Genomic DNA, 135760 nt, shown 5'->3' with positions numbered 1-135760 from the left:
ACTTAATTCCACTTGGTGGCTATGCTGTGGGAGCACAGCTCTGCTCCAGCAATGTTAACGAGCCTGGGGGAGAAGCTGATGCCCCCCAGTAATGTGGGGTTTGCTGGCAGGGTCACCCCCAGCTTCAGGTCCCTCTTCTCACAGCTCAGGTCTGGCTCTGAGCCCCTCTCACAAACCACAGCCTGACCACAGCAGCTGTAGGAGCTGAAATGTGCCTCGAGCTTTTTCCTCTGAAATATTTTTAACAGCAATGATTTTGGTTTTCCCTAAATCAACTCTTCTTGGGACACATCTCCAGCACTGGGGAAGAAGGGAGGTTATTGCAGCTAACCTCTCTCCTGCTGCCAAGAAATCCTCCTGGTGCCCAGCAGCTCCTTCATCCCACAGGATCAATTCTGCAGATTTAATTGATGGCTCCTTCATCAAGCCTTTCTTCCCTCAGTAAATTCACTTCCCTGCATCCGGCATTAGCATGGTCAAGTGAACTCTTTTGCAATCAATGACCAAGGGTGAGGAAGTTTTCCTAAGAAAATGATTGTGTTAGCAAACTTGGAGAGTTTGCTGCTGGGAGGGCTGAAAGGAACAGCACTCAGCTTCTCCTGGGCTGTTTTATTCCTATACTTTTTGTGTACTTTGCATAATAATGCAATAGAGTTGACAAAAGATTTATTCCTGGCACCTATAAAATGACACAACACAATGAGTTTTAAATGGAGAGAAAAAAAAATCCAAGAGAAAAGGTAAATAAGTGGGTTCTTCTAAAGTCTGTAAATGTTATGGACAGAAATTCAATTAGTGCCAGGGAAGCTGCAGAAGCATTCATTTTTCCTTACTTTTTTTCAAGCCTTTTAATGTCCAGGCAACAGGGTTTATATAAAAGATAAGTTTGTGCCTGTGCTCAGGCATGAAGGCACATCCAGGCAATATACATCTGTATATGTAAAATCATCTCTGTTCTTCTCCTTTCCACCCAGGCACAGCTGTGCTGTTTGATGATGGAGCACCACTTGTTGAAGTAGAAATATTTTTATAGATTATGTGTAATCTTAAACTGGTGGTGCTCAGCCATGGCCTATAGTAGGTGAATGGAGTTTATATAAATCAATAAGTCTCAGAGAGCACATTTTGCTCTGGAGCACATGTTTGGACTGAGAAGGAGCTGTTTATACCAGCGCTGGGCAGCCAAGCCTTTTACAGCTCACCTTGCATTTTAAGGCCTTATCACATTCTCACCCTGAGCTCTAAGTCCCCAGAGAAGACTTCACACATGTGTTTATCCTTTTGGAAAGTATTTTTAAGGCTTTCCCTTGCCTGCCTGACGATGGATCCTCTCAGTGCAGAGCACCACCAGCCCCCAGGCAGCCTCCCTGTGCTGGGGATGCTGCTGGGGGTGTGTTCACCACTCCAAGCTTTGCCCACACCCATCTTTACTGCCTTTCCACTTCCTACAGACATTAAAAACCATAAAGCAGCAATCTTGCCTTATTCCTGTCAATAGGGGCTGGCTGGAAGGTTTTGCAGAGCTGTAACCACTCATCAGCTGAGCAGGGAGAGCTCCTTCACCCATGGGCCTCTCCAGGACGAGGTGCTTGGGAAAGAAGCCATGGAAAAGCTGTCTTGTTGCCTATATCATGGAGTTAGATAGTAAAAGATTTTAAAATCATAGAAAATTCGGGGAGTTAGAAAGAAAGTTAGGCTTAGTAGGCCCAGGGAAAATGTTAAAGGTGGGCCCTGGGAAATGTGAGGCCTTATATTAACTAGATCATGTGAAACTGCACCTGTGTAGTCAGTATATGATAAATGATATACCTGTTAGATGTGATTATATAGAATTATTGTTAAAGAATCATGAGAAACTATGTTAGGGGTTTGAGGGGGATCACGAGAAATCCATGCTTGGATGAAATCAATGTATACAATAGAACAATGTAAGTTTAATAATTAATATGTAAGTGATATAACAATAGAATATAAAACATGCTCGGCCCGAAACCATGTCAGAGTCAGATTTGGGTTTGGGTACCCCTGACACCCAGAGCTCTGAATAAAAGCACCTGCATATAATCATTCCATGATTATGTGTTCCTGAACACTAACAGAGTCACAGAATGGTTTGGGCTGGGAGAGACCTAAAGCTCATCTCATTCCACTGTCCCAGGGTGTTCCAAGCCCCATCCAACCTGGCCTTGGACACTCCCAGGGATCCAGAGGCAGCCCCAGCTCCTCTGGGAAATACACACACTTACCCTCTGCACTTCTTGAAACACATCTTGCGCTGCACACAGGGGGATCTGGGAGCTGTGGCCACTGGGACGCTCACCAAGATGCTGGTGCACCCCAGCTGCTGTGTCCTGCAGGACATTTCCGTGGGAACAGGCCTGAGAGCAGAGAATCTCCTGGTGCTGTGTCTGCAGGCAGCTAAAGCAAACCAAGAGCACCATCTACTGTTCTGCCTGGCAGGGTTTGCTGCTCCTGGCAGGGCTGGGGCTCAGAGAAGGGGCTCCTGCTGCAGGCAGGCTCCTCCAAGGGGCTCCTGCTGCAGGCAGGTTCCTTAACTGGTGCACTGAATGCTGCTCAGCAGCTTTTTAGAGTTTACTAAGAAGGAAAAGGTGGTGTTGATGGGTCCCCAGGAAGAGGTGAGAGATGAGAATTTGACTCCAAGTTCTCAGAAGGCTGATTTATATTATATTATATTATATTATATTATATTATATTATATTATATTACATCATTATATTATTATATTATTATATTTATTATATTTATTTTATTATGTTTATTATATTTTTATTATTATATTATATTATATTACATTATATTATATTATATTCTAAAACTATACTAAAGAATAGAGAAGGGATACATCAGAAAGCTAGAAAGGAATGAATAATAAAAACCTGTGACAGACCAGAGTCCTGACACAGCTGGACTGGGATTGGTCATTAAGTTAAAACAATTCACATGGAACCAATGAAATACCTACCACATTCCAAAGCAGCAAAACACAAGGAGAAGCAATCAGATAATTATCATTTACATTTTTCAGAAAATATCACAGTGACAGGAAAGCTCACAGAGGAACAGATTTTTCTATTCAGCGCCTACATCATGAGTTAAACTCTGCATTTACAGGGGCACAGAGAGCCCTTCAGAATGGCACCTGGTGCAATACACAATAAACCTAATTTCCAGAGTGCAATAATGCACATTATGGACCATGCAGCCAATTAAAAGGGTCATGAAACAAAACACTGGCTTGCACTTTTTGGTAGACATAACCTTATTGAACACCAGCAGAAGGAACAGGTTACCCTGTATTCTGTCAGCTCCAGACAGAAGAGTGTTTATAAAAATGGAGCAGGAATCACATATCTGGAGGGATGGATCCATCATTTCCAGGCTGTGCTGAGTGGCCTGCCCTCAGCCTGCTAGCAGAAGCACTTGCTTGAATGGTGATTTTTAAATTTGTTTATTATGTTATTTCATGTTCTGTTATTAGTTTGATGTTTTGCTCTGATTTGCTTGAGGGGGCAGTATGCTATTTATTTATTTATGGGGTGGGCGTTTGTGTATTTGTTTACAGTCTGGGGGTTTTTTGTTGTTAAACCCACAGTGATACTTTTAATTCTTTCTGGTGACTCCCAGGGGTTTTGCAGCCAGTGGGCAGGGGAGTGTCAGGGCAGCCCCATCACACAGGGGAGAATGGATGGGGCAAAATCCTTCACTATTTAATATATTTATTATTGACCTGAGAAAACCCTGTAACAGCCCTGGCTGGCTGTCCCTGCTGTGGCCACAGAAACAACCCAAAGGAAGAACTTTTCCCTATCTTGGTCATCACTAGACCACATCTGCAACCCATTTTGGGTGACCCAGCAGAAGATAAGCTTGAGGGCAGACACGAGCACTGGGGCACTGATCAGAGGCTCTCTCCAGCTGGTAGCAAGTGTTGCTGTTTTGATTCTGGAGCATTTTATGCACACTTTGATTTTGTGCAATAAACAGCCAAGGCACAGATCAACTGGCCTCATTTTTACAGCAAGACTTTTAAAACCCTTCCCTGACAGATCACAAAATGCATCATTTGCAGCCAGAGTTCTCTAAAATAAATTTGGGTTGATGCATGCTCTCACAATGAAGGCAGAGGCTGAATCACAAATCTGAAGAAAGTAACCTGGTTTTCCTTTCCTTTCCTTTCCTTTCCTTTCCTTTCCTTTCCTTTCCTTTCCTTTCCTTTCCTTTCCTTTCCTTTCCTTTCCTTTCCTTTCCTTTCCTTTCCTTTCCTTTCTCCTTCCCTTCCTTTTCCCTTCCCTTTCCCTTCCCTCCTTTTCCTTCCCTCCTGTGCCAGGGCCTCCCCACCCTCACAAGGAAGAATTTCTTCCCCATATCCAAGGTGAATCTACTTGTTGGAACCCTGGATGCTGAGAATTTCAGACTTTCTATGGTTTTAGGCACAGCTCCTCAAGAGAACACTGCATTTGACCTGAGGCCATGGAGAAGGCTTCCAAAATGGAATAACAGAACTGGGATTGTGAGTGTGGAGTTTGAATAGAAGTGTGTGATATCACAGGATGGGAAACTTAGAGTTTAAGGGTTTCAAATATAGAAATAGATATAAAGCAAGATGGAAATTTTAGGGCAGAGGCTGTTCCTTTTTCTTTATCTTCTTCTTTACCTTCTTCACCTTCTTCTCCATGGGTTTGGGTGGTATTTTGTAATTGGACAGAAAAGTCTGCATTGTGGGACATGGGTGGTTGGTTATTGGGTTAAAAGTAAAAATAATTTAGGTGTAATTTCTTAATTGGATAGTTTATCCTTAAAAGGCCTTGCAGAGATAGATTTGGGGCCATTTTGTACCCTGTTAGTGAAATGCTGTAGAACTCACTGCTTGTAAGACTGTGCTATGGATAAGAATTAATAAACACCTGAGTCTAAACAAGAAATACCATCTCTGGCACTTTCAATCCCGACCCTGACCCAGGCAGAGAAGAAGATAAGGAATCAATATCTACCCTCTTTCACCTTAAACCAGTCTCCCTTGTCCTATCAGTGCTTGCCCTGACCAAAAGCCCCTGTCCACCCTTCTTTGGGCCCTCTGTAGGAGCTGGAATGCTGCCACCAAACCCTCCCGGGGTGTTTCTCGTTCCTGCCACGGCTCCCAGGTTTCCTGTGGACACAGAGCAGTGGGGTCCATCTGGAGGTGAGCCCCAGCAGGGAGAGGGCTGGGCTCATGGCTCCACGTGCTTGTTGAGTGGTACCTGCAGCGGGATGAGGCACTTGAGAGAGCAATCCATGCTCCTCTCGTGCATTCTTAGAAAACAATTAGCAGCAGGAGTGATGAATGCACATCTAATTACATCCTCCAGTTCTCACCCCCTCCGAGTCATGAACAACTTCAATAAGTAAAGGGCATTCAGGACAAAAAAAAATCATTCAGTGACGATTGACTCAAGGGAGAGTTTCACACCTCGTTTATCATGAGCCCCCAAAACACTGGGGTATCACCTCTCTGCCCAGTGCTGCCATTTCCCCGTGGTATTTAGGGTAGTGCAACATTTGGATGCACTTTTTATTGTTTCCATTATAATCCAAAGATACACTTTTTATAAGGGCATTGGGTGATAGGGCAAGGGATGATGGCTTTAAACTGACAGAGAGCAGGGTTAGAATTGATGTTAGGAAGAAATCCTTCCCTGTGAGGGTGGGCAGGCCCTGGCACAGGTGCCCAGAGCAGCTGTGGCTGCCCCTGGATCCCTGGCACTGCCCAAGGCCAGGCTGGACAGGGCTGGGAGCAGCCTGGGACAGTGGGAGGTGTCTCTGCCATGGCAGGGGTGGCACTGGATGGGTTTTAAGGTCCCTCCCAACCCAACCCATTCTATGATCCTATGAAAAGCAGCTCCCAGCTCAGGGAGAGGCTGTACTGTGATACAGACAGGACAAACTAGTGTGACCTTTAAAATACAATTTTTTGGCTGTTACCTCCTTGGATAAAAACAGTTAACTGAGGTTCAGCAGTGTTTATACAGAAAGCCTGACCCGGTATCTGATTTGAAGGACAAGTCTCTGCTTCATCCAGCCCTGTAAGCCTGTTAAGACATCCCAGAAACACACCAAAACTTGCATTTTTTTGAAGAGATCACCACTCCAGCTGCCAATCTGACAGCAAACAGTTCTGCAAGCATCCACACTGACAAAACAGCTCAGCCCTGATTCCCTTCCAAACCCCTGCAAAGATTTGCATCCATCTCATTTTAATTGGCCTTTTCTGGTCTCTCCTTTGTTTCTGCAAGTTGTTCTCCTTTCATCCACATCATTTGCATTTCATGCAGGCTGTGGATGCTCGGCTGGCCTTGGGAGGGCTGCACCTCCAGCCTGCCTCACTGCAGCTCCTCACTGTTGTCTCAGAGTGCTCCTTCCCTCCTCCCTGTGAGCCTTTGAGAGGCACACAATAACAATACCTGCTTTAAAGGGCCTCATCGAGGCTGGATTGCCTGAGCATCTGTTCCTGCCCATGGAACTGGAGTGAATGAGCATTTACAGAACCCACAGAAGTCTCAGAACTCACAGAATTCACAGGGTTCACAGAATTCACAGAACTCACAGAATTCCCAGAATGACCAGGTTGGAAGAGACCTCCAAGATCCTCGAGTCCAACCCAGCCCCAAGCCCTCAACTCAACCCTGGCACCCAGTGCCACATCCAGGCTTTGTTAAACACACCCAGGGATGGGAACTCCACCACCTCCCTGGGCAGCCATTCCAGAACTTTATCACCCTTTCTGTAAAAACTTTTTCCCAATCTCCAGCCTGTATTTCCCTTGGTGCAGCTCGAGGCTGTGTGCTCTGGTTGTGTCAGTGCTGCTGGAGAAAGAGCCCAGGGCCAGCTGAGCACAGGCACCTTTCAGGATTATCCTCCACAGAATTTTCCAGGCAAAAGGTTGGAGCAAGCACTGATCAATGCACATTAAAATAACACTAACTACATAAATACAGAGCTCTGTTTAGCAATTATTTGCAGTACTTGACTATAAGCTTGAAAATAGGATTTATCTCACTGAGGGTGACCTTCTCCATGTGCTTTTCTACGGAGGTTTTAGATTTCCCTGCAAACAGGTAGCCCAGGCAGTCTGGGAGAGGGATGGAGAAAAGTCACAGTTCCTAACATGGGAGGGCAGAAGAAAAGGCAGCTGCAGCAATTTGGAATGATACCCCAACCTTCAAGGAATGTGGATGCTCAAAATAAATTTGAAATGGTTTAGTAGCTACATTGCCAAACACCAACAAATAAATTTGGCTTATTCTCAGCTTTGGAAAAGGGCACAGTGCAAGGCAAGGTGGGATGTGATCATAGACTACTGTAAAACAGTATAATTTTAAATCTATTATCTAAAACACACAGCTCACTGTCTTTGAGACTGTAATTGAGACTTCTCTTTTCCTCTGTGGATTTATCTTGTTCTTTACTTGGCTCATGGCAGATGTCTTCATCTTCCCAGAAAAACTTCCAGTTCTTTAGAACCCTCCTTTAATTTTTTTTTCTTTCCTTTTTCCCCCCCTCCTTTTGTTCTTTTTCTGTTTGTAATTAATGCAAGTCACAGAATATTTTATATTTGGAATCCTGTTATTTGCAGACAGTAGTCAAACATGTTTGGGTAGCTGCCAGATGCTCAGCATATGCAGCAGAGGAGGGAGATGCAAGGCTGGAGGTAAACAGGGAAGGCACCCACACCCATGAAGAGACTGACCCTCAGCCCTCTCTGTGCTGCTGCACATGCCAGTCAAAAAAGGTAAATAAAAACCAAAATCAGATGGAAACCAGAAGTAATTTGGAGGATAAATTTTTTAATTTAAAAGCCAGTATGGGATAGCGAGTTTAGAAAGATTGCTTCTGAAAGCTTAAGGCTCTGTTTCTCTGCCCTCTATCTTTAGCTTTTTTATTGACATGGAATGAGGAGAGAGCTTTTCCTAGATGCCTGATAGGAAAGCACAATCCATGCTATAAGCATCTTTCTCATTTCCATCCAATATTACTGTCATGCCCTTTGAAAGTTTGCAAAAAAATACAAACACAGAAGAAAGGGGCTGTCTGCTTCCAAATTATCTATCTCAAGCATGGGGCACACGGATCCAGAGCTGGAACAGCTTCTAATTGTCTTGCAAGGATAATTCAAATTAGTTCAACTCTTTATTTATGAGTGTGACATTTATTCCTCTGTATTACAGCCATTCCTAAATGCCTTAATGTGGGATCAATAGCACTTTGCACCAGGCAGACCTGGACAACGTGCTGCTCCTCAGGGAGGATTTGTTTTGCTGGCCAGGGCTGTTTGCCTGACCCACCTTCAGCCAAGACATGGAGGACAGGGCACTGCAGGATGGATTTTGCCTCCCTGGGTGTCATTCCTGGTGCCCAGCCAGGCTTTTGGGGCAGGGATGCCACCAACTCACCAAGCACGTGGATGGAGATAAATAGGAGAGGAGAGGAGAGAGGATGAGTGTGGTCACAAATATCAGCACGGAAAGCGTGGAGCTGGGAATCTTACTGCATATAAACTAAAATAATCCCACTCTACACACTCATTGCAAATTCACAATGTATATGACAGGAAATATTCCTCTCCCTTTGTCTTGCTGTTCCAATAATCCATCCCAGTAGATAAAATCAGCCAGGAAATGTCTGCATGGTGCTCTCCAGGTTTTATCCCTGGAGAGCTGATGGCAGGAGAATGTGCTGCTCCCCAAATCACAAATCACTCCCTTTTGATTTGCTTTCTGTTAACTCTGGATGAGTTTAATAAAATGAATTATTCCTAAGCAGTGTCTGTATCATGTGATGGAATCACAGCAGAGGCCAGAGGAAAGTGTAAGGAATGGTTATGGTAGGAAAATAATCTGCAATCCAGTCTGCCCTAAGGTATGTGGTGTTGGAGGCTGGGAACTGCTGTGTCTGAGAGAGATCAATGCCAAAAAAACTTTTTAGAGGAATTTCTGAGATGACAGATCCCTGTGCAAGATGTCACATTCTCTGCAATTACACACCCATGCCTGTCTGCAAGAACAGAGCTGGTTCTTCTGAAACTTTGGGGTAGATCAATCAAATTAAGGAGGCAAAAGTAGTGCTGGAGTTTGATCTGGCTTTAACAGATACAGATCAGAGCAGCTCCAGCCAAGTGAGGAGCAATTCACTGAAATCAGAGAAGCAAGAGAGGCTGCAAGGCCAGAAAGGGACATTCCACAAGGCCACTGATGCTGGCACAGGCAGAAATATTTGAGATCTAAGTAGATGTGGCTGGCCAGCACCAACTGTCTGGTCTCAATATTCCCCCTCCCCAGAGGCCAGCTGATACAGCACACGATTAGATATGACAAGCTGAGCCTCAGAGATGAACAAGCCTGTTGATAAAGGACAAGCCAGCATTATATTTTAATGAGGGGAGAGATTTGCATATCAAAATCTCGTCCTTTGTTTCCGTGGAGCGCGAGGAAGCGGACGTGAGGCTCAGGGCTCCTTTGCATCGCAGCATATGTTTGTGTCTGTCTTTGGGGGGTTTGAAGTGGCATTCCAACCAAAATGCAGCAGCAGAATGGTTAACAGGGGTGGTGTTTTGAGTCTGAGGATGCCAGCTTCATACAAGGTGTCTCTGTGCCTATTAATTGCGAGGCACGCGCAACAGAAGCCGCTCGCTCTCGAGATGAAAAAGCACATTAGCAATTCCTCCTCAGTATTGCTGCTGAAACACCTCAGGCACGTCTGGCTGGGGCTGTTTCAGGAGAGGAGCAATCTCTGCTGCTCAGTCCTGGGGCATAAAGCAAAGGCTGCTGAAATGAACCACAGCCTGCAAATATTTTTGCAACTATCACCTTTGTTTTCGAATCCCACATGGCGTTAATTATTTGCCCATAAAAGTGACATGTACAGAAGCAAAGGAGTTCCAGTGAGGATTTGCTCTTTGTTTTATGGCTCCAGATGGTTCCACAGCTCATGGTAAGTTGTAAAGGACAGGCAGGAAGAGAAAAAAATTCTGCTTTGTGACTTCTACCTGTGAGAACCTGTAGGAAGGGGATGAGTGGGTGGGGGAAGTTACCAGTCCCATTAACAAATCTGCCCAAACTACCTCTATTTATGTTGTTTTACCCTCTCTTCTACTCAACACACAAAACTACAAACATGGCTGATACAAGCTCATGTCTCACCAGCCTGTCTTGACAATAAACAACCTTGGCATTCCACAAGTAATTTTCAAAATTGTTGAGAGGTAAGATTAGGGGTTTTTTTACATGTACCTTTATGCTATCCATTTAAAAGAAAACAACTGTGAGTTATTGTGTTCTCCAGGAAAAAAAGCTATCCTTTTCCAAGGTTAGGTTTCTGAGAGCTTCACTCTAGTTGAGTCCTAATGCCATTTTTTAATAAGAAAGGAAACTTCAAACTTGAGACAGAGTCATTGATGGAGTTAAAGCCCAGCAGCTATTGCTACCCAAAAGTAATTAATCCCATCCACTTTCAGAGGGAATAGGGGTGCTCATCCCAGTAGTATTTTACAAAATTTGCATTATATGCCCAGTTGCTCCCTACATAAAAACAGCCTGAGATATTTTAGACCTGTTTATTTAGAGGGATGTCTAAAGACAGATGCTGGAAAAGTGAAACCACACACAAAGTCTGGAATTCCTACTTGGGCTGCAGTGATACCATGGCACTGCCTAAAGAGTGAGGGAATTTTTGGCAAGGTACAACACACCTTCTGTTGGACAAACCAACATTGACATGAGCAAAGCAGAAAGCTGGAGACACACAAATTACAAACCAAAAGTGTTATGTGGAAATCATGTCCTTTTCTAGCAAATTTACAAAGTCAAATGGCTTCACAAACATTTTGTTGTTTTTTCCCAACATGCCCCTTCTCTTTCCGTCAGGAATCCGCTGAACTTATTTGCCACTGGATGCTTTAGCCTGCTGCTTGCTCCAGGCAGAGCTGGGGTGTCAGGGACTTGCACTTTAAAGCATTAATATTGTTCTCTGATATGCTGGTGGAGTTGCAAAAAAACCCTGTTCTGGTGAAGACTAAGTGCTTTCTGCTCAGAATTTCAACGTGGGAATCAAATGCCCAGTGGGATGCACCAGCAATAAGAACTGTAGACAAATCTTCGAGGTCTTCCCTTAGACATGCTGGGAACATTTTTCCACTCAGCCTTGAAAGAGCCAGGATTGTTCCAAGTCACCCAAGTAAAGCTAAATTGTTGATCAGCATCCAGAGCAGGCCTGCCTAGTGGAGTCTGGGAAAGAAAAATGGCTTTATTAGGGGCTGTCAAGGCACAAACCTGGTGCCATGCTGAAGATAGAGTGTGTGTGACAGAGTCCGTGCAGGGACAGGCTCAGCCCCAGCAGCAGGAGGAAAGGGCAGCACAGCCTGACTGCTGCCTTCTGTCTTCTGAGGGGCTTGGCTGGTGTCCAGCCAGGGGACATCAGAGCTGTGCTCCTCTTCTCAGAGGAGAAATAGGGCTCAGCCCATGCTCAGTCCCAGTCTGCAAGGCTGAGTGTCCCAGTCTGCAAGGCTGAGTGTCCCAGCCTCCTGCTGTGGGCAGGTTTGCCCCCGAGCAGGCTGCACAGGCCAGATAGCTCAGTCCTTTATGGGACAGACTGCCTGAAACCCAAACAGCTCTCAGCTGCTGGCTGCCTTCAGCAAGCATAAGGGATATCAGCTCTTTAGTGATTGTCAGCTCTTTTGAGTTCAGCTCTTTTGCTTGCTAAGGTGCTGCAGGGCGAGAGAGGAGGAGGCTGCTCTGGAGTTCCACAGCAATGGCTTTACTGGGGGTCTGTGAAGAGTTCCAGCCCTTCTAACCCTTCTAACCAGAATGGGCTAAAACAGCCCATTATATAGTGTTGGGGAAGATGAAACAGGAAAGCCTTATCAATATGATCATCTGGCAAAAGATTTTGAGAATATGGAAACTATAAGTGAGATTGAAATGAAAGCAGCTTTGAGATCCCTCAGTTACTGAACAACTGGAAAACAATGGTGTGGCCAGCTGAAGGTGATCCCCTTTTGATGGAACAACACCCTCTGCTTGCAGACAGGCCCAAGGCTCAGAGCAGACCCCACTGGCTGGGCAGAAGGGGCCCAAAGAGGAGTTTTTAGGGTTTAAAATATAACACAGGATGGTAATGTAGTGATTCTTATAGGCTGTATGTAAATGCTGTAGGATTTGTATCTTGTACTAGATTGGTTAGTGAGAATTAGAATATTCAACACAGAAGAAGATTTACTGTATTGTAATGGGAACTTTGCTCTCTTACCCCTTTATGCTCTTACCCCTTTTTACTCTCTTATGCTTTTGCTCTCTTATCCTTTTACACTCTTTCATCCTCATCCTCTCTCCCCCTCTCTTCTCTCAGTCCTGCTCTGGGCTGTGCCTGGCAGCTCCCAGCAGGGCCCTGCCCCCAGGCCCTTTGCAATAAACCCCAAGTTCCAGCCCTGGCTGCAGAGATCTCTCGTGTCCGTCTGTCCCGACCGTCCTACCCCCATTGCTCCTACAATAGAGGGTGTAGGGGGATCAGAAATTGTCCAATAGCAGGGGTTAAGGAAAAGTGACCTATGGGGTTACAGAGAGATAAGCTGGGGTCTGAAAGGCAGAAGAGAGGGGCTCCTTGCTATTTGTACCCAGCACAAGATGAAGTGCTGTAATGATGCAGCAGAAAGCACAAAACTTAAATTTTCTTTCTGCTATTATTGAACTCTTGGACAGTTCTGTTGCAGGAACAGCATGTAGGAAGGCTCAGGAGGGGGTGGGAGGAATGGGGCACCTTGAGCCTGGAGCATGGTGTTTCCATCATTTCATCCCTATGAACCATGAAAATCCTTTTTCTTTAAGTTTTGCCCCTTGAAGGAGACACAAAACTCTGTTTGAGAGGACATCATGGTTGAGGGAGCGTGCATGGCACTGCATTGCAATTACCACGAGCCAGGGGTTAGGGGAAAGTGACCTATGGGGTTACAGAGAGATAAGCTGGGGTCGAGAGGTGGAAGAGGGGGGCTTTTGCTATTTCACCAGGACATGGCATCTCCTATGTTAAAGCCTCTTCCCTCCATGGGGCCCTAGCAGGCCTGGAGCCTGCTGCAGCTGAGAGGCAGCAATGCTGTGCTCAGTGTCAGGGGTGTCCAACAGACATGCTGCTGTGACCCTGTTCACAGGGGTCCCAGGATGAGGGAAGAGATGAGGATCTGACTCCATGTTTCAGAAGGCTGATTTATTACTTTATGATATATATTATATTGAAACTATACTAAAAGAATAGAAGAAAGGATTTCATCAGAAGGCTGGCTAAGAATAGAAAAAGAAGGAATGATAACAAAGGTTTGTGGCTCGGACTCTCTGTCTGAGACAGCTGACTGTGATTGGCCATTAATTAGAAACAACCCCATGAGCCCAATCCCAGATGCACCTGTTGCATTCCACAGCAGCAGATAACCATTGTTCACATTTTGTCCCTGAGGCCTCTCAGCTTCTCAGGAGGAAAAATCCTAAGGAAAGGATTTCTCATAAAACATGTCAGTGACTTGCTGCAGGGTGTGTGTCCATCCAACCAAAACCAGAGTCACACTCTGGCCACTGGAAGGCAGCTTGGGCTATTTCCTGGTGCTTCAGCAGGGAGTGCTGCTTCATTTTGGAAGGGAGGAGTGATTCAGCATGGACAGACACAAACAGCTGCCTGCTCTTACCATCCCCAAAGCAGACAGATATGAGACAGCTCGAGACCAGATAAACCCAATAGTCACATTAGCAGGGCACAGAGCCCAAAGCAACATGCCAAGCCTCTCAGTTTATTCCTGCACTGTTTATACATGTTTATAATCTTTAAATCATAGCTCTCTCCCATATTGAAAGATCCCAAACAGATGCAACAATAAACTGAAATTCAAGACAAACAGATTGTGAGACAGAGCACATTCATTTGTGGTGAATCACAAATGCTGAAACAAAATAAATGAATCAGTCCTAAAGAGTCTAATTAATAAAGGTTAATTTATTTATCATCCTGGCTAACCTGATATCTCTGAACTCATCTAAATTAATGCAAAATGAACAAAGCACAAAAAGGGCAGCAGTAATTGGAAAGCCACAGTTGATACACTTTCCAGAAGCTTCTTTTTCTGCTGCATAAAAAGCATCCCAGGTTCACTTGGTCAGGTGCATGACCAGGCTGGTTGGCAGCAGCACAATTAAAGGATGTTAATGGATTAACTCTTTCTGCCTTAGATATCTGTCTTCTCTTTATCATAAAAGGCATCAGGAGCCAGCCTGTCCCACACATAAAATGATGTTTCCATCTTGTGGCCAATGCACACAAGGAGATGGAAATGGAAAAAAGCTCCCAGCAAATCCAGCCTGGGACACTGACTAGCTGAGAAATTGTTCTTTAATAAGCTTAACCACAAAATCATTCCACTGTAACATGCTACTACTTTTATACATCTGTATTATCCCCTAATTTACAGATAAAATTCAGCCTCTGGATTAGCAGAAACCTCCTTGCACTTGCTGGCTCGTGGTAATTGCAATGCAGTGCCATGCACACTCCCTCAACCATGATGTCCTCTCAAATGGAGTTTTTTGGCTCCTTCAAGAGGCAAAACTTAAAGAAAAAGGATTTTCATGGTTCATAGGGATGAAATGATGGAAACACCACACTCCAGGCTCAAGGTGCCCCATTCCACCCATCCCCTCCTGAGCCTTCCTACATGCAGTTCATACAACAAAACTGTCCAAGAGTTCAATAGTACAAAGAAAATCTAAGTTTTGTGCTTCCTGCTGCATCATTACAGCACTTCATCTCGTGCTGGGTGAATCCAAGTTTCCCACAAGGCCATTAGCAGATTTTATTTGGGGGTTTCACTAGGTTCTTCCCTTCCAGCTTGGCTCCTCTGTGTACAAGACTGATTTTTAACATAATTAAACACGAAAAAAAAAAGCCTGATGTCTACAAAGACTGTTTCATGTTGCTGATAAACAGGTTAGTTGGAAATATCCTGATATCAACCTTTTCAAGCCCTTCCACATCCAGTTGCATCCCCAGGAGGCATTTCTGTCTTCTATCATGAAAGAAAGATGTGGCACCACTGAAAATCTTCCATAACAACCTACAAAACATGGTTTGAAACACAGAGTAAATAAACATAACAGGGGCAAAAAATAGAATCTGAAATTATACAGAAGGGCTGTGGTCATAAGGTCACTAATTTTTTTTATTTCCTTTTTTTTTAAGCGCTTCTGTGCTGCTGTGCCCTGTGCCCTGTCAGTGACTGAGTTTCCTTTCTAAAGGTATAAGTGGCTGTCACTTCTAGAAATACCCATGGGAAATGGCAGGGGAGCATGTCAGAGTATTCCATTTCAGATGGGCACATGGTTTTTTCATCACTTCTTCCCTTGACAATTCTTCAGCTGTTAAGGAACTCTTCCCTCTTTCAGAAGACAGAAGAAAAAGAGGCTCAGGACTGTCTTTTTCTGATTTTTGGAATTAAAGAAGGGTTCCTGTTGTCTGAGCAGCCCTGGGAGCTGTGGTACATCACTGCAGGAACAGCAGAGCAGTTCTGGGATGTTTTAAAGGGCACAGCTTAACTGAACTGTAATTGACTTTCACTCATTGATCCACTATTATTAGTGTTTGTTTAAAAATCAAAGGTTATTCAATTTGAAGTTATTTTCCTGCTTTCAGGGGCTATAAATGCCATTTAACTGCACTAAATTTGATCAATCCACCAAAACAAAAACTTTTGAGTTTTTCTTGTAGTAATCCTCTCTTCTTCCCCTCACTCCAGACAATTTCTCCATTCCCAAATTCTTGCAGAGATTTCACTTAGGCTCCAGAGCAGCATCCACTGGGCTTTGGCTTCTCTATTGTCATGAATTCTATCCATTACCACCCTCCAGCTGCCAAATGGGGAAGACCACCCTGGCTACAAGTTCTAGAAATGGTCAGCAAGATCCTTCAGAAGGCTCTGGATGTGAAAACACCCATTTTTTTCACATGGCTCCTGCAGGTAAAACAGCTCCAGACGTGCTTTCTGTGTTCATGGGCTGGGGCTGCTGCCACCAGGAGGACCCAGGCTTCCATCAAAGCGTAGAACTCTTTGCCATTTAATTTCCACTGGTCCAGATCACTTTATTATTGACATCTTGAAAGAACAGACATAGCACAGCCTGAACACTCAAGTGGTTTAGTGAGAATCCATTTCCAATTGCTTTATTCATTTGCTATTACAGGGCAAAGAGTTCCAGATATTTAATTTGATGAACATCATTTAAACCTTTTTTTTTGTCCCAAATTATTAGGTAAATAAGAGAACACACAGTTTAAATACATGTGTACAATTCCATGATAAACAGGCTTTACTGGGACAGAATTGCCATTATTAATCTCAATTCTCACCTCAGGCTGAGACTGACGAAGTCAATGTCTTCTTAAACTTAATCTTATAAGAAATTCATTCAATTTGCTGGAATCCCTGAGGTTTGAGTCTTTAGGATATGAAGTTTTCATAACAAAAATTATAGTGAAATAAACTTCAATTTCCTGTTTTAAAAGCAGTGATTTTCATACAAGTGCATGACTCCACCTGGGACTTGAAGAAAATGGTCAAATGCTGCTGAAGAAAAGCTGTGAGCCACAGGCACTGTCTAGAGGAAGAGTATGAAGCTCCTGGAAAGTTACTGTTAAAAATACAGCCAGATATTGAGCATAATTGGTACTAACAGGTATTAGATCCCAGAGCAGGGACTGGTTTTGCTTAATTCTTCACAGTAGCCAGCACAAAAATGCCCTGGACCTGAGGCACAACAGCAGTATAAATAATATCAATAATTTAGGCACTGACCATATGGGAGCAGAGCCCAAGCTAGAGCAAGATGAGTGGATCTGCTGCAGAGGAGGGAACTGTGCCAGCTTGTGCTGAGGAAATGGCCTGAGAGCTGATCCTGTTCGTGGGGACCAGATGGTGGTTCATCATTTTTTTTTTTTCTTTTTTTTTTTTTTTCTCCATTTAAAGTTTCTCAGACTGGCAAGGGGAAAAGGGAGAGAGGAGTGGTGTGGTGCAGCAGCTTGGTGGGTGGTGATGTGGCAGGGGGAGGAACCAGGAGCATTCTCCTCCATTTGTGGAGTATGACATGGAATGAGGCAGCACTGCAGGCTAACCAAAGTTAGCCCTGCATGGGAATATACTCCTGCTATTGGGTGGAAGCTTTTTCATGTTCTGTTCCACTGAATCCAACAAAAGATCTGGCTGATTTACTCCAGTTATGGGTCAAGTCCAAGTCTCCTACACATCCCTGCTGTGCTCCTCCTCAATGGAGCTCTGAGGGGAGTGCTAACGAGCTGTGAGCCCATCAGCTCTCCTGCACGTTGCTCCACTCTACCCACACTTCCCACATGGAAGCAGTGAGTAAACTACCACACTACTTTACTCCTTTCCTTTGCTTTAAAAGGAGTTTCACTCAAGTTGAAATGTTGAGGAGCAGCGACTCCACAAAATGCAATGGGTAGATCAAGAAGCTATTTAAGAGCTCCCTGGTATCTTCAATTTTCGGAGAAAATTAATAAGCTTCTGAGCAGGCAGTAGCACAGAGGAGGGAGTTTTCAGAAAGAAAAGCTCAGTGGCAGCTCTGGCAGGCAGCAGCTCCCCTGGAGAGCTCTCCCAGCCATGGTGCAGGAGCTGTGGCTGGCAGGTCACTGACAGTGCCACGCGGGGCTTGTGCCTTTCTCTGTGATCATGTGTGTGCAGCTCAAACAGGCCCACACTGCCAAAATCTCAGCCAGTGTCATGGGCTGTGGGTCTTCAAATATTGTATTCTATTTATTTTTGCAATGAAACAAAGATGTCAAGCCAGCCAAGGTTTGCCAAGGAATTGTCACTTAAGTGGGTTCTGTGAAGGCACAGATGTGAGAAGAGAAGGTGCTGGGGAGACCTGAGAGCATCTTCCAGTGCCTAAAGGGTTCTGAGGGAGCTGGGGAAGGACTTTGGACAAGGCCATGGAGTGACAGCACAAAGGGGAATTTCTTTAAACTGACAAGGAGGAGGTTTAGATCAGAGAGTGGGAAAAAATTCTTCCCTGTGCTTGAAGGATTGACCAGAGCAGCTGGGGCTGCCCCTGGATCCCTGGCAGTGTCCCAGGCCAGGCTGGACAGGGCTTGGAGCAGCCTGGGATAGTGGAAGGTGTCCCTGCCCATGGCAGGGAGTTGGAATGAGATGATGTCTCAGGTCCCTTCCAACCCAAACCATTCCCAAAAAAAGATCTGGAAGTCATGGCAGGGGAACCTGCAGGTTCTTGCCTTCCAGCACCCACACACAGGGCTGGTCCTGATGCTGGGGCTGATCCCAGGCAGCAGCCCAGGAGCCCTCTCCCACCTTACAGGCCAGGAATGAGGTGGGAAGAGACCTCAAAGGGCAGCTCTCTGCACTGGGGGAGGATCATCTTCACAACAAGTCATAGATTAATTCCCCTTCTGTCACTCTTGCAGAATGCTCTGGGCACATATTCCCATTCCTGGCCAACCCTAAACTTGGAAGAGCATCCAAGGCAGGCAGAGCAGGCAGAAGTTACACCAAGACACCTCACACAGTCAGACAACCACAACAAGCTGCTCATGATCATCCCCTTCCCTGCAAGATCCAGATGATTCCCCAAATCATTTGATTTCCAGTGCTGGACTGGGGGGAGCTCCCAGCACCTCCTCCAGCTGGGGGCTGCAGGGAACAAACCTGATTTCCACATTAGCACCCCCAGAGCCCATTTCCAGCTGTGGAGAGATTTGCTGGGTGGTGAAAGCACAGTGGGAGCTGCTCATTCAAAGGCAGGGAATGGCATCAATAAATTCCAGCAGAACCTCTCTGCTTGCAGGGGAGCACTGCAGAGGAAGGGATGAAACCTCTGATGCTGCTGCTAATTGCAGCCTTTGCCCCATGGGAGCTGCTGTCTTTATTAATGCAATTATGATGTAGCCAAAGGCAGCAAATGCTTCTGCTGACCTTGCTGGGGGAACAGAGGCCTTCAGTCTCCACAGGAAATTGCTTCCTCCCCTGGCAAATGGCACATAACCCAGTGTGTTCCCATTCCTGCAGATTCACCATCTTGTCATTGGACCAGACAGGATGGAAATTGCTGTTTGATGCCACCTCCCTCGCTCCTGCAAATCAGAGATAAAATCCAACAGTGCTTCCTGTCTTTCAGGATAGGAAAATTAACAGTAAAACTTAACATGGTAGTAGAAGTCACTCTTGTATAGTGAATTACAAAAATAGTAATAATAACCCTTGAAAAGTCCTAATTACAGACATTTCTGAGCTGTGGTTTAATTGTAATTTGATGACTGAATTCAGTTAGCCTAAAGGCATTCAACGTGGGGACCTGCTCTCAAAAAATCATATACATAAATTGAAATTCTATATTGTGGCAAGAAGCTGCCACTAGGAATAACAGGATTGGGGGAAAAAATGTCTTAATCATTAAAGATTGAGATTTCTGACCACACACTACAGACTTATAATCAAAGCAGGTTCCAATCTCAGAGCACTTCCACTCTTAGGCAAAGGAGAATTTCCTAAGGTTATGATATATCCTTTGTAAATACAAGTTTGAAAGAGGATGGACAGCTGTGCTTGGATTTTAGAGGACCAAAAAACTGTTCTCCAGACATTAGTGCCAACACTTTAACCCCAGGAGCCCTAAAATTGCCCTGACTGCCACCAAGATTTGAGCTTTCCCATAGATCAGTCACTGAAAGAAGAACATCCCACTATGGGATGTCTCAATTTGACGGCTCAAGGCAGACAGAGAGTGGAAAATGACAACTGTTGCTCTCCACAAAAATCTGCTGAGATCTTGGGGGGCTGGATGGCTGGTGCAGTGTCAGTCAAGAAATCATCAGCACAATGATGGGATCTTCTGGTAACACTGTGTGGTAATCACATATCCTCTGAGCAGAGAGAGACACAGCGCTCCCAGGATTTTCCTGGGAAGCTGTGAGAAAGCTCAGAGAAAGAATTAAAAGAATTATTATCTCAATCTCTACACCTGGCAAGCAACTTCTGTTTGTCACAGATGTTTACAAGGAGGAGTTGTCCCTTCTTGACCAATGGGTGACAGAAGATTCCTGAAGGCCAATCAAGTCTTAGGTCCACTGTTGTTTCTATAGGAACTGTGAATTTCTAATAATAAAGTGCCTTTTCCTGCCTTCTGATAATGGAGTCTCTGAATCAGCTTTGTCTGTCCCCAATACCCTTTTGCTGATAATTGGTGATCCCTTTGGTGATAATTGGTGACCCCTTTGGTGATAACTGGAGGCCCCTTTGGTGATAACACTGGACCTGCCTCTGCTGGTGGTGGCCCCAGGGCAGGCAGTGTGACAACCACAAGGTCTTTGGCTGGTCGTCACTCTAGAATAAAGCACAGCCTCCACCCCCAGTACTTGTCATCCTTGAACACTTCCTGTGGTTTTTTTGGAGTCGTCTAAAGCAGGATCTTTTCTCAAAGTACCTGGGAAAAGGACAAAGCATCTACAAGGTCATTGTGCAAAGCAGAGGGTTGAGAATGAAGACAAACAAATGGCTGCAGTGAAGAGGCAGGGAAGGCAGGGAGAGGCAGGGAAGGCAGATTGGGCAGGTTGCTTGTGCCTACCCTGAGGGCTGGTACAGACTGGGACAAGGCCCTGGGGAGCCCTGTGTCACCAGCTGAGGGCCCAGAGAGCTGCAGACCCTCCCTCAACGAGAGAACAGCACATGGCCAGATGCTTTTAGTCAGATGACTCACCACCAAGAAGGCCGGGGGCCAGAGTTTTCAAAGACATTATAATGCATTAGTCAACCTTAAAGTAAAGCCTTCTGTGGACCTCAATATCTCAAAATAATTATGCCTTGGAGACATGCCTGGGGTGGCACAGCCACTGTGACAGCACAGGGGAACAGCTCTGCCCCTCACAGCCCCCAGCACCCTCCTCCAGCCCAGTCACAGGCACCATTAATGAGCACAGGGGGATTTGCATGCATTTCCCTGTGCTGCTCCCAGCTCCTGATAGCTCTCCATTCTGCATGATGCTAGAGTTTAGTCTCCTACTGTTCAGCATGAAAAACTGGCATAAAAGCAGCAGCTGGTGCTCACAGTATCTGCTCAGTCCCTAACACCACCCAGCATGTGCTAGTACTGAATATTGATGAAACTCAGATCTTATTACAACAGAGCACAATATGTTCCTTGCCTATACATTGCCTTTAAGCACAAAAAATAGTGCTAAATTAGCATCCAGGTCAGGTCTAGTTTCAAAAAACCCACTGAAGCCAAGGTTTGGGGGAAGGCTCGTAGGTTTTGCCTGGCCCTAGTGAGGATTGCTTTCTAGTGCAGGAGTATAACCCAGCTGTAAATGTACCCAAAGTTAGGGGGTGTCAGGGCTTCATCCATCTCTGCTTAAGAACACACTTGGATCCAATCTGATGTCATGTGTCTGGAAGATAAAGGCAAATTAACCACTTCAAAGCAGCAAGCGCTTCCACGCACAGCCAATTTTGTTCTCTCTATAGAATCCAAAATAAAAATCCCTGTTTACCAAAAATCAGTTTTTCATCTTGCTGCATTTCAAGTTCAAAACGGGAAATGAAATTTTATATGAGCTGTATCAGTACAGAAATAGAAACACAAGTGTAAAGGATAAGACAACACTATTCCAGATACAGATACATTTTGAACAAGTTTTACTTTTGGGGATTTAGTGAACTTAGAACTGTGCATCATTGATTCATCCTTTGGTAGTGTTCCAAATTACACAAGATCCACATTATTAACTTGTGTAGTTGATAAAACACATTATGAATTCCCACATTCACCCCCACAACCAAAGAAATTTGGAGGAACAGCAAAAGCAGTTTTAAATGCCCTGGTGGTCCTCAAGGCAGCAGAAGATTCTCTGTAAAGAGAAGAAAAGATCTGGAAGTCATGGCAGGGGAACCTGCAGGTTCTTGCCTTCCAGCACCCACACACAGGCTGGTCCTGATGCTGGGGCTGATCCCAGGCAGCAGCCCAGGAGTCCTCTCCCACCTTACAGGCCAGGAATGAGGTGGGAAGAGACCTCAAAGGGCAGCTCTCTGCACTGGGGGAGGATCATCTTTACAACAAGTCATAGCTTACATAGCTTAATTCCCTTTTCTGACACCAAGCTTGTGCTGAAGTGCCCTGAGGCCCCTGGTGCCATTCCTGGATTATCCTTCCTGTTGGGAAGTCTCACTCAATGCTCTAAATAGATTAACCTACACCCATGACTTCTCCTCCCATGAACAGTGGGCAAAGAGAGCATGTTAGTTTTATATCCTAATTCTTCTCTGACATATTTGCAGCTTAGACTTTCTGCTTGACCTCATTTGCAAATTTAATAAGAGAAATATTTATCTCATCCTTGAGATGATTAATGAAGACACTGATTGACAGCAAACCCTTTGCAGAACCCACTTTGTGAAGTTTTCTCTTTTGATAAGAAACAACTCTCCAGCATGGCTTTCCAACCAGTTTTGCAACCACCAAATGAAAATTTTCTTCTAATGAGGTTTCTCTATCTTGATTATCAAAAACATAACTGGAGAAATCAAAAGCTCTATTAATGTCAATTTGTTCAAAAAACACTGCTTTTCTTTTACTCTTAAAACTGAATTATACTGTCACAGGAGAAAAATCAAAATGTTTTGGAAGCCACTTGTTCAAGACAAGTGCACAGGATGCTGCTGACCTCCTCACTATGTGCTAACATTTTCATTGTTTGCTCCAATATTTTCCTGGCAGATAAAGTTAAACTGCTGGTCTGTACATGGAGCTTCCTTAACCCCTATTTGAATGGGAAATTTTTCTTTTTATCTTTGCCAGGACATATTACCCACACTTTGCAATGTCTCAGAACCAGTGGTGAGCAGCTCCATGGTGGAGCAAATCACCCTGTGGTGATTTTCCCCAGTACCTATGTGATTCCAGAACAACAATCCATGCTTTTTAATTTCTTTTTTCCTATGTTGGCAGCCTGGTGGCAGCTGCACATTTGAGTTGAATCTGAAGCAATTCAACATCAACAGAGTAGAGCTGGGCTTTGCTCCTCTACGACCTTCCCTGTGCTCTGAGGACCAGCCCAACACTTCCCCAACTGCCTCTTGTGTCTAACACACTGGTGCAGAGCCTCTTCCTCTCTGTCCTTCCCAGTTCCCTCTCCATTTTGTGCCCTGGCCTGTTTGTTCTGCCCTCCCAGGCTCACACACTAGGCTTTTGTGCTCCTCCTTAGGAGTTTGACCCAGTTTCCCTAAGTCTGGACTGTTCCACTTGCATCATGACTTAGCTCTGACAAACAAAGCCTGGGAGCTGCAGAGACAAAGAACATCAGAGAGATCTGGGCCAGCACCAGCCCTGTCCAGCACACCAATTTCCCTCTGCATGCTTGTGAAAAACGCCAATCACTTGTTCTTAGAATTTTAAAAGTTTAATCGTAATAAAATGGTTATAAAAATAGTAATAAAATTAGAGTAAATAAAAATTGGGACAATTAGGATTTAGGACAATACAAGACAATAAAAGCTAAGAGTTATGGGTTGTCTGGGTACCTTTTTCTGGGCAACATAAGCCCGAAAAAGGATCCATGTTAACAGAGGATTAACCCTTAAAAGCAATAGCAATAGCCATATTCATACACCTCATACATGATGCATAAATTCCATTCAAACACAGGATTCTGCCTGATCCGTGTCAACTTCTTCCTCTTAATCCTGACAGCGTCTCAGGGCTGAGCGAGGCAGGAAAAACTTGATAAGAGAGCAATAAATTTTTCTCTGAAAGATTTAGGTGTCCTGTGGCTGCTATCTCAGTGTGAGTCCTCTCTTTAAAAAAGTATCTTACATAGCATAGTTTCTATTTTAACATTTTGTTATAACCTAAAACTATATTTAACCCACTACTTAAGAAAATTAATGCAGCATAACTTTCTAACATAACACATATAATATTCATTTTAATATTTGTGAAAAGCCAATCATAAAATAGGCGTTTTTCACAATGCTGATGCCAGGGCCGTGTGCCTGCAGGAAAGCAGGCCAGAGCCTCGGGGTGCAATTAGCGATGGTTTGCGCAAATGCCGGGAAGGACGGCGGTGGCTCGGATGCTCCCAGCACAAAGGAGGCTCTGCCTCACATGATGAAGGCATCACATGCCAAACTGGTAGGATTGGCAGAGAGAACTGGGAGCAGGTCCCCAGGTCAGTCGTCTGGGCCATGGAACTGGGAGCAGCTCTACAGGCCATGGAACTGGGCCACGGAACTGGGAGCAGGTCTCCAGGCCATGGAACTGGGAGCAGGTCCCCAGGCCGTGGTCTGGGCCATGGAACTGGGAGCAGGTCACCACGCCATGGAACTGGGCTGTGGAACTGGGAGCAGGTCTCCAGGCCATGGAACTGGGAGCAGATCTCCAGGCCATGGAACTGGGAGCAGGTCCCCAGGCCGTGGTCTGGGCCATGGAACTGGGAGCAGGTCCCCAGGCCATGGTCTGGAGCATCAAGAAGCACAGGGCAGGGAGCTGGTGTGAGCTCCTTCCATCACAGGGCATGAGGAGGATGTGGAGCTGCTGGAGAGCCCAGAGGAGGCAACAGGATCACCAGAGGAATGGAGGAGTTCTGCTGGGAGGAAGGGCTGGGAGGGTTGGCATTGGTGAAATTTCACCTGATTGGCAGGAGGAATGATGAGGAGTTTGAACCCATTCCCCCATGATATCAAGAGGCTAATTAATTACTTTCTTATACTGTATTATTCTACACTATATTACACATCTCAACTGAAACTGCCCAAGCACTCAACTGCCCAGAATCTTGTGAGTGCCTGCTGACCCTGCACACACTGGGCCCTGACAGGCCAAGGAAACAAAACACCATCACTGTGGGCAAACAATCTCCACATTGCATTCTGCTTTGGCACAACACAGGAGCAGCCAATGAGATAAGATTGTTTTGATCATTTTCTTCTCTGCTTCTCTCAGGTTCAGAGAATGTGAATCCCACAAGTTGGTGCTTTTCAGCCTGGAAAAGAGAAGGCTCTGGGGTGATCTAATTACTGCCTTCCAGCACCTGAAGGGAGTCTACAAAACAATGGAGAGAGAGTTTTTAAAGGGCCTGGAGTTTTTAAAGGACAAGGGGGAATGGGCTCAAACCCACAGAAAGGAGATTTAGATGGGATATTAGGAAGAAATTGCCAACTGGGATGCACTGGTACAGGTTTCCAGAGAAATTGCGGCTGCCCCATCCCTAGAGGAGTTCAAGGCCAGGCTGGGCAGGGCTTGATCTAGGAAAGTGTCCCTGCCCATGGCAGGGGGTTGGAACAAGACAATCTTAAAGGCCCCTTCCAAGCCAAACCATGCCATGATTCTGTGATGAGCCATTCCCCATGACCTCCTGCTGCCCTCAGTGAGAGCAAAGGAGCAGCAAGGAGCCAGGGGGACTACACTGAGCAGCCCCACAGACAAAAATCCCATTGGGGTGCTCTACTTGGTGTCAAGATTTGAAAAGGCCCATGGTGAGGAATCTAGGAATTCTTTACAGGCAGAGTTTATCCAGCTGTGGGAGACTGCTGAGGAGGGGCTGTAGAGATGCTTGTCCAGAGGGCAGATCAGCATCAGGGGAGGGATGCACTTGGAGACACTTGAAGAGTGAAAACAACAGCTTTGGTGCTGAAGACAACAGCTTTTGCTGTGGCAGGGAAGGGAGCTGCAGGGGTGCAGGCAGAGAGGGGATTATCCTAGAAAATTTGCTGAAACAAGATTCTCAGGGAAGCTTTAACCAAGCTGAGTGAGGCAGGACTGCATTTGCTGAGGGAAGAAGAGGGCAACACCAGAGGTGAAGTCACATTCCCAATTTTCTGATATATCTGGGTTTACTGAACACCTAGTCGTGGTGTTCCTTTCCATCTCAATGAAAAAGGTCTTGGTGAGGAGAAGAAAACAGGATTCACAACATTGTCCAGGTTTGCATTTCTCTGGAAGTCCATTAAGAGAAATAATTAGAGTTGGCTTGAGGAACCTCCAAACCTGCAGTAAGTTGGAGAAGCCCCACACTCACTGTGGCTGTGGAAGTTTTTAATTCTTCCCCCTGCACTGGGGCAGAAACACTGGATTCCTAGCTAAGCTGACAGGCACACACAGCACCCCTGCACAGCTGGACCAGAAGGGTTGGATTATAGAAAGGTTAGGCAGAAATTCTGCAAAATTCAGAAGTAGCTTCAACATCAGGACCCAGAGGGAAATCTGAGTCGAAGGAAGCAACAGGGAGCTGACCTGAATGATAATCACAATATTGGCAGCAGATCAAGGAGGGAAGGGCACAGGGAAGAGGCACAGAGGACTCTGCCATGTGGGGATTGGGCTGATGGCTGTAACTCCAGAGGACACTGAAGAGACAGGCTGAGATTTTTATATGGACAGAGGAAACACAAGCAGAGTGGTCAGAAATAGAACTCATCTGCACAAAATCAGGAGCTGAGCATTTCTTAGAGCCACAGAAGGGTTTGGGTTGGAAGGGATGTAAAGGTCACCTCGTTCCACCCCCTGCCATGGACAGGGACACCATCACTGCCCCAGGGTGCTCCAAGCCCCATCCACTATGAGCCTTGGAGCAGAGGTGCATTATATCACAAAACAGTTCATTAAGGAAAGACTGGGGGAAGGTCACCCCTGAGTGACTGGGTGAGATAAATTAATCACATTTGTTGGTGAAAAATACAACTGATCATCATTTTCACTGCTGTAGAAGCACAGCTTAAAATAACTGTGTGAACAGTAATGAAGGGCCCTGCCAATCAACAGGAGCAAGAGAAAAACCCCAAACCAAGATTATTTTGCTTTTGGCACGTTACAGGAGCAGGTTGCAACTTGTGTTTTACTTGTTAGATGGCCAGCCTCTTCCTCAGAATAAAAACAAACAGAAAAAGGCAAATTCAGCTGACTGAATTAATTGCACAGTGCAACCCCATTGCCTCTGGCAGTCACCCACAGCTCCCCTGGGCTACAGAGACACCAACATCACTTGGTGAGAGCACAGAGCTCTGCCCATCATCAATCTACACCCAGGAGGGACAAATCCCACCCCATCCCCATGGTGGGAACACAGGCAAAACCCTGGAGCTGCCACAAAGGGAGGTTTAAGGAGCCAGGCAGACTGGCAGGGACTCAGCTGCTCCTGGAAGCAGCCAGGGCACTGGAAGTGGAGGGGAGCTCTGTATTCATGGGCATCTCAGGGCACCTTTGGCTCACAGTGTGTTTGGACAGCAAGCACACAGCACTGGGAATTGCTGCCTAAATTATTCAGCCTCTCTCAGTCCAGCATTTACTGTTACTGAAGCACTCAGAGGGGAAATCTTCCTTTGACTTCAGAGGACTCCAGATCAAACCTCAGTAATACTTTTATTTCCAGATGGAGAGGCTCTGAAATTAAAGAATAAAAACACAGGCTGACATGAAATTCCTGGACCTTTTCATATTTGCCACAGTACCTTTTTTTAAAATTGGAATAACCCAGATGTTTGCTTGAAAAGAAAGCAGAATCCCTGTGGCAAATATTTGTCCATTCTTTCACTTTCTTGCAGTTTCTCTGCAAAATACCAAACCTAGGCACTGTCCACATTTTCCATGGCACTGATCAAAGGTGTCATTATTAACAAGGAGCATCACTGGACAGGGCATGTTCAAAAAAAAATCATTTTTCCCCTAACAAGACTCTCAGATCAGCAGCTCAGAGTTGAAAAAGCCCCAGAAATGTGCTGGATGCATAAAGTGAGTGGAGGAAAAAGGAACTGAAAGGGCTGTGGGACAGAAATCCCACAGGGTAAGCACACATCCTGGAACCCAGGAGTGCCATCACCAACAAAAGCTTTGTACCAAGTTAAGAAAAGCCCAGGACTGTGGTATTTTCTGAGACCCCCATTGAAGGGAGGAATGAGGAATCTGACTCCATGTTCTTAGAAGGCTAATTTATTATTATATTATATTATACTAAAACTATACTAAAGAATACAGAAAGGATACAGACAGAAGGCTGAAAGATAAAGGATAATAATGAAAGAAGATAAATAAAACAAAAGATAATAATGAAAACTCGTGATTCTCACCAGTGTCCCAACACAGCTGGACTGTGATTGGTCATTAAGTCAAAACAATTCACCTGTTGGATTAACAATCTCCAACCACATTCCAAAGCAGCAAAACACAGGAGAAGCAAATGAGATCAGAATTGTTTTCCTTTTCTCTGAGGCTTCTCAGCTTCCCAGGAGAGAAATCCTGGGCAAGGGGATTTTTCCAGAAAATGTGACAGATTACACAGGACTGCAACAGAGCCATGGGCTGCAGCACAGAGGATGCCAGGAGCTGGGACACAGGCTGGCACTGGGGACTGCAAACACCTCAGTAATGGTCAGATAAGGAAATGCAGCCCCAGAGCTGAGCAGGGTTGGGTTTAGGAGCAGCAGCATCAGCAACTAATGCATGAAAAGTGCATGGGATAAATTTAGATATAACTCAGCTGCAGACCATGAAGGAAGCAGCAGTGCTCTAAAGTCAATAAAGAAATAGCAGAGGTGTAAAGGTGTGTCAGCAAACAAAGAATTGGCCCTGGGCAAGGAATCCAAAATCACCACTGAGAACATCACGTCATTAGCAAAGGATTCAGGCACTGGCAAATTGCTGTAACATCCCTGCTTCTCCCAGAATGAAACCACCAGGGGGTTCATTCCCCAGCCAGGGGAACAAGGCAGAGATGAGCATAAACCCCTCCCCACAAAGGAGGGGTAAAATCCAAGTGCATGTCTAAAAACTTCAATTGTTTTCCTGTAAAAACTTATCTAATAAACTGCTAAGATATTGCACATACCAGTAATATGTGAGGCTTTCCTCACATGTTAAATGTGCTTTCTTTTCACCTGCAGTGACAGGAGGAATGGCTTTAAACTGACAGAGGTATTGGGATGAAATTCTTCCTGTGAGGGTGCAGAGGCCCTGGCACAGGTGCCCAGAGCAGCTGGGGCTGCCCCTGGATCCCTGGCAGTGCCCAAGGCCAGGCTGGACAGGGCTGGGAGCAGCCTGGGACTGGTGGAAGATGTCCCTGCCATGGCAGGGGTGGGACTGGGTGATCTGAAAGGTCCTTTCCCAACCCAAAACCCTCTGTGAAGCTGTTAGAAAAGCACGCCATTAGCAGCATTAATTTCTGAGTGAAAAGTGGCCCAGTACAAGGAGCCATTTGTGAATTGTTTAGTGGGATTTGGGGACTCCTTTCCCTCTGAGTGGGCTCTCCTGGGGAAGGAAAGCAGCTGATGTTACTCACTCCCCATTTTTCTCCCTGAAGAGACTTTGCAAAGAAAACCTTCACTTTCTGACAAAGCCACAAATTAATTTTCTGTTACAGCCAGAAGCTGCAGCGAAGGCCCTGCAGTCGTGTCTGGGTGACAGTGTCCCCTATCCCACAGCACCATCTCGTGGGAGACTGCAGCTTGGAAAAACCCACCAGCAAAACCACCAGCCTGGAGTAAATCCACTTCCAAGGAAGCCACTGCTCTTCCCTCAGCTCCAAATCTCTGCACAGCAGGACAAACGCTGCATCTTTGCAGGGCTTGCAGTGTTTCCCCTAAAACATCAAGAAGTGACAGGGAAACACCTCCATGGCACAGCCTCACCTTGAGTTTATCTTTCCAGGACCAGAAGTGCAGAAATGCACCTGGATCTTTTCAAAGAAATCCAGGTCTCTTCAAAGAAATCCAGGTCTTTTCTCCCAGGTAACAAATGGCAGGACAAGAGGGAACAACCTCAATTTCAACCAGTGGGGTTTACATTGGATATTACAAAATTGGATATTGGATATTTCAATATGAAATTGGAAATTGGATATTACAAAAAGTTTCTTCACTGAAAGGGCTGCCAGGAATTGGAGGAGCTGCCCAGGGCAGTGATGGAATCATCAGCCCTGGAAATGGTTTCTAAAAGGTGCAGATGTGGTGCTTAGGGATGTGGTTTAGTGGTGGCTTTGGCAGTGCTGTGTTAATGGTTGAAACTTAACCTTAAAAGGCTTTTCCAAACTGAATTACTGAACTATTAAAAAACATGAATTATTACTGAGTTATTGAATTATTTGAACTATTTAGCCCATCTCTGAAGAGCCCTACTGCAATTCCACCCTTCACAGAAGACCCTGCAGTGCTGCCTGCTCAGCTCTCAAAACAGGATCAGTGAGAGAAGAATCCAAAAGAATCTCCAAAGCCATAAAATAATTTCATAAAATCTCTCCTTGGCTGGTCTGGGAGATCTTTCAGTGCACCCAAAACCATGTGCCCAAAGAGAAGCTTAGAACAGAGAAAGTTTTCATCATCTCAAGAATATGTTTGTAATTGTGGTTCCATCTTTTGGAGGCCATGACTGAAGTGGAGCAGCTATTGCTGGGATGATTTTTCAAATATTGACAAGATTTTCCATGGCAGCACTGCTGGGTGTCAGGGAAGAGGGGTCCAGACCCTGGATATTGGGGAGGTTCCTGCCTAGAGAATGTGCCAGGCTTAGACTCAGAGCCTGTTCTTCCTCCTGAGGTTTCCATATTGGAAGGTGGAATTACCATGTTAAAAACCATTGTTTAATGAATTTTTTCTTATTTTCTATGTGGAAAAAGCATTCTTTCCATCTCAGCTGTGGATTTACAGGATACTGGAAAAAACAGAGGAGAAAGAGTGCTCCCAACCCTGGGTGCTGCAGGACATCAGCTGAGTCCCACCTTGGCCATGGAGACACCCAACACCTTCCACCTGCCAGAAAAGCATCACCCAAGCCTGTTTCAACAGCACTGCTTCCCCTGATGGGCCTCCACACAGATATCCCATAAAAACATCTTCTGCTGCATCTCTAATCAAATTATCACCCTTTTCAGAAACTCTCACCCTTCTTAGCTGCAGTGAGAACAGTGGGAGTAGCAAACAGCTGTTCTCTGCTGCAAACATTTGACATAAAGCACATCAAATTAGCAGCTAATGCCTCTTCCCCCCACACCCCCCAGCTCTGGGATCCCCTTGGGAGCAGCAGCCTGCACACAAGGGCAGGAGCCCCAGATGTTTGGCTGCACCTCCCACCTCCATACCCAAAAGGAGAATTCAGCCTCCAGCTTGGAGCTGTAGGAGCTCCCAGCTCCTCCAGAGCCCAGCCTTGGAGGGTTATTGATGTCTTCATTTATTTGGGGGTTTTGTTCTTCATTTATTTTTCTCTCTTTTTTCTTTTGTTTGTTTTTTTTGGTTTTTTGGGGTTTTTTGGGGTTTTGTTGTTGTTGTTGTTGTTGTGGGGTTTTTTTGTTTTTTTTTTGTTTTTGTTCTCCATTTATTTTTCTCTTTTTTTTTTTTTTTTGGTTTTTTGGGGTTTTTGTTTTTTGTTCTTTGTTCTTCATTTATTATGTTTTTTTCCACCAGCACGTGGAAATGTGGTGTGTCAGGCAGCCAGGAAGCTCCCAGGGGTCCTGCTGAGGGTTATTGATGTTCTCCATTTATTTGGGGGTTTTGTTCTCCATTTATTTTTCTCTTTTTTTGGTTTTTTTTTTTTTGTTTTTTTTTGGGGGGGGTGTCTTTTTTTTTTTGTATGTTTGTTTGTTTTTTGGGTGTTTTTTTTGTTTTGTTTTGTTTTGGATTTGTTTGTTTGTTTGTTTCTTTTTGTTCTCCATTTATTATGTTTTTTTCCACCAGCACGTGGAAATGTGGTGTGTCAGGCAGCCAGGAAGCTCCCAGGTGTCGTGCTGAGGGTTATTGATGTTCTCCATTTATTTGGAGGTTTTCTTCTCGATTTATTTTTCTCTCTTTTTTGGGAGTTTTTTTTGGGGGGGGGGGTTCTTTTTTTGTTTGGTTGGTTGGTTGGTTTTTGGGTGGTTTTGTTTGTTTTTGTTTTTGTTTCTGTTCTCCATTTCTTATGTTGTTTCCCACCAGCACATAGAAACGTGGTGTGTCAGGCAGCCAGGAAGCTCCCAGGTGTCGTGCTGAGCCAGCCTCCAGGATGGTTCATTTTTGCAAACAGAGTGAGCTGCTGCTGGGGAAAGCACCGTGCACCCTGAGCCCAGGGAGCAGAGCCAAGCCCTGTCTGCCCCTTCAGCCCTGAGAGGGGGCAGCAGACAGAGGATCCTGCAGGGCTTTCTCCATCCTCCCCTTCTGCACCAGGTGCTCTTTGCTCTGCAAGGCTGAGGATGTTGAGATGTTTGAGGAGGCAACGAGGCTGGAGAGGGGCTGGGAACACAAACCCTGTGAGTGAGGAAGCCCTGAGGGAGCTGGGGGTGCTCAGCCTGGAGAAAAGGAGACTCAGGGCTGCCCTCATCACTCTCACAGCTCCTGAAAGGTGCCTGTGCTCAGCTGGCCCTGGGCTCTTTCTCCAGCAGCACTGACACAACCAGAGCACACAGCCTCGAGCTGCACCAAGGGAAATACAGGCTGGAGATTGGGAGAAAGTTTTTCATGGAAAGGGTGATAAAGTTCTGGCATGGCTGCCCAGGGAGGTGGTGGAGTCCCCATCCCTGGGGGTGTTTAACAAAGCCTGGATGTGGCACTGGGTGCCAGGGTTGAGCTGAGGGCTTGGGGCTGGGTTGGGCTCGAGGATCTTGGAGGTCTCTTCCAACCTGGTCATTCTGGGAATTCTGTGAGTCCACTCAGCAGGGCAGAGCCCAGGGTTCACCCCACAGCTTCCTCCATCCCCTGAAGGAGCCAGCCCAGGCAGGCAAGTTTGTTTAGTTCATGTTTTGCACAGATTTTTGTCTCAGCCACGAGCATTTTGTGCCCTCTCCACCCAGGAAAGGCTGACCTGCCTGCACAGGGAGTCAGCTACCAGCTGAAACCTCCCAAAATATTCCAAGGGTTCACTCCCATGGGCTCTCTCCAACACTTATTAACCCATTTATTTATCACACCATCAGCCCATCAGCTCCCCAGTGCTTCCACCCTTCAAACTCACTGAAATCAAGCCTGACTGATGCTTTGTTTTTCAGAGAAGTGGCTAAGAGACAAAGATGGAAAGGATTTTGTTGCAGACATATTTTATGAAAAATTCTTTTGCCAGGATCTTTTCTCCTGAGAAGCTTCAGCTTCTCCATGTTTTGCTGCTTTGGAATGTGATTTGGAGAATTGTTTACCCAGCATGGGAAATTGTTTTCACTTGATGACCAATGACATCTGTGGTCAAGGTTGTGAGCAGTCACAAGATTTTATTATCATTCTTTTCCTTTCCTTGCTCCCTTCTGATGAATCCTTTCTTCTATTCTTTTAGTATAGTTTTAATATATCATTTTCTTTTAATATAATATATATAAAAAAATAAGAAATCAGCCCTCTGAAACATGAAGTCAAGATTCTCATCTCTTCCCTCATCTGGGACCCCTGTGAACACCACCACAGGATTTCTGTTGGCATCCAGATCTTTGGGAATTACAGCCCAGCATAGAAAAGCTTTAGTCACATTTCAAAGTCTGCTGTGACCAGATGGAGGCTGCAGTTCCTCTCTAGACTGCAGGACCTGCTTGGAGCAGGGGATCAGAAACCAAACCCTCTAAATCAGAGCACAAACTCTCAGCAATTCGACTGAAAAGGGTTTTCCATTAATGAGAAGTAATTAGGGCTGCTGCCCAAAGCCAAACAATTCCAATCCCATCTAGGGGTGGTGACTGTGCCCTTGTGCCCTGGCCAGCTCATTACAGGGGCTTCATTTGCCACCTTCAGGGCAGACAGCACTGCAGGCACCTTCCCTTGGACTGTCCCTGTCACCAGCACCAAGGTGGCCTTCCCCACACTGCAGAGAACAGGGCACAGGGTGGAGTAACAGAGCTGAGACAGGCAACCCAGGGGTTAAGGTGTAAAAAACCTGAGAATTGACCTTATTCTTATACCCTATTGTTATACTTTATCTGAGAATTCTCTACTTTATTCTTATACCTTAGCTGAGAATTCTTATCCCTTATACTGAGACTCTACCTTACATTAACTACTTGTTTCTTATTCAACATGGATCTGCTCCAGTGCTTTAAAGTTGCCTTGGCTTTGCTGGTATTGCATGGTCTGAAGGCTCTACAGTGAATAAAACTTGTAAAAATCCCATTGTGCTCGAGCTCTCAAGAAAAAGCGAAGCCTGTGTAGGTTTTATTTCTGGAGAGGCACTCATCCCAAGAAATCCCAGCTCTCCTGGTTACCAGGGACTGGCACAAAGCTGCTGAGCTTGGCTGAGAGGAGCTGAGAGCACAGCCCAAAGAGCTGCAGCCACATTGCCAGTACTGCTCCTACAGGGATGCAGGACCCAGCTGCTGCAGAGGTCACAACTCAAAAATTGCCAGAGACAGAGCCTTCCTCATACTCCTCATGCAAGCACTTTGGGACACAGACTGATCAAAATTGAATTCAGGAGAATTTTCTAAGTGTGCCATTCAGTTTTGGCTGGACTAAATCCCCTTGAACTCTGAGGGTTTGGTCTCTGCACTGGGTCTCCTCTGGATTTTGCTGTCTGAGCTCTGCTAATTAGAAACACTCTTCAAACAACACATGGAACAGATGTGAAAGATGAGGAGGACATGGTTCATCCAGGGCACAGGGAATGGGGCAGTGCAAGGCCCCCTCACTTGATTGAAGAGACCTCCTTGCCATATTTAAATTTATAACTCATTTAAACTTTTTTTTGCTTGTTTTTCACATCCAGCCAGTCTCTTCCCTCACATATGCACACCCTCACTCCTCTTCCTTGCAGGAAGTTTGTCCCTGTCATATTTTCTGGAAAAATCCCCTTGCCCAGGATTTCTCCCCTGGGAAGCTGAGAAGCCTCAGAGAAAAGGAAAACAATTCTGGTCTCATTTGCTTCTCCTGTGTTTTGCTGCTTTGGAATGTGGTTGGAGATTGTTTATCCAACATGTGAATTGTTTTAACTTAATGACCAATCACAGGATGTGTCAGGACTCTGGAAGGAGTCACAAGTCTTCTTTATTATGTTTTTAGCCTTCTGTCTGTATCCTGTCTCTATTCTTTAGTATAGTTTAGTATAGCATTCTTTAATATAATATAGTACCATAAAATAATAAATTAGCCTTCTAAGAACATGGAGTCAGATTCATCATTCCTCCCAATGATGGGGGACCCCAAAAATACCACAGAAGTTGCTGGCCCAGCCCTCAGTCCCAGCCCTTTTCCCTTCCCACAAGGTGACAGAAAGTTTCTTTTCTGAGCCTGATCAGCACTAAGAGCTTCACCCACAGTGGTGTGGGAACCATTCACTGCTTCTTCTGAGCCCTTCCAGTTTGTACCCAGATTTTCCTTAGAGGAAGGCCAGGCTGAGCAAGACCTTTGATCATCCAAATGAGCTCCAGGATGAGCTGCCCAAGGATGTGCATCCCTGGACTCACCAAACAGGAGAGAAGCAGCACAGCAACCACAGGAATTTCCCCCTATCTCTTAGTGGGGGAAATGCTCCTTGTAGCACAGCTCTTCCCTAGGGCTTCCCACTGGAATAGCATTGGCCCACAGCTGGGTTAGGGCTGGAAACTGCCCTTGGCAGCTGCAAACGATTCCTTTGTGTGTAAATGTGGCTGTTCACAAACCAGTTAGCAAACAGCAAAGCCATTGCAACACTCCCTGCCCGTTGTACAACAGCCCAGGTGGATAAAGGCTGCAAAGGAATTCCCTCACAGCATCACCCTTGAGCAGTCAGAGAGAGAAACCAGCCCAGAAAGCGCCACGGGCAAGACCTGAGAGGAGGAGCCGGGATTTGCACTTAAATAAAACTCCAGGACTACGTGTGGAGGGGGGGAGTGGGGTCCCAGGTGGGGCTCTGGGGGAGTTCAGGCTCACCAGGGGTGGCTGGGTAGGCAATGACCCTGCTTGGATGAGCTGAGCCCCCAGAATGGTCAGTGCAGCTGGCAGAGAAAACCAAATTACCTCGGGAATCCCAACAAAGATGAAACATGAGTGGGTTGTTTCCTTCTCCTCTGTGATCACTTGCTATCTCTGTCCAATTAGTAAATGTTGACAGTTTGTTTTTGAAGCTACAAAGTGCAGCTCTTGCTTTTCTTAGGAGACCTCTCCTTGGAACAGCACTGATGGTTTCAGGAGCTCTCTTCCTTATCACTGTTCCAGTCCTGCCCTGGGTTTCTGATTACAAAGTCTTCTCTGAAGGGTGAGTGCAAGTGTAGCCGGGGTCAGAGCTCCTGGGCACTGCTGTAGCTACAGAATACTGCAATGGCTTCAGAATATTGCTAAAACTTCAGGCTTTGATTGTTTAGTTCTTTCATTTCTGACAGATACATTTTAAAAAGCTTCTTATGCATGCTGGAGACTTCTCAAAAGCCAATTTGGGGTCAGTGCATCAATGAAAGTGTCCAGCCTTGAAAATTTTCACAAAGCAGGAGGCTGTAATTTCTCAGTGACCAGGTTAACAACAGGAAAGAGTTTATTTAGGTTTTTTCCTTCATATATTCTCCAGCTTTTGGTTGAGTTGCTGTCCTTCCTCCCTAGCTTGGACCCCTGGCTGAACATCCTCAGGTGTCTCTGGTGGCTGCAGGGGAGATGGACGCCTGTGCTCTCAGCTCTGACTGGGTTTTACAATTTTAGTCTTGTTAAAATGTTCTATTGGGTATCCAGACAAAAAGATAAATTTATATTTTGTATCCTTTCACTATGAGCCCAATCTTTGCTGTGTTAATGTTCCTTGCACAAAGCCACCAGTGTGGTGGGAGCCAAGGGAAGGCTTCTTGCCCTGCTAAAATGTTGCTGGTAGTGCCTAAAACAGGTTGGGGTGTTTTGGGCAGGGCTGGAGCACAGCTGCATTCTCCAAGGGAAAGGCACAAAAGCACTGGAGGTCTCCAGCACAGGGATACAAAATTCAGATTAAACACTGGATATAAACTGAAGGAACTTTGTATCACTTTTATGTATAAAGGCAAACATAATAACATTTATATGGATAACTATTTATAACCGTACATCTACAACGCTGCTGTGTCTGCAGGGTGTTCAAAACTCTTTTCACCGTTTTTTTCCTTTTTTTCCATCTTTTTCCCCATTCCCGACAGCAGCGCCAAGGCGGCTGCGCTACTCCCTGTGACCACCAGGTGGCGACGCAGCCCCGCAGCTCCCGCCCAGCAGAAATGGGGCAGAAAACGCAAATTTGGGGTTTTTTTGCACAACTCCGTTGTTAAAGGCCTCGGTTTGCTCTGGGCTTTTGGGTAGGAGAAGACTCAAGGGTGACAGGATCCAGCTGGCGCACGGCCATTGTCCCTGTCCCAAACAGGAGTCACTGACAGCTGGGCTGGGGGAGCTCTCAGCTTTTCTAGGGCCACTTTGCTGCCCTAAATTCCCACAGGCATTCCTGGACCATGGCAGCCACATCCAGCTTGGGAGAGCCACCATGTCCAGCTTGGGAGAGCCACCATGTCCAGCTTGGGAGAGCCATCTCCTCCAGCCTGGGAAGAGCCATCTCCTCCAGCTTGGGAGAGCCATGTCCAGCCAGGAAGAGCCATCACCTCCAGCCTGGGAGAGCCAGGCTGCCTGCCAAGGTCCTGCCAGTGTGGCACATCGCTGGTCCCACACCAGTGGGATGTGCTGAGGGCTGTGCTGCGTTGCTGGAGCAGAATTCTGCTCAGGAACATCCCCGCCCTGCCACACTGGTGTTGGGGACAGCCAGCCCAGGGTCCTGCACTGCTGTCCCTGCAGAGCCACATTGCCCAGGGTGGGGGAGAGCAGAGCAGGATGGAGCTCAGTGTGGTGATCTTGTACCCCAAAAGTAAGAGACCCACCACTTGTTCCCCAAAGCAGGTCCCAGGAGCACTGAGCAGCAGCCACACAGCTCAGAGGGGAGGGCAGAGCAGGCTGGGGGGGCTCAGTGGAGCCCTGGGACTCGCTCTGAGGGCTGGGTGGGGAAGCTGTGATGACAGGAGAGCTGCAAAGTGCTGGGAGGTGAGATTGGCTCAGGGAGAGGCTGTGGCAGAGCAGTGGGTGCTGATCCTTGCTGGCCCAGCAGTGGGTGAGCTCAGGGCCAGGGAAGGAGAGCCCAGAGTGTCTCATGTTTGTTTTTTCCCCTACACCTGCAGGTTTTTAATCCTTCACTGCCAGTCAAGGAGAAGCTTGTGCTGTGCCATGGAAACTGGGTGCTGCCCTTATCCCAGGGAGCCCTCACCATTTGGGAGGGCTGTTCTGACTCCCTAAATCCCTGTGACCATTCCTGGGCCCAGAGCTTCCATCTCCAAAGGCCAGCAGCCATTTCAGAGGGCAATGCCCCCGTGCTCTGCTGTTGGGTTGGCACAGCTCTCCATCCACAGGCTGCTGCTGAGCCCAGAGGTGCTGGGTATCTGGTGCTTCCTCCTGTGCAATCCAAGCTGTAGGGGCACAGAAGCAGTGCTCCCCACCCTGCTGATGCTGGAGGAGGCAGCCAGGGTTTGGGATGCAGCTCAGGTCCTGGGGAGGGTCCAGCTGGTGCAGGTGGGACTGGCTGGAGCCTCTGGAGCTGCTCACTGCACCAGAGTCCTCACCTGAGAGGGGACAGCAGAGCCTCAACCTGGGCACCTTCCCAGAACTCCTCTCCCTGCCTGACCAGAGGTTTTTGCTGGTGTCTCTCAGGCAGCAGCGAATTTGGGAGAAATCAGCATCATTTCTGCTGGGAAGGTGGAAATCCAAGGCAGCCCCGTTGCTATGGTTGCTGCAGAGCATCCTGATCCAACATGTTCAGCAGCTCTGCAAGCAGATGTGCCACAGCTGGAAAGCAAAGTGATCCCCCAGGTGTGAGCAAGGCATGGCAGGCCACATAGAGTCCCCTGGGGTGCCACAGCCTCCCCTGGGCTGCTTGGCTTCGTGTCCCTACTCAGGGCCCTCCCTGGCAGCAAAATCCCCTCAGGGAAGCAGCACTGGGGAGGGGGAGCACAGTAAACAGTAAACAATGCATGTGGGTGGTTAAAAATAATGCACCTGGGGTATTTGTCATTCAAACAGTGTGTGAGTGTCTGTAGGAAGTGCTGGAGAGCAGGTGCAAATGCTGTTTGAACAAGGAGGGTGCTGAATGGTGCCTGAGCATGACAACCATTTCTACAGCTCTTTTCCCCCTAAGAAACTGTAGAATCATCAGCTTAAGGCAGAGGGGGTTTGGCTTTGCTCACCATAGCTTGGGCCAGGTTCACTGGGTCCATCTGCACCTTGGGGACTGAGGGCTCAGGCCCTGCTGCACTTTGCTACAGGGTTGAGCACCCTCACCTGTGGTGCCCCTGACAGCCTCATCCATCAGAGAGCTGGAGACAGGCCAGCACTGCCTCTGGGAGCCAGAGAAGGAGCAGGGAGTGTGCAGAGCCCAGAGCCTGGTCCAGAAGGGTGCTCAGGTGTCAACACCTGCTGCTGGTTCCTGCTCCTCCCCTGGGCCCCGCCCTTTGCACTGGGGACAGAGCTTTGGGATGTCCCCCCGAGCCCCTGGGGTGCTCCTGCCCTTGTGCACACCAATGGTGCCATTGACTGGTGGCTCTGGAGGTGACAGCTGAGATCTCTCTACAGGCTGATATTTCCTCTGGTGCCCTCTCCTGTGTCCCTTTCCAGGCCCTGGTGAGCCTCAGGAGGGGCTGGGTGGGCAGGAGAGCCCTGCTCAGCCCCAGCCCCAGCTCCAGGCGTGGTGCTGCTCAGGGCTGAGCTGGATCCTGGCTCAGCTGGCTGCCAGCCAGACCTCCCGAGGGCCCAGGGGGCTGCTTAAGCTCATTGCTTTCCTTTCAGAGGCTTCAGAAAGCCGCCTGCCCATATTTAATTCAAATTTATTGAATAATTCCCCTGGGAACAGCTAGTTCAGGACCAGCCACTGCAGCAGACCATCAATGAGATCAGTTGGCACAGCCCTGGCCATTGAGGGCTCTGTCCCCTCCAGCACAGCTCTGTGGCAGTGCCAGGGTGATGGTGAGCACAGGGCCAGGCACCTGGCTTGGCTCAGCTCTAAACCTGGCTGCCTGCACTGCCTCCAGCCCCAGGGGATGTTCTGAGGTCTGTTCACATCCCTCCCACTTCCACCCCAAACCTGCTCCTGCCTTTGAGCCCTGTTCCCTTGGGCAGCAGCCCCAGAACCGGGCTCAGCCCTCAGCTGCCTCCAAAGAGGGGGTGAGACACAACCTGCCTGTGGGGATGCACAGGTACCACAGAAGGCACATCCTGCTGGGATGGGATTCACATCCTCTTTGGGAGGCTGCACTGGCCAGGTTTACAGCCAGGGTTCACATCCACCTTGGGGCCACCAGGGACTGGCTCTGCTGGATGTGGGGGAAGCAGAAGCCACCCCTGTAGCCCTCTCCCCACTGCCAAAACCTGGCCACACAAGCCCAGTAGGGGTACAACAACCTGACAGGAGTGGGGACAAGCCAGGGCCAGGCTGGGAGGGCAGGGATGAGTCCCCAGCTCCAGCAAGGGGGCTGTGAGTGATGAGATCTGACAGAGTTGGGCTTCCCTGAGGGGGGCTGCTCTGTGGGAAAGCCTTTCTACCCTGTGCTCAGCCCCAAGGAGAGTTTGGGGCATGTCCTGTCCCTCCTTATAGCATCCTAGGGGCTGTTCCCAACATCCTGGGGGCTGCTCCCAACATCCTGGGGGCTGTTCCCAAGGACCAGGGGCTGTTCCAAACATCCTGGGAGCTGTTCCTAAGGACCAGGGGCTGTTCCCAAGGTCCAGGGGCTGTTCCAAACATCCTGGGGGCTGTTCCCAAGGACCAGGGGCTGTTCCCAACATCCTGGGGGCTGTTCCCAAGGACCAGGGGCTGTTCCAAACATCCTGGGAGCTGTTCCCAACACCCTGGGGGCTGTTCCCAAGGACCAGGCTGCCCTCATCCCTCGCTGCCCTGCAGCTGTGTGGCTCCTCGAGGGCAGCCCACCGTGTGCCCGGCGTTACGCAATTAGCACTGCCGGGAGCAGAACTAATGATGATCGTTAATGAGCGCAGGCAGCACTGCTCGGTCAGCGCCTGTCCCGCTCGGGGCATGTGCAGTCATGCAGCAGCACTGAGTCACGGCAGGGCTGCTAATGATGCTGGGGAGGGCAGCCCTGCCGCTAGCCCTGGCCTTGGGCACGTACAGAAAGGCAGGGCTGTGCCACCCGCCCTCCATCCCTCGTGGGGCAGGACCTGGCACTGCTCAGCCTGCTTTGCTGCAAGGTGTGGTGCCAGGCAACGTGCCAGAGCCTGGAAAGTGGCACCTGTGGCTGCAAATCTTCCTGGAAAGGGCAGGATGCCCAGGAACCTTCCTTTCCCAGTGCAGTGGCTGTGCTGCAGGGTGGGATTGGGACACAGAGCCCTTCTCATCTTCCTGGGGTCCCTTATTCCACCCACACCCCCCTTGTCATGCTCACAAGCTGCTGACAGGCTGGAGACAACACCTTGGCATTCCTGGAGCCACGGGGGGCTCAGCAAACTTGGCCAGAGGCACACACGGATTTACAGCTCCACAGCCGCAGGGAGTGATACCTGCAACAAAAGGTATCACTGCAGCCCTGGTGTGCTGTACAGCCCTGGTTTGCTGTACAACCCTGGTTTGCTGTACAACCCTGGTGTGTTGTACAGCCCTGGTGTGTTGTACAATCCTGGTGTGTTGTACAGCCCTGGTGTGTTGTACAATCCTGGTGTGTTGTACAGCCCTGGTGTGTTGTACAGCCCTGGTTTGTTGTACAATCCTGGTTTGCTGTACAGCCCTGGTTTCTTGTACAATCCTCGTTTGTTGTACAGCCCTGGTTTGCTGTACAATCCTGGTTTTCCTGTGCTGGAGGCACAGCTGGCTCAGGGCAGAGCAGCAGTGCAATCCCAGCCTATATCCAGAGGATGTTTGGGGAGGGGGGCAGGGGGCTGTGGGTTGAACAGAGAGGGGTATTGAGCAACGTCCTAATAAACCCCACGTGTGTTTATTTTGGGCCGATTAAGACCGAGATGTGCAGCGGGTTCTGCCCCTCTGCCAGGCTCGGGTTTGCCCCGGGCAGAATCAGGCGCTGCCTTGGGGCTGTGCTGCCCAGCATTAGGAATGGAATCTGAGCAGCGAGGGGGTCCCAGGCTCTGTGTGATGCAGCAGAGCATCGCTTCCCATGCTGAGGCCACGCGGTAAAGCGCAGAGGAGCATTTTACAAATACAGCCGAGGAGCATTTTTCAAACTGAGCCTTGGGATGCTCCGCAGTGGGTTTGGGGCCGGCTGGTAACGTACGGCAGACGCGGCGGGTGGGTGGGAGCAGACTTGAACAGGCACTCGCTGCTCCAGGCTTCCCCCTGGAGAGGCACTGCGCTCCCGCTGCTCCGGAGGAGGCTGCAGCGGCCCTGGGCAGCGTGGAGGGGAGCGGAGCTGGCTCCGGGGCGCCAGGGAGCTCCCACCCACGGGGCACATCCAGCTCCGAGGATGCCCTGCAGTGACAGTGGTGCCCCGGGGGACAGTCACACAGTGTCCCTCGGGGACCCTCACCTCTGAGACTGCCCCGGAGGAGCTGCGCTCACAGGGACACCCTGGGGACCTCATTCCCCAGAGCTGTCCCCAGGGACACTCACCCTCAGGGGTGTCCCCGGAGCTGAAATGCCCCGGTGTAAGCCTCCTCCGCAGGGGTACCGCAGCGACCCGCTCTGCAGGGGACACACGAGGGGCTCTCCGCTGGGCAGAGCCTGCCATGTCACGGCTCCCCAAAGAACGCGCGTTGCTGAAGACACCCGCGGGGGATCCCTCACCCCGGGGATGCCCCATCCGCCGGGGATGCCTCCATCCACCGGGGCAGGGTGGGACGGCGCGGCTCCGGGCGGGCGGAGGGGTCGCTGTTGCCGCCAGCGCGGCCGCCCCCCGCCTCCCCCCACACTCCCTCCGCCGCCTTTTGTTCGCCGCCCGCGCTCGTCCCCGCCCGGCGGCGGCGGGCGGAGCCGGGGCCGGGGCCGGGCCGGGGCCGCAGCCGCAGCCGGGGCCGAGCCCAGCGCAGCGCAGCGGGACATGGAGGCCGCGCCGGCACAGCCGGGTCCCCCCGCGCCGCCGCCGCCGCCGCCGCCGCCGCTGCTCCCCGAGAGGAAGAAGAAGCCGCAGCGGGCGCCGTCGCCCGCCCGCCCCAAGGAGGTGCCGGGCTGGTCGCTGGCCAAGAGCCGGCGCGGCGGCGGCGGGGGACACCCGGGCGCGGCCCCGCGGCTGGCGGCGAGCGGCGCGCACCCGCACCCGCGGAGACCGGGCGGGAGCAAGGACGGGCGAACCGACAAGCGGGGCCCGCCGGGGGCCCGGGCCGGCGGCAAGGGGCCGGCGGGGCGCGGCGCGGCGCGGCCCAAGGGCCGGCGGCACGGAGCCGAGACGGCGGCCCCCGCGGCGAGGAGGAGCGGGTCGGGACCGCGCTCGGTGCCCGCCGCGCCCGGGCCGGGCTCGGGGCTGACCGACAGCAGCTCGGAGGTGTCGGACTGCAGCGCCTCGGAGGAGGCGAAGCTGCTGTCGCTGGAGCTGGGGTTGAGCGGCAGCGATGGCGAGTCCCCGGGCAGCGCCCCGCCGCCGCCGCCCTCGGCCGGAGAGGCGTCGCCGCTGCCCGAGGAGCCCTCGGCCGCCTCCGTGGCCAGCAGCCGCCTGCAGCTCAGCACCTCGCTCGCCTTCTCCGACCTCACCGAGGAGATGCTGGACGCCGGCACCGACGGGCTGCTCCGCGAGCTGGAGGACTTGCGCTCCGAGAACGACTATCTCAAGGTGGGCACGGCTCGGTGTGGCATCCCTGGCACGCCTCGGTGTGCAGTGGCATCCCTGGCACGCCTCGGTGTGGCATCCCTGGCACGGCTCGGTGTGCAGTGATATCCCTGTCATAGCTCGGTGTGGCATCCCTGGCACGCCTCGGTGTGCAGTGGCATCCGTGGCACGGCTCGGTGTGTCATGGCATCCCTGGTACAGCATGGCATCCCAGGGCACGGGTCAGTCAGGGTCAGCATCCCCTGGCTATAGCGTGGTTTAACGTCCCCAGAGCTTTGCAGGGCATCTGAGGGCATGGCTCAGCATGGTGCAGCATCCCTGGACTTAGCATGGCATGGGCTGGAATCCCAGGGCAGGGGTCAGCATGGTGCAGCATCTCTGAGCACAATAGAGCATCCGTGGTTATCACAGCATGGCATCCCTGTGCACGGTGCAGCATGGCACAGCTTCCCTGGCAATGGCATGGCACGGCATGGCATAGCATGGCTCAGCATGACACAGCATCCCTGGCAATGGCATGACGTGGCATGGCACTGCATCCCAAGGTGTAGCTCCATGTGGCACAACATCCTTGGGTCCAGCCTGGTGCAGTTCAGCATCCCAGGGCATGGCTGGGCATGGGGCACAGCTCAGCTCAGCCTGGCATGGCTCAGATGGGCAGCACAGCATGGCTGGGTGCAGGGCTTGGCATGGCTCAGCCCAGCATGGCATCCCTGAACATGGCACAGCCAGGGAATGCTGGCCTGCCATGCTGTGGCTGGGCTTCACTTGGCACAGTGTAGCATGACTGGATGTAGGGTCTGGCTTGTCTAAGCCTGGCATGGCTATGCTGAACTTAGGGCAGAGCTCAGCTTGGCACAGCATGGCCCAGCTGGGCATGGTCCAGCGTGGTGTGGCACTGCTCAGCTCAGTGTTCCATGGCATGGCTTGGCACAGGGCAGCCTTTAGCACAACGTGGGGCAGGTTAGCCAGGCGTGACCCAGCTGGGCATGGCTTGTCCTGGCACAACACATTGGGTGCAGCACAACCAAGCTTGGCATGGCAAGGCTTGGCACAGCCTGGGCTGGCACAGCTCAGCATGGTGTGGATGTGCTCAGCCTGGGACACAGTATGGCATAATCTGACCTTGGGCATGGCAGCTGGGCATGGCCTGGCAGTTGGGCATGGCTCCCTGCTGCTCTCCCTGCCTGCTGCTGCAGCTGCCAGACCCTGGGGACATTTTCCAGCTCTCTTCTTCCCCTGGTTCCTGTGCTCCCTGGGGCCATTTTCCAGGTCTGCCTGGTTCATAGGGGCAGACGTGCTGTGAGGGGACAGGGACACAGAGCTGTCCCACCTCTGGTCACACACCAGCCTGGTGGGCACCAGCACCCATCAGGAGCCACATCCTGGGCTGGCTGCAGGCATTTTGTGCCCTCTGCTCTCCTTCATGGTGGAGCTGTGGCTGAGCTGTTTGGGCAGTCAGCTGCTGGCAAGCTCAGGGCTGGGTACCAAGGCTCCCCAGCTGCTCTTTGGGTGTTGTAGGCTGGAAGTCAGGCCAGCTCTTCTCTGCTGCTGCCCAAGTTTGTGAAAGTGTCAGGATTCCAGCCTCAAGGTGGGCATTGGGTGATGCACTGGAAGATGCTCAATCAGGCCCTTTGTCCATTAGCAAAGCCCCAGTGCACAGCTGGTGTCCCAACTCCTGCCAAAATTAGCAGCAACAGCTCAAAGGCTTTGATTTACTGGGGGCTGGAAAAATACAGATGAGGCCCCTGGGTTTCCAAGAACGAGTGCTGCCATTCCTGCTTCCTCCATTCCCACGTGATGTCCTTCCTGGCAAGCTGCAGGCCAGCAGGGAGTGAGTGATTTACCTGCCCTGAGGGCTGGCAGCTGAAATCCCCTGGCCAGGGGCAGTGGGAGAGGGCAGAGCTGCTGGAGGTGTGCACCAGGGGGATGCTGGTGGCATCATCCCTTCTTTGCCAGCACTTGTGTCCCCTCCCTGACGTGTGCATCCTGCTTCTATCTGTGTTTCCATGTTGTAGCTCACTTCTCCTGACTCTGGAGCAGGAGGTGGCTGGGGTGCTACCCTGGCTCCAGCTGGGCAGAAGCCCAGAGCACACACCTCTTGTGCTCCAAAAAATGTTGGAAGATTTGCCTAGTTTCTCCAGCAAGGAGCAGAAAACTGGGCTGGGCTGCAGCAGAGTGCTGGCTTGTGCCATCTGTGCTAAAAATTCAGGCATTTCAGGATTAAAAACAAAAATAAAGCCCTGACCCAAGGGATTGGCACTGCCCATCTTGCCATGCAGCTCAGGTGTGGATGAATCAGACTTATCCCAGGTGACTTATTTGCTAGGACTCACCCAAAAAGCTGCAGATGAATATTTTTTTTCGCGTATTCATCAGCACCAGTGCGTATTTGGAGCGAGATGAGGATTTTTGGGGGCGGGAGGGAAGGTTTGGTGACGTTGTGGCACGAGCCAGACGTGTGTGCTGCTACTACACCCGTGTGGTGCACGCTGGGCTTGGGAGCTTCCCAGCAGAGCTCCAGCAGTGCCAGCTCACGTCCCATCCTCCCTCAGCTGCCCTGATAAAACCCACTTGTTTAAGCACATCTCACCCATTTCTCTTTGCACCCCACATTCGTGCAAGGCTCTGCTTTCCTCCTCCCTCTCTGGGTGCGCTGGGATCTCCTCTTGTCCCTGCTCTCAGGTCTCTGCCCCTGCTGTGACCCCCCTGAAGGGGTTATTCTGAGTGTTTCCCCAAAAAGGGCTGTTTTCACAGGCAGGCTGGCAGCCTGGCGAGGGAGGAGGTGGCTTGGTGTCCTTGCCCCAGCTCACTGTTGCTGAGCTGTGTGATGGAGAGCAGCTCCCAGCCCTGCTCAGCAGGCTGGAAAATGTGAGATGTGATACGGCAGCAGCTGCAGAGGGACAGGCAGACAAAGAGTGGGCACGGGAGGGTTTGGAGCAAGGGGAGGGGCTGCCTGCAAAGCCTCTCCTCTCCCTCTCCTCTCCTCTCCTCTCCCTCTCCCTCTCCTCTCCTCGGGAAGGGGTTGAAGCAAGAGCTGTGTAACGCTGGGATCTGAGTGCCCTTTCCCGCTGCCTTCCCTCTCCTGCTCCCTGCCCTGAGTCATCCCACATCCCCTGGGGCTCACATGCATTTCCCAGCTCTGTGGAGAAAGATTTAATGTGGCTGGGTGCCTTGTTTCCCCCAAGGTAGTCATGCCACCAGCGAGGGCTCTCTGAGAGCCCCCACAGGGTATGGGGGGCTGTGTCTGAGCAGCCTGGCTGGCACTGAGTCCCTGCTCTGCCTGGCCACGGGGGCAGGGACCATGCCTGGGAGCCCCAGGAGCCACCAGCCACCCTGGAAGGGGTTTTGCAGCCTCTTGCCTTTTTGGATGCTACACAACACGGGATGGGCTGCAGAGAGCCCCCAGCTGTTTGCCTGGTAATTTATGGGGGCAGGTGTAAAGCTGAGAAATGTTGATTTTTCCCTCACTCCCATTACCAAGGGGGAGCTGCCATGCCAGCCAGGGGCAGGGCTCAGCACACACTGAGCTCCTGCATGACATGGATGGCCGGTGTTTGCTGTCAGAGCTGGGCCAGAGCTGCTGTTAATGCACCCAGAGAAGCCCCTGTGTGTGACATGGGTGTGCCTTGCCCATCCTTCCACCCACTGCACTCTGCCATGGGCTTGTGGTGTGCTGCATTTCCTGCATTCCCCTTGCTGGCAGGGGACATGCCTGAGCACCCTGGGCAGTTTCCTTTAAAAATCCCCTCTGGTTTTTCTTTTTTTCCCCCCCCTGGCAAATTCAGGCATAATTCCCTGTGCTGCCTGCCGGGCTGCCTGCTCAGAGTTAATTGAAAGCTGCTGCTTTTGTGCTGTAATCTGGGAGGAAGCCGTGCTTGTTGCTGTCCTGCACTGTAATCCCCATCTTTGCACGGGGCCAGCCGCAGGCACAGCCCTGCCAGCACAGCCCAGCTCTGCACAAAGGCTCCTCTGCCACACACCCAGCCTGCTCCCACCCTTCCTCCTCCTCTGCTGAGGTTTGGGGATGAAACTGCAGGGTGTGCCCCCCAAAATGCTGCCCATCCTCCATGGGCAGGCTGCTGCTGCTTGGCTGTGCCTGCCAAGGTTGCCACAGCCAGCAGTGGGTGAGCTGCATGAGCTGCATGAGTCTGTTTTGTGTCCCTTGCTGTTTTCTGCTCCTTGGAGACAGCAGGTCCTGCTGGCTTGCACAGTGTGTGCCCCCTGCTCTGCTCAGAGCTTGCTGCATTCTTGCAGGAGCCAAAGTCAGCGTGTAACTCCCCTTGGGTAGGAGATCTGAGGGTTTAATTCTGCTTCTGGTCTGGTCTGCACTCTGAGGTGTGCTCTGCCATCTCAACTGGTCCCTCTCCTGCCCTGTCACTGCTCAGGGTCATCACCCCAAAGCTCAGCCCTTCCTGAAAGAGCTGATGTCCTTCAAGTGCACGTGTGGACAGAGCTGTTGCTTCCTCTTTTCTCAAAAATGCATGTTCTTTTTCCTGAGCTGGAAACAGGCCCTTTGCATCCCACCTTTCCACTCCTTAGTTTCCTTAATAATCTCCCCAGGGAGAGACAGTGTCTCTGAGGTTTGTGCAGGGGAGGTTGAAGGTAGGTTGTCTCTTGAGCTCCTCCACTGAGCATAACCTGGCTCCTGCAGCCACAAAATGGGCTGTTTGCTTCTGCACACAATCCCTGGGCCATTCAAATGAGTCTCTCTGGACTGCAGCTTCCCAGCGTTTTTTCTGAGACAGGAGATTTCTAGTGTAAAAAAATCTTGGAATTTGAAAAACCTGTGAAACCTTTGCTGCTGCAGAGATGGGACGAGCAGGGTGCAGTACTGGGTGACCCTGGAGGACAAGCAGGGGAGCAGCCCATGGGTGCTGGGAGGCTGTGACTCCCATAGGGTTGGGCATTCTGTTGTTTACAGGGTGAGTGGCCCAGCAGGGCAGTCCCCAGGGCATTTGTGGGGGAGAGAAGTCATTTATCTCCTCCTCAGTGTTGCCCACCTGTCACCGTGTCACACTTCATTTAACATCACTTACAGTGCTCATTGCCACCCCTGAATATGGGATGTTTCTGTGGGGCTCCTCCCCTCTCCTGGTTCTGCTTTCACCTTAATCCAAACGGATTTTTTGCTGGGTTGGGCATTAATTCCAGAAAATGTGCAAAGGGTGAGGCTCTGTGACCATCAGGGACCCCTGAAGCTGTGAGGAGACCCCAGTGCACCCCATGTGCTGCCTTAGCAGATCAGCTCTGTCCTCCAAGCTCTCTCCCTGGCATTTTTCCACTCTCCAATCCTAATCCCTTTACTGTGGTTTAGCAGCATGCTTTACCTCCATGGGGCAAACTGGGGCAGGCTGTGGATGCCTGCTGCATCCACCCAGAGAATTTATCAGGTTATGGGATGTGAGTGAATTCCTGCAGCTGGAGCAAAGACAGGCACTGCTTTCCTGCAATCCCCCCCAGCCCCAATCCCTGCCTGCATTTCCAGGCTTTGCCCAGGCTGGACACAGCCTCCCCCTAAAATAACGGTTGCTACAACCCAAAGCATAAACAAGCAGGAGCTCTTAGCAGGGCAAGCCCAGGCTTTCTTCCAGCAAATGCAAGATGTGGTTGGGTTTTTTCCAAGGTCCCTGCTCGCTGCCCTGCTCAGCTGCTGCCTGGGAAAGCCACATGGCAAGTGAGAGCTGGAATGGTCAGCACTGAAGGAGGATTGCAGCTGTATTCAAGCCTCGATTCCTTGGTGATGAAAGGAAGGATTTTCCTCATCCACTGCAGTCTGCCTGCTCACCTGCAATCCATAATGCCTTTTTTTCTGTGAAAACTCCCAAAGAGTGGATGCCACAAAGAAGCTCTCCAGGCTGGTTTGGTTTGTGGGGGTTTTGCTGTGGCCCTGCCAGGGTGGGAGGTGGCAGTGCTGGTGGGGGGTTCCCACCGAGTTTGTCACCCCACGGTGCATCCCAGCCCTTGCAGGAACGTGTGGTTTGTCCCTGGGGGGTTTCACACCTGACGTGTCCAGGAGGTTTTCTCAAACACGTCTGCAGTGATGCCCCTTCACAGGACACTCCCTGGCTGTCCCTGAACAGCCTGTCTGTCCCCAGGACCCCCTGTGCTCATCTCAAAGCCTCGAGGCTGTTTCTGTTCTGGGACAGAACAGAAGCAGATCTGTTCTCAGGACCCCCTGTGTGGAAGCAGAGCAGCAGAGGGTGACAGGACCCTGGTGGCCGTGGTGCCACCGGGCTCCCAGGCCAGGAGATAATCCGGGATTGTCTAATTGAGGTTCTTTCTTTGTTACAAAGTGTTTAAAGCCAACAGTGAGCGACTGTGACTTGTCCCTGCAGCTGCAGGCCCTTTCCCCAGGCTTGGCTTCTCCTTTCGGGGAGTTCTTGCAGCTGGGGCTTTGTCAGGCAGGGTGAGTGTGGCAGCCACTGTGCCAGCGCCTGGCAGAGCCAGCACAGAGCTGCCATCTCGGGCTCTAGGGCACTGTCACAGCAATGTGGGGGCAGTCCCCTGTCCCCTCTGCCCAGGGGGAATCAGGGCTGAGCATCCCCAATCCTCTGCCAGATCCTTTTGTTCCCTGCCTGGCCATGCCATGGTGCAGAGTGGCAGTGTGAGCCACTCTCAAGTGCCAGTTGCATTTGGCAATGTCAAGAGGTCTTCAGTGGCAGGGGTTTTGGCAGGACAGCAGATGCTTGATCCCTCCCAGGAGGGATCCCTGGTCCCACTGGGTCTGGTTGAGGAGGGACAGCTGGTGTGGTGGGTGGAGTGTTTGCCTAGGGGATTTGGGCTGGCACCATGTTCATGGTGAGATGGACAGAGCTTGGTCAGTCCCCAGGGACCACAGGGGACAGTCCTCGAGCATCCCCATGACCACAGTCCCGTTCTGGATGAGGAGGTGGCACTGGGGACCCCACAGTAGTGGTGCGCCACATCCCCAGAGGAGGCTCAGGGCCAGTGTTGGTGCCAGTGGGATGTCACCCTTGGCCCTGCTGTGGCAGTGATGCAATTGCTCTGTGCCAGAGGCTCTGCTGTGCTGGGAGAGCTGATGAGACTGGGAAGAAGGTGGAACACGGGACCCAGCCCAAGGACTGCTGCTTGGTGGCAAAACAATCCCCAGCACTGGTGGCATCTGGTTCATGTCCCCACATTGCCTCCCCTCAGAGCTGTCCTCGCCTGCCATCTCCTCCTTCCCTCGCCTGCCTCCCTGACACATCTTTTCCAAACATAACCTAATTTTTTCTCCCTGTGCCTGCTGCCTGAGCTGCTCCTGCAGCTCCTCTCCCTCCCCCACCTTCCTCTTTCTTTTACCACAAAGACTCTCAGGCACTTTTGTTGGCTGTTCCCCCCACGTGACTGGCTCACCCCTGGGTGACGGCATCCCGCTGGCTCTGAGCCTGCTCCTGCAAGGATTGGGCTTGGCCCAAGGGCTTGGAGACCTGTGAAAATTGGTCATGGGATGGATGGATGGATGGATGGATGGATGGATGGATGGATGGATGGATGGATGGATGGATGGATGGAGTACAAATGGATAGATAGAGGGATGGAGGAGAGGATGGATGGATGATGGATGCATGGATGATGGATGGGATGGATGGATGGATGGATAGATGGATGCATGGATGATGGATGGGGGATGGATGGATGGATGGATGGATGGATGGATGGATGGATGGATGATGGATGGATGGATGGATGGATGGATGGATGGATGGATGGATGAATGGATGGATGGATGGATGATGGATGAATGATGGATGAACAGATGATGGATGATGGATGGATGGATGGATGGATGGATGGATGATGATGGATGGATGGATGGATGGATGGATGATGGATGATGGATGCACAGATGATGGATGATGGATGGATGGATGGATGGATGGATGGATGGATGGATGGATGGATGGATGGATGATGATGGATGATGGATGGATGGATGATGGATGGAGAATGGAGAGCCATGGTAGGGATGTATCACAGGTGGAAAGCGAGCAGAGCAAGCTGCGGGGTCTAACCCAACATCTCGCTGCAGGATGAGATCGAGGAGCTGCGCGCCGAGATGCTGGAGATGCGGGATGTCTACATGGAGGAGGACGTGTACCAGCTGCAGGAGCTGAGGCAGCAGCTGGACCAGGCCAGCAAGACGTGCCGCATCCTGCAGTACCGGCTGCGCAAGGCCGAGCGCCGCAGCCTGCGCGTGGCGCAGACCGGCCAGGTGGACGGCGAGCTCATCCACAGCCTCGAGCAGGATGTCAAGGTCAGCCTGGGAGGGCACCTCCCCACCCAGACAGCCCCCACAGGGGGCTTTGATGAGTTGTGGGCATGGGGGTGGCAGGGGATGTCGGGGTACAGGGAGCTCTGTGAGGATGTGCAGTTTGTGATGTGCAGTTTTGTTGGAGGTGTTATAATTCCCTGCTAGCAGTGTTGATGTGGGAAGTGGGGAGCAGGGCTTTCAGCTCACAGGTGGTCTGAGGGGGTCCTGATGGTGGAGAGGGCCAGCACTGCCCTGAGAATGTGCCATACGTGAGCAGGCTGGAGCCCAGCCCAGCCCTGTGCCCTGGGGCTGAGCTCCCTTAGCCTGCTCCTGTGGGGATGTAATGGGGCCACCACTGCAGGACGGAACATCGTGAGTGTGCAGGGAGCACAGGGACCCTGCAGGCTTGGGAGCTGCTTCTCTCGGCCTTCAGGAAAACCTTGCAGAGCCCCAGGCATGGTGGCACGTGGGGCTGGGGCAGGGACAGGAGGATTTCTGCAGGGTGACGTTGCTTTGCCCTCCAGGAGCCTGGTGAGTGTTTGCTGAGGGCTCTCACCAACGAGCCTGCTGCCAAGAGGGGGTGCGGTGGCACTCGGAGACAGCTCGGGATGGATGTGCAACAGCTCGAGGACTAACTTTGTTTTTTGAGCAGAAAACAGCCAGTCCTGGAGCCAAGACGTGCCACAAGTGCTGGGCTGTGAACCCTCCTTGCTGCCCATCCCTGCTGGGGCCCCAATCCCCTCCCCAAACCACCCATCAGCTCCCCCCTCAGCTTGGGTGGCTGCTGCCAAAAACACCCCCTCCAGCTTCTCCCTTTCTGGGAAAGAAAGCACAGCCCATCCTCAGGAGAGCAGGAGCCCAGCCCCATGGCCTGAGATCCTGCAGCAGGGCTTGCTGCTGCCTCCACAGTGCTGATATCCCAGGCTGTGCAGGAGACCAGTGGCATTTGGGACAATTTTTGCTGTCCTGCAAATGCAGGAGCGTGTGTTTTGTGTTACTAAGCTCCCTTTATGCTGGGGAGTGCTCCTGTGCAGGGATCTGGAGAGGGGGAGCTCTGGGGGGGATGTAGGCACCCTTCACCCTGGGGCAGCTGCTGGTTTTTCTGTAATGTGATGAAGCAGCTCCTCTTTCTCCTGGCCAGCTGCCTGCAGTGACAGGATGCCTGCTCTGCTACTGCCTACCAGCTCTTCCAGCCTGCTGGGGGCTTCTCCAGCTTTGTGGTATGGGAAAAAGGTGAATAATGTCTCCCAGCATCATGCTAGGGCTGGGGAAGGCAGGATTTGGCCAGGGAATGTGGATGCAGGGCAGCCTTGGAGCTGGTGAAGGAACAAGAACAGTCACAGCACACGATTGAGGGGACAGAGACTCCTCCAGAGGGTCTCAGTAACTGCCTGGTGATCTCCTCATGAGGACTGTGGGTGCCCAGGAGCTGGAGTCCCAGTCTGAGGAGAGCCCTGCCGTGTCCCCAGGTGGCCAAGGACGTCTCTGTGCGGCTCCACAATGAGCTGGAGGTGGTGGAGAAGAAGAGGATCCGGCTGGAGGAGGAGAACGAGGAGCTGCGCCAGCGGCTCATCGAGACCGAGCTGGCCAAGCAGGTGGTGCAGAACGAGATGGACAAGCTCAGAGAGGTGAGTGGGACATGGGAGGGGACCAGGAGGTGTTCCCTAGGCTCTGCTCATAGCAGGTGTCCTGGCCCTGGATCATGGGAACCCCCAGCCCTGCCTGAGTCACTGAAACCCAAACCGTGCTACAGATGCTTGTGAAACCCGAGCAGCACCTGCCCTCAGCGTGCTCCATCCCTCCCTGCTGGCTCTGCCCCAGCCAGGGGGGGCTGTGGGACTTCCCCACTGCTCTGGGGACGCTTTATATGTCCCTGGCCACTTGCTCAGCCCAGCCCCCTGGGCCCTGCCCAATTCCATCTGGGCAAAGCTCCAAGTGATGTGTGGGGTCCCTGCCCTGGCACAGTGCCTGGTGCTGGCTGTATCCTGACCACATCCTGCAGGTCCCAGCAGTGTCCCAGTGGTGCTGTGGAGCTGGGTGGGTGCACAATCCCCTCTGTGTCCTGGGCAGTCACAAATGTACCCATATGCACAGGTCCAGGGCACTCCATGTCGTGCTCTGTTTGGAACCAGCTTCTGGCTGGGATCTGTGTCAACCTCGGTGACAGGAAAGGCATCCTGGTGACAGCATGGACTTGAGATCCCTTGCAGCCCTTGTAACCCACTTCCCTACTGCCCAGGATGCCTTTGGTCCCCGGGGAGCCTGGGATGCATCTCTGGCTGAGCCATCTGGGCAGTGTGGGGGAGGAGGCCCAGCCAAGGGAAGGCTCTCACTTCCCCCACTGTGCTTCCTGCACAGGCAGCTCGGCATCTCTGGGGCCATCCCTGCTAAAAGCCGAGCCCAGCTCCTGGGAAGCTGCAGGATCCAGCTGCAGCCATCCCCTGTCAGCCATGGCCGTGCTGGTGACACTCAGCAGCATCCCCCACACTGGTGCCTTGCACAGCCCTGCTAACAGCCGTGAAATGGGTTTCCCTGCAGCTGGGAGCACGGGCTGAATAACAAATGGCAGCAGTGGGAGCTGGGCTGGAGCTCTCCCTCACTTGGAAAGCAGGCAGGGAAAATGGTTCTGTGGGGAGCTCTGAGAGGCAGGCACTGCCTTGCCCTGGCTGAAGGGGCTGGGGTGGGACACAGCCCCTCCTGCAGCTGCCTGAGCCCTGGGGACACTGCTGGCTGGCACAGGCTCAGAGATGGTCCCCAAGCTCAGGATGGCACATCCCCAGGCTAGCAAGGGCGTTGGGGTGACTCGCTGATTGCAGAGTGCTAATTAGGCAAACATTAGACAAAGTGAGCTAAAAGCCCTCCTCCTCCCTGCTGCTGCAGGGCACAGAGCCTGGCAGAGCTTGTTAGCAGCCAGAGCCAGGGACTGTGCAGGGCTGCACTCACCCCTAGGGGCTGATTATTCCTCCCTTCCAAGAGGTTTCTCCCATAACTGGATAATTGTCTGGGGATCATTCCCAAAGGCACAGGCATTTCCCCCCTCTCCTGTCTCCTAAAGGGGTCAGAAAAAGTGGCATCAATCTGGGTACCCCATGCCAAGCCTGCCACACCAAGCTTGGCCTTGAGGGGACCCCAAGGCTGCTCCCAGGGTGGAGCAGTGACAGCCACATTGCCCCAGGGTGCTGTGCCTGGGGCTCTCTGGGGCTGGGGCTGCCCTTGGCCAGCTGCAGTCCCCAGCAGGGTGGGGGTGAGGGGGATGTGATGTGGCACAAGCAGCCCCTGGGAGAGGCTCTGCAGCTCCAGCAGCTCCAGGGATGGTCGTGGCCTTAATAGGAAAGCCTGGAGCCCTGCACCTTGGCACAGGCAGCAGCTTACATTTCACAGCTGCTTTCTCTGGCTGTGGGCCTCAGCACCAGCTTGGAAAGAGGTCCAGGGCAGCTGCATGGATCAGCCAGCACTCATGGGAGGCTCTGTGGATGTTCTTGAGGGTCTTTCCCCAGATAACTGGCTCTGCTCTGGGCACCTCCATTTTTACCATGCTTTTGGTCTGCCCTATTGCTCTGTCTGCCTTCCCCACCTCCCAGCTGTCCTCACTAGCCTGGACATTGTCCCTTGTGTCCCCTTGTGACCTTGACTGCAGAGTCAGCATCAAGCTGCTGAGGGAGCAGGACATATCCCTTGCTTGGGGAGAAGGTGATGGGGAATGTCATCATCTGCTGCTCCCACACTGGAATGTCCTGGAATCTCACACACTGAGAGCTGTCCCTTGCCCTGGGGGTTGGATTCCCTGCTCCATCCAGCCCTGACAGGGACAGTGACTCAGCCTCTCCACTCTCCATGGCTCATTTCCTGCTCACTCCTGCTTTTGCACTGCTCCTTTGCCTGCAGGGGGAATTTCTGGCCAAACCTCATGATGTGATGCTTGCCAGTCCAGCTCCCTCAAAGCAAAGGGCCTCCCTCAGCCCACCAGGGCTAGGGTGTTCTCCTGGGGTCCAGGAGCATCTGGGAATGTCAGCACCAATGTCTATCCACACTGATCTGTCTGTCTGTCACTGCTGGGGTGCAGGGCCATCGCTGTGGGTCATAACTCTCTGTTCTTCCTGCAGAACTCCCTGAAGAAGCGGGGCTCTCGCTCCTTGGGCAAGACTGAGAAGAAGCCATCAGTGCAGGTACCAGCAGCAGGGCACCCAGGGCACAGTGACCCCCCAAGCCCCCAGCTCATGATATCAGCTGGAGACTGAGCCCAGGCCAGGAGCAAATCCGGGCATGGCAGCGCCATCCCCTCCTTGCAGGGCTTTGCAGAGCTTTCCTGCCTCTCAGAGCCCCTGCATAAGGGAGGGATTGATGTGCTGGGCCATCCTCTTTGTCCTCACTCGCTCCCTTGTCTCATTTATCAACGGAGCAGCAGTGGCTTTAACCCTTTCCCTATGTAAGGAGCTGAAGGAGTTTGGCTTTTACATTGCAAAGCTGCTTCTGCTCCTGTGGCTCTTGCAGCCTGTGTCCCTCCAGCTGTGCTTGAGGGTGCTCTGGGAGCTTCACAGGGTCTGGGGGGAGCAGAGGGTCCCTGTGGGGATGGCTGGAGGCCACACCACTCCTGCCCTCACAGGGGATTTGCCAGGGGCAGCAGGATTTCAGCTGTCACTTGCTGTTGAGCTGAGCTGCTGTGACTCACTAATGCTGTTACCAGGGCTTGGAGAGGCAGAGCTGCTGTTGCAGGGATAGAAAGGCAAGAGGAAAAATCCTCTTTCAAAGGCAAAAGACCTGAAGGGTTTATTTTAGGGAACAGATCTGCTCCCCAAAAGCTGGAACACGGAGGCAGACCGTGGAAGGACACTCCTGACACGCTGCTGAGTGTCTCCCAACAGGAACCCTGAGCAGCCCAAGGGGTTTGGGTGACCTGTGTCCTTCTTGGCACAGGCCCTTTTGTGCAGCCACAGGACAGAGACCCCCCAGGCCCTCAAAGACTTTCCCTTTCAGTCTTTATTTATCACCTCCCTTTACCTCCATTCTTCAGAGCCCTTTCTGGCCAGCTGATGGTCCCAGCATCCTTCCCCTCAATTCCCCAGAGAGCTCTTACAGCCAGCTCTGCCCTGAGTTGAGGGGACTCTTCCATCACCCCTTTCCTGAGGCTGAAGCCCCTCATCTGCCTCCTCCTGAGGCAGGAAACAACCCCAGCCCCCTCTGCTTCCCCATGGAGCTGAGACCCTTCAGCTTGGGGGCAGGGTGGGCTCAGTTCTGTGGTGGGACCAATGCTCCAGGAACTCTGGGCTTCCCTGGGTGCAGATGCCCCTGCATGTGGCCCCCATGGGCTCCCTGTCCCTGCTCAGCTGTGGCTGGTGGCCCTGTGGCTCAGATGCTGTGACTCATCTGTGGCTTCCTGGGCCCCTTTCCTGCCTGGCTGTGCTGGCTGAGCTTCAGCACTCCCCAAAAACAGAGCTGAGGGGACAGACTCAACACTGAGGTCTCCCCAGACCCCAGGAGCACTCCAGATGGTCTTGGGGACCTGTGTGTGTCTCTTTGCTGATGCCATAGAGGGACACACTGGGTTGCTGCTTTTTTTTTTTTCCCCTGGAAAAACAGGAACTGAGGTCATGTCTGCCCTGCCCACAGCAGCCCTCCCCTAATCTCCTCACCTAATTAGGGGGGCACAGCTTTAATGCGCCTTAGTGAGGTCGTGTCCCAGTGCACAAGCATGGAAGTGCAGCAGGGTGGTTCCTGTGGTCACTGCAGGACATTTAGGGACTAAAATGGCACCCCAAACTCATGGGAACCCCCTTTCCATCACCCCTGGCCTTGTTATGAGCAGTGCAGGAAGTCAGCAGAGTAAATACTGCTGTGGGGTTTGGGGTGAGCATGGGTGTGGCTTGGGGGGCTGGGGGTGCAGAGCACCCAAGGAAGGGGACAGCTTGTTTTTTCCAGCCAAGGAAAGGGGAAAGGGGGTGAGTTCAGCCAGGCAGAGGGCAACCAGGGCCAGCAGCCACCCAGCCAAAGGGCTTGGCCACCCCCAGCACTGCCCAGCTGCAGTGGGTGCAGGGAGGTGAGGGGCACAGCCCAGCAGGTCCCCTCCTGGCAGTGACCACGACACAGCTCAGAGCACTCAGGTGACCCCAGGGCACGGGAAGCTGCGAGCTGGACGTCAGGAAATCCTGGTCCTCCATCCAAAAAGCTCCCAGAGCAGAGAAACGGTCTGTCTGGGCAGACAGCCAAGATCCTAACTGCTGAATAAAAAAAGAACACACCGAGAAACGGTTCTGAGAAGCAGAGGGGCTTGGGAAGGGACTGGTGAGCTGGTGCTGAGGCTTTGCCCGGGTTTTCAGTGCCCTGGCAAGGCGGTAGTAGCAAGGCTGGGGGTTGGGACTTTGAGAGGTTCTCAGCAGCTTCTCTGCCCTGTGATGAGGTTGAGGGCTGAGTGAGGGGAGCAGAGCCCTGACAGGAGCATTTCAGTGGCAGTTCTGGGGAGGAAGCCTTAATAACCCTGTGGAGTCTTGAGAGCTCTCCCTGCCCCTCTGCCCTGTTGTGGATCAGGCCGGACTTGGTCCTTACATCCCTGCTGGTGGCTCAATGTCCTTCTTAGGGCAGGACCCCAAGGTCTCCTCATCCAGGGCATCCTGTCCCATCTCCAGGCTCACCCTGAAAGTCTCCAGGATGGATCTCAAAGCTTTTCCTCCTCCAAGAGCAGAGCCAGGAGGAGGAAGGTGGCATGTCCCCAGGGCTCTCTGGGAATCACCATGGTTCCTGGGAGCATCTGTCTAATAACCACCCCCTCTGGGTCCCCAGGAGGACAGCGCAGACCTGAAGTGCCAGCTGCATTTTGCCAAGGAGGAGTCAGCCCTGATGTGCAAGAAGCTGACCAAGCTGGCCAAGGAGAACGACGGCATGAAGGAGGAGCTGCTGAAGTACAGGTCCCTGTACGGGGACCTGGACAGCTCCCTCTCCGTGGAGGAGCTGGCTGACTCTCCCCATTCCCGCGAGGCCGAGCTGAAGGTCCACCTCAAGCTGGTGGAGGAGGAAGCCAACATCCTCAGCCGGAGGATAGTGGAGCTGGAGGTGGAGAACCGCGGGCTGCGGGCGGAAATGGACGACATGAAGGGCCAGGGGGACAGGGAGCTGCCGGGGCAGGACGCGCGGTTCCTGGCGGGCGTCTCCGGCTGCGGGGACGCGGGGGACACGGTGGCCGAGCTGCGGCGGCACCTGCAGTTCGTGGAGGAGGAGGCCGAGCTGCTGAGGCGCTCGCTGCTGGAGCTGGAGGACCAGAACAAGCTGCTCCTGAGCGAGCTGAGCAAGTACAAGTCGGAGCACGAGCTGGACGTGACGCTGTCCGAGGACAGCTGCTCGGTGGTCAGCGAGCCCTCGCAGGAGGAGCTGGCCACGGCCAAGGTGCAGATCAGCGAGCTCAGCGGCAAGGTGAAGAAGCTGCAGTACGAGAACAGGGTGCTGCTCTCCAACCTGCAGCGCTGCGACCTGGCCTCCTGCCAGAGCACCCGGCCCATGCTGGAGACCGACGCCGAGGCCGGCGACTCGGCGCAGTGCGTGCCCACCTGCCGGCTGGAGGGATGGTGTGGGCAGCAGCGAGGCCGACGCGCAGGACAGGGGGCTGGGCACTGGGAAGGTGCCCGATGGCCCTGCCAAACTGCTCAAGCCCAAGGACCTGGAGACCTTGCTGGGCATCCGGGACCAGGCGACGCTGGTCAGTAAAGCTATCGATGTCTTGATTTCGGATGCCAACGGGTTCACCTCGGGGCTGAAGGCTTGCTTGGACAACGAGTGTGCGGGGGTGCTGCTGGGCGAGGCGGTGGGCAGCGGTGGTGACAGCCCCAGCGATGCCAAGCTGATGAATGTGCTGCTGATGAGGCTGGGCGTGCTCCAGCAGGACCTGGGCTGCTTCGTGAGGAAGGTGGACCACCTCACCGGTGGCTTCAAGGAGCACGCGGACTCATTCCCCTTCTCCAGCCCCAGCAGCCACGATGTCACCAAAGAGCATGCCTCTGACTTCCAGGTATGGCTTCTTCCCACATCCCTCACAGCAGCTGCCGCTTTATTTGCCACCACGTTTCCTCCTGCTTTAATGGAGCAAACCCTGATCCCCACTGTAACCTCCCTCCTGCCTCTCCAGAGCAAAATCCAAACTAACACCTCACTGCATGCCAGTGGCACCGGGGACAAGGTAGGACTCTGCTCCAACAGAGTGTGCCCAGCGCAGGAGGCAGTGGGCACCCTGGCACAGGCTGGTTGTGCCAAGGCTGCCCTGCCCATGGCCAAGGGGTCTCAGGTGCAATCCCACCTTAGCAGGGGCTGATGTTTTGGCTGCTCTCCCTGGCTTAGCCCAACATTGTGTCTCAGAAGCTCTTTGCTTGTTGGGGATGAGCTGGGTGGGAGGAGAGCAGCCTGCAGCCTCCGAAAGCACCCCAAATTGTAGGCACTCACTTGCAGGAATCCTCCGTCCCCAGAGGCACCCAGGCAGGGTAATTTGGAGAGCAAAGGCTTCAGGGCAAATCTGCATCCAAGGGAGAACACCTTTGGAGCAGTGCAGAGCAGTTCATGCCCTGCTGTCCCACTGTCCTCAGGGGTCCCAGCTCGTGACAGGGGTGTCAGTGGTGGTTGGGGCTGCAGGCACAAGCCCCTTTCTGGAGCACACTCGCTTGTTCAGAGTCCTATTGTTCTGCATGTGGTCCCCCCAGCCCGAGGTCCCAGTCTCCCCCAGTCACTGCATGGCACCGTAACTGGTGTTTGCACATTTTTTCCCTCTTTCTCTCTTTTTTCCCCTTTCCCCAAACAATCCAGGCCACGTGTCTCCTCATCCTGTGTTTCCTTTTGGTTTCCTCATTGTCTCCCGCCATGGTGATGAAGCTCCTTCTCCTCCTCATCCTTTTTGTTGTCTTGTAGTTCTTTACTGTTTCGGAGACCCATTGTTTTGTTTTCTGTTTTGTTTTTTTTTTTCCCCTTCCCGCTCTTTTGGTTTGTTCTCATTAACTTGCCCACGCATGCAGCAGCCTGATTTTAGGGACGCCGACCCTTTCCGCATCCCCCACGCCAAGGACACGGACCCCGCCCACTGCCCGGAGCTACAAACCCTGCCGGGCTGAGGAGAACGACTCCTACGCCACCGAGGTATGGCACAGCCTGGGAGCCGTGTCCCCTCGGCCACAGGGCTGTGGGACAGCCTTTTGGGAGCTGGGGACAGGGGAAGCTGCAGAGCCTGCTCAGGGAGGGACACGGGGAAGTGCAGGCCAGCTTTGCCATCCCCTTCTGGGGCTGTTACAGATGAAGGAGCTGCAGCTGGTGCTGTCCGAGGCCAACGAGAGCCTGCGGGGGCTGCAGGAGCAGCTCTCACAGGAGAGGCAGCTGAGGAAGGACGAGGTGGACAACTTCTCACAGAAGATCTGCCAGGTGAGTAGGGAACAGCCTCTGCCCCTGGGAGACAGCTGTCCTCAACCCATGGCAGTGCCACCTCCAGCCCTATGACCCATGTGGGGTCCTGGGTGTCACCTGGGAGCACACCCAGCATGTCCCATTTTCGAGGCTGAGCACACTCCTCCTTGTACATGGAGCCATGCAGGGCTTCCCCCGTTGCCCTGCTGTCCCCAGCATGCTCCAGAGTGGTGCAGCTCCCCCAGATGGGGATATGGGGCTGGCACCAGGCTCAGCCCAGGCCCTGGGGGGGAAGCATCACATGGCTGCCACCATGTGCCTGTCCTGGAGCCACTCATCTCTCCCCAGCTGAAGGAGGACCACCAGAAAGCACTGCTGCGACGGGAGTTTGAGCTGCAGAGCCTCAACCTGCAGAGGCGGCTGGAGCAGAAGTTCTGGAGCCAGGAAAAGAACCTGCTGGTGCAGGAGTCACAGCAGTTCAGGCAGAGCTTCCTCCTGCTCTTCATGAAGCTCAAGTGGTTCCTCAAGCGCTGGCGCCAGGGCAAGGTGGTGCACAGTGAGGGCGAGGACTTTTTGGAGGTACAGTGGGCTGTCATGGAGGGGAGACCACACTGTTGGGTGTGTCCCTCACGCCTGTTTGTCCTGCCCAGGGCTGTTTGGGTGTCCCCCATCCCTGCCCAGGGGCTGTGGGTCCCCATATCACCCCAGCCATGGTGTGACCCACAGGTGAACAGCATGAAGGAGCTGTACCTGCTGCTGGAAGAGGAGGAGCTAGCCCCACAGCAACAGGCAGACAACAAGATGTGTGCCGGGGACACCTGGACCCCCAACACGGTGAGCAGGGTCCCCACAAGCCCAGGGGGTGGATCAGGGTAGGATCAGCCCCTGCTGTGGCTGGCGGCTCCTCTTGGGGTGTGTGCCTGGGTGGGGATGGTCCCCTGCCATGGTGCCTTCCCCTGTCCCTCACCTTGGCAGCAGCCTGCAGGGCTGGGATGCAGAGAGGACAGCTCCCACAGAGTCCCAGCCTGTTGGGTCCCCTCGTGCTGCCTGTGCTCACCCCTGTTCTCCTGCAGCCCAACGAGTGCATCAAGACTCTGGCAGACATGAAGGTGACCCTGAAGGAGCTGTGCACGGAGCTGCGGGAGGAGCGGCGCGGTGCCAGCGAGCTGCAGCAGCAGTTCACCAAGGCCAAGGCTGCCTGGGAGATGGAGCGTGCTGAGCTCAAGTGCCACATCGCCCAGGTGGGCAGTGCCAGGGCCCCCCCCGTGCCTGCTGGGGGGCTGGGGGCCTGCCTGTGCCCTGTGCCAAGCATTGGGCTGGGAGCAGGGTGGCACTGTGGGAATCTTAATTAGCAGCCACTCAGGCAGGAGAGTTTCCATGGCAACGGGGCTGGCATGGAAATCTGCCTGTGGAGCAGCAGAGGATGCTCTTTATTCCTCTGTCTGGGGAGGGTGGGATGGGACAGGGGCTCAGCATCCCTCCTGAGGACAGGCAGCTGAGAGCAGTATCAGAGCCCACCTCTCCCCCACCCCAAGTCACAGTGCAGGATCCCTGTGGATGCTGCAGAAGGGATGCAAGGCTGCAGGGAAGGCAGGAGGTGGAGGGAGGGCTGCCTGGGCACTGGGGGAAGCTCCTGCCTGTAGGATGAGTCCCACCAGTCCCCTAGCCCTGCCCTTCCAGTGCTGAGAGGTTTCCACTCATGCTGTGCTGGCAGCAGCCCATGGCTGTACATCGGCTCTGCTCCCCAGCACAGGTGCCAGCACTTTCCAGGCAGGATTTCTCCTGGCAGAGCATGAGTCCCCAGTTCCCTTATCTCCTCCTCAAAAGCAAGCAGAGCAGCCATGGTGGCACCACCTCACTGGTGCTGCATCCTTGGGGGCCACTCAGGTGATGGTGCCCCTCTCCAGGAGCCATGTCCTGCAGGCAGGAGCACAGCCAGGCAGGCAGGACATTCAGCCTGTGTCCTGCTGGGTGACCATCTGCTGGCCAGCTGGCATGATGTGGCTGCAAGCCAGGGCTGGCCATGGCTTGGCTGTGCCATGAGCAAGCCATGTTGTGTGTGTCGCGTCCTTGGGGACATGCTTATTGCCCAGCCTGGCAGCATGGGACTGGCACTGCAGCCCTGCCTGTTGGCTGGAGATGTCCAGCACCACACTGGAGCCCTGGGTCCCTCACAGCCACCACCATGTCCCCACAGCTGGAGTCAAAGGCAGGCAAAGGGATCGCAGAGCGTGCGCTGCCAGACTGGAAGGTGGCACTGAAGAGGGAGCGTGAGGAGCACCAGCATCTCCTGGCCGAGTCCTACAGCGCTGTCATGGACCTCACCAAGCAGCTGCAGATCAGCGAGAAGAACTGGAACCAGGAGAAGGTGGAGCTGCTGGCTCGCTTCAAGGAGGAGCAGCAGCAGGCAGAGCAGCAAGCAAAGGACCTGCAGAACAAACTCAACCAGGTATGGTGTCTCCCATCCTGCACGTGTCCTCCAGCCTCTGCTGCTTGCCCCGAGAATGTTTCATGCTTTTGCTTTGCCCAGAGAGGCTCGTGTTGCACTTGTTGAGTGACCAATACATTTTCCAGTTGCAGAAAGGATCCAATCCATGGGCATTGAAGCACTCTGAAATGGAGAAGCACGGCAGCAACTGGAAAGAGGTGGGTAAGAGAAGGTGGAGTGCTCTCAGGATGCTCCTAGGTCTGTGCTAAGGGTTAGATGGGAGGATGTGTGAATCCCAGTTAAAACCCCCTTAAACAGCAAATGAGGCTGCAAGGGAGAGCACCAGGAGAATGAGAGCATGAAGGAAATGGCTGAACCCCCAAGAGCTTCTGTGGGGTTATAAAAAGCTGATTTTAAATAGATATGGTTGCAGCAAGCCCCATGCAGTCCTGGGACTGCTGTGCCTCAGTGTGTGGGGAAGCTGGTGGTGCTGGAGGGGAGCAGGATGCAGCCCCTGAGCTCCAGCCCATCTCTGTGCTCTGGTCCTGTGCTTGGCTGACTCTGGAGCTTTCTCCTGTGCCCTCCTAGGCTCTCAATGAGAAAATCACAGACAAGGAGACAATCTCTGAAGCAGAAGCCAAGGGAACCAACCTCAAAAGGTGAGTGTGCTGATGCCTCCATAGTCCCTGGAACATAGAGGGCTTGACATGCCTGAGAGTCACAGGGGAGATGCAACCCTGTTCCAGGATAGTCCTGGAAGCAAAGGGCTCCCTGTGAGGAGCAGGACTGGGTGCCCAGGAAGGTCCCATTGGGGTGGGAGCAGAGTGCCTCAGCTGTCCCCCCAATCCCCTTCCCTGCCCCCTTTTGATCCCTATCCTCTCACTTCCCACAGGACCAAGTCTGTTTCCTCCATGTCAGAGTTTGAAAGCTTGCTCGACTGTTCTCCCTACCTCTCTGGAAAGACGGTGCCAGGGCTGGGTGACCATGCCCGGTGCAAAAAGTCATCCTCAACCACCCAGATGCTGCCCAACGGGATCCGGGACAGCACCAGCCTTCCTCCCTCCAACTGTACATATGTGAATATCGAACAACCTGCCCCTGACAGCCTGGCCAAGGAGAAGCTGGGCATCTCCTCCTGGGACTACTCACGGGCAAGCAGCCTCTCCGGGCACGACCCAGCTCAGAAACAAATCCAGAGGAGCTACACGGCCCCTGACAAGACGGGGATCCGCATCTACTACAGCCCGCCGGTGGTGCGGCGGCTGGAGGCGCCTCTGGTGCACAACAAGGAGGGCAAGATCATGATCGAGCCCGGATTCCTGTTCACCATGGCCAAGCCCAAGGAGCCGGAGGAGTCGGCCAGCGCCGAGGGCACCTACAGCCAGTGGCTGTGCAACTTCTCCAAGCAGCAGCAGGAGCTGCTGGACGGCGGCGCGGGGGAGAGCGCGGTGCCGCCGGTGCCACGCTTCCCGCCCTCGCTGCACGACCTGGAGATCTCCGGCAACATGAGCGACGACATGAAGGAGATCACCAACTGCGTGCGCCAGGCCATCCGCTCCAGCTCGCTCGAGAGGAAGGTGAAAAGCACCTCCAGCCAGACAGTGGGGCTGGCCCACGTGGGCACACAGACCATCCAGACGGTGAGCGTGGGCCTGCAGACCGACCTGCCCCGTGGTGCTGGCATGCATGGCAAGAGCTGGTCCCCGCGCAGCTCCTCCCTCGTGTCCGTGCGCAGCAAGCAGATCTCCTCCTCCCTGGATAAGGTCCACTCCAGGATCGAGCGGCCGTGCTGCTCCCCAAAATACGGCTCTCCGAAGCTCCAGAGGAGGTCTTCCTCCAAGCTGGACGCCTCCAAGGACAGGAGCCTGTGGAACTTGCACCAGAGCAAGCAGAACGGCTCTGCCTGGGCCCGCTCCACCACCACCCGCGACAGCCCCGTCCTCAGCAACATCAACGATGGCCTGTCCAGCCTGTTCAGCGTGGTGGAGCACACGGGCAGCACCGAGTCCATCTGGAAGCCGGGCTGCCCTGAGAGCAGCCGGGCCAAGCCCGAAGCACCCAAGTATGGCCTCGTGCAGGAGTTCTTCAGGAACGTCTGCGGGCGGGCGCAGAGCCCCACTGCCCCCCAGGAGAAGAAGGAGGCCACCGGGGAGGAGAGCAAGAGAGCCGAGCACCCCAGCCCCGCCACCCACCACGAAAACATCTCCCGTGTCTTGAACAAGAAGGTCCTCAAGCAGGGCAGCTGCGAGGACCCCAAGCCCTCGTCCCCTGGCCAGGGCAGTAAGGACGCAGCCCTGCGGGACCCCGACCTCATCTCGGCTCTAGCCAGCGAGGTAACGAGGCACGGAGCCCCCCGGGGTGTCCCGCCGTGGCGGGGGACAGGGTGCCTGACCCCTCTAACTCCGCTGTGCCCTGTCTATCTTTGCAGGACACGGCGTGTGACTGCAGCTCCCAGTCCCTCACCTCGTGCTTTGCCCGGCCATCCCGCTCCGCGGTCCGCCACTCCCCCTCCAAGTGCAAACTGCACCCCGCGGACCCCCCCAGGGCAGAGGAGAAGCCGGGGGCCTCGAGTGAGTGAGGACGGGGGGCCGGGGGACGCAGCATGGCTGCCATCCACTGTCCTGCCGGAAGAGCGCCCGCGCTGAGCCCGCGGGGCCCCTCGCGGAGGCGGCGCGGGCTCATCTGTCTCCTAAACGTCCCCTCGGCCCCGGGGACGCTTACGAAGCAGATGTGGAGCCGGAGGTAGCCCCGGGCTGCGGGGACACCCTGGCAGGGTGGCTGCATCACCTCCTGCCTGCGCAGGGACCCGCTGTCGGCACCGGCACCGGGGGTCCTGGCGGTGCCACCGCGCCGGGAGTGTCAGCGAGACCCTGCTATGCCGAGGGCTGAGAAAGGGAGAGCAGCCATGGGAGGCGCTGCTGCTGTCGATAGGGAGGGCTGGGCCGCTGTAGGGAAGCACCGGCCGAGGGGTGATGCTGCACCCACCCCGCGGATGGAGGGTGCTGGCTGTGGCTGCTGCCTGCCCTGCCCTGCCTGGGCTCCAGCATCCTGCGGCATCCCGGGCCCATTGCCCGATTGCTGCGCGGTTGCATCAGCCGCGGGCTGAGTGTGCTTCCCCAGCAGGAAGGAGGAGGGAGGCTCCCTGTGCTCACCCGGGCTGGGCTGGCTGGGGGCCCTCTTCGGTCACCCTCCCGCTCTTGGGGTGCTGCTGAGGCCCTTGGCTGCTGGCAGGGGTCTGGGTGGTCCCCGGGCTCCTCCAGCTGCAGGTTGGGATCGCTGGGTGCACAGCATGGGGAGAGGTGGCCTGTGCCTCTGTGTGTGTGTGTGCGCACATCCCCTGCTCCCAAGGGGTTGTGGTACCCCTGCCTGGCACCCACCTCCCTGCTTGGGGCCACTTGTAGTTATTTCTTCTCCAAGTGCTGAATATACATATTTCTCTTTTGTTTTTCTTTCTTTTCTTTCTTTTTTTTTTTTTTTTTTGTATCTCCACTTCTGGCCCTGCCCAACTCCGGACAGCCTGCAATGTAAAACCAAGTGCATTTTAAAAATCCCGAAATGAGCTACTTTGGAGAGGCACCAATTGGATTAAGAGATTGTGGTTTGGGAGGCTGCAGCGTGGCCCGTGGTCTGCGCCGCACATCCCTCTGTCACCACCAGAAAAAGCCTTACCCAGGGAGGGAGGGGGCAGCAGCCACAGCCCCCACAGCACTGCAGAGCTCCTGGGGCTGGGGGACTGCTACCCACTCCCACACAGAGCAGCCTTGGTGCCCCTGTGCAGCTCCAGGAGAGAACAGAGATTTCTGAGGCAGCTGCCTGACCTATTTTCCAGCCACCTGCCAGGGCCCAGGCAGGGATTCACCCAGATGGAGCTGCCTGCAGGTGCCTGGGGCTCTACACTGCTCTGGGGCTGTGTGCCCTGTTCTGGGGGCTCTGTGCACCACTCCAAGGGCTCTGCATTGCCCCAGGGGCTCCATCCACTGCTCCAAGGACTCTGCATTGCTCTGGGGCTCTGTAGAGTGCTCCAGGAGCTCTGTACACCACTCCAAGGGCTCTGTGCATCGCTCTGGAGCTCTGTACACCACTCCAAGGGCTCTGTGCATCGCTCTGGAGCTCTGTACACCACTCCAAGGGCTCTGTGCATCACTCTGGAGCTCTGTACACCGCTCCCAGGGCCTCTGCACATTGTCATCTCACAGTTTCTCTAAGAACTGCCGGTGCTGCCAAGGCTGCTGCCCTCTCCTGCCCGCAGCAGCTGCTGCATCACTGCCACGTCGCAGCCTCCGTCAGCATCTCCGTGACAGCCGCTCACTGCCGGTGTCCCCGGACACACCAGCATCAGCCAGGGCCCAGCAGGCCCACTACCCATGGCCTTTTGCTCCTGCAGCACCCAGCCAGCCCCCAGGGGACCCTCATCACCCAGCTGGGTGCTGCCCACCCTCACCAGCAGCCAGGGCCGGGCTGTGTCCCTGCCTGCCACGGAGGAGTTGGGTCCAGCACTGCCACGGGCAATCTCCTGCTGTACATAGATATTTTTGGGGTGGTTTTTAGCATTTTCATGGATAATCGGGGTTTTGGTTTGGTTTGGTTTTTTTAAAAGACTCTCTACTTTTTTGGAATGTGGTTTCTCATTTTTAAAACTGCCTTTTAATTATTTGTAATATTGGTCAGTTCTGTCTTACTCTGTCAATAGCGGTGCTGGGCATTTCACAGGGGGGCTGAGATGAAGCCGGCAAGGAATTTGTGGGGAATATTTGCTTGAGGTGTGGAGTTGGCTGATTCTACTCCAGCCCCTCCATGGATTCTGCCCCTGCCCACATGCCAGTGCCCAGCCTGGGGTGAAACCTGAGGTGTTTTGGGTAAAGCCGTTGGCCCCTGCCCTGTCCTCCTGCTTCCTCTCACCAGCCCATGCCAAGGTCGCATGAAGGGCACCTCCTGCCCCGATGACAGGCTCTCTGCCCACCCCATCCTGCACCCCTGTGTCATGCCTGCTTGTTGTGTGATGAATAAAGGCCCTGCAACCCCTCACCCCCACCCTTGGTGCTGCCTTCCCATGCTGTGGTGGGGGGGACTGTGCTGCCTGTCCTGTCTGGGGCAGTGCTGCTGCAGAGGGAGGTGTGGGGTGACCTGATCCTGTGCCTCTGTTCCTGCCATCCTGCCTGCTGCCCAGCCCACACATGGTGTCCCATGCTCTCCTCACCCACCTGTCTGTCCCTGGCACCATCCCCATGTGCTGACCCCAGCTGTGCCACACCAGCAGGGCTCCTTGTCAACTCCCACAGGTCCTCACTGCCAGCACTGTCACCTCACACTAGGCTGCCCTCAGCTCTGCATTGTCCCTGTGATGCTGGTGTTTGTCACGGCTGCCATGTGCCATGCCAGCCTGCCCACAGCTCACCCCAGCCTGCACACACACCCACATCCCCCTTCCTCTGCTGCCCATGGCCCCCTGCCCTTGTGCCCTTCAGTTGGACTTGGTGCTCTCAGAGATCATTTCCAACCTTAATGATTCTGTGATTCCCTGATCACCTGCTGGTCCCAGCCTCCCCTCAGGTTCATTCCATTAAACTCTCCCACCCTGAGGTCCTCCATCACCCACTAAAACCCTCCCTCCTTCTTGGCTCTTCCATCATCCTTCATGTCCTATCTCTTTCACCCCTGCTCTTGTTCCATCCCTCTTTATTGTGCCCTTTCATCAACCCTAATCCAACCCAGCCCTCCTTCCTCCTTCCTGTGCTACTCCATCCCATTCCTCCTTCCCTTGTTCCCACCATACCCCATCCCTCCTGTGTATCTTCTTTTATGTCCCAACCCTTTTTCCACTGCTCCTCTGTTGTTCACCCATCCCTCCTTCCTTGCAGTAATCTACTGTGTCCCATCCTTCCCTGACACCCTCCTCCATCACCCACCAGGTCCTGCCCTTTTCTGTGCTCATCCATCAGCCACCATATCCTGTCCCTCCTTCCTGTCCTGCATCCTCCTTCATGTCCTGTCCTTTCTTGTGCTCCACTGTCACTCACCACCTCCAATCCCACCCTGTTCTCCCCAGTCCCTTCACATCCCATCCCTCCTTCCACACTCCTTCCTGACAGTGTGCTGCCATCAGCTGTGTCCCATCCCTCCCTGCCATGCTCTGCTCCTCCATTACCCACCATGTCCCCTCCCACCCTCTTGTGCTCCTGCATCCTACACTCCTACACTTCCCACATCCTATCCCTCCTTGTCCTGCTCCATCACCCACCACCTCCCATCCCTCCTTCCTTTGTTCCTCCACTGCCCTCCATATCCCACCTATCCCACCCTCCAGTCTTCCTGCCACACTTCGTTCCCATCCCTCTAACCTGCTCCTCCATTTACCACATCCTGTTCCTTACCTGCATTCACCACCACCTTCTTCTCATGTTTTTTCCTTCTTCACTTTCACCTGCCCCATCCATCCTTGCCTTGCTTTGCCTCCAGCTTTTCCTTTCATATTCATGTCAACATTTCACTGTCTTCTTCAGCTCCCCCACCACTGCCCTCTACATCTTACCTGCTTATTCTCCCTTAGCTCCCACCTTCACCCCAACCTCCTCCACTCATCTTCTCCACATTTCTTCATCCTCTTCTCTCTTCCTATCTCCTCTCTCAACCTCCTTCACTTCCCATCCCAAAATCCACCCTCCCCTCCCACCATTTCACCATCCTTTCAACTGCTAATTCACCCAATTTTACCTTTTCCACCTCCACATTTCCAGTCCCTCTTTGTGCTTATCCATTTCCCATTTCCTCATTCATCCTCCTCCACTGCCCTCCAGTCTTTGTCTTCTTCTGTCCCCTCAGTGTCTCTCTGTTCCTCCTGTCATCCATGTCCATCTCACAGTGTTTCCTCATCCTTCCTCTTCTTCTCTATCTCCCCCCATCTTTTCCTCCACTCTTCTTGTTTTCCTCTTTGATTTTGTCCACCTTCTTCATCCTCCACTTCCCACTGTCCTCCATCCTTCCCCATGCCCCACACCACCCACTATTTGCCTGTCCTTCCTCACCCTCCACTTCCTACCATCTGCCCAGTCTCCTCATCCTCCCCAACCTCACTTTTCATATTCATTGTCCTTTCCACCATCTTCCATCTCCTTCACCCTCCATCTCATACTTCTTCCTCCACCTCAGTTCTTCCTGTGACCCTTCACTTCCCATTGTTCCCCATACTTTGTCCTGCAATTTCACCTCTTCCCTGTCCCTCTCACACATGACCTCTGCCTATCTCACCATCCTGTGTCAGTTGCCTTCCACAGTGTCCCTGTTTCTCCTTATGCTCCTCCACTTCTCCCCACCTTCCTATCCCTCTTTATCCTCTAAGTGTCCCACCAACCTCACGATTTCCCTCCCCACCCCTCCCTGACCTCCAGCCATCCTTCCTTACCTCACAGCTCCGTCTCTAACTGGCCTTACATTCTCCTTCATCTCCTACCTCTGTCCTGACTTCCAATCTTCTCCCAGTCTGACCTCTCCCATTCCTCCCTGCACTCTTTTACTCCCAGCCCATCTGACTCCAGCTACAATTTTCTGCTTCTCTTCCCACTTCTCCTGCCTTATATCCCATCCCTTACCAACACAGGAAAGCCACTACCAGCTCAGCCACCCCTGATGCACTCAGGAAGGGCCCTTCCTGCCATCAGAAAACACTTCTCCCTAGGGCTAGTGCAGCTGGACTGGTCATGGGGGAAAAGGGGATGACCTCTGCCCTTAGAAGGTTTCAGTACCAGATAAAGGTTTCAGCCAGATAAAGTCACCAATGTCCCAATCTAACATTAGCAATAACTGATGTGGAACATGCAGCTTGACTAGATTCCCCTAGGATCACTTCCAGCAATGAAGGATTTCCAAGAGGGGCAAGAAAGGCCAGGAATGGCTTTGAATGCATTGCTTGGGATGCTGTAGGACATGAAGAACTATCCCTGCCACTTGCAGCTGCTCCATGGTGCTCAAGCAGACCCACCACACACGCTGCTCCAGCAGGACCATCCCATGCTCCACAAGGACCATCCCACTGTGCTCAAGCAGGGCCATGCCATGCTGCCTGAGCAGGGCCATTCCATGCTGCTCCAGCAGGACCATCCCATGCTGATTGAGCAGGACCATCCCACCCTGCTTGATCAGCAGCACCCCAAACTGCTCAAGCAGGACCTCTCCAGGCTGCTTGGGCAGGATCATCCAATGTAGTTGGAGCAGAACCTTCCCATGTTGCCCAAGCAGGACCACTCCATGTCACTTGAGCAGGACCACTCCAGGCTGTTCAAGCAGGACCATTCCCAGGCTGCTTGAGTACCATGGACCAACCCAAAGAGGCCTCCTGAAAAAGCTGCCAGCTCCCAGGCCAGTGAGTGATCCCTGAGATGTCCCTTCAGACCCAAGAGCCAGGGATCTTTCATCGTCCTTGTTTTCTGCCCCTTGGGCTGGGCCCTGCAGGGCCATCCCCTTCCAACAGCCTTACAGCTGCAGTAGGGCACCAGGCTGCTGGCAGTGCTGCCAAGGAGAGGACAGGTCTCCTCTCCATGCCAAGGGAGCTCCAAACCCTGCAGGACCCGCATGCAGGACCTTCTCAGAGCATCCCACATCACTCACGCACAAGGCCCAGCCAGCCTCACTTCACTGAAAACTGCCTTGCCATGCTGGAGGCTCCCAGCCATCCCATGGAGGGGAGAATGCCCTTTCCTAGGGGATGTCCCACTGCAGGGACACAGCACCCAGTGTCTTTATAGGGTGGGTGTGACATTTGTAAAGCATTCCTGCCCATATGCCTTCCTGGCTGGGAAAATCTGGGGGAGGGTGGAGGGAATTTGCTACCTGTGTTAGGAACTAGCTGAACTTATGTGTCTCCCCAAGCTGGATTTCTTATTCCAAATGTTCAAATTGTTGTATATTGTACTGGGATTTTTACATTGAATTATTGTAGAAAACAAAAATTTAAACCGAGTCTGTTAAAAAATAAACATTAAAAATCTCTATGAAAAAATAAATGTGAGCTTGTCTCCAAGTCCTCTCCTTACAAACGTGCCAGAGCAGGGATGTGTCTCCAGCGGTGAATTTCCAGCGTGAGACCACACCACCCTCTGGTGTCAGCACCGACCTCAGCTCCGTGCTGGCCCTGCTCCCATCGTGTCCCTTCACTCCTTGTCCCTTTGCTCCCAGCCCTGCCTGGCTGCCGGCACACCTTAAATGCTGCTCAGTCAAAGCAGATCCCATCCTGCTGCCAGCACATGGCCTGGGGCAGGATGTGGCCAAGCCAGAAGGAAGCAAAAAAAAGAGCAGAGCTGCTTTGTTGGATGCTGGCATCACCCTCCCAGCCCCACTGGTGCTGATTCCCAATCTGCCAGAGTGTGGGATGTGCTCCTGTGTCCACACCACCTCAACCTGGGCATGACCAGAGCTCCAGCTATCCCTCCCTGCTCAATAAAACAGGGACAAAAGAAGGCAGCCACGTTTATGGCAGTGAAAGGACAGGCTCTGAAGCCTGGGGACAGCTCACACAGGGAAGCTGTTTATTAAACCCCAGTCTCCTTGCTGTGCTGCTGATGAAGGCACTGCCTCAGGAGAGGCAGTTTCCCTTCTCTGCAGCCCAGGCTTCCAAGAAATCTCTTACCGACCAGGCCCTCTCTCCCAGAATGAAAATAGCACCAGCTGGCAGAGCCCAAGTAAACAAATGAGCCACTGTGAGAGGAGAGAGCATCTTTATAAGTTAATTGGCCCCATCTAAGAGTCAGACAGACATTTTCCTGTGGATAGATCGCTCGAGAAGCTCAGGCAAACAGCACTAACATGTCTCCTGGGTTTGATTTATAAGCCTGATTGCATTACTAGCTCATCTCCATATAGAATGATTATGAATATATTGTCTGTACTCTGCAGAGGGCTAAATTACCAGGCTCTGATATTCATCAGCTACTCCTTGAAGCTTAAAAAGCCTCAAATTCAGAACCTTCTCTCCCAGTGACAGCAGGGGTAGAAAGGAAACAGCTCAGGGTTGATCTGTGTTTTCAGCACAACCTGGGCTGTTCTAACACCCTGATTAAGGGGTGGCAGGAGGGAAGAGAGCAGCCTGAGCCAAAGGGCTGTGGAGCAGGGAAGTGCAGGAACACAGAGCCAAGTGTATTGGTATTGAGCAGTTACATTTACAAACAAAGGAGCTGATAACTCCCTGCAGGACTGAAGGGCTCTTATCACGGTGCTGATTAAAATTTCCTCTGCAGCCAGCGACGAGGGGGAGTGTCCTCAGTGGGGAGACAGAAGAACCCGGTGTTTAACCCTGCTGCTGCTGAGTTGCTGATTCATCCAGCACAAGTGAAGGGCTGCACAGCCTGGCTGTGTGCTGAAAATTAACCCAGAAAGCCCCAGCAGGAAGATCCACAGCCTGGTCACATCCTCTCATTCCATCTCCTGTGCCTCCCACTCCATCTCACCCCTGCTCTGCAGGTCCCAGGAGTTTTTGCTGGTGTCACTTGTGATTCCTTCCAGATCCTTTAGTCTTTTGTTCTGCCCCTCAGTTCTCTGCCCTTGCCTGTGGTTAAAGAAATCTTTCCCTTCCCACTTTGGGATATTCTGATAAAGACTCCCAGTACCTCTGACATGGCCATGCAAGGCACAAACTTGTTGTGATAAGTTCACCAAGAGTAAGATCTATGATAAAAAGATGCCTTCTCTGATTAGCATCACTGACAGGTGTTACACCAAGCTGCTGAGTTTGCCTCACCAGACCCTGGTCCAGGCTGCCCTGCCCAGGAGATGCTCTGGGAGGAGTGGACAGGCAGTGGGAGAGAAGGTGGCTTGCTGTCCTCCTCCAGACAAGCCCATGAGGCTCAGCCATCACACTGGTGCCTTGGTATAGCTCAGACTCCTCCGTGCCTTCCTGGGTTCTTTCCTCCACTGCTGCTCCACTCCATCCTTCCTGCCTGATCCTCTCACTGATTGCATGAATGGGGATGTGATTCCCACTTTTATTGGCAATAAGGCCAGAAGGCAATGCCCTGTGACCCCCTTGGACCCCCAGGTAAGTCACCTGCTCACCTGGACAAGTACTTTGCCCAAATTAGCACAAGTTTCCCATGTGAGGCTGCCTCCTGCTCAGCCCACCAGGATCAGGAGGTCTGAGGTGTACAAACCAGTTCACACTTTCCAGTTCCTTTTTCCCATCCCCAGCATCTCCATGACTGAGATCTTTCATGTCAGGGAAGATGCAGTGAAGGGTCCCACCACAGCTGCTGAGCTGCTGTGGGTGCTGCACTAGAGGCTGTTTCCAGAGTATCCCAAGTTTCCAGAGTATCCAAAGCAGAGTTTGAGCAAGATACCACATATCCTGGCCAGTATCTTTTTTTCTTTTTGACCCTCTGAATCTCTTCAAGAGATCTTAATATACATTAACATATACACTAAGTAATTTCAATAGCATATACACTTTAAGTACTTTTATTCCTTTACAGGAAAAGGTAATACAGAGTCTAACACGCAGGTGATTTTCCAGGACTGCCTGGTGAATTAGGAGAGCTCAGAGCAAACCCTGCAGCATCCAGCTCCAGCACACACCAGCCCCCAGGGCAGGAGCCCAGCTGGATGCAAACTGCCCTGGGTGGAAGAACTGGATCAACAAAGCAAGGTCACACAGCAGGAGCCCCTTTCCTGGATCCTGTAAAATCACCAAGGGAAGCCTGGGCATACCCACAAAGTGTCCAAGGCCAGGTTGGATGGGGCCTGGAACAACCTGGCCTAATGGAAGGTGTCCCTGCCATGGCAGGGAGTTGGAATGAGATGAGCTTTAAGTTCCCTTCTAACTCAAAGCATTCCATGATTCTGTGGTTTTCCAGCTGTGAGACACTGAAATGAAAAGGTGAGGAGGGCTGTGTTTGTGCCATGGGGGTCTGACTGATGGTACCACCTCTGTGATTCCCAACCCTGCACACAGCTGCTTGGAGATTTACTGGAACATGAGAGAGCTGGGGGAAACAATAGGAGGCTATTTGGAATTTTCTGCTTTGCAGGTGCTTTCTGAGAGGAGATGCACCCTCTCCCCATCAGGCAGCTTCCTGGGCTGGACAGCTGCAGCACAAGAACAAAATTCCCTGGCTGCAGCAGCCCAGGCTGGACAATGTTGGATGAAGGACAGCTGTGGGGCTGTCCCAGCCTCATGGCTCAGAATGCCCTACACTCACAGGCAACAGTTGCTGGACAGAAATCATGCTGTCACTGAGGCTGCTGGGGGATTCCAGCTGGCCAAATCACTGAAAGCAAAAGGCCAATGAGAAGGGAAGGAGAGGGCACCTCCCAGATCTGCAAACCACCTCTTCACTGGTTCTGGGGCTCTGTCCTGTGACAAAAAGAGTGACAAAGCCCTTTCCCAGCAGTGGGGTGAGTGACAGCCCCTTCCTGGCACCTAGGGGGATAGAGGGTTTGTTGGAGAGCTGCTGGTAAATGCAAAATCCCTGGGACACAGGCTGCTGGAACTGAAGGTTAGCAACTCATAACAGAAAATTATCAGCTTGAGGTGGCTTGTGAAGGCCATTAGAGGTGTAGGGTTTGTCCCACTTCTCAGGAGAGGATCAGAGTGGTTTCCAGCTGGTGTTAAATGATGTGCCAAGTGTATCCAGAAATTCATGGAGCTGTTCCCAGACCATCGATCCAAGGAGAGTGCTGGAGTGTAATTCCCATAGCTCCTGAGGAGCTTCAAAAATATCCCTGTCCAAGGGCCCAGGCTGCAGAGCCAAAATGACTTTTTCTTAAAAAAACCCCCACCTTTTGTAATTGGGAACTTGGAGGTAATGATACCACTGGCTGGTCAAGGGAAATTTCTTGCAAGATTTGGCTGTATCCTTACTGGTTTACCCACAGAAACTGCTGATCCCAGGCTGAAAGCCCAAAAAGGAATGGGCTAAAACTGGGCATTGGAATTGTGTTGGAGACTTCACCTTCATCCATGTGATAGAGATTGTGACTCTGCACACTGATCTTCCTGTGATTTTTTTAAAAAATTTAATATTTTTGGTCAAATAAAATAAATAAATAAATAATATATAATAAAACTATAAAAACTATATAAATATATTATATACAAATATATTCTATAAAAATATATTCTATATTACATATTATATATTTATTTATATTTAAATTCTATAATATATTAATTATATTAGCTATAATAATATACAAATATATATTATATAAATATATATTTTATATACTATAAAATATATATTATGTAAATATATATTATATATATATATAATATATATATAATAAAATGAATATTATAAGGCCACACTGTAGCTTTCCAGGACAGGGATTTTATATTATCTGGCTGAGGAAGCTTTGTTATTACATGGGCTACAGCATGGTGTGAGGGTGGCTGACAGATTTGGGATGTAAATCCTGCTGAGCTCATGTTGGAAGTGTGTAGAGAGTATCTCTGGAGTGATACTGCCCATAGGACACAGTCCATGGAGGGAGGTATCACCTGAACTACTCCTGGGTTTCACCTCGGAGCAAACCAGCTGTGTCCTCCACAAGGGGTCACAGAAGAACCTTTGCCCTGAAGCAGTGTGGGCAGGCAGCAAACTGACACCAGAGCAGGGAGCTGCAGCACAGCTGTGCCCTTCACAACTAGGGAACATCCTTAATGAAAAACACACACCAGCGCTGCTGCTTTTGTGTGCAGAACTGTTTCTGGCCTCTTTGCTGATGAGAACATTGCTTGGAGTGGCAGACAGTGCTCACCCATCCACAGGTTTGTGCCTCCTACAGTCTAGAGCAGGGCAACACTCCCAGGGAGTGCACAAAAGCACTTGGGAAAACCCAAGGATACCAGAGTAGGCTGTACCTGCTCACTGACACTGTGCCAACTTTATGCACTTTGATCTTTTGAGCGCTCCTTGGCCCTGGCCCAAAGCAGCAAGAAATTCCCAGGGCAGGTGGCTGCCTGGGCACGGCAGTGCTTTGCTCCAAGGGGTGAGTTCCCTAGAGGAGAAAAGGAATTTGAGGTTTTGGCAGCCTTCCTAAGAAATATCTTCTTGGCAGGCAATGTCATAGGGGCAGGCAATGCTGTTGGGGCAGTTGGGCTCAACACAGGGGATATTAAGGATTGGGGTGACAGGGGGTTTGCTGCAGGAGGTACAACCACAGGCAACTTCTGCTCTGAGACCAGACTCTTGGAATCACGTTGGTCCTTAGGAAACCCCAGCTCCAGCCTCCTGCTCCAATGGGCATGGCTGCTCAGGAGCTTATCTTGAATTTTGTCTGTGTCTAAGGACTGTGACCCTGCTCCTACTTTGGGCTCCTGTTCCAGCATTTAGCTGCCTTCTTGGCGAAAAGCAGTGGGAAAAAAATGCTTAATTTCTCACTACCTCGGGAGATCTGTACAAAGTTTTTGCAGGAGGAAGGTGCTCAGTGGACTGCCACAGCTTGCTGTGTGCATACAGCTCAGTGGAGGAGAAGTGGAAGGCCATGGATCCAGAGAAAAGTTGTTTTCTGCATGGGGACAAGGCACAGAGTGTGGCCATACCTGCTGGCCTGCGCTGGGGCTGGTGAAAGAGGAGCTCATGGATCTCAATCCCTCTGCCTGGCAAAGTGGCAGGGACAGGTACAGAGGGGACACAACTCCAGCTGGCAAGGGAGAGGTGGCTGACAGGGCTGGGCTGTTAAATGGGGACACTGCTGGCATGGGGGACAGGGCTGATGGTGAGGACAGGGGGCTGTGGGATGACAGGGGACACCACTGAGAGCGGGACATGGCTGTCAGGGGGACACCAGTGGCAGGGGACACCACTGAGAGCGGGACATGGCTGTCAAGGGGACACCAGTGGCAGGGGACACCACTGAGAGCGGGACATGGCTGTCAGGGGGACACCAGTGGCAGGGGACACCACTGAGAGCGGGACATGGCTGTCAGGGGGACACCAGTGACAGGGGACACCACTGAGAGCGGGACATGGCATGGCTGTCAAGGGGACACCAGTGACAGGGGACACCACTGAGAGCGGGACATGGCTGTCAAGGGGACACTAGTGACAGGGGACACCACTGAGAGCGGGACATGGCTGTCAGGGGGACACCAGTGGCAGGGGTCACCGCTGATCACGGGGACGTGGCTGTCAGGGGGTCACTGCTGACAGGGGCCACCACAGATCGTGGGGACATGGCTGGCACAGGGACACCACTGACAGGGGCCACTGATGACAGAGGCCATCGGTGGTCGTGGGGATGTGGCCGGCAGGGGGACACCACTGACAGAAGGACCACGAGTGACAGTGGAACGCCACTGGAGAGGGACACACTGGTGACAGAGGGGGCACAGTGGGTAGGGTACATAGCTGCAGGGGGACTTGGCTGACAGCGCGCCACCGCTGACACGGGACAGCACTGAAACAAGGACACGGCTGACAGGGGGACACCGCTGACAGAAAGACAAAGCAAACAAGGGGACACCACTGACACAGGGACACTGCAGGGAGGCTGACACCACTGACAGCGGCACACCAGAGCCACGGCGCCACCAGCACAGGCTCTGGAACATGGCCGCCGCCCCGCTCCGCCGTGAGGGCGGGCCGTGCCCGCCGTGCCCGCCCCCGGCTCGGCGCGGCGGCGGAGCGGGGCTGGGCGGCCCCCGCCCGCGCACAGCCCCGGTGCCTCGCCATGGTGCAGCCGGGGGAGCAGGCCCGGCTCTACCCGCCGCGGCCCGAGCTGCTGCCCGCGGCCCACGTCCCCTCGCTGCCCCACTACCAGCGCCTGTACCAGCGCTCCGTGGAGGAGCCGCACGGTGAGCGGGGCCGGCGCGGCGGGGCGGCGGCTGCCCGAGCCCTCCGGGGGCTGTGGGGAGCGCGGGGAGCCCTCCGCGAACCCCCGGCTGTGGGGTGCTCGGGGGTGCCCCTCGTGTCCCCACAGATGTTACCTGCCTCATCCCCCTTCCCTCGTCCCTGTTTCCCGCTCACGGGCTCCGGTGCCCGTTGCTTTTGCAGAATTTTGGGGGGACATCGCTAAAGAGTTCTACTGGAAGCGTCAGCACACGGGACCCTTCCTGAAGTACAACTTCGATGTGACCAAGGGGAAGATCTTCATCGAGTGGATGAAAGGAGCGACCACCAACATCTGCTACAACCTCCTGGACAGAAATGTCAACGAGAAGAAGCTTGGGGACAAAGTTGCTTTTTACTGGTACGTTTCTGGTTTTATTGTGGTGGAGAGGATGTGTAAACTGCACCCTAAAGTGTACACACAGTGTCAGTTTCAACTGAGGTGAATGAAAACGTAAAAGCTGAGAGGGGCTAATCCTTAGATGGGTTCAGCACGTGTTTGCTTGCAGTGTCCTTGGGAAGAGCTGTGCCGGGAAGCTTCTCTGCCCTTCCCGGGATGCACGGAGGTGCCCGGCATGGCAGTGGGGAGCGCCTGACTCCCAGCTCTGCCTCCGCAGCTGCACCTGCCCTGCTGAGAGCTCCGAGCGGTCAGACTGGAGCGAGGCAGGTGCCGCAACTGCCCGGGGAAGGAGGTAGATGTGGATAGAGCAGCAGCCAACATCCGACGGCTAAAAGCTAATGAGCCCCATTATCTGCCGTGTTTATGTTTTGTGGGCTGGCGAGTTTCCACTCCTGTGTCAAACCTAGAAAGGTTCTCTTAATACCTGAGTTTATATGTGGATTCCTTGCACTTGAATGTGAGGTACTTTCAGACAACCTTTAGGAAGAAAAGTTACTTCCAACCTTATCTGAAGTATGTTTCTGTTTTTTTACCATAGTAGTTACTAGTGTTAAAATCCATGTGAAACTTACTTTTCATATTGATGCAAAGTTGGTTTCACTTGTAATGTCCAAGCTCCAGAAGTAATGCACTCCTGCTGAACTATCTCAGCTGGCAGCTGTGTCCTCAGACAGAGCTCTGCCTGGCTCTCCTGTGCATTTTGCTGTTTCCCTTGAGCTTGTATTCATGTAACCTGGCAGTGACTGTATGTGACAGGGCAGAAGCACAATTAGATGTACCTCATGGTAGGCATGCAGTAACTCATTGGGATATGGTGAGTCCCTTGAGCACAGCAGAGCAGATGGAGAAATCTTACTGTCATTGCAATAAAAATATCAGCTAGTCTAAGTGATTTATTGTGCAGCTGAAGGTCCCCCTGAGTCCCTGGTGTAAAGCTGACTGGGGAGCCACCCCGCTGCTGAAAGGAACATGGTTATACCAGTGTGGCTCTGGCTGTGGCTGTTAAATTTGCTTCATAGAATTTCTGCAGTTTCTATCCATAGCCCTTTTGCTTCAGTGAAAGAATTACATACACTGCCTAATAGTTAATCATATTGATAAGGCACAGGTGAAATGCTGGAAAGTGTTTACTTCCCTGCTAGTTAATAGATTCTATAGCTGACTCTGCTGTAAGATGATTGCAGCTTCTGAATGAAAACTCCTTTGTAAACTCCTGCAGGTAAAGATGTAAAGCAAACAAAGCCATTTGGCAGCCAGTGCTGGCCCTGTACTGGGGTTTGTTGAGGGACTGGGTTCTTCATGCACATAAATCTTTGTGTGACAGTCAGGCAGCTGCTCACACTTTTAATTTGGGCTTGGTGAACATTTTTCTTGCTGGTTATTCTGGCAGCCTTTGTGGGGGTATTTGTGATGCTGAGAAAAGCTTGGGGTGGATATGAAAATGGTGGGTGGCTGTCAGTTGTGGTGCTCACTGTGCTAAAAAATAAAATCTCTTCCTCCTAAGCAGAGAGTTTCCCCTGACTGTTTTGGGACAAACTTTCCTAGCATGGCTTGTCACAGGTGAGCAGGCACTGTAGTGTGGAGCTGTCAGCTAGAAATGCTGGTAGGAGCAATGGAAGAGGCACACTGTGACAAACCTGTGGCACTGAGGACTTGGGGAAGCAGGGCTGAGGGTTGCAACTCATAAAATTACTCCTCTCTGGGCATGTGCTTTTCTTCAAACAAGACAATAATTAATTTCTCTCATCTTGTCCTCTCACATTTTGTGTTGTAACACTCTGGAATGAGCCTGACTCTTCTGAAATACTTAAGACTTATCATATTGCGTGAAAGGTCAAAAAAGAAATTAAAACCTTTGAAAGGTGAAGGTTTTTTTTATTTTTAAACACCTGAGCCACTAGATTGCATCTAAGAAAGTCTGTACCCTGCTAGATGGGAGAGGTGCTGAATTTATACCAAAGTTTGCTTGACTGCCCTGCTCTGCAAAGATACAGGACTATGGTTTTTGCTTTCAGAGAGGAGGAGATTAGGGAAAAGTTGAATAGTGTTTGGAGGCATTGCTGAGTGTCTCTGAGAAGCCACATGTCCTTAGAAAACTCAGAACTGCTGCCTGTGGCTGTCTCCAGTCCTGCTTGGATGGGAAGGAGTGAGCAGCTCATCTGGGTTGGTTAGGGCCAAGCTGCACTAAAGGTTCCTGCACCACCAGCAGCCCAGGACTGCCCCAGTTGGCTCCACTCAGAGGGTGTAATCCCAAGCCACATGGAATTGCATTTTCAGCACAAAGAGCAGTACATGGGATTGCCCAATGCTGCAGAACTTGTACATAGGTGGTGTTTGCTGTCATGGTGTCATCCTCGTGGTGCTGTTAGGACTGTGTAGTTCCAAATGGCCATCCTGAGGTGGTAGGAAACATGGATTTTCCCCTGTTTTCTCCTTCACTAGGATATCTCAGGCTGCTTGTGAACATTACAAATATTTCTGGTTTCCCTGCTTCTGATTCCTCTTTCTCTGCTTAATATTGGTGATTGGCCTAAAAAAACCAACACAAAAAAAGGAACAGAAGTTCCAGGAAATGCTTCTGATGAAGTGCTGCTCTCAAAAGTGAAATCTCTTTCATAATGGTGTAGAGGCTGAGGTCAGTAGCAGTGGTTGCTGTGCAGGTGGGTACCTGTGGTGGGCTTTGCAGGGGAAATGGACTGGACCAGCTAGTGGGACATTAAGGGGACTTGCAGCAGTGCTGAGGACTCTGTGAGGGGTGGTTAATTAGGGCAGGGGAACAGTATTCCTTCCCCCTGCTGTAGACGTGCCTAAGTCGCTTGGACAGCCCTTAGTTCTGTGCTGAAGTGTTGTTAATAATCTCATCTAAACTTCAGCCTGGGCAGCCTGTGGAGGTAAAAATATAACCATGAGGGAATTAAAAAAAAAACACCACCTATTGCAAAACTCTAATTAGACCCTGGGGTGTGAAAGTGCTTGGATGATGCCTGTTTTATGTGTAACCTGTGCCTCTGTTTCTCAAACCAGTTATCCCAGCTGCAGTGTTGGTAGTGCCTGGTGAGACCAGGGGCGGAGGCAGGAGGTAGAGCTTTGTTTTTAGAGTCCCTCTAGCCAAGGAGATAGGGCTTGGCCAGTGCTCCTGGCTTCTGCCATCTCTGGGAGAATGTATTCACCTTCTGCTTTTATTTATACTGGTATATGATATTACATCTAGAAAGGAGCAATAAAGATAGTAAAGGCTGCCAGAGTTTATTGGAACTTTGTTTAACAAAATAATAAGTGCCTATGGTTCCTCTTCTGGGCCTAGAACAAGCAGGACATGCAAATATAGAATTAGGAGGTGTGGTTTGTTTGGTTTGAGTTTCTTTATATGATTTGACTTTAAAATGTAATCATGGATTTAGGGCCTTGTAGCCTTGAGGTTTGTTCCAATAAAACTTTCTAGAAGAAAAAACTAAACAACTATGAGAGCATGTTTAAAAAAAAAATAAAAGATACAAACCAGCCTCACACATCTGTCATAGGCACAGATGCTGTGGCAGAGGGTGCTGGCTGTTAACATCCAGCCTTTCCAAGGACTTCTACATGATGCAGTTGGCTCTGCTGCTCCCACTGGCTCCAGGATTTTGCACCATCCTGTGTCAAACTGACCATTCAATTCTTTGGTAACTTCCTGGATGACTTGTTACCCTTCCAGTGATGCAGCCTCTTTCAATGCTCTTCTGGTGATGAGAGCAAATCCCTAAATCACAGTTTGTTTAAAGAACAAAACTCACCCCTGGGAAGGTTCCTTTTACTGATCCACATTTGCAGGTGTGTGCATGGCTTGGTTCATACCCACAGCACTACCCAGGCTCAGCACAGCTCCTTTCCTGATGGGGATTCTCCATGGGAAAAGGGGTGTCCCCCTCAGCCCTTCCTGAGGTGCCTCCCCAGCAATGTGTGTCATCTCCCTGTTGTGTATGGGGAGGGATAGAGTGTTGGTTTTGGCAGATATTAATTATTTTGGAAGCACTGCTGAACAGTACAATGCTCTGCTTCTGGAAATCAGGCACCTAAAATAGGTAATAAATGACATTGAATGTATTGGTATTTTATGAAGCTGTAAATCTTGTACCTTCTTCAAGGGCAATGATAGTTGTAGATTCCATCACAGAAAGTGTAGTTCTTTTCTGGTGGGCTTTGAAATCTGCCAGTGTGGGAGAGAGTGACAAAACTGAGAGTTTCAGACAGCATTTCTCATCCCTCCAAAAGGAAATATCCCCGTGTTGTGGGGATGACTGAGCTGTGTGGGTAGTGCAGGAGTGGGGGGAGCATCAATAGAAACATGGGCTATTAAAACAGGGAGTAGTGTAGTACCTCAGGCATGTCAAGTCATGTGTTTTCCTGGCTTCTTTGAAATTTTTCCTTCCCCAGATCTGGGCAGTCACCAAGCAGCATGGTGTGGTAGTGCAAGCAGGCACTGTTGAAGTACAGGCTGGGACAGGAGGGACTCCCAGCTTCTCCCCAGGTGTAGCTCCTTGACCTTTCTCCATAGGTGCATGGAGTCTCTAACTTTGGCTGTGGCTATTTGGAGCAAGGTCATGATGGGTTTAAAATTAACTGATTTCATATAACTGCTCTGAATTCCCTGCTCTAGGGTGCAGATGAGATACAAAGATGATGCTGCTCCAGGGCAGCATGGTGATGCTGCTTAAGGGTTTGAGGTTGTCACTTTGGCCTGAGGGGCAGGAAAACGCAGGGATTGTGATCTAAAACTTGTAACCAAGGGCTTTGTGTGTGTTTCCTGTGACCCATTTTGCCCTGTCATATCTTGAGGTCTCTGTCCCAGGTGTTTCTGTTGTACTCATGTGCTGCATCCTCAGTTCTGCTCATTACTAGTGAAATCTCCAAGGTAGTTCCCAGGTGAGTGGTTGTGCCAAAGGGATGAGATAAATATCTGAGAACAGCAAACTGCCTCCTTCAGGCACATGTGGGGTGTGCTTTCCTGGATGCTGTGAGTCAGCAGATTGAGCACTGTGGTGCTCAGGCACTTGGCATGCTCAGAGTCACTGGAAGTTGTTTTTCCATTGCAAGGACTGACTTGAAAGCAGAGCTTGACTCATCTCTGTCAGGTACACTTGCTGGTTTGCAGGGAGATGCAGGGAAGGGTGATAAGTTTGATGTTTTGGAGATCTCAAGCCCCATTCCTGCTTTGCAGAGCCTCTTCCATCCTAGGATGCCAGGCAGGGCAGGAGCAGGGAGCTGGCAAATGCTCCCAGCCTCATGCTGTTCTGCTCTGCAGCGCAAGGCAGGAAAGGGACAGATATTAAAGGTTGGTGACACTTGATTACCCAGTGCCTGTGGTCTCCTGTGGTTTTGCCCATTCAGAAGCACCCCTGGACCCCTCCATGGGAGGGCATTCCACATTTTTGAAGATTTTCTCTGGAAGCAGTTTTTACTGAGCTCAAATAACACATAATCCTGCTCCTGGAGACAGAGTGGGATTTTTCTTCTCTGTTAAATCAAATCTGTTAAGAGGGAAGGCACTCAGGTAGCACTTGGGTGCTTGCTCCATGGCAAAGCTGTGAGGACAGGGGGTGTTTTACCTCTCCTGCCTGGGAGAGCAGCTCAGCTGCCTTGAATCAAGGGAGCAGCTTTCATTTGAGTTTTGTTGGATCTGTTTCTTTCCAGCATTTTGCTCAGAAACCTTTGGTAGCTGCTTCTGGCAGGGATACAGCATCCATCCATATAAATCCAAGGGATTATCCAGGAAGTATTGGACCAGATAAACAAGTGGGATGTCAGTAAGTGCCCAGGATTAGATGGCATGTGCCCCAGATAGGGGCAGGAACTTGAATGTGGAATTGCAGAGTTGCTGGCCAGGGTATACTGGTGGTATTTACAAAAGGCTGCAGTGCCAAGGGCTGGGAGGTTGCCAGTCCCCCTTAGCCCAGAGAGGGCAATGCAGAGGGTCCTGGGAACCAGTAAATCTGCCTTGTATCCCTGGGGGTGCAGTGGGACAGGGTCACTGGGAGAGGTGGTGGAGCTGCTGGCAGACTGTCGGAGCACGAGGCCGGTGGCACTGAGCGTGCAGAGATGGCTCTTTTCACACCACCTTGGGGGCATTTCCCACAAAAAATTGTTCAGGAAAGGAATTTAAGTGTGCCTGTAAGAACAGTGTTTTTGTGGAGCTGCTTTAGCCTTGCCCTTTGCTTCCTCACTTTCACTGGACACTTTTCAGGGTCAGCAGCAGGACTGCCAAGGGCAATGCTGGAACAGAATTGCTGGTGGTGGCCAGGCTGATGTGCTCCAGAAACAGCATCTCGTGCTGCTGTTGCACCTGGAGGTCATACATCAGCCATGGTTCTGACCCAACATGTTCCTTTAGTTTAGCCTGAGAGGCTCTTGGCTGAGCTGCTGTGAGCACATGTGCAGTGCTGCTGTGTAAATGACACCAGTGACAGTTTTTATGTTCTTATTTAGTACTTTTTCCTCATCCTCCTCGCTGCTCTGACAGCTCTCTAGATTCAGCATGAGGGATTTAATAATTTGTGCTGAATATAGAGCCCTAGCTGAAAATGTTAGTTTATACCCTGTGCAATGCTGCCTTTCTGCATGGTTCTGGGGTGTGGTTGTTACAATAACTACCTGGGGCAGTATGAGGGGTGGGTGTGCACAGACAATGGCACCTGGATTTTCTCATATCTGTGAAACTTTTGTCTTGTTCTGCTGGCAGCTATTACAAACAACTGGATGTGTTTTAAAAATACTTGGTTGCTTTAGGGAGGGGCACTATGGTTGTGCAGCGATGGCATATTACAAATATTGGCTGGAGATTTGAAACTTGTGGTGGATAAATGGAGTTCATGGACAGAGAGGATGGTGAACTTCTCTATGGATTCAGGACACGGAAGATCAGAGCCTTCAGTTTGCTCATTGGACTAGAAAACCTGATTATTTTAGCTGTGTGAATGGCTTGTGTGTTCTCCCTTGGCATCCTGAATGGAGCAGCAGTGGACAAGGACTCCAGCTACACGTGGGTGAGACTTGCTCCAAGTAGGGGACAAAATGCTCAGGCTTTGCCAAAAGAAGTGTGAGTGGGTGCTCCTTCAAAGCATGGCATTTTTTGGTGGGCTGCTGCACGTGCTGTGCCCAGAGCTCCTGGGCTGAAGTGTTGATAGGCAGTGGTTTCACAAGAGCTCTCACCTCCCCCCTTTTGGAGCAGGGTTTCAGTTCTCTGTTTGCATTTCTGCACATCACTTGGAAATGTTGAAATGAGGTGTGGTAGGAAGTTGTGAACCCTGGCAGTTTGCCATTAATACATTTTCATAGATGTCACCTCCCTTCTTCAGGGGAATCCCTCAAGGAAGTTGAGGGCCTTCCTGTTTGCTTTGTCACTCCTGGCTACCTGATAGTGCCCAAAGAAACTGTGGCTGTCCCACTCCTGGGGCCAAGGCCAGGTTGGACAGAGCTTGTAGCAACCTGGTCTAGTGGAAGGTGTCCATGCCCATGGAGCCAGGTTGTTTTTAAGGTCTCTTCCAACCCAGACCATTCATTTTATGATTCATTCAGTGATAGTGAAGCATGTTTTCCATTCCTGTTGCCACTGACCATCTTCTAAGAGATGTTCCCTAAATGACATTCCAGCAGGTGACACCTGGCCTCCACCTCTGGAGGTTTATGATGCATGAAATTGAAATGTCCACCAAAAATCTGATGAAAAGCTTCATTTCCTCCCATGCCCTTCATGGATATTGTTTGAACCTCCATTGAAATTGCCTTGCCTGGCTTTCTGTGTTTCTAGAAGCTCTACAAAATTTGGCAGAATGTTCCCACCAGTGATGCATCTATTTCCCAAAATGGGGCATTTCCCAGCGGCAGGCAGCTTGTTGATTATTTTACTTACAGAAGGAAGCTTCATCCAGGGTCTGTTCAACAGCCCAACTGTAAATTGTTTAAACAAGCAATCAACTGTTTTGTACTGAATATAAGCCTTACTCCCACTGGACTGGTAAAAATAGTCCATGCTCCTTTGAAAACTCAACTGATGGTAAACATCTAAAATGTTTCCTCTCGTGTCAAACTCGCATATTCTTCTGCAGCATTCAGTGGTTTTGGTTGATAGGGTTACAAGTGCTGGCTGAGGGCAGCCAAACTCTGATGTGCTGGGTCAGTCTTGCACATGATCTCTGTTGCAATGCTATATGATTATTTTGTTTTTTAAAAAAGTAATTAAAATTTGCTTGAAAAAACCTCTCCCCTAAATAAAATAGGCAAAAAGTTGTTGTTTTTCTCCACTGGTTGTTTTCTTGTGTTTTAAAGTACTTCAAAAAGTAAGAGTTAATGCTTTTCCTCTTGACTTGGTGGTTACTCAGTATCAAGCAAGTAGGAAAATTATGAAGCCACAGAGAGCAAATTCTCCTTGCTGAGCCCATCAGCACCGAGGGGCTGCTGACACTGTCACCAGGGTATTTACATGTGGTCTATATGACTTATAAAATGACTTATCTTGTCAAATGAGTCAGGGTGAGAGTACATTTCACTTGAAGAGGGATTTCCTGGCTGCTGTTGATCCTGTGTTCCCCAAAACTCTTCCCTGGAGCGTTCTGGCTCTCAGGTGTGAGCAGAGTGTGCAAATCCCATGGCACTGAGTTCACTTGCCCATGTTGGCTGATGAACCAGCAGCACTGGGAGGTGTTGATTCCTTTAGAGATGTCTGAGCATCCCACTGCCTAAAGAAAGGGGCTTGAAGTAGATTTTAGGGCATAGCTGGGCATGAGTGGGATAACCAGAGGGAATTTTGTCAGGTTGATAAAGAAAGAGTGGTTTTGGAGCAGTGTCCACCTCCAGCTGGGCTCTGTGGTGTAGGATCACTCAGGGTATGGCAGAGTGAACAGTGGTTGGGCTGCACAAGATAAATATTATTTCTTTAGATGCATCTGGTATTTGTTCAGCTTCTGAAAGGCTGCAGATACAAAGAGCAGCTGGGAATGTATTTAATGAGAAGGAAGGACAGCAAGATGGATGTGGTTTTCCTATGGGACAGTAACAACTATGCAGGGTGTTGGGTGTTTGCTTTGTAGGCTGTGTGTCCATATAGCTCTTTTTAAAGGTGAGTAAAGGATTGATTCCTTGATCAAAGAGCAAATGGTGACCCAGTATCCCTGTGGAAATAAGCTCCATTTTGGCTGTTCTGTGAAATAATATTGCCTGTTTCAGAGTCAGTTGGGCTGCAGGGGATGGGCTTGGGGCTGAACACAGAACATTGCTCCCTGCAGAGCAAAGGGCTCCTGCTTTGACAGAGCTGGTTTGAGTTTCTTAACAGCAATAGGAGCCCATTCATGCCAGATGCATGATCAACTTTAGGTTGGGATGGTTTGGCTCAGAGATGGATTTGAGAGCAGAGCTTTGTTAGGCCCTACCTAAGTGTATGAGGGACACTGGAGGGGAAAACTGATGGATGGTTCTAATGCAGTGGTCAGAGTCAATTGTGTGGATTCAGGAAGTGGTGGCATTAAACTGGTAAGATTCTTCTTTTCTCTGGGCTTTCTGTCCCCAGGTTTTCTCAACAATGTTCTCTCAGTGCTGCCAAATATTTCTGGACACACTGGGAAAACCTTTTCACCAGCCCCTCCCAAGCTGAGCTCTGTCATTACGCAACTTCTTCTTTCTTGATCCGTGTTGTGATGCAAGAGGATTTAAGCGTGGTGATGGTGGGGTTGAACTTGCTGGTAAACTTGCTGCTCAAGAAACCTCAGGCTTCCCAGCACTCCTTTGGGAATTCTGCATTACTGCAATGGGAGATGGTGACGTTAAGCATGGGCAGGGCTGGGCAGTCTGTCCCGTTATTATGAAATGTTCTCATGGAGGTTTTTTTTGCAGACCTGCTGCAGACCCATCTGTTTGTGCAGTTAAGAGCATTTCCATATTGAACAATCCATGCAAATACCATAATTTTTTCCTGATGAAAGGGTGTCTTTTTCTGATTATCTTGCACAGCTGCTCTCCCCAAACTTCATGTTTCAATGTAATCTATTTTCTCAAAAACAGATTTTAAAGGCTGTCCTTACTCGAGTGCCATTCCTCTCTCAAATGACATAAGCAAGGCTGCGGCGTAGGGAGAAATCCTATTTATTTTTCAGTTTTGCCTGCTGTTGTTGTTCCTGAGAAACCAAGAGTGTCCAGGCAGACCCTTTTCAGGCAGCAGTTTTTGGGGCTGTCCTAGGAGCAGCCGTGGCAGGAGGTGTGTGAGCAGCTGACACCACGGTGGCCGAGCACGCCAGGGGCTCTCGCTGCCCATGCGGCTCACACGTGAGCACATTCCCCACATGGCAGGAACCTGGCTGGCCCAGCTCTGCCTGGCATTTTGGCTGCTCTAATTCTGGATGTGGAACGGATCAGGAAGCCCAAGAGCCCTCCTGGCCGCCCCTGGTGACCTTGCACGTGAAGAGTTGTCACCACAGCAGGAAAATTCCTTCCTTTGCCCTGTACCCTGCTCTGGGGACAGGCTGCTGGTGAGGCAGGAGCTGGAGATCTCTCATGATGCATTTGGTTCCATGTTTAGAAGAGATTTTGGGCTCTGAGCATGTTTTAGTTTAGATAGCAACAGAAATCTTCTAGGGCAGACATTCTCACAGTCCCCATCTCTGCTCTGCTGGAGTCATAGAATCACACAATTAACTACATTGGAGAAGACCTTTGAGATCATTGAGTCTCTCTGTGCTTCCCCACTGTGCAAATTGTTCCTGTGACATGGCATCATCTGATAAAGGCTTCTCTCCCTCTTACAACACCTTTTCCAAACTGGGAATCAGTGTTTTCTTAAGGGTGCTTTCCAGTTGGTAAAATGCAGAACCTTTGTCCTGCATTATGAAAAATTGTTTTGTGGGCTGCCATCACATCTGTGCCAGTCAGAAAATGAGAGCTGGCAGCTTTGAGATGGTTTGCTGTGCTCTGAAAATTTATCTTTCAGGTGCCCCCACCTGTGCTTGGTAACTTTGGGTTACTGCTTTTACTCAATCACAGAATGGTTTGAGTTGAAAGAGACTTTAAAGCCCATCCAGTCCCACCCCTGCCATGGCAGGGACACCTTCCACTGTCCCAGGCTGCTCCAAACCCTGTCCAGCCTGGCCATGGACACTGCCAGGGATGGAGCAGCCCCAGCTTCTCTGGGCACCCTGTGCCAGGCTCCCATTCTCACAGGGAAGAATTTCTTCCTAATATCCCATCTAAACCTATTCTCTTTCAGTTTAAAGCCATTGTCATTTGCAAAAAGGGAGTGAGTGGTGTGTTCACAGGAGCTTAGAGGAGAAACTTCAATGATCTGCAGCCACTTTGGTCCTCAGTGGGAGCACTTCCAGGGATCAGGAAGGCTTTGGCTTTGTCCTTAGATTGGGTTTGGTCGGTGATTTTCTGTTTTTGACTGTACAGATCTGCAGATGGTCTGGCAGATCTTGCAAACTTTGAACACTTCACTTGCTTGGCTTCATTTCCTCTTTTTCTCCTGTACCTCACCTTCTCCGTGGTGTTGTCGCCCTTGTAAAGCACAATAATGATCCTCAATTCCTTTGAAAACTGTAATTGCCACTGATGCAGCCTGTGCTTCCTGCTGCTCTGTGCCAATGCTGGGGCAGCTTTGCCTAGGGAGTTGTAGTCATCTGTTACTCAAACAAGTAATGCAAATAACTTTTCTTTAGAAATGTGGTGAAAGAGAAGAACCAAACAGTGTTGGTGATTCATTTCCAGGTTAGCTTTGCTTGGTCTGTCTGCTCTGGGAAGTGTGTCTCCCCATGGCCATTGAGTTCCTGTGCCTCCCTTGTGTTTGTCACCCTGCAGCTGAGATGGGCTCAGCTCACTAGGTTGGGTGATGGGTGGGTGAAGCAGACCATGCTTTGCAAAGTCCTGGAGTCAGCTGTGGTGCTTGGCAGAGCACAATAACCTCTTAGCCTGCTTTGGTGCAAATATCCAGGAGAGCATCTGGGCACAGTGTCCCTCTCCCACACTGCTGCTCTGCATCCCTGACTGCTCCACAGGCTCAGTGCTGGAGCTAATGGGGCTCTGCAGAAATGCTGGCCTGCTCCTCCAGACCACCTTCCCTACTACACTGTGTATGTACAGCAGTAAATCACTTGCTCACCTGCATGGTGGCTCTAACAGGGAAGCTTAACCTTGATTTACTACCTGGGCATCAGGTGAAACAGCTCTGTGGCTCTGCAGCTCCAAGGTCAAACTCCCAGCTGAGCAGGCAGTCTGTGAGCCCCCTGTAAGTGTGGCAGTGCCACAGAGGTGACAAGTGTTCAGCTTTCCCACCTGGTGTTGTCTTCCTCCCCTGCCTGTGTGGCTTCTCCATGCAGTTCTCTGCTCGGACGCTGGCAGGGTCTGTGCCATGGGCATTGTGTGTGTCACAGCATCTGCTCTAAAGTGGGCAGCTCCTTGTTTTAACTGCTGGCAGAAGGGAGCAGGAAGGTCAGAGCTCTGCAGAGCCTGGGCTGCCTTTCATGTAATGTGTTGACAGGGATCTGTTTTGAGCAGGGCTGGGCACTGCCACCCTGCACACTGCAGTGGTGGTGCTGCCCGATGCCCTTGGGGTATCTGGCCCTGACAAGGATTGGCTGCAGGCAGGTACTAAACTCTCCTCTTTGCAGGAAACTTAACTTTTTTTAACAAATCACAATTTCTAGGAGAAGATCTGCCTCAGAGGGGCTCCAGTTGTGCATCTGTGTGTTCAGTTGAAGAACTTGCATTCACTGAGTCAGTGGCTGGTTCAGTGGAGATCTTAGAGTCACAATGGGTTGGGTTGGAAGGGACCTTAGAGGTCATCTAATTCTACTCCCTGCCATGGGCAGGGACACCTTCCACCATCCCAGGGTGCTCCAAGCCCTGTCCAGCCTGGCCTGGGACACTTCCAGGGATCCAGGGGCAGCCACAGCTGCTCTGGGCACCCTGTGCCAGGGCCTCAGCACCTCACAGGGAAGAATTTCTTCCTTATGTATTCCATATGGCCAAACTTGTCTTTTCCAGCTGAGAATTCACACAACATGCAATATGTAAAACACAGGCTTCTCAAGTGCTAAAAATCTCAAATGCATTCCTGCCATGAGCCAGATGATGCTGCAAAATTTTGGATTACAGTTGCTAAATGTAGGACTTGGTTTGAAGATGAAAAAAATGTTAGATTTGCTGTGCTTCACCATGTATTTCATCTAATGATGTGTCTGGGATGGTTGGGGAGCTGAGAATTGGATTTTCCTTTCAGAAGAAGCCTTGCTGTTAGAGCACAGATTGCACATGAACAATCACAGCAGCGCTGCTGCCACCTATTTTCACCAGTAGATCTTAAAAAAAAATATGTACTTAGGGAGTGTTGGATTTGGTGGGGTTAGAACTGTGGAGGTGGCACTGTTTTCAGAAGAGTGAGGTTTATTTTTGCAGTTTTATTTCTTTTTCAGTTCAATTTGGACAGGGGAGCCCATGTGGGGCACTCAGGGCTGACAGCTCTTGCTTATGTCAGAAGGGCATTGTTGGGAAGCTGCTGCTGGCAGAAGATGGATGCCATGAGTTTACAGGCTCAGTTTTGATGCAGAGAGTACTCAATAGCATGCAAGTGGGCATTTCTTTAAATGCCCTGTCTAAAATCCATCTTTCACTGGGCTTTTGTGCCAGAGCAGAGTCCTGAGCAGTCTGAGTGCTGCTGTAGCCCACTGAGTACAGCTGTGGGCACTCCAGACTATTTTCAGAGGCATGGATATGTAAAGCAATTGCCTGCTCTTGGGAGACTGCTCGAGGCCTTGGCTGGAGATGCATTGAAAGGAGGCATCTTGTCCTGTAGAAACAAGGACATGATTTGTTTCCCATTGAACAAAAGGTCTTCTTAAAATCTGAAGCCTGAGGTTTGCCCTGCTGATGGTAGAGGAGCTGCTTTGCAGTCACGCAAATGGGTGGAAAGGACTTTGAAAAACCCCTGAAATCCTTGCAAAAGTTTTAACTTCTCTTTGACTCTGCTCTGTGCTTTTCCTGCAGTGTCTTATGCAAGAGGCCTTATCCTGAGTCTGGGTACATTCCTTGGCCTGAATGTCCCTCCAAAATCCTGCCAAGGAGGAGGACCTGGCGTGTTTGAGATGTGCCTCTCCTGTGCAGGGAGAGCAGGAATGTCCCAGCAGTGCCTCGTGCCGGGTGGCTCAGGGCAGCTCTGTGTCCCTCATGGGCACCGTGTGCAGGGCAGCTCCCCTGAGAAGCCCAGCTTGGCTGACCTGCCTGCCTCTCCCCTTGGCTGCCCAGCCCCCAAATAGCACACTGGGCAGCCTGTGATAGCCTTTCCTCCTAATGTGCTCCTCTCTGAGTAAAGGTTGTAATTCGATCCCTTTGCTGGGCCAGAGCACGGACAAAGGGACATCCTTCCTCCCTGCCCTGTTTGTTGAGCTGGGGCTGGCTTACACAGGGCCTGCCTGTGGTGCCCAGCAGACCCCAGTGACCTTCAGGTGAGGGATTAGTGGGCTGGGATGCTCCAGCTTGCATTTGGAAGCATTCTAATTGCCCTTTAAGAGCTATTCCATAGCAAGGCTCGTGGCTGAGGGGAGAGCTGCACACAGTGGTCCTGTACATCTGGACACAAGCAGGTTTGCACAGCACCAGCCTTGATGTAGGTGCACAAAGGAAAAGCTGGATGGTGAGGGAAGGCACTCAGTGTGCAGCCAGACACAGCAGAAGCAGATGCTGTTCCTGTGAGCCAGATCAGTTACAGCTGCTCAGCCCAGCACTGGAATCAGCTCTTGCATCTTTGAGCTCAAGTAACAGAATGAAAAAGGGAACCGATTGCCTGGTTTCCCTTTCCTAGCTGAGAGTCCTGCTGTAAGGACCTTTACTAATAGTTCCACATGTCATTTAGCTCAAAGTGGTGCTTCTGGCTGTGATGGGAAAAAGAGAGAAAAATGCTGGGATGTCAAGGCTGAGCTGCCTGCCTTGGACACTGGTTCACATTCCCACACTTTGCTCTAGCTTTGTATTCTTGTGTCTCTCCCCTTTACTCTTAGAAGGGGCCAAACTTGCATAAAATATCAAGCAGGGAATCACCCTTCCAGCAGCCAGTGGTGAAAAAATTCCCTGTCCTGTGTCAGTGCAGGTGTCCATGGTCCCATTGCTGCAGAGCACCGTGGAAGCCAGGAGTGTAGCTGGGTATCAAGAAGGATAAGGCAAGTATGTAAGCAGCAGATCCACAAATGATGATTCAGGTGTAGCCACCGATTTTGGATCCCCTGTTCTACATGGGGCAGGAGCAGAGCTTGTACCAGAGGGACTCTCCCAGCTCTTGTGGTTTCTACTCCAAAGCCATGTCTGCCATTGGAGCATGTGGTCGCTGGTGTGAATGACATTATTTACAGCACTACTTGGGAAATTAGGGTGTTGCTGTATGCATTTCTCATCCCAGAAGCCTTCCTACTGCTTGTGTTGCTGGGAGAAGTGGTTGGTTTTTTTCTAGAATTCCATACTTAGTTTTGGAGTGCTCTGTTTGACATGTTGAAGTGGTGAAGTTTCTGTTTCAGAGCTAGGCAGAGCCTGGCTGCAATCCTGAGGGAGCACATGTGATGGAAGTGCTTCCTGGCCTCTCCCCAGCACCAGTGGTGCTTTTCATTTGGCTGCACACACTAAGGGGACGCTTTTCCAGAAGCACTGGCAGCTGAGAGTGATGTGTTCATCTATGGATCACTGGAGTTTCTGTGCTGGCTGCCTTGGAGAGACCTGCAAAAGTGTCTGTGTCCTTCCAGAGTGTAGGAGACTGCTGTTTCTCCACTGTGAAGTCATGTCAAAATCTTTATGAATCTCCTGATACTTTGGGAGTGCCACCTGATTTGCATGGCTGAAGTGTTGAGTCACATTAAAATTAGTGGGGTTTTACTTCAGTAGCAAGTCATTTCCCTGGGGATGTGACATTCCTGTCCCTTGGCTCTCCTGGGCTGCAGGAGCTTGGATTTGGTTCAGAGAGGAGCACAGGGAGAATAAGGCAGAGCAGGCATGACACTGAACAAACACCCATGGGTGTATTTATATATGACCTTGGAAAACAAGACAGGCCTTGGCATCCCATCACAGCCCATCAGATGTCAGGTATTTGGGGCTGGCTGTTGCTGCACGTTGGGCTGTGTTTCATACTGAGATATCTGCAGGCATGAGCACCCAGGAGAGAGGGAGCCATGCCATAAATCCCAGAGTGCTCCTGAGCCTGTGCACTCTTAACTTTGGTTCTTTGTTGAGCTTTGGATTCTTCTTGCCTCTCTGAAAGTGCCAGTATTTCCATTTCACACATTCAGTTGTTTTCAGTAGTGATCTACACAGGGCTGGGCACTTGGGACTTGATTTTCCTACTATTAGAGAACTTTAGTTCAGAACTGGATTTCTGGAGTTTGGTTACTCTGTGCTCAGAAGGGCAGGTGAGGACATATTTATTGGCCAGAGCAGTTTTCAGTGTCACTCTTACCTTGAACTGCTGCACAGTAACAAAGATTGTCTTGCTTTTCCAGGGAAGGGAATGAACCTGGGGATTCCACGAAGATCACCTACCGTGAGCTGCTGCACAAAGTGTGCCAGTTTGCCAACGTCCTCCGCAGCCAAGGTACACAGCTGGGCCAGCAGAGCACTGGATGCTGGGCAGGCATTTGGCCAAGGCTTTGGGGATTGGGGTCACTGCTTGTGTGGTTGCCAATCTGTTGAGTAATTCTCATCAATTTGTTCTGCAATGCACAGATTCATTCCTGGCTCTGTCTGTGAAAACTGATCAGTGCCGGTCATATCAGCTGTACAAGGAAGAAATCAGTGTTTAATGATGCTCTGGGGTTTTCCAACAAGCAGTGGGCTCTGGTTACTTTCCTGTTCCCTTCAGGGAGGTAGATGAGAACATGGATTGTTAGTCATCATCTTTCAAGAGCCATAGTGCTTTGTCAGAACCCAAGAAATTCCTCTGGCTGCCCTGGAGGACTCGAGATCCTGTCAGGGAGCTCAGAAACCTTGGCACAGAGCCCAGGACCCCTGTGCCTTTGATTTAGCCCTTGGAAAAAATAATTACCAACCTTGTATGAAGAATTACAAGCCATGAAAGTTTAAGTAGTGAATTTATCACAGGGTGAAAAATAGATTTTTGAGGTTTTTAGAATGAAGGTTAAGGAGGCAAGATGGAGGAATCTGGGTGTGTCCAGCCTTTCTCCTTCTTCTTGGCCTCCATCTTCTGCTGTGATGTTGGCACTTTTAGATTAGTTTAGAGTAGAAGCTCACTGTCTAACATAGGTGATAGGTATTGGAAAGTAATTGTAAATATTGTATATGTAGTTTTTGGTTTAACAAGATAACACTGCCCCTGAGATGGGCAGAGTGCCTTGGACTGTCTTGCTGAGCAGACCTCGGCTGGACAGGAGAAAGAATTTTATAGATAAGGCACAATAAACAACCTTGAGAACGAGAACTGAAGAGCTCTGACTCCTTCTTCGACCACCGGGCTGGGAAAAGAGACTTTGTGACACATCTGGGGGTCACTGTGAGCAGCAGAGATCCTGAGAGTGCTTGAAAGGCAAAACTCATGGCTGCTTCAGCTCTAATTGCAGCTGAAGCTTTATTGTGTGCATATAAATGTGGAATTAAAATGATTTATTTCTACATCCTGTTCTTTTGCCATATAATGTGTTCATTTTGACAAATTCCATGTTTACTTTCCCTCCATAGGGGTGAAGAAAGGAGACCGGGTTTCCATCTACCTGCCAATGATCCTGGAGCTGGTTGTAGCCATGCTTGCCTGTGCCAGGATTGGAGCTCTGCACTCTGTTGTGGTAGGAACAAGCTCTTTGTGCTGCCCTTGGTGCTGAGCTCTGAGGGGAGCAGCTCTTGGTTTGGGAGAGGAGCTGGAAAGATGAGTGCTGACCATGAGATGGATGGAAGCTCAATTAAGATGCTGCTGTTTGCCTGCATTAACTGTGCAATGAGCTCCTTTAGCTCTCTCCATCAGTGCCTGTCGTGAATCATTTGCCTTGGGTGAACAGCACAGGAGCTGAGGGCTGTGGGCTGGGTTTCTGTGTGTCCTTGCTGACTCTGCTGTGTGCTCTCTGGCAGTTTGCAGGTTTCTCTGCTGACTCCCTTTGCGAGCGGATCCTTGACTGCGGTTGCTCTCTCCTCATCACAGCAGGTAAAACACATGTCTGAGCAACTCTCTTCCTGTTACCTGCCTGAAAGATCTTTATTTTAAAAGCCTGGAAGTGGAAGAGAGAAAGCCAGTGCCTCAGCTGAGCCTCCCAAAGCGGGTGCAGTGCTGTAGCTGTGCCCAAATGCTGCTTCCCACTCCACACACGTGGTGAAGCCTCTGAGCAGCCCCTCAGTTTGTCCTGTAAAGCTTGATGTCACCAGCTGCTAAAAGAATGTTTCCAAACACTTCTCATCCATGTTTCTCCTGAAAATCAGCCAGATGTTTGCAAGATGTATCATGAGGGAGGCCTAATGTAAGAATTCCCACCCTTCCCAGTTTTAAGGACATTTCTGCTGCAGCTCCCGGCCTTGTAAAGCAAAGGATGAAGAGTGTGGCAGTAGTTGCATGTAAGCCACTGCATATCCCCAGCTGTTTTTTCCAAAAGTGCAAGAAACAGTGTTTTTATTAATTCCCATGGCATGAAAAGGACCCACTAAACTGCAGTCTGTATTCTGGATGCATTGGATTATTTCCCACAGAATATTCCCAAGAGATTTGCCAGGTCAAACTGGGACCTCTCCCAGGGAAGGAATTCCACCGTGTCTTTTGGCATCTGTTTCTCTGGGCTAATAAAAGGCTGCATTAGGAGAGCTTTCCCATCAGCTGTTTGTCTGCTTCCCCTCACTCCAGTGCATGAGTCTGAAACTCTGCCCTCCTGAAACTGCTTGTTGCTCCAGCTGCCTCAGGCTGCCTTGGCTGGGAAATCCTCCTGACATTTTCCTCACCGTTTTGCAGATGCTTTTTATCGAGGGGACAAACTGGTCAACTTGAAGCAGATTGCAGACGAAGCCATCCGGAAATGTATAGACAAGTAAGTTTGGATTCCCTTCTAGAAAAGGGCATTGCTGCCAGAATCTGCTCCTGCACAAGTGGGAGTTGTTAAAGGTGGGCAGACTCTGCAGCAGGTCTGACACAAACAGTCATCAGATGTTACAGAAAGGGAAATAATCCTGCTGAAATGACTTTGCCAAGCTTACAGACACAGCATCTGTGTAGCTTGTGTGAGACTGAACGTGGGTTTGAGTGTTAGATCAAACATGGAAATTCAGGGCAGATAGTCTGCACATTACAAATTCAAGCTCTTTAAGAAAACATAAGTCTTTATGTCTGTAAAATAGGTACCTGGGAGGACAGAAGTGATCCTGAAGCTGGGAGTTAACTGATGGAGACCATGTTGATACCCTGAGCAGGGTTGAAGGGAAATAAGATCATTCTGTCAGTGTTCTGTAGGCTGTCTTTTCCCTCAGAAGGGGGCAAACACCTACACTTTCCTTGAGGTATAATCAGGCTTTGGAAGCTTTTCCTCCCTCTGAGGCAGTCAGTCATGCCTAGGGGCTGGAGCAGCCACTAACATCTCTTGGTGGAGGGCTTGTTCCTGGTCAGAGGCAGGCAAATTTGGGATTTGTAAGGAATCTCCACAGCAGTGTCCTCGGAGAGAGACTTGTGGAACCCCCAGGAGTCACACCTGATAAATCCCCAGTAAGCTCAGACTGGTTTTGCTGTCTGAGCTGTTCCTGTGGCTGGTGTCATTGGAAATTCATGGAGTACCTGGAGTTTGCATGGCAGCAAATGCTCCAGCCCGACAAAAGGAGCTCCAGGCCCCTGCCCTGCCTCCAGTGCTACCTGTGAATCCCAGGAAGGGCTGGCTCAGCCCCTGAGCAGCCCAGTGTGACAGCTCCTTCTTTTTACAGGGGATCCTCTTTGAAAAAGTGCATTGTGGTGAAGCACCTGGGCAGGGAAGAGGTAGCAGTGGACGGGACCTGCAGCAAGTCTCCTCCTCTGAAAAGGCTGTGCCAGGAAGTGCAGGTGTGTTCCTGGTGGCATGAGAGGGGGGTTTTATTACCACAGGCCAGAGACCAGCAAATTGATCAGTGCAAAACCACCTCAGTGATTCCCTGGACACTCCTGTTCCTGTTTTCACCCCTCCTTGCTGACGTTGCTGTGTGAGTGGTTGAAAAATGGTTCCTTTTCCTTACCAAGACTCTCTCCCTGCTGCTTCCTTTAACTCCTTCACAAGCTGCCAGCCCAGAGGACCCCTGGGTACATCTTCCAAAGCCACTAGGGACAAGATGGCCATTTTCCTCTGCCCAGTACAAGGCTTTTCCTTCCTCACCCTTTGTCTCTCTCCCCTTGTGTGCAGAGCCCGATGCTGTGCTGCACTGCAGCTGTCACAGTGGCAGCAGGAGAGGACACCCAGGAGATTTGTGCTCATGGTGTGAGCTCAGGGCAGCAATCCTCTGCTGAGAGCAGTGCAGGGGCTGTGCAGCTGCCACAGGGACTCTGTCAGCTCTCAGGCTGGGGCTTTCATTTGCAGCTAGAGATGAAAGGATGTGGGCCAGAGGCATGTGGTGAGACAGGGGTGGAAGGAGGAGGTGTCCTGGGGCTGTGGCTGCTTGCTGAGACTGCTGAGCAGCCCTGCTGTGCCCAGCCCTTACCTGCTCCAGAGGTTACTTTCAGCTACCCCACAGCTCCAAATCTTGCCACGTTGTCTTCTGTCCCTCTGTGTTGGGTGATTATTTGCACTGAGTTATCCCCAGGCTGCTGCTGGCTCAGAAATGGGTTGTGTTTGGGGAGTATTTGAGCTTTAGACTCTGCTTTCAGGAGGAGTGGTCTGTGCACATCCCTGGAACAAGAAGCCCAGCAGATTCTCTACCTTTGAGTTATTTTCCCTCGTTCAGCTGTGTTCATTTTATTGGGGTGTTGCTCTCTGTTTGACAGCCTGGCCATGTTCCTTGGCCTGCTCTGCCCTTTCTCTTGTGAGAGCAGGGTAGATGCAATGAATGGGAAAACTGGAGCAGACCAGCCTTTCTGTGTGAGGTTTCCCTGGCAGGGTGATTGCAGGGCAGCCTGTCCCTGTGCTGGTTCCAGTAGGTGAGGTGAGGTTTTTGTGCAGAATGTTCTGGGGGAGGCTGCAGGGTGTCTCTTACCCTTTGGCTCTCTTTACTCCCCTTGTTTCCATACTTTATTAAGGATTCTTTCCCTCGTGGGTGCATTTTTACAGTTCCATTGGCTTGTGTGAGGCTATTGGATGGTCTGTGGGCTGTGTGCTGGCTCTGTGCCTCTGTTCCCAGCCAGCCATGTGCAGGGGGTGGCCTTGGGGACCTGCCCTGGGGGCAGCTGGTACCCTGGGAAGGTGATGGAAATGGGCAGGCTTCTGCTCAGAGGGCATCTCCTGGCCTGGCCCTGGACCTGAGCATTTTCCAGCCTGCCAGGTGGTGATTTTCCAGCCTTTCCAGCATCCAGGCCTGTGGGCTTCCAGCTCCCTGACAGCAAAGCCCAGTATGGATCCTCCCCTTCCCAGATTTCACACCCTCTTTGTGGATTTTTAACAGGAAAAAAAGACTGAAAGCTCACAGAGACTCCATCCCAAGGTATTTACACACAGCACTGCCTTCCTCTTTTTGGCACCTCCCTTCTGCTTCCCATGCAGCTCCCCACCTCCCTTAACTGCTCTGGCTGCCCAGCCACACGTGCCCTCCTAACCGTGGTGCCAGCAGCTGCATGGCAGTGACAGAGCCCACCCAGCTTGGCAGAGCTGCCCAGGCCCTGGGCGTGAGTGCAGTGCCAGCAGTGCTTCAGAAACACCCACATGGGTGACCCCTGGGAGTGCAGAGCCCTGGGATGTCAGCATCCAGGCCAGGCTTTGTCTGTCTGCCTTTCAAAAGCAGCTCTCACAATGATCTTCCCTTCGTGAGGAGCCTGGCAGGGGGCACCTGCAGCAAACCTGCATCTCCAGAGCCAGCATCTGATCTCCTGCCTCATCCAAGGAGCTGTGACCCCCAGAGCAGGCAGGCAGAGACTCACAGTGCCATGCTCTGACCTCCTCCCTGGGGTCTGGGTGCTAAATCAGGGATCCTTCAAGGAGGGATGCAAGAGAAAACTGCTGAATAGCCTTGGGCTTGTTTGGCACCTCCTGGTGCCTTGCTGGGAGCTTGCTGGTGGCACAGAATTGTGGCAATTGCTTTGCCAGGTAAAACCAGGAGCCTGAGGGTCCATGAAAGCTTTCCAAGTGTGCTCAGTTGTGCCAAACTGTCAAGCAGCTGATGTCCCCTGCCCATGTGTGCGGGAGCTGTGGGGTCCCAGTGCCTCCAGATGTCTCAAGAACATCTTTAGGGCTGCAGAGAGTCACCATGGGGCTGCTCTCTGTGTTCCCCAGCTGAGGGAGCTGTGGTGAGCCTGGCTTTGTGAGGGGGAAATGTGCAGGGCTCTGGGTCAGGTCCTGCCCTCACAGAGATGTGAGAAGTGGAGGTCTGAGGTGAGGCTGGGGCTTGTTCCCTGCCCAGCTTCTCCCAGGCTTCTCTGGGGAAAGGTGAGAAGGTCAGGGGAAGTTAAATCTTGCCCTGAGCTGTGCCACCACCCTGGAGAGATGGGGAGCCAGAACAACCCTCAGGGTGACCTCTGCCCATCAGCCACAGGCTTGGTGGCTCTGTCACAGCTCTGGCATCTTCAGTCAGCAGTGCTGGATGGCTCTGCATTGGTGCAGTCACTTCTTAGCTGGGTAGCTATTACCTAAAAACCCAGAGAACAGATATTTTTGGGGGCCTGCAGGGCCAAGCAGTGTGAGCCCACAGTGCTGCTGTCCAGCTCGGTCCATGCTGCCATCAGGGTCCCCACAAGGCCTGTGGGACAGGTGGCTGTGGGACAGGTGGCTGTGCTTGCTGCTTGGCTGTAGGACTGCAGCTCAGGGCAGCCCCAGGGCAGGAGGAGCCTGGCAGTGGGAACAGCCCAGAGCAGCTGCTGCCAGCCTCTCCTGGCTGCTGCTGCCACCCACGGGGGTTCATCACCATCACCTGTGGTCTGGACACTGCTTCAGACACGGCCTTGCAGCCAGACTGTATTTGAAGGTTTCCCTTGTGGCAGTGGGCTGTGAAAAGGAGCTTTGGGAGTGGGAGCTGCAGCTCTGGTGCATGGTTTGCAGCAGGCTGTGTTGTGAACATCCCCCTCCATGGCCTGTGATGGGGGAAAGGTTTGGGCTCTGCTCCTGATCCCCCCTCTCTTGTTTTTGGACAAGCCTGTTCCCAATCTTGTGCTTTCCTCAGACGCCCTGGAACCCAGCCATGGACACGTGGTGGCATGAGCTGGTGGGTGGTGCCAGCACAGAGTGTGAGCCCGAGTGGTGTGACGCCGAGGACGAGCTCTTCATCCTCTACACGAGCGGCTCCACTGGAAAACCCAAGGTGTGCTCCCAGCTCCCTGCACGGCTCAGGCTGAGCCCTGGGGACCCCTCAGCTGGGGGAACTGGTGTGGGGGGAGCTGGGAGGCCCCAGCACAAGGAGGAGACACGGAGGTCTCAGAAAAGGGCTGTGCTGGTCATTCCTGCTCAGCTGCTGTTGGAGTCAGCGATGCTCAGCTGGGCCTGGCAGTGTGAGGGTGATGGTGGGAGCTCACTCACCCTGACATTTCTGTGCCTTCTCCTTGCAGGGTGTGCTGCACACCGTGGGTGGGTACATGATTTTTGCTGCCACCTCCTTCAAATACGTGTTTGATTACCAGCCTGAGGATGTGTACTGGTGCACGGCTGACATCGGGTGGATAACGGGCCATTCCTACCTCACCTACGGCCCCCTGGCCAACGGGGCCACCAGCGTGTTGGTGAGTGCCCTGTGCCCCTGGGGGCTGTCACTCCAGGAAAAGGGAGCTGGTGGTGCTGAGCTGCACCCCTGCATTGCTCTGTGAGGGCTCTGTGAGGAAGGGTGGTGCTCTCCAGGGAGGACATGATGACTTCTCGGGGGAGTCGTTTGTGTGGGGCTTTTTCTACAAACATTTCTGTAGTTTTTCAAACTGTTTCAAACTGCTCCCCTGTTTCTTTCCCATAAAAGTACAAGCCTTGTGTACCAATGAAGCCAGGGCTGCTCTGACTTAATGCAGAAACTCAATCAGGGAGTGATGTTTTCCCTGCTGACGCTGATTTGACAACTTGTTGTTTAACTCCTGTGCCTGTATCTCTCTTGGCAGTGTAACAGATCAGGGAGCCAGAGACCTGTGCCCAAGAATCCCCAGGGAAATGCAAGCAGGAAAATCACTGTTATGTTGGGGGAGGCCTTTTGGGGGTTCTTGGTACTTTGGGTTGTGATTCTGTCACAGTGTTTGGACCTCTTGCCCTTTGCCACGAGGGCAGGGTCAGTTGGGCTGGTGGGACTGTGTCACTGTGGTGGCCACCCAAGTGCCTGTGCTGCAAGGGGGTGTCAGGGGACATCTGCTAGGCTGAGGGGGGATGCCATCTGCCCAGTGAGGGGGTTCTTGACCCAGGCTGGTTTCACTGCGTACCCCTATAAGCACATGCTGGGTCCAGCTGCTGTTTGGCTCCTCCTGCTTGCGCAGGTGCTGCAGGTGGGGAGCAGTGAGGAACAGCTGTGTCACTGCTCTGTCTCCTGCTCAGTTTGAAGGCGTCCCCACCTACCCAGATGTTGGCAGGATGTGGAGCATCATTGACAAGTACAAGGTGACCAAGTTCTACACAGCACCCACGGCCATCCGCCTGCTGATGAAGTACGGCGAGGAGCCCGTCAAAAAGTGAGTGCCAGTCCCAGGGGAAGGAGGATGTTGCTTTGCACAGCAGGCTTGACTGGGAGGTGCCAAAATGACCCAGGTCTCCTCTCCTCCCCTGTGGAAAATTGCTGAGAAATCTCTGACCTGTACCTGGAAGGTGCATTTTGGGTAGCCCAGGGGTTCCTCCAGGCTCTGCTGTGCAGCAGGCTCACAGCTCCATAACCTGCTGAGCCCCTGCCAGCCCCCTCCTCTCTGCAGGCACAGCAGGAAGTCCCTGAAGGTGCTGGGGACCGTGGGTGAGCCCATCAACCCCGAGGCCTGGCTGTGGTACTACCGTGTGGTGGGAGAGGAGAGGTGCCCCATTGTGGACACCTTCTGGCAGACAGAGACGGTGAGTCCTTGCTGGGTGTCCCTGGCACCTCTCTGTCCCGTGTGCTCCCTGCAGGGCCTCCTTGCAGCTTTCCCACAGTGGGGTCTGTGGGGTCTGTTTGTTTGGTCTGCCCAGGAAACTCCTAATGTGCTCCTTCTCTTCCTATCCTGCAACTCAGGCAGGCTCCAAAAGGAGAAACCTTCCTCTCCCAAAGGTCTCTTCCTGACTCTGCTCTGGCCACTGCTCTCTTTCCTCTCTTTCTCTCCACCAGCTCTAAATCTGTGCCCAGATTCCCCATCCACTGCCATATCCTTCCCAGGGCTCACACCTCTCTTGAGTAGCCCTGCCTGGGATGTGCTGTTCCCAGAGCTGATGGCACAGCTGTGGGATGGACTGGCATGGCCCAAACTCACTGGTTTTTGTCTCTCTTTGCAGGGAGGCCACATGCTGACACCCCTTCCTGCTGCCACCCCCATGAAGCCAGGCTCTGCCGTGAGTACTTGTGTTCTCCTCCCCAGGAGCCTCAGCAGGGCCCTGGCTGTGCCATGGCTGGGTGGTTGCAGCCTGCCAGGGGCTGGGGGGACAGTGGTTCTTATGGGGGAGGTGACCACCACCCAAAATCCCAGGCCCCATGTACCACAGCTCTCCAAAGCTGCCCTTGCCCTGCCTCCCACTCCCTCTGGTTAATGGGGGTCTAATGCAGGGATTCATCTCCATCTCTCCTTTCTCCCTGGTCCTCATGGCAGACATTCCCCTTTTTTGGTGTGGTCCCTGCCATCCTGAGCGATTCGGGGGAAGAGCTGGAAGGAGAAGCAGAAGGTTACCTGGTAAGGAAGGGCTGATCTTCCCCACCCTCCTTTGTCCATTCCCTGTGAGCTCTGGGACATTCCTGGTAGAATACCCACATCTTTTGGCCCATGGAAGGGGTAGAGTCTCCATCCCTGGAAGTGTTCAGAAAATGTGTGGAAGTGGCACTTGAGGACATGGTGATTGTGGGTGATGGTTGGACTTTTCCAACCTTAAAAAATTTGTGATTCTGCCTCCACTAACTCTAGTCCACACACCCTTGGGTGGTGGCAACTCCCTCCAAGGCCATAACTATGGGAGCTTTTGCAGCTGATCACTAAATGCACATGTGGGCAAGGCAGGAGGATGGGAACAACAGCTCAGCCAAGCTCCTTCCCCCTGGCCAAAGCTGGTGGGACTTTCCCAGTGGATCAGCACTGCCAGCAAGTGTCTGAGTGCTGTTTATGGCTGCCTGACATCTCTCTCCCCGTGGTGCAAGCCTGGGTTGTTGCTTTGGCTGCCACTGCCCAGCTGTGTGTGTCCCACCCCAGGTGTTTAAGCAGCCCTGGCCAGGGATCATGCGCACGCTCTACGGAAAGCACCAGCAGTTTGAAACCATTTACTTCCAGAAGTTCCCTGGGTACTACGTGACAGGAGATGGTAAGGGGCTGCAGGCTGCTGTGGTCACAGGGGCCTGGGGACAGCAGAGGGAATCTTGCCCTGTCCTGCCCTCAGAATCCCTTATCAGTTGCTCTGAGGGCTGGCACTGCCGCCTCACACTCATTTCTGGCTATTTTTAGGTTGCAGAAGAGATAAAGATGGTTATTACTGGATCACAGGGCGAATTGATGACATGTTGAATGTTTCTGGTAAGAAAGAGTTTTGTCTTCAGTGGGGACCAGTGTGCTTTGTGACACTTCTGCATCCATTTCAAAAGCCACCTTCTTTCTGGGGATGGTTCTGCACCTGTGATTCTGCTCAGCAACTTGTCCTCAAGGTGGATCCAGTTTCTGGGTCAGGGTTATTTCAGGGACACACAAGCCTGAGACTTGGTAACTTCCTGCACCATTTTCCCTGGAGACAAAGCCTTGGAAGGAAGGAACCTTCTGTAACCAGCCAGGACACCTTGCTGAAGGATTTAGGGCCACAGGGAATCACAGAGTTTGGGCAGGACCATGGGGTTGCTAATCCAACCTGCTGCTCCATGGAGGGCTCACTTCAAAGCTGGATTGGGCTGCTCAGAGCTCTGAAGATTCTCCCACCTCTCTCAGCTGAGTCTTTGAGATTCAGCTGCTTCTCAGCCCATCATTTTCCATGTAATCTGTTTATAGCTCCCTCCCTCCTTTCCTGGAACCTGTATCCTCCAGGGATGTCCTGCTGGCTCTGAGGTGCTGCTTTACTTGTCCCTGGGTCAAATTAGATCCTTTCACCTGACCAGCAGTGCCTGATTCTCCACCAATTGATCTCATTCTGGGAGTTGACCATTTTGCTGTGGCTTTCTGTGGCAGCAGTGCTGGGGTGGAAGGTCAGAGCACAGGTACAGGAGCAGAGGTGTGCAGGACTGAGTTGTGCCCCTGCCCCAGGATGTGGAGTGTCACTGCCCCTCCCCACAGCACTGGGCTGGAGCCTGGACTCTGCAGATCCAACCTCTTGCTCTGCACCTCCAGCTGACCGTGTGGGCAGGTCTCCTCTTGCCAAATCCAGCCTGTGCCTTGGAAAGGCATCACTGTGAACTGCTGATGATCTGTTCCAGAAAGAAGCCTAAAGGTGGGAGGGGGAACAGCCAAGGGAGGTGGTCTCTGCAGGTGGGTGACACCTGGCAGCTTCCAGAGCGCTGCTGAAATGAGTGTCACTGTGCAACTGTTGGCCTTCCCCAAGCACATCAAACTGATGCTCTCAGATCTGTAGTTTAGGGCCTTTTACAGCCTCAGGCCTCTTGCTGCAGGTCTGTAAAGCTTTGTCTCCCCCTTGTTCGCAGGCCACTTGCTGAGCACGGCGGAGGTGGAGTCAGCCCTGGTGGAGCACCCGGCGGTGGCCGAGGCTGCCGTGGTCAGCCACCCCCACCCCCTGAAGGGAGAGTGCCTCTACTGCTTTGTGACCCTGAGAGAGGGCTACGAGTTCAGCAAGAACCTCACAGATGAGCTCAAAAAACAAGGTAGCAACAGGCAAATACTGGGGAGCAGGGAGGGGGAGGACAGGTGCTGGAGGGGTTAAAGGCTTGGGTGCTTGCCTGTGGTCTGGGGAATGCAGCGTGGACAAGTGCCACAAGGTGCCTCTTGATTACACAGCAGGCTGACAAAGACTAAAATTAGTTCTTCCAGCCTTTGGCTGCTCATGTGATGCCATCTCTGCCTCGTGGGAGCTGGCAGCCCTGTGAGGGACTGGGGTGCTCAGCAGGCTTTTGTTTGCAGCAGGGCTTTCCCTGGCAGACTGGGCCATCCTGAGAGGATTATGGGGTTGCTTTAGGGTGGTGCTCTGGGTGTTTGTGCTCTGCTCTCAAGGAGCTGTTTCACTGCAAACTGCAGCATTGATTGCACCAAACAGACCCATGGCAGCTTCTTCTCTGGAGGAACCCAAGAGTGAATTTGAATCAATCCCTGCTCTGTCAAAATGATCATGGTGTTGGTTGTGGCTGTTAGGGAGGTCTCTGGAAGATGGAGGGACTGAAGAAATGAGTACTCTCAGTGTTGGGGAGATGTGCTTTTGGCTCTGTTGGCATTGCAGGTCTTCTTGTCCCCTCCCACTGTGTGGAGGCTCAGGTGCAGCAGCCCCAGGCACTGCCCTGCCAGGTGTCCCAGGAGCTGGGCTTTGTGTCTTTAACCTTCTGTCCTTCTGTCATGGAAAGGATGTGTGGCTTCTCCTCATCCCTACAATGAAAATCTCTTCTTTTTTTTGCAGTCAGAGAAAAAATTGGGCCCATAGCAACACCTGATTACATCCAGTACGCCCCCAGCCTGCCCAAAACTCGCTCAGGTGAGTTCCAGGGCTGGTGCTGGGCAGGACTGGACAGTTCCTGCCAGTGGAAGTTGAGCAGCCCTGCTCTGCTTGTCCAGGGCTGCTCAGATGAGGGGAGGTACAAGCTCAGCGTGAGCAGGATGTGCAGGTCTGGTACTTCCACTTCTGCTAAGGATGCTGGAGATCCTGACTCCTGGGGAGAGGGACTTCTTATATGGACACATAATGAAGGACCAGGGGTGATGGTTTTCAACTGGTGAAGGCAGGTGTACATTAAAGAGACATAAGGAAGGGATTGTACCCTGTGAGGGTGGGCAGGCCCTGGCACAGGGTGCCCAGAGCAGCTGGGGCTGCTCCTGAATCCCTGGAAATGCCCAAGGCCAGGTTGGATGGGGCTTGGAGCAGCCTGGGACAGTGAAAGCTGTTCCTGCCCATGGCAGGGGCTTGGAAAGAGATGATCTTTAAGGTCTTTTCCAACCAGACCATCCAGGGATTCTGACTGCTTCCCTTTCTTGGCTGTCATTACAGGAAAGATCACCAGGCGGATATTGAGGAAGATTGCCAAAAATGACCAAGATCTGGGGGACATCTCCACCTTGGCAGACCCGGGCATCATCACACAGCTTTTCAACAGCAGATGTGACACTAAGCAGTAGCAGCAGGACCTGTTCCTGCTGAGCAGAACAGTGGCAGTGGCATCTGATGAGCAGGTCCCTCCAACAGCCACTGCCTGCCCGGGAAGGAAACCTTCACCTGTTGAATTGAATGTACCAATGGTAGGAACGAGGAGAGTCTGGCTCTGGAGAGGCCGTGTCCATGCCCTGGATGAGGTGTCTGTCATGTTCCAGATGGATGTCACACATCTGAGGGTCAGCCTGGTGCACAGAGGGACTCATCCTCCTCCTTTTTCAGCACCTCGTTCTTGATTTTAATTTAATTTGGGGGGGTCGGGGAGAGGGTGTTAATTTACTTATGTCTGGAGGGGCCCTGGCACCTTGTGCACAGTGGGAAGGAGCTTTGGGGGTTGCAGGGGAAGTGATGCTGGAGTTACTCAATGCAGGCAGGCCTGGGAGGGGCATCCACCACTGCCCACAGAGCAGCTGAGCTTCCTTTTGTGCTTGGAGTGCTGCAGGAGCACTGCAGCAGCCACACCATCACTGCACGGCTGTGCTCATCCTGCATCCACTGGCCTGCTGCTAGCACAGCTTCCTGCAGCCTGCAGGGCAGTGGGGCAAGGCTCCAGGGAGCTCTGGGCTTTAAACAGATTTTTGGGGCAATCTGATACCAAGATCTGCTGCTCCTCACTGTGTGGTGCCAGCTGGTGCATTGTCCCCAGTCCAGGGTCCTTCACTGGCCATGACACCACAGGGAGCCAGCAAGGGAAAGGCCTTGGTGTGACATTTCCATAGAGCCCCAGTTTCTCCAGCCCTGCTGGACCAGCTCACAGCTGAAGCAGAGCTGGAGCAGCTGGATGCTCCTTTTGTGTCCTGGGGGAAGATGGAGAGGAAATGGAGCCAGGCAGAGGCACCTTTCTCATGGCACCATGAGCACTGGCTACAGCAGAGAAACCAAGGCAGGCAGGGCTGTGGGAGTCCTACTCATTTCCTCATCAGGAGAAAATGGTGGGAGATGTTTAAAGTCAGTGTTTGCTTAAATCTGACCTGACTTAAGGATGATGAGACCTAAAGGCCCACAACCCTTTTCCCCAAGAGCCTTGACCACCACCAGGGTCCTGCCAAAGCCATCCTTCCTCCAGTGAAGGTCCTTTAACTCCAGCCAGGGCTGAGCTGGGGCTCATACCTCCTTTGCAATGTCTATGAAACCTGCATGTGAACTCTTTGATTTTGCACTTAAACCAAAGGAGAGCTGGGCTTTAAAACTTGCTGCAGCAGCTGTTTTGGGGAGTGCCAGTGACCAGGGGTTACCTGCAACCTGAGCTGACCTGGGGCTGGGAAGGAGAAGCTGCCTCTGGGTCAGGTGCTCAGGGCAGGTGTTGGGGTGCTCTGCTGCACTGTTGGCCAAGTCCCAAATCTCACTTGTTACCTGCTGCTCTCACTGGCACAGCACCTGTCACCTGTAACCTCGGTGCCTGCCTGTGTCCCATGTGCCCCCACAGCTCTGTACCACTGGATTGTGCCACCTTGGTGACAAGGATTCCTACATCATCGTTCCTCCTGTTACTACTCTTTGTCAGCTATGTAATTTTGGCTGGAAAACAGCAAGAATTTAATGCAGAATGGAATAAAATTCAAGAAAACAAAATGGAAACAAGCTTGGAGTGTGTGTGGGTGGTAGGTGCTTGTGTGCTGAGTCCAGGGTGCTCAGTGCAGTTGGAGTGGCCTTGCCAGAAACCAGGACTGCATTTTGGGATGGGCAGGGGCAGGTTCCTGCCAGCATGGTGTTTTTCCATGGACTGGGATTCACTGTGGCTGGCTGTGCTGGCTCCAGGGCTGCAGCCCGTGCCTCAGTTTCTCCCTGCTCTCCAGCCAGTGCTGCTTATGGAAAGCACAGGACAGTGTGACCCCATGGACCCACCCCCTCATGCAGCAGAGAGCTGGGTGAGGAGGTTCAGGGCTGTCAGCACAGCTCAGGGCTGCCTCACCTCCACCCCAGGCCTGCTCCCCTTCAAGGCACAGCCATGGATCTCTGCACACCTGGCCAGGTGTGCCCCTGGGCTCGGACAAACGTGGCACAAACAGCAGTCAGATTGCACATTCCTTTTAATCTCTGGCTTGGGGTAATCAATCCCCCAACAAAACACCCAGGAAGCCCAGTTTCAGTCACACTTGGAGAATGGAGCAGTTTCCCAGGTGACTGATTGGTGATTGATGCTGCAGCAGCAAAGAGCCAGCAGGGCTGGCACTCAGCACACCCAGTCTGCAGGAATTCTGCTTTTGTGCTGCTTCTGTCACTCAGCACATCCACTCTGCAGGAATTCTGCTTTTGTGCTGGTTCTGCCACTCAGCACATCCCATTCTGCAGGAATTCTGCCTCTGTGCTGGTTCTGTGTAACTGACAGGGCTGGGCTGAGGCTGCCTGAGCTCTTTGCTGCCAGAAAGGTGCAGCTTTTAGGGCTGAGGAGGAGAAGGGGCTGGAGAAAGAGGCAGAAGACCTTGAGCAGGAGAGCCCACACTCCTCCACTGCTGTGCTGTTCCCACTGATCCATAAAACCTGGAGGGAGCCATGTCTCCCCCTTTGCTGGTGCTGGTCCCAGAGTAAGGTGCTGGGAGCTGGGGCTGTGCTGCCCAGCCTCCCCTGCAATTCCTTTGCTTCCTCACCACAGAGCTCCCAGTCTCAGCAGGAGCATTCCCAAGGCTGGGGCTCCCTGGCAGGAAGATGCTCAGGGTTTGATTTGCAGTGGGATGCACTGGCCCAAACCCAGGCTGCTTTGGAATTTATCAACACACACAAGGCTCCAATTCTCTGCTGCCTTGGGAGCTGTCTCCATCTCTGAGGGAATCTTACACCAGCCTGTGGAGATCTGTTGGAAAGGGCTGCAGGAGGCAGCGGGAGCCTGCCCTGGACCCTGCACTGCTGCCTGCCCTGTGTGGCACAGAGGAGCCCAGTCCAATAAAACAGGAGTTGGGCAAAGCAAAAGCAAGAGGCCCTTGGGTAAATTACCCAGGGCAGCTGTGCCTGGTGCAGGAACCCAGAGGATCCTCAGACACAGAGGAAAACAGAAATCAGGACAGCAGCAGCATGGGAAGGAGGGCTGGAAGAGCCATGGGGAGTGGAGCTGGGCTCTCCTCTTTAAGCTGGAGAGCACTGAGGCACATAAAGATAAAGGCTGATACTTGCCCATCCACCTTTCTCCTCTCATTCCTTAGGCTGTGTATGTCTCCAGAAACCATGCAGCATAAGGAGCTCAGAAGTAGGAGCAGCACCAAGGCCTGTAGTGGCACCTTGACCCTTTGCTCTGCATCCCCCTGCCCCCAGAACCCTGCAGTCCTGGGAGTCACAGCTGGGCTGTGCCCAGGGCAGGGTCCCTGAGCAGGCAGAGCAAGGGAATCCTTCCTGCAGGGGGAACCACCAGAAGCAGCTGGGGCTGGCACCCAGGACCTCTGAGCAGCTGCACCACACAGTCCCTCCTCACAGCCTCCAGCAGCCACACCTTGGCAAGCACCCTGAGGAGGAATCCCTGGGGCAGATCAGCTCTGGAGGCAGCAGAGAGAGGAGGCTGGGCTGTGGCTCCTCACACCAGGTACGGCGTGTCCAGCACGGCCACCCCGGCTGCCACGCCGCCGTCCGCGTGCTCGATGGCCTTGGTGCGCAGCAGGTGCCCCACGGCCTGGTTCAGCACCAGCTCCCTGCCCTGCCTGCAGAGAGAGGGACACTGAGCACAGAGAGGGAGACTGAGCACAGAGAGAGGGACACTGAGCACAGAGAGGGACACTGAGCACAGAGAGAGGGACACTGAGCACAGAGAGAGGGACACTGAGCACACAGAGAGAGGGACACTGAGCACACAGAGAGACACTGAGCACAGAGAGAGGGACACTGAGCACAGAGGGGACACTGAGCACAGAGAGGGAGACTGAGCACAGAGAGAGAGACACTGAGCACAAAGAGGGACACTGAGCACAGAGAGAGGGACACTGAGCACAGAGAGAGGGACACTGAGCACAGAGAGAGACACTGAGCACAGAGAGAGGGACACTGAGCACAGAGAGGGACACTGAGCACAGAGAGAGGGACACTGAGCACAGAGAGAGGGACACTGAGCACAGAGAGGGACACTGAGCACAGAGAGAGGGACACTGAGCACAGAGGGACACTGACACTGCACAGAGAGAGGGACACTGAGCACAGAGAGAGGGACACTGAGCACAGAGAGAGGGACGCTGAGCACAGAGAGAGGGACACTGACACTGCAGAGAGAGGGACATTGAGCACAGAGAGAGGGACACTGAGCACACAGAGAGACACTGAGCACAGAGAGAGGGACACTGAGCACAGAGAGAGGGACACTGAGCACAGAGAGAGGGACACTGACACTGCAGAGAGAGGGACACTGAGCACAGAGAGGGACACTGAGCACAGAGAGGGGGACACTGAGCACAGAGAGAGGGACACTGACACTGCAGAGCACTGAGCACAGAGAGAGGGACACTGAGCACAGAGAGAGGGACACTGAGCACAGAGAGGGACACTGAGCACAGAGAGGGGGACACTGAGCACAGAGAGAGGGACACTGACACTGCAGAGCACTGAGCACAGAGAGAGGGACACTGAGCACAGAGAGAGGGACACTGAGCACAGAGAGGGACACTGAGCACAGAGAGAGGGACACTGACACTGCACAGAGAGGGACACTGAGCACAGAGAGAGGGACACTGAGCACAGAGAGGGACACTGAGCACAGAGAGAGGGACACTGAGCACAGAGAGAGGGACACTGAGCACAGAGAGGGACACTGAGCACAGAGAGGGACATTGAGCACAGAGAGAGGGACACTGAGCACAGAGAGGGACACTGACACTGCAGAGAGAGGGACATTGAGCACAGAGAGAGGGACACTGAGCACAGAGAGGGACACTGAGCACAGAGAGGGACATTGAGCACAGAGAGAGGGACACTGAGCACAGAGAGAGGGACACTGACACTGCAGAGAGAGGGACACTGAGCACAGAGAGAGGGACACTGAGCACAGAGAGAGGGACACTGAGCACAGAGAGGGGGACACTGAGCACAGAGAGAGGGACACTGAGCACAGAGAGAGGGACACTGACACTGCAGAGCACTGAGCCCTGCAGAGAGAGGGACATTGAGCCCTGCAGAGCACAGGCTGAGCCCCTGCAGAGCACAGAGCCCGACAGAGCACAGGGCACTGAGCCCCTACAGAGCACAGAGCCCCTGCACAGCACAGAGCACTGAGCCCCTGGCCAGCACAGAGCACAGCCCCTGCACAGCACAGAGCTCCTGGCTGTTCTCTGGCTGTTCCCTGTCAGCACACAGGGCAGGGCAGAGGCCCAGGGCTAAGGTGGGGGCCCTGCAGTGGTGGCTGCACTGGCCACTCTGCAAATGGGCACTGCCAAGGGCTGAATGCTGCCAGAGCACCTTTGTTCCCAAAACTGTGTGAAAAGGACTTTCATTTATACCCTATGGAAACGTGGCCTAAGAGGGTTTTAAACAAAACCAGCTCTTATTAGAGTTGAACAGGCATTAGACCTTCAGGTATTCAGAGATCACCAGGGCTTCTGAAAAGCCACACATGGGGCTGCATCCAGAACCCAAGAAGTGCCCCCAGAAATCAGGGATGAAACACATGGAGCCCATGATCCCATTGCACCAGTGACTGCCAGCACCAGCCCTGTGGTTTTCCAACAGCTCATCTGGCAGCAGGTTCAGAGCAGCAGCTCACATGCTCAGAGCTGCTCCCAGGGGCACAGACTGAATGGGCACATCTGTCCCCTGCACCTGCATGTCCCCAGACATCTGTGCTGTGACTGTGCTTGGGCTGCACAGAGGGCAAAATGCCCCTGCTGCACATCAGGAGCAGGGAACTGCCCTGGAACACAAGCACACTGCTCACCTGACATAGACACCAAAGATCCCAAGCTCAGAGATGCACTCAGACACTTGGAGGGGACTGTGAGCCCTCAGCAGGTAATTCAGTGCTGGCTGGGGTTTGATCTTATCCATCAAGATGTAGGAGGTTCTCTCAGGGCTGTCTTTGATCTTCTCCAGGACCTCCCTGAGCTCTTCACCATAGAGGTTGTTACCTGGCAAACAAAACCAGCACATCAAGCCCTTCCAGGACAGCAGAAGCCCCTGGCCCCAGCTCTGTGGCCCTGGCAGCCCAAATAACCCAGCCTTTGTCTCCCCAGGTGCTGCCTGGGCTCTCTACACCCAGCACCAGGGCCTTGGGAGCTCCTCCAGGAGCAGAACTGCCTTAGTGGCAGGACTAGTCCCCACGGCTATGAGTAGGCACAAGCCACCCTTTATCCCTCAGCACAAGACCAGGAGCTGGCACAGAGCTCCTGCCTGTCCCAAATACAGCACAAACCAGAATGGAAACCCCCAGGGGCCCAGCTCACACCTCCAGAGCCCAGCTCATACCTCCACCTTCACGCTGAGGCTTCAGCACGAAGCGGTCGGGGTCAGCGATGGCTGTGGCAGCCATTCTGTCACCTTCTTCACCCTGGCAGGAAAGGATGGAAACAGGTGGACACCAGGAATCATGGACAGGGTGGTTTCACATGGGAATGAGCTGGATGGAGTCACCACCCCTGGAGGTGTGTGGTGGTGCTCACAGGGGTCCCAGGACAAGGGAAGAGATGAGAATCTTGACTCCATGTTTCAGAAAGCTGATTTATTATTTTATGATATATATTAAAAGAAAATGATATATTAAAACTATACTAAAAGAATAGAAGAAAGGATTTCATCAGAAGGCTTGAAAGAAATAGAAAGGAATAGAATAATAATAAAATCTTGTGACTGACCAGAGAGTCTGAGACAGCTGGACTGTGATTGGCCATTAATTAAAAAACAACCACATGAGACCAATCAAAGATGCACCTGTTGCATTCCACAGCAGCAGATAATCATTGTTTACATTTCATTTCTGAGGCCTTTCAGCCTCTCAGCAGAAAAAATCCTAGCAAAAGGATTTTTCATAAAATATGTCCGTGACAGAGGTGTTCAAGGAATGATGGGATGTGGCACTCAGTGCCATGGTCTAGTTGATAATGTGCTGTTTGGTCAAAGGTTGGACTCTGATCTTGGAGGGCTTTTCCAACCTAAATGATTCTGTGAACAACAAAACATCAGGGAGCAGCAGGGGCTCCTCAGCAGATCCCTCAGAGCAGAAGCACCAACAAATTCCCCAAAGCCCCCTGCTTGAGAAGAAGAGAGGGCTTTGCTAAGAGCACAGGAGTGCGTGTCCCTCCCTGCCCCAGCCCCGCTCCCACTCACCTCATCCAGGGAGTAGAGTCCTGCAAAGGTGGCTCTAATCCGAGCAATGGCCTCGGGGTGGCCTGGCAGCAGCTTCTCCAGCGTCCCCTGCCTGCTGAGCTCCTGCTGCACCTTCTTGGTGCCCGCCAGCTGCGTGGCAATGTCGGGGCACTTCACTGCCCGGGAGCGCTCCAGCAGCAGCCGCGCCTCCCAGTTCTGAGGCAGAGCAGGAGCAGCCACGCCGGGAGGGGAAACAACACACAAAAGGTTTGCTCTGCTCTTTTCTGTGCAGCTCTCAACATATGGTTTGTCTCCTCCCTGCCTGCTGGCAGGGATAGGGGGTGGGAGTAGCACTCCAGAGAAAAGCAGGCATGAATTTCCCGCCACCTCTGGGTGGCACAGTTAAATTAATTCACTGTGAGCACCTTCCCCAGCTTGTCCAGTGCTGCCACCTCGAGACACCAGCAAGATCTGCTCTATGCTATTATTACCTGCAGCCTGATCGTGCTAGGAGAGCACTGAGTGATCTGTAGACCAAGTCTGAAAACTTTAAGCAAGTGCTCATCCCTGTTAACCCCTATTGTACAGAAACAATTCAGTGCTGCACTAAGGGATGACCCCCTGGAGAAGAAAGCCACCCATTTTTCTGCAGGGTCACCCACCTGCTCTTTGGAGTCACAGCCTCCCAATGCTCTCAGCCACAGCAGGCAGGACTGACCCCACTCCAGCCAGGGTAGCTGCCCCTGGGGTTATTTGGAGCTCCCTGGGCAGTGCCCACCTGGTGGCTGCTGGGGCAGGGGGGTGGGTACTGACCTGCTCATCGTAGACCTGGGGCACGTAGCCCTCTCTGTAATACACCACTGCAACCTCCTGGCCGTCCCTGCAATGGAAACCACAAGTGCTCAAAGGGGGGGGATCACAGCCCCCTGCCCCTTCTCCTTGGCCTCTGACCTTCCTGCTCCTGCCTGGCTCTGCCACAGCAAGCTGAACACTGCAAGCTCCTCTCCACTGAACCACAGCTCAGCCTGTCCCAAGGCACAGGGAGCTGACACCCAGCTTCTGCTCTAACCAAAGGCTCAATCATTTTGACACCCAGCTCTGCAGAGAGGAAAGCACCTCATTTTTAACAGCTTTTAACCCCATGCTGGCCTGGGAGACTCAGCCTGGAGCAAAGGAGGCTCAGGGGGGACCTTGTGGCTCTGCACAACTCCTGACAGGAGGGGACAGCCAGGGGGGGTCAGGCTCTGCTCCCAGGGAACAGGGACAGGACAAGAGGAAATGTCCTCAAGTTGCACCATGGGAGGTTTAGACTGGAGATGAGGGAAAATCTCTTCACTGAAAAGGTGGTCAAGCACTAGGACAGGTGGCTCAGGGCAGTGGAGGGACCTGAAGATGTGAGGTTGTGGCACTTGGGGATGTGTTCAGTGGTGCTGGGTTGCAGGTTGGACTCGATCTCTTAACAGCTCTGTGATTCTTGAAGCTGGAAGGAACAAAGTTCTTCTTCTCTGGCAATTCAAGGTAGGACATCAACTCAACAACCTGAGAGGCACCAAACCAGCCTGCCAGGGCTGGGCTGGCAGCACAGCTGTAGCACCACATGCCCAAGCTTTGGCCTCAAAACTGTGCACTTGGTCTGGGAGCTGCTGGCAGGCAAACAGGAGGCATCTAGCAGTGACAGGGGAGGATGCTCAGGAGGAAAAACAAGGGACACACTTTCCCCTCAACTATCCAGCCATGACAATACATTCATTAATTAAACACAGCACAGACCTCAAAGGTTGAAAAATCAGCCTCACTACAGAAAAATCATTGTCATGAAACCACGTGTTAGGTTCATACAGCTCCCATCACATTACCTGGAAATAGGACAAACGTCACACTTGGGACCAGCTGGGAGTCTGTGATCCTCCCATCCTGGTCTCCACAGGGAGCAGGCAAGACACAGAGAGTTCAAACCCAAGAGATCCCCAAAGGACATGGAATGCTTCCTCCTCCTGCACTAACAACCCAGCCCAGCTCCCCCTGGCAGAGCAGCATGTGAACAGCAAACAGGACATGGCTCTGTGGGAGCCTCTCAAACAGCCAGGGCTGCTCAGAGCAGACCTTTGTGGAGGAGGTAGAGATCCCCCAGGGCAATGAAAGATGAAGCCTGAAGGAGGGAGATTATGACTGCAGCTCTAAGGCATGGATATGTGCCTGCAAAATCTCACCACTGTGAACACAAAGCCATCTCAGCTCCAAGAGGAGGCCTGGAGCATGGAAGAGAACTGCTTGCTCAGTCATTTCTTCCAGGCAGCCTTGGCTGCAGGCTCCCATGAGCCCAGGAGCTGGCAGGAGTGCGCACCTTGGCTCATACTCACATATACAGCCTCCTGCTGGCATCCAGGGAGCCCTGCTCAAACACGTCCCGGAACCGCTTCCGCACCACACGGATATTCCTGCAAGAGCAGTGCCAGAGTCACCAGGCTGGCCACAGGCACCTGAGCTGCAGATCAGGGCTGGAATTCATGGATCTATGGGTTCCTTCACAAATGGCCTCAGGCTTTGTGCTATGGAGCCAGAGAAAACATAGAAATCCTACAAATCCCAAAAAACTCCCTCTTTAGGAACCCATCCTACGTTTCCCATGATCTGCCAGCTGTTTGCTCAGCTTTCCATACCAGAAACTGAACCATCTCCTCCTCCCTTTCCCATCCCAGGAAAATTCAAACTTTACCTGTTCCAAAGTTCATTTTCTACACAACGCTGATCAAAAATATTCCTCTGGACTTCCTCCACCAGAAACATCACCACAGCCCTGGAAGAGATACCAAGGACATCATTAAACCCACAAACACTCCACATGCTCCTAGCTGCATCACCAGCTTTCCTGGATTTTTACATGAACAAGGGACACTGGCAGTGTGTTTGCTATCTCCTCCCAGGCTCCCTCTTCCTCTCACCCTTTGAGATCACTCCACCTGAACTGGACAGCTTTCCATCTCTGATTCAGGCTCCCTGCACTGCTCCTTACCTTTGGGACCCGTAGAGCTCCCAGGCTTTGGCAATTCCTAAGGCCAGCCCCTTTGCTGGGTTGTTGGGCAGCAGCTGTGATGCCTCCTCACTCTTTCCCAGCACTTTCAACACCAACCTGTGGAACACAAAGCTGTAAGTGCTATGTCCATGCCCAGCAGGAGCAAGGGAGCAGCCTGGAGAGCACAGGGGCCATGCAGTGCTGCAGTGGGAGGTGCTCCTTACCTGTGGACATCAGCAGTGCGGGAGGTGAGGCCCCCGAAGCTGGCAGCAATGGTGTTTATTTCTATCTGCCTCAGAGCTGCTGTGCCTTCCAGCCCACAGTCAAACATGTAATCCGAGCGGTTGATGCCCAAAACCACAGTCTGCAACACAGGGAGGGGAGCTGGGGTCTCCTGTTGCCTTTAGCTGCAAATCCCTTGATGGCCTTGCTTCAGAACCCTCCCAGGGCAGATCTGATCAGAGAATCCCAGAATGGGTTGGGTTGGAAGGGATTTTAAAGACCACCTCACCCCAGCCCCTGCAGCTGGCAGGGACACCTTCCACTAGAGCAAGTTGCGCCAAGCCCTGTCCAACCTGGACTTGAATATTTTCAAGGATGGGACAGCCACAGCTTCTCTGGGCAATGTGTGCCAGCACCTCACCACCTGCACAGTAAATCTCCTAATATCTCATTTAAACCCATTCAGTGTCAGTTTGAATCCATTCCCTCTTGTCCTGTCATCCTCAGTTTGATACACACCATGCAGGTCACACACCTGGGTGCTCTGCTCCCTGCCCACAGCCCTCTCAGAGCTCCAGAGTAGCTCCCAACACTCCTGAAAGTAAAGGAGCATCTGCAGGGTGGCCTGGCCAGTGCAGGTCCCAAGAGGACACACATCCCTGCACACCCTGAGGCTCCCAGAGGACAGACAAACCCCAGAGGACAGACAAACCCCATGAACTCCTCCCTCTCCAGGCCAGGCTGTTTCCAGCAGCACCATCCAAAGAGCTCAGCTGTTCAACAGGGCAAGGTCCTGAGCTCAGCAGCTGTGACAAGACATTGCAGGGCAGGGAGTGACCAGCCTGGCACAGCTCAGAGTCCACAGTGCCAAAGCTTGCAGCCAGAGCCCAGGCATCCCCACCACAATGCCAAGGGGCACAGACCACTGGGATCCCCTGCCCATGTACCTGAGCCAAGCCTTCCTCCAAAACCTGCTTGTAGATTCTGAAGAGTCGAGCTGTGAAGTCATCGACCTTGATGGTGCTAGAGAGAAACACAGACCATGTCAGCCTCCTGCTGCTGGCACAGAGGGACAAGAAAATTAATTCTTCTGCAGAAAAAGCCCTTAGCAGGGGCATTCTCCAGCACAAAGGGCAGTACCATGTCCTCTGGGGATCTCTTGGGTTTGAACTGGGGCTCAGCCAAGTGCTGTGGCACTGTGAAACACCTCCCCATGAATGCTCAGTGCAAAACCACAACACAAATCCAGCTTGCCAAGCACAGCTTCTCCACAAAAGGCCCCCCTGTGCAGAGGTGACTCACTGGCAGGGCAGAGATGCGACAGAGTTCTGTAGGTTCAGGCAGAAACCACAGGTCTCTCTCGGCCTGCACACACAGTTCAGAGAAGCTTCATGCAATCCCCCTGTCCTGTCAGGCTCCAAATCCCACACACTGTGGCCCTGCTAGAGCAGATCTGGCTTTTCCTCAGGGCCCCAAATCCTGAACAGCACCTCCAGGGAGCTGCCCTGGCACAGGGCAAGCACCTTAGCACAGACAAGCCTCAGGTGCTGCATTCTTTAACCACAGCTACAAACATGTCCCCACAAGCTCTGGCTGCAGGCAGTTCTGGAACAGCTCCAAAGGGTGAGGATTTAACAGAACAAAAGGATGCTGGAAAACAGCCTCCTCTGCTCTGTCCCAGTGCCAGGGGCAGCAGAACATGCACAGGCAGCACAGAACAGGCAGTGGGAAGGGAAGAGGGATTTGTGGAAGCATCAGCCCCACAATCACGAGTGACAAAGTCAGGGATGGTCACTCCAGCCCAGGGCAACAGCCACAGATAAACTCAGCAGAAGCCAGGAGCCAGAGCTGGACAGTCCTCCTGCAGTCAGAGCTTGTGGCTGGGAAAGAGGGCAGGGGGTGACTGAGGGAGGGTGTGGAAACAGAACAGACACCTCCTTTTCATCACTGCTGCAGCAGAGCTCGTGGTTACTGGACAGACACAGGCAGATGCAGAATAAGACTAAAAGAGACTCCTAAAATCAGGACTCAAAGACTCCAGTGATTTGCATTTAAGGCCCAGGGGCTAAAAAGCTCACAAGTATGAATTCACAAGCCTGAAAAAGTTGAAGATGATAGCAGGGAATCAGGTCTTGGGCAGATGTCCCATTTTCTGGGACTCAGAAAGGCAGGGATGCCACAAGGATGATAAAGCTTTACATTTAAAATATTTCATTAAAATGCAAACATGCAAAAACGTTACCTGGCCAGAGTTTGCTCCAGGAATTCTCTGTTTTGACTGACAGCATCCACCAGCAGGTTGAAATCCTGCTGGACAGCATAGGCTTGTTCAAACAAGGCCCGTGGCACTGCAGATGGGAGCAGCGTGAAGGGGGCATAATTCACCACCTGCAGGCAGGGATGCAGCACAGCAGTCAGGTCTGGGCAGCTCAAGAGGGGCTAAGGAGGTGCTTCCTCTGCTTGGCTGAAGGCACCCCCAGCCCTGCAGGGCAGGCATATGGATGGCCTCAACCCTGCTGATTGCTCATTTCTGAGGGTTCTGCCTTATGAACTACCAGCAGGGCACTGCTGCTCCAGTGGACAGCACTGTCTCCAGAACTTCTCAGGGGCAGAGAAAAAGTTAATTTGCCAGTCCTGAGTTCTGGCTGTCAGTTACTTCCTTTGATTCCTGCTCCAGAGCCCTGGCTCATCCCACATCTCACGCATGGGGTCACACTCACAGTCCATATACTACACCACAGAGAAGTTTCCAATTCACCTGGATTTTCACATGAAACAAGGGACACTGGCAGTGTGTTTGGCCTCTCCTCCCAGGCTCCCTCTTCCTCTCACCCTTTGAGATCACCCAGAGCCCTGACCTGACACCAAGGAGCAGTGCTGTGGTGAACACCTCCCTCCTTGTACCCCTGCCAGCTGCCTGCTTGCCCCCAGGCTCCTCAAGGACCCTTCCCCAATGGTGCCCCACTCCTCCTGCACAGCGGCACTTCTTCCTCAGACACCACTCATGGCATTCTGCTCCAACAGGCTGAGCCCTCCCAGCCATCAGCCAGGTAAACCCCACACATCAGCCACCTCCACCCCTGTCACCTCACCCCAGCTATGGGACAAAGGCTGACTGTAGCTGGGAACATGCCAAAAGAGGCCCCTCTGTGAGATTCTCCTCTGGTTCAAAGGTTCATATGGGTGGTGAGAGGCTGGGAAAAGGATCAACTCCAGCACCACAAGAGGCAACATCCTAAACCTTCCCAGATCTATCCCTCTCCTTGGAAAAGGGAATCTGTAGAGCAGAGCTGTCCCTTGAGGAGCTGTGCCATCACCAGGATGGGCTGTGAGCTGCACCCCGGTGAAGGCTGTCCCCTTGGGGAGCCGCTCCTTGCCAAGGGCTCAGGAACCCCGGCACAGAGCGGCTCCTCCCTGCGCTGTGCACTCACATCCGAGGCGTTGGGCTGCTCCCCGGTCCGCATCAGCACCCCCGCCAGCAGCGCCGCGTCCACCGCCACCGCCGCCGCCTCCCGCACGGCCGCCGCGTCCCGCACCACGTCCTGCCAGGCCGCGGCCATGGCAGCGCTGCGGGCACGGCACAGCGTCACCTCCCGGCCTGCAGCCTGAGCCGGGCCCGGCTGTCCCCGGCCCCTGTGCCCGGACCCCCGGCTGTCCCCGGCCCCTGTGCCCTGAGCCGGACCCGGCTGTCCCCGGCCCCTGTGCCCGGACCCCGCAGACCCCTGTGCCCTGAGCCCGGAGCCCCGGCTGTCCCCGGCCCCTGTGCCCTGAGCCGGACCCGGCTGTCCCCGGCCCCTGTGCCCTAAGCCGGACCCGGCTGTCCCCAGCCCCGGTGCCCTGAGCCCTGGCTGTCCCCAGCGCCGGTGCTCTGAGCCGGACCCGGCTGTCCTCTGAGCCCCACTCCCTGTCCCCGGCCCCTGTGCCCTGAGCCCCGGCTGTCCCCAGCCCCGGTGCTCTGACTCTCAGCCCCTGGCTGTCCCCAGCCCCTGTCCCCTGAGCCCCAGCCCCTGTCCCCTCGCCGGCTCCCTGTCCCCAGACCGTCAGTGCGCCCTGACCCCCGACCCTGGTCCGCGACCCCCGGCCCTTCCTGGCTCCCGCTCCCCGCCTCCTGAGCCCCAGGCCCCGGCACATCGCTGTCCCCTGAGCCCGCTGTCCGTCCCAGCCCCTCACTGACCCCCGGTCCTTCCCGGCGCTCCTGGTTCCGCCGCCCGGACCCGGACCCGCTCCGGCCGCTCGGTACGGGCGCTGCGGACCGCCCCGTGATTGGACGGGCCGCGCCCCTCGCCCCGCCCCTCACGCAGATTGGCAGCTCAATGAACCAATCAGCATGGTGAAAGCGCCCCTCGTGTGCGATGCCGCGCAGCGGGGGCGGGAGGAGGAGGAGGTGCGTCGAGAGCGCGCAGCGCGCACGCGCCGGACTGTGTCATATCGCGACATCATGAGGGCGACGAAGCTGCTGAGGCTGCAGCTCGTGAAATCCGACCTGCTGCGTGCAGGGGCTGCTCGGGGCCAGAGCTGCTGGGAGCCCAGAGCCATGGAAGGGGTTGGCCCTGTGTTCGTAGAGGCCCCTTCCAGCATCAGCGGTCCCGTAATTCACCTTCACCGCCATTGCTGCCCTCATGAGAGCTGAATTCACCCATGGCAGCCAGGGGAGGGCAGGAACTGCAGACCTGCCTGAGGAAGGGAAAGGAATTTGGAATATCGTTCTTTTTCTTGGCCTGTTCCTCACGCAGGTGCCTCTGCTGCACTGCCCTGGGAAGGGCTGGCCGAGGGTTCGCGGTGCAGCCCCAGACGGCCCCTGCAGTGCCCATGGAGCTGTGCCGTGCTCCCCGGTGTCCCCAGGGGATGTCCCGGCCATGTGCCATGCAGGGAGATGCTCCCAGGTTCTCAGCAGTGTTCTGGGTGCCCCGGGGCACAGTGCTGAGGTTTTTCTGGCCCTGTGACTGCGGGTTTGTGCTCTCTGCCCTCGTGTCACACAGAGCCGAGGCTGAGGCTCTTTGGGCCTCTTCACCCAGGGATGCCTGGGAGAGAGCAGGTCTCAGAACCCCTTCATGTACTTACAGGACATTCATTTCCTAGCAACAGGGCTTGAAATGACAGTGTGGGAAATTGAGAGGGTTAATTTTTTTATTAGGAACAAGCAAAAGTTATATGTAAATAAATCAAACCTGAGCAGGTCCTTTCTACTTTTTTATTTCAATGTGCAAAGGAACTGTCAGTCCTAACTTTGCCCTCTGAATAAGTGTAATGAAATGGAAAAACCTTGTGTTGGTACCTCCAACACAACTGTAAAAAGAAACAAGATTTGTTGTCATCACAAGGCAAACATTTGTGCATCCACTGAAATAACAGAATGACTTGAGCATTTTCACAGCTCATTTGGGACAGAACTGTGAGGCTCCAACCAAAGCAGCAGGGCTGGAGTTGGTTTGTGACCTGTGCTAGGAAAGTTTGAAGCCATGGTGAGGAGATGGGTGTGATGCTCATGTGCAGCCAAGGCAGCAAGAGCTGGACACCAGCCTCACACCTGCATCCCAACAGGGGCCAGCCCTGTGCCCTGGCACAGAACCCCCCGTGTGCCAGGCTCACCCCACACGTGGGCAGCGAGGGGACCCTGCCTCTCTGCTCCCCTCTCTGCCCTGTGGGGCTGCCTGCAGCTCTGGGGACTCACACAGGGGAAGGACATGGAACTATTGGAGCTCCAGAGGAAGCCACAAAGTTCCTGAGGGGAACTTCCTTATGGGGAAAGGCTGAGAGAGCTGGGGCTGTTGAGGCTGGAGAAGAGAAGGTTGTGTGGAGTGTGGAGACCTCCCAGCACCTTGCCAGGGTGTGAAGGATCTACAGGGAAGCAGGAGAGGATTCTTTGTCAGGAACTGCAGTGACAGGATAAGGGGAATGGGATCAAACTGAAAGAGAGTAGGTTTAGATTTGATGATGGGAGGAAATTGTTTACTGTGAGGGTGTTGGGCCCTGGCACAGGCTGTGCAGAGAGGCTGTGGATGCCCCATCCCTGGGAACATCCAAGGCCAGATTCCATGGACCCTGAGCAACCTGGGCTGCTGGGAGGTTGCTCAGGTTGGAATGAGATGATCTTTAGGGTCCTTCCAAGTGTAATCATTCAAGGATTTGATCATTTTACAATCCCTACCCACCAGTGTGGAGCAGCCCTGGAATTCTGGTGATACCACAGCTCCCAGAGTGTTCCAGAGGGCACTGCCAGCCAGGAGATGGAAATGAGCACAGCACACTCTTCACCTGCTACCAGTGGTCACTTGTCACCTGCTCCCTGATATGTCCATCAGTTCTGAGCTGCTCCTGCTGTCTGGAGTTTCCCTGCAGGATGTGCACTCCTGTCCCAGTGAAGGTGCAGTGCCATTCCAGGGAGGGGGGCACCCCTGACTGCCTGGGCAGGCTGGAGCAAAGTGGTGATGGTGTGGAACAGAGACCCCACTGTGAGGTTTGCCTTCCTGCTGCAGCCTGACAGGTGGAGAAGAGGAGATGGAAGTAGATATGGTGGTAGATAATGAAGAAATTATGGAGGTGGATGTTGAAGAGTTTGTTGAGAAGCTGGAGCTTGATATGGAGGAATAAATGGAAGACATGGAGGTTGATGAGGAAGATGAGGAGAAGCCCATGATGCTGGGATGAAGACGGAGCCCCACAGCAGGACAGGCAGGTGCTGGCTATGCCCTGCCCCTGATGGAGGTGGATGTTGAAGAGTTTGTTGAGGAGCTGGAGCTTGATATGGAGGAAGAAATGGAGGACATAGAGGTTGATGAGGAAGATGAGGAGGAGCCCATGATGCTGGGATGAAGATGGAGCCCCACAGCAGCACAGGCAGGTGCTGGCCATGCCCTGCCCACAGGCAGGGTGGGTCCCCTGCTGCCAGGCTGGGGCTGGGCTGGGTGGCACAGTGACACGGTGCCCAGGGGGCTCTGGATTGTGGTGGCACAAACACCACCCCAGCCTGCCCTGTGCTTGCTCTGGGCCACACCAGCCCCGTCCCAGAGCCTGGGGCCCGGCTCCCAGCACAGCTGGGCTCAGTGCTGGCAGCAGAGTCCCACTGTGCCAGCGTGTGCCAGCCTGGGGGCACAGGGAACAGCCCTCAGGGCTGGGCTGGAATGGTCCTGTGCTGCTTCCTTCTCTTCCAGAACTGACAGAGATGCTGGCTGTGGAAATCTTCGTTTTGTACATATGTTTCATAGGCTGTTCTTTGATAGTTTCCTGTGAATGTGTTATGAATATTGTTACAGAGCCTTCTGTAAATATGTTTCGAAGGTTGTTATTTCATTGGGTCTTATGTAAATACATTTGGAAGATTGTTTTTTCTTAGACCCTTCTGTAAATATGTTCTATAGATTGTTGTTGTTATAATGATTCTTATAATGTAAATAAGTTTATTGGTTTTACTCCTCTTCTGTAAATATATTGTCCTTGTTTGCCACAGCTCTCTTTGCACTTGCTTTGGGCACAAGCAGCGTTTGCAGAGTTGTGGTTTCCATTTTCTCTGGGTTCCTGGGGCTGGAGGTCCGTGGGGGTGCTGACACAGACACCTGGGGCTGGAGGTTCCTGTCCACAAGGGGTCCCACTGATGCCACTCCTGCAACTGGGCACTGCTCATGTTCCTGGGCTGCTGCAGAGCGGTGTCCCCAAGAGAAAAGCTGTCACGAGCAGAGAGGGGGCTCTGACAGCAGCGGCCCCTGCAGCAGTGCCACCAAAGAAGGCAGGAAACATTTGGCCACAGGGACTTTTGGGCCAAGCCAGCATCAGGCCACAGGGATACAAAATCCACGTTCACGCTCTGAAGGCCATGACATCCTTGGGAGCTGCTGGAGCCAGGATCTGGGGAGCAGCTTTTGCAGCTGCAGGGGCCAATGTTAAAAGCTTGGAGCCCCCAAAGGCTCTGGCCTTTCCTTGCCCACCAGCTGTGTGCCGGATTGTTCAAGAGACAAAAGCCAAGCGAGGGGATCCTTGCCCTGCTCGCAGCTCACCCTGTGCCCCACTCGGGTGAGGCCTGGAGGGCCCAGCGCTGGCCGTGCTGGGCAGGGCCGGGGGCTCCGTGCCCCGCGGTGCCGGTGCCCGTGGCCCAGCAGTGCCCGAACTCGGCCCCTTCCCGGGCAGCTTCGCCCAGGAGCTCACCGAGCACCCCGGGGCAGGCAGGAGCTCCCCGGCAGCCCCTGCCCGGAGCAGGGGGCCGGCAGCACCGGGGCAGCCCCAGGGGCTCGGCCGACCCCGCTGGAGGCTCTGGGGCAGTCCCGGGGGCTCTGCTCGGCCCGACCCCGCTGGAGGCTCCGGGGCAGCCCTGGGGTCCCGGCCGGCCCCGCTGGAGGCTCCGGGGCAGTCCCGGGGGCTCGGCCGGCCCCGCTGCAGGCTCTGGGGCAGTCCCGGGGGCTCTGCTCGGCCCGACCCCGCTGGAGGCTCCGGGGGCAGCCCCGAGGGCTCGGCCGGCCCCGCTGGAGGCTCCAGGGGCAGCCCTGGGGCTCGGCTCGGCAGCGCTGGAGGCTCTGGGGCAGTCCCGGGGGCTCTGCTGGGCCCGACCCCGCTGGAGGCTCGGGGGCAGCCCTGGGGGCTCGGCCGGCCCCGCTGGAGGCTCCGGGGGCAGCCCCGAGGGCTCGGCCGGCCCCGCTGGAGGCTCCGGGGCAGCCCTGCCGGCCCTGCCCGCCCGCTCCGCTCCGCTGCCCTCGCTGCAGCCCCCTCAGCCCTCGCTGCAGGGAGCAGAGCCCGGGCCCCGCACCCGGCGCTCTCCTGCCTTGGCTGCTCCGCTCCCCGGCCCCTGGCCCGGCCCGTCCTGCCCGCTGTCCTGCGGATCCACAGCCGGGCCGGTCCCGCACCAAACCCTGCTGCTCCCGCTGCTCCGCTCCCACCCCGCCGCGCACTCGGCCCGCAGCTTCCTCAGGGTTTGCAGCTTCCTTAGTAAGACTTTACAAATAGCCTGTGCCCCACCGTGAGAGAGAGAGTAAGCAGGACCCTCATTGACTCTGCTCAGCCCCTGACAGCCTTTGGAATTGTGTTACAAAAGTTGGAAACTATTGATGGCTGGTGAGCAGATGCGTGTGTGATGCTTGAGTAGCCAACAGAACCAGCCTGACATCTGCATTTTTGGATTTCAGTTATTACCAGTGAAGTTTTGGGAGTGGGATGAGTAAATTCATGTATGATGCTCAGATCCTGCAGTCACTAAACTGAGAGATTTTAGATTATTTAATTGACTCTAGAGTGCTGCCATTGGATACTTATTTTTTTCTGTCTGCTCTATCAGCTCAGATTAGCTCAGACATTTCCTGCTGTCAGGGAGGTGTCTGCTCTCTAACCCAGCCTCCTGCTCCAGTGAGAGCATCCCTAGAACAAGAACTGGAACAGAATCCTACTATTCCATTTTCCTCTCTGCTGCCCCATCCGTCAGTAACTGTGGATTCACACCTTAATTAATACAGATCCAGGCTGTGGATTTGGCAGCTGGTAATCCAGTTTTATCTGACTGGAAAACTTCCCTGGGCCAGGATCCAGCTCAGACCCCACCAGAAGTGAAGAACAAATTTTAATAAGGGTGCAGAAATACAAAGTTTTCTCAAACAGAAGAATTTCCCTTCTCAATCCTCAGTCCTGTTCAGGGTTGTGCATCTCCCCTACCTGATGTTTGCTCTGAGAAAGGGCATAAAAAGCTTCAGTTTCTAAGCAAAACATTGCAAAAATAGTCTCAAATTCATTGCAAAAATTCAACAAATTCATTGCAAAAAGCTGGGGAAAAAAGCTCTGCCCTTTCCTTGGAAGTTCCTGGAATTAATGTACCCTGCTCAGAATAGGAGAAGTATTTTATAGAGAGCTGTGACTTGCCTTTTCTGTCTCGTTTTCCCAATTGACTCTGGAGAATGAGATTTTTTCCAGAGTAATCCAGTAGCCCGGGGAGGATTTGTACATGCAGATTGCTCATAATCTCTGCTCCAGGGTCAGAGAGCTGCAATGCAGCTCAGAGGAGGCTGAATCATAAAAAAATATGGCAGACATGGTAAGTATTTGGCATGTTCCATGCAACAAAAGACGAACAACAGCAACTGGGCCATTATCTTTATTTGCTAAAAATAGAGTCCCGCAAAGTTTAAAGAAAAGCATTTTATACTTGTAAACCTCTCCTCTCCCTGTTAAAGAGCCTTCAAAGATGGGCTTTGTGGCTTTGGGCTGTCGCATCCCCTTTCAAAGGCTGCCCTGCGCTCAGACAATTGAAATTCGAGACAACCTCAGCCAGAGCGGGGTGGGGGGATGAATAGCTGTGCCATGACCCTGCTGTTCTCCCTGAGCCGAGGCTGACACGAGAACGGCAGCTCTGCAGCAGGTACATCCCCGGGCAGCAGGTACAACCCCCGGGCAAACAGTCACCTTCAAACCTGGTTTCTGTATTGTTCAATCAGTGTAAAGACCTTTACTACCCTTCAAAAACACTGATTTCTTTTAGCTTGTTTATAGATATAGATGCACATTTATGTGATACCTTTTAGAACAGTCAACCAAACTAAACAGAACCCATGGTAATACCAAGTAAACTTATAATTTTTAAAACACTGAAACAGAGTTAAAGGAATTCTAATGTTTTGAGGGACTGGAAGAAGTCATGTAGTGCTTCTCTCTAGGTGGAATCAAGATAAGAAAAAAAAATGTTTAGTGATGGATGGTCCATAATCTCCATAATCTTCGTGTCAACATAAGTACTGAGATTTTAAAAGCAAAATCTATCAACAAATACTCTGTTAACCTCATATTGCTGGAAGTCACTAGTACGCTTTTAGATGTTGCATCATCCAATTTGTTTTCGGTGCAGACAACTTGCAACAAAAAAAGGTCTCTCTCTTCACTTGACAAATTTGATTCCTCAGAATTCTCAGACAACATCCTGGTGTCAGAAATTGAAGTCAGTTCTCATCTCGCTTACACATCCCAGCTCCCCCGGCCGTGCCCGAGGGCACCAGCAGAGGCAGAGCCAGCAGGGAGGCAGCAGCTCGCTTGCCCACGGCGGTGCCCAGAGGGCATTTGATACCCTGCAGCTGCCGGTGGGTGCAGAGCTGGGCGCTGGCTGCCCCTCCACGCCTCCAAGGAGCTGCTCATCCCTCGCACACTCGCTTCCCTGGTACCCTGGAATGAGGAAAAAAACCCAAAGCTCCTTTGGGTTCTCCTTTGCATTTCCAGCTGCAGAGAAACCACTTTAGTCCAGTCTGAGGTTTTGGGCGGCTCTGTTTTACATCAGGATATGTGGGCATCGGTGCAGAAACCAGTGCTTGCAATAGAGCAGCCCCAAAGGCACGGCAGGAGGAGATGATGTGATGCCCAGCATCAGACTCTAAAGACAGAACAATAGGGCTATTTTCATGGAAGAGAGTTCAGAGATCTCCTCGGGGAGCCAAACCTCTTGCTGGCCCATCATCCACAAGAAAAACAAGACACTCTGGAACCCTGTCTTCCTTGCGGTATAAGCACCAGCTTCAGCCAGGGAGTGACAGAAATCTGCTGTCTCTAAGGCTGTATTTCGATGCAAAACGCTGTGGTAAAGCCAGCAATCCTCCTCTCCCCCACGTGGGGCTATTGTTTGAAGTGCAGAACAATTGAAGGGTGCTCTCATGGGCTAAAGATAGAACGGCAGCTGGTGCTGTCCCTTTCCCTGTAACTGAGAATAAAACAATGCCCCAGTATTGTCTGCATTGCTGGAGCGGTGACATTGGACTCTCTGCCAAGGGAGCATCAAAAAGATCAATGAAACCCGGGTTTATTTATAAGTGGGTAGTGTCATTTCTTCCCCAAAGTAATTTCACTTCCTTGGCTTTTCCACCAGACCCTTCTGTGCCATGAAGTGGCTGTGGGTGAGATATAAATAGCTCGAGCCTGGCTGCCAGAGGGGCAGCAGGACCAGGGGTGGCAAACAGACCTGCTGTGCCAGGCTGTACCTTTGCTCCCCTGAGCTGTGCCCAAGCCTCCACAGCACCAGGGTGGGGACCAGCCATGGGTGAGGATCCCCTTCTGCCAGCAAGGAGCAGGTCCCTGCAGGGACAGCCCCAGGGCAGGGACCCAGCAGCTGCTCCCGGGCCCAGATCCCCACCAACACCAGCCCTTACTGCCTCGGGGAGCTTCTGTAATATCCTGAGTTGAGAGGGACACACTGGGCTCATCAAACCCAGCCCCAGCCCTGCCCAGACACCCCAACAGCCCCAGCCTGGGCATCCCTGGCAGCTCCTGGAGCTCTGGCAGCCTCGGGGCCGTGCCCATTCCCTGGGCAGCCTGGGCAGTGCCAGCACCCTCTGGGGAAGAGCCTTTCCCTGGGATCCAGCCTGAGCCTCCCTGGCACAGCTCCAGCCATGCCCTGTCCCTGTCCCTGGTCACAAAGCAGAGATCAGAGCCTGTCCCCCCCTGCTGCTTAGGAGGGACTTACAGACTTCTAGGGAGGGTTATTTCACTTACCAGCTGCTGGATTATGATTTTTTTTATTATGGTTTTTTTTCTGGATGTTGGATTATGGGTTTTTTCCCCATAATCCAACAACCAGCCACCAAGTGGGTGGGAACATGGACTCTGTGTGTGTGTCACACATGTGTGTCTGTGTGTGTGTGTCCAGCTCAGCTGCTGTGCTGGGATGCTCAGGAAAACCCTGAGCCCAAAAGCCATGGCACAGAGCCTTGTTTAGGGAGAGGGGATGGTTTATAGGGGAAAGCTGCTGTCTGCAGTCCAGACTAGAGACTGGATACCTGGAACCAGACATTCACTGTGGTTTTGAACAGAAAAGCCCATCTAAGCTGATGTGCCATAGTGAGGTGAGAAGTTCTCCAGTTGTGATGTGAAGACAGGCAGGAATATTCCTCCCTCCTGGGTCTTGAGAAAGGTCCAAGCTGAGCAGATCCCATAAAGAGCTCCCACGCCTGTTGCCAGTCCACTTTAAACAATTGTCCCAGCTCCATGAGATGGACTGAGCTCTATCTCTTGTGAGGGTTGATGACCCAGAGCAGTGAGGATGCTTCCCATGGAGTGAGGGAGAAGGTGCAAGAGGGGTGGAGATAGCAGGGGGCTGGGATGGGATGGTCCCAGGAGCTGGCTGTGTGGGCTTGGTGTGTATGTGCAGGACAACACCCACCAACCCCCTCCAGAAATCTCCCAAATCTGCTCCACATCTCATAGCAGGTGAAAACTGGTGCAAAACCAGAGCAGCTGGGGCACTGCAGGGCCAGACTGTGCCCACAGTGTCAGAACTGCAGCCCAGCTCTGGTTCTGAGCAGCCTCTGCCCCTCCCTTGCAGCCTCCAAGGCAGCTGCTGGTCATGATTTCCAAAGGCTGCCATGTTCCAGGGTCTGTCCTGGCAGGCCAGCTGCAATTAAGGTGCTATTAAATATTCAGATGAACAGGGCAAGGTTCTCTTTACTCTCATTGTTTTGAAGTGCATTGCCAAAACCTCACTGGAGGCTCACACATTCCTGTAATTTTGCAGTGTTCAGTACAACCTTCATTCCTACAAGCTGCTTTATCCTGGCAATCCCCAAAAGAAAACCCCCAGAACCTCAAAGCTGGAAAATTCAAGGCCAACAAACAAAACCCCTCCAATTATCCCAGTCTCCAGTGACCTCAGTCTCTCCATGCCTGTGTGTGACCTTGCTTGCTAACTCTATACAATAATTCCTCATGCCATGTCTCTTCCAGGTACTTTCTCATTCCTGATACTCATTTTGGAGGCTCTCTATGTGGAGGGTCAGCCACCAACATGCCTGTGCTGCCCAGGGCAAGGAGGGAACCTCTGCAGGAGGCTGCTCGTGGCAGCAGCAGCTTTGTGTGTGTGTTCATGGAGGGCTAGAGAGACAGCACTGCCAGCCAAAGGACAGCCAGCTCAGGATGGCTCCAGCACTGTCCCCAGGGAGGGACATCCAGGCAGTACCGTGCTGGGAAGAGCTGTGAGATGAGGGGATCCAGTGCTAACCCCATCCTAAACCCCACAGGAGCACCTTACCTTTGGGATGCCAGCAGCAGCAGCATGTCCTGCTCACTTCGAGGGGGCTGTGCTGGGCTGGTGGCTGCTGTCTCTGTCACCCTGCTGGGACAGGGCTGGGGGGGCTTTGCCTTGGAGGGGGCCTTGCATGGCCAGGCTGAGCTGGAGGGATGTGACCAGCCTGGCAGCACTGGCCTGTCACCTCCTGCAAGCAGACATTCCCACTCCATGGAAATATGCCTGAAATAGCCCCTCTGCAGATTGTCTTTATCTAATCAGCTGCCTTTGCACCCCCCTCCAGTGCATTTCAGGGAGCTGATAGTGGGGATATGTTAAGTGTGGAAACCTCTAGCGAGCTGCCCGACAGGGACAGTAATTCTCCTTCCTGCCACTTATCAGAGCCTGCTAATGGGAAACATTCCTGCTGGGGGTCAGGGAGCAGCCAGGGGATTTCTCTGGAGAGGGTGGCTGAGCCCCTGGCACCCTCCTGGCTCTCCAGGGCTGGGTAGGAGCTGGTCTGACCACAAAATGTTCCCTGAAGGGGCAGCTCTGCTGTCTGGTGCTGGTGGTGCCCTGTCCCATGGGGAGAGGCTTGTCCAGCCCTCAGGGGCTTGGCTGAGGAGCCCTCTCCTTTTCCATCATATCATGGGGCACCAACACCAAGCACAGAGCCCAGGGGAAGAGCAGAGGTGTCTCAGGGGTCAGGGGAGATGATCTCACTGCTGAGGGTGGGTGTGCAGGGCTGGGGAATCATTTGGGCACGCTGTTCACTCTGGGCTGGGGCCACCTAGAGAAAACTCCCCTCTGCTCAGGCTGAAGCCATGAGCTCCTCGTTGTGCCCATGGGACTTTTTGGGAGGTCCATAGGATCCTACTGCCCTGTCCCACCTGCCTGAGCAGGGCACAGCTCAGGCCTTGCCAGCTATACAAGGATGAACTCCCCAACATCCAGAAAAACCACATCACAAACACCAAACCTGCCAAAACCACCCAAACCTGGAGGAAGAACCCTTCAGCAGCTGCTGGAGTGACCAATTCACATTTCCCTTTCTACAGATCTGCCTGGCCTTTGATGGACCCTGCTGGAAGCTCTTCAAAGAGGGAGAGGAACCGGGGCGAACAGAAGGAACTGCAGGAGGAATCTCCGAAAATAAAATCTCTTTAAAGATAAGGCAGGGAGGGGGTGAGCAGAGTGTGGGGCGAGTACATGCCCTGAGAAGAATGTGTGAGGCTGGGCCAGCTGGTGGGGCTGGGCCAAGGGCTCATCCCACTGCTCGGGTGCTTGTGGCAAAGGTACTTGGCACAGGACCCACCAAAGCCTCGAGTCCCTCCAGGGAGTGGGTGGAAACTTGACCCTGAGCCCAGGACAGAGAGGCAGAAGACCACCAGGGTAACCTCAGAGGGCTCTGTGGTCCCCCAGAGCCTGTGGCTCTTCAGGTTGCTGGAACTCTGCCATCTTGGCAAGATTGAGCATGCCATGGTCAAGAGGGACCTCAGCACTGGTGTCCCTGTGGTCTCCTCTGGGGGGCTGCAGCAGATGCAATGGTGGAGTCCAGCTCTGCACCAGCTGCTCACAAATCCAGATGAGGAGCTGCACTCCTGAACACTAACCTGCTGAGGAGTGCCCACATGGCACATGGGGATGGGGCCCTGCACCCCATGTTATCCTGATGTACCCCAAGTCCTTGTTCATGCTACAGATTCCCCTCCATGGGAGCATTTCAGTTCTTGGGGGAGTCTGGCACCCTGCAAAGCACTGACATTGCTGCCACTGAAGGCAACACCAACCCATCCCTGAGCCCAGCCATCCTCCCTGCTGGGGCTCAGCCCACAGGGGATGGCTCTGCAGTCCTCCTCTGTGTTTGCAGGTTTTCTCAAACTCTTCTTTCATGTCCTTACTTGCTATACTATTGTAACTTTTT

The 135760-nt window shown here is 52.5% G+C and overlaps 4 protein-coding genes across 5 annotated transcripts; 3 read left to right on the top strand and 1 right to left on the bottom strand.

The window, feature by feature from the left end:
- Nucleotides 1-42963: 42963 nt before the first annotated feature.
- On the top strand, nucleotides 42964-72742 carry SOGA1 (suppressor of glucose, autophagy associated 1). Its single transcript, XM_036395539.2, is given in 18 exon segments — nucleotides 42964-43698; nucleotides 51731-51955; nucleotides 53422-53580; nucleotides 56056-56118; nucleotides 58727-59488; nucleotides 59490-59945; nucleotides 60937-61002; nucleotides 61004-61057; nucleotides 61211-61336; nucleotides 61667-61897; nucleotides 62045-62152; nucleotides 62392-62559; nucleotides 63516-63767; nucleotides 63893-63964; nucleotides 64335-64405; nucleotides 64639-66079; nucleotides 66175-66316; nucleotides 67263-72742. Coding segments are annotated over 18 exon segments (5151 nt in total). The 5' UTR covers nucleotides 42964-42972; the 3' UTR covers nucleotides 67292-72742.
- Nucleotides 72743-79376: 6634 nt separating this feature from the next.
- Nucleotides 79377-111028, top strand: ACSS2 (acyl-CoA synthetase short chain family member 2). Of its 2 annotated transcripts, XM_036395698.2 has the most exons (19): nucleotides 79377-79524; nucleotides 79724-79919; nucleotides 96452-96543; nucleotides 97644-97747; nucleotides 98028-98100; nucleotides 98893-98968; nucleotides 99849-99963; nucleotides 101490-101528; nucleotides 103197-103334; nucleotides 103579-103749; nucleotides 104537-104670; nucleotides 104905-105037; nucleotides 105452-105508; nucleotides 105763-105843; nucleotides 106354-106462; nucleotides 106603-106671; nucleotides 107781-107957; nucleotides 108701-108775; nucleotides 109286-111028. In XM_036395698.2, the coding sequence occupies exons 1-19, from the start codon at nucleotides 79401-79403 to the stop codon at nucleotides 109411-109413; spliced, it is 2091 nt and encodes a 696-aa protein (XP_036251591.1). In that variant the 5' UTR covers nucleotides 79377-79400; the 3' UTR covers nucleotides 109414-111028. The 2 variants fall into 2 exon arrangements, with proteins under 2 accessions (XP_036251591.1, XP_036251592.1); XM_036395699.2 differs by lacking the exon at nucleotides 101490-101528.
- Nucleotides 111029-111459: 431 nt separating this feature from the next.
- On the bottom strand, nucleotides 111460-124130 carry GSS (glutathione synthetase). Its single transcript, XM_036395798.1, has 13 exons — nucleotides 124063-124130; nucleotides 123320-123455; nucleotides 122131-122276; nucleotides 120836-120911; nucleotides 119891-120030; nucleotides 119667-119783; nucleotides 119370-119450; nucleotides 119014-119091; nucleotides 117467-117533; nucleotides 116675-116869; nucleotides 115817-115898; nucleotides 115290-115479; nucleotides 111460-113073 (listed from the first exon to the last, which is right to left on the bottom strand). Exons 2-13 carry the CDS (start codon nucleotides 123446-123448, stop codon nucleotides 112950-112952), a joined length of 1425 nt encoding a protein of 474 aa, XP_036251691.1. The 5' UTR covers nucleotides 123449-123455; nucleotides 124063-124130; the 3' UTR covers nucleotides 111460-112949.
- Nucleotides 124131-124215: 85 nt separating this feature from the next.
- LOC118694678 (translation initiation factor IF-2-like) lies at nucleotides 124216-128836 on the top strand. The gene is made up of 2 exons (XM_036395862.1): nucleotides 124216-124476; nucleotides 127835-128836. Exons 1-2 carry the CDS (start codon nucleotides 124216-124218, stop codon nucleotides 128834-128836), a joined length of 1263 nt encoding a protein of 420 aa, XP_036251755.1.
- The last annotated feature ends 6924 nt before the right edge of the window (nucleotides 128837-135760 follow it).

Source organism: Molothrus ater, chromosome 17, assembly GCF_012460135.2.
Source record: "Molothrus ater isolate BHLD 08-10-18 breed brown headed cowbird chromosome 17, BPBGC_Mater_1.1, whole genome shotgun sequence".
Lineage (NCBI taxonomy): Eukaryota > Metazoa > Chordata > Aves > Passeriformes > Icteridae > Molothrus > Molothrus ater.
Note: the sequence above shows the minus strand (reverse complement) of the source record. Positions and strands in the feature narration are given on the sequence as shown.

What these genes read in the sequence shown, in the direction of transcription:
- ACSS2 (XM_036395698.2), top strand. Translation starts at nt 79,401, where the DNA reads ATGGTGCAGCCGGGGGAGCAGGCCCGGCTCTACCCGCCGCGGCCCGAG. An exon ending in GCTCCACTGGAAAACCCAAG is followed by an intron (nt 103,335 to 103,578) that starts GTGTGCTCCCAG and finishes TTCTCCTTGCAG; the next exon opens with GGTGTGCTGCACACCGTGGG. An exon ending in GTACTACGTGACAGGAGATG is followed by an intron (nt 106,463 to 106,602) that starts GTAAGGGGCTGC and finishes GGCTATTTTTAG; the next exon opens with GTTGCAGAAGAGATAAAGAT.
- GSS (XM_036395798.1), bottom strand. Translation starts at nt 123,448, where the DNA reads ATGGCCGCGGCCTGGCAGGACGTGGTGCGGGACGCGGCGGCCGTGCGG. An exon ending in GAAAATGAACTTTGGAACAG is followed by an intron (nt 119,092 to 119,369) that starts GTAAAGTTTGAA and finishes CTGCTCTTGCAG; the next exon opens with GAATATCCGTGTGGTGCGGA. An exon ending in CCCAGGTCTACGATGAGCAG is followed by an intron (nt 116,870 to 117,466) that starts GTCAGTACCCAC and finishes GCTCTGCCTCAG; the next exon opens with AACTGGGAGGCGCGGCTGCT.
- LOC118694678 (XM_036395862.1), top strand. Translation starts at nt 124,216, where the DNA reads ATGGTGAAAGCGCCCCTCGTGTGCGATGCCGCGCAGCGGGGGCGGGAG. An exon ending in CTTCCAGCATCAGCGGTCCC is followed by an intron (nt 124,477 to 127,834) that starts GTAATTCACCTT and finishes GGATTGTTCAAG; the next exon opens with AGACAAAAGCCAAGCGAGGG.